We start from the raw sequence: 116,401 nt of genomic DNA, 5'->3' as shown, positions 1-116,401 counted from the left end.
GGTGTTGAGACAAGCTTCGCGCCTGCACCAATTTTCGGACTTGGAAGAAAGGTTTTGAGACCGATTCATCTGTGGACTACGGAGCAGAGAGCTGCAACAGAAACTTTTTGCAAAAGAGACTCTCCAGGAAGCCTTAAAAGAAGTCATGGCGGACGAAGCTGCTGCTGGAGCCATGAAGGCCATGCGGCCTGCCAAAAGCACTCAGCACAAGGAAGCCGTCCACCATGAGGATGCCGAACTTCCAGAAGACGTCAACTTCGACCATGAAGTTGATAAGATCCAATGGCACCATGACAAGGAACTGAAGACTCCTTACAAGGCAGTTCCTTTCCCTCGGTGTTCGAGCTGTGGCCACCAACGAGCAGACTGCCAGTTCCGGACAGCCACGTGTCGGGCCTGCGGGAAAACTGGCCACATCGCATCAGTCTGCAGAGGTCGCCAGAAGGACCGCCAGTCGGACGTTCCAATCAGGAGAGGTACCGGGGCCCTGGGGCAGCTTAGTGTAGGGTTTTGCTCCAGCCATCGGAGCGTTTGCCACACGGGAGCTCGCCGTCCCCTTAAGCCCAAACTTCAACTTCAAGTTGAGCTGCAAGGCGTTCCTTGCAGGATGAAACCGGACACTGGTTCAGCTGTATCCATCATTTCTCTGGAGACCTTCCATTTCGTCTGCAACCACAGCAAGAGGTGGGTCAAGCTTAGGCCATCTGACATCATCCTGACTGACTTCCAGAATTCCCGAGTTGCCGTCAAAGGCGAGGCCACTTTGGCCGTCAGGTTTAAAGGGTTTTCGGGGGCCCTAGATGTGATTGTGGTGGAGGGCCAGACAATGAGCTTAATAGGGCTTGATTGGTTTAATGCTCTGGGCATTCAAGTTACCGGAATCCACCGGACACAAGCGGCGACTTGGCATCAGTATGCGAGGAGTTTGCGGATGTTTTTGACACAAGCCTGGGAGAATACAAGGGCCCTCCGATAGCCTTTAAACTTGATCCTGCCGTAATGCCTATTAGGATCAAACTCTGTAGAGTGCCATTTGCGCTTAAACATAAAATTGATGCAGAGCTGGACAAGCTAGTCAGCCAGGGGGTACTACAGCCCGTAGATGGGGGTGAACGGGAAACCACCAATTGTCATGCCACTTAAGGACAACGTGGAGGTCAGAATTTGCGCTGATTACAAGTGCACCATAAATAGGGTACTTAAGCAGCATGCGTACCCAGTGCCAGTCGTTAGCCACATTTTGGCATCGCTGCAAGGGGGTATCGTGTTCGCTAAATTAGATTTGGTACGGACCTATCAGCAGTTACCTGTGGACGAGGCCACAGCGGCTGCACAAACTATTGTGACATGCAGGGGGGCTTTTAAAGTCAAACGCCTTCAATTTGGGGTTAGCGTGGCCCCAGGAATTTTCCAAGGTGTCATGGAACGTACGCTCAAGGGCATTCCAGGGGTTTGTCCCTATTTTGACAATGTGCTCATCACCGGTGAGTTCACTGAGGTGCTTGCAAGGAGGCTCAAAGCCGTCCTTCAACGGTTCCGCGCAGCGGGACTTAAATTGAAAATGAATAAATGTAACATTGGGGTCCCTTCTACTGAGTTCCTGGGATTCCGTATTGATGCCGAAGGCATCCACCCTTCTGAGTCCAAGCTGAAGGCCATTTAGCTGGCACCTAACCCCAGGTTAAAAGGAGAGCTTCAGGCATTCCTGGGTCTCCTTAATTTTACCATGTGTTTCTTCTAACAAGGCCGCAGTGGCAGAGCCGTTACACTGGCTCTTAGACAAAAACACCCCATGGAAGTGAACCAAGGTCCACGAAAACAGTTTTAAGGCAGTAAAATCACTACTGTCCTCCAATTCAGTCCTTACGCACTTTAAAGAATCATTGCCTGTATTCATTGCATGTGACGCATCCCCTTATGGGGTGGGGGCTGTTCTAAGCCATTTGTCAAGTGATGGGACTCAAGTCCCCATCGTCTATTATTCAAGGACATTGACCTCAGCTGAGCGCAATTATGCTCAGATTGACAAAGAGGCCTTGGCCATTGTGGTCAAGTGAAGAAATTCCATGATTACTTGTATGGCAGGGAATTCACGGTCTTCACTGACCACAAGCCACTGTTGGGGCTATTCACTACAGATAGGCAGATGCCTCAAATTCTGTCCCCTAGAATGTTAAGATGGTCCATTTTTATATCAGCCTACAGCTACAGGCTGATTCACAAACCCGGCAAGGACATGGGCCACGCAGATGGCCTTAGCAGGTTGCCATTGCCACAGGTAGAGCCAGATCCGGCTCTAGCAGCTCGCATTTTGTCAATTCAGGATTTGCCTGAATTTCCCCTCCATGCTGGGGACGTGGCTGCAGAAACTGCTGCAGATAAGGTTTTAAGCAGAGTCTTGTTATGGATTCACACAGGGTGGCTGGAAAATAGCCCTGGACCCGAGTTCCAGAGCTACTTCATGTAGACACGAGCTTTCAGCTCACAAAGGCTGCATCTTATGGGGGAGCAGGGTTATTGTCCCCAGTTCATTAAGGAACCGTGTACTTCAGTCTCTGCATGAGGGATATCCGGGCATAGTCTGGATGAAGGCATTGGCACGAAGCTACCTATGGTGGCCAGGGTTAGATAAGGCTGTTGAGGCCCAAGTACATGGGTGTTACACGTGTCAACAGTCCAGACCAGAAATGCCACATGCTCCTGTCCACAGATGTGAGGAAACTCATACACCGTGGTCAAGAATTCACATTGACTTCGCTGGGCCCTTTCAGGGACAGCTATTTTTGATAGTTGTCGACAGCCACTCTAAATGACTAGAAGTACTCCCTATTTCAACTATGACTACTGCTAGGACCATCCAGGTGCTTAGAAAGCTTTTTGCCACACACGGGCTACTGGACGTTGTAGTCTCAGACAACGGGGCCCAGTTCACAGCGGCAGAGTTCCAAGCCTTCTTGAGGACTAACTTCATAAGGCATGCAACATCGGCTCCCTTTCACCCCTCGACTAACGGGCAGGCCGAACATATGGTGCACACTACAAAGAAGTCACTCAAATGCATAGTGACTGGAGATTGGCATCATAGGCTGGTTGATTTCTTGCTTTGCCATCACACTACGCCTTGTACAGCCACAGGCAAGAGCCCAGCAGAGCTTCGCTGGGGAAGAAGGCTCATCACAAAACTGGACAGGTTGCATCCAGGCCGGGTGGCAGCAGACACCTCGCGCCCAAAGGCTCCAAGGGGGTTGCAAGTGGGTGATGGGGTGTGGGCCCGGAACTATGGGCATGGGAAGCTTTGGGTGCTGGGTAAAATTGCCAAAATCTCAGGCCCTCTTTCGTATGAGGTGCCTCTGGATGGGGGGGGAGTCGTTCGGCGCCATATTGATCAGCTGTGGAAGCGGTTCACAGAACAGCCACAAAGCGAGGACCTTACGACGGGTCCACTCCTAGAGCCAGAAACCGGCCACGTAACAGAGCAGTTCACATGCTTTGAGGACTCATGCAGTCAGTACAACGGGGAGGTGGTCGTAGACGGACAGAGTCCGGGAGTGCAACATGGGTCCCCTGATGGGGAAAGTCAACCTGAACAAGGCAGCCACTGTGCTAACTCTGCTTCTTCTTTGGACTTTGGTCTGAGCCGACCTGGAATGGCCAGCCAAAGGGACTTGAGTCAATCCGACTCTCGTGAACTCATGAGTCCTGGTCTACCCAGCCCGGCAGGCAAGCTGGTGAACTGGGAGTTACCTGGATCCCCCAGGCGGTCTGCAAGGTCACGCAGACCACCACCATATTTGCAAGACTTTATTCTCAAATAATTTTAATAATGTGTGTACATTCTAGGGGGGGAGGGGTGTAATGTATTGGGATTTTACTTTAACTGCTTTCACATGTCTTTTGAATGCTGCTTAAGGTTGCTCAATTAAGGTGTCTGTGTAACGGCCGCTGACTTGCCAGACATGCAGTCTCCAAGAAGACCATTGGATGATTTGGGGCGGGAATGGGTTCCTTTAAACCTATTGGCCACCACCTAGTGGCCAACCATATAGGTAGCTGCGCAGAAGCCTCTGGCTCAGTTCTGTTCCTGTTTGCCTCAATAAAGCAATGTTTTCACCCTCTCGTCTCGCCTCATGCTTCCTAAGAACTCACGATACAACAAAGGTGAAATTGGTTGACTAAATCTTTGTAGGTATTTTTGTAAGTTTCCTCTATAAAATGCCCTCTTCCTGGCAGGCATTCATCTACCTTATTTTTTCAGGGGCACTTGGAGAAGGCCTCCAATCGCAAGATTTAGATATGGGCAAGATGGTCTTCAAGGTAAATGAACCCTGGATGTAGATAAAAAAGGTTTGGATTGTGTTTGCACCACGTACGGAACTATCTATAAACTAAACCAGGGGTTTGCAACCTTGGCTCTTTTATGACTTGTGGACTTCAACTCCCAGAATTCCTGAGCCGGCTGGCTCAGGAATTCTGGGAGTTGAAGTCCACAAGTCATAAAAGAGCCAAGGTTGCCTACCCCTGAACTAAACTATCTAAATTCCCTTTAGCCTAACGTATTATAGCCCATACAATTAGTTTATGGTTTAGGATATTATGCAAATCCATTCAGTAAGCCATGATTAAGTTAACAATGGATAAGCAGGTCATACAAATGCAACCTTTGAGTCAGAATCCCAGAATGCACTCTTCTAGAAAATCAGTGAAGCAGATCTTTTTAAGTTCAAGCAAAGCTACTTGGTAAAGGAATGGTAGGTGCACTGGACTAACGTTAAAGACTTGAGCTGTGTTTGTCCATGCGTTGACCCATAAACTGGCCAATTATATTTTAGCCCAGTGTGTATTGGGTGAATTCAGTCTGTGTGGTTAGTTCAATGTGTTTTGCAAACCTAAAAAAATGAATTAATTGATAAACTGTGCTATGGTGTGTGAGCACAGCTAAGCAGTCTGTTCAATTTTTGGTCGTGAAATAATTTTATATGCAAAAGCTCAACTATTCTGTCTTCAGCATACTCAGTTGTGCTGTCTTGCATTGGGATAAGGCTGTATCCTTTTTTCTAATGTCACAAAGGATCATGACTACTCTCTGCATCTCATCCTGTTGGTTGATTGGGATGTCCCCAGCTCTCCACAACTGTGACCTAACCAGCTGTGAGCTGCCTCCTCCCTTCCTCTGCTGCCCTTTAAAGTAGGCAATCTGCCTTAATCCTCAACCCAGTAAGGGAAAGGAGGGAGAATGACGGAGAGAGAGCAAATGAGCACAAAGCAGACACAAGGGGGAAATCTGGTTACTTTCTGACAAGCCCCTATAGTGAAAGCAAGAGGTGCATCTGGGGACTGGCACTCCCTTTTCATGACTCCATTAGCTTTTAACTTGGCCCTCCCTCCCCATCTGGGGAGAAATACTAAAATAATGGAGATCCCTCTTTGCACAGTGGAGAGATAATCGATCTGAACTGCTACCGTTCTTTTGGAAATTTACACATCTTCTCCTTCCTCTTTACTCAAACAACCTGCAAGATGTCTAAGTCGGAGTGCAACGGAGGACGTGAGTAACCCCATGTTGATATATTTGGTTATAGGAGTAAGAGTACGGACAGATGGAGATTTTATAGGGCAGCCTACGCATATTGAATTAGAAGCATGTATTTGACTGTGTCCTCTGAGGCTTGTTCCCAAAATTAGTGGGTGGGTGTTCAAATAAGCAGGTTTGTGGGACTCAATAAAGAATGGGCAACTTGCAGTCTTCCTGTTAGAAGATTGAACTGAACTTTCATGTTACAGTGGCTGTTTGAAATAAAGTCCTGTCACTCTAGAAAAGAAAGTAAGGTGTTTGTGACATAGTTTAAGATTGGAATAGTACTGGAATAACAGAAATGTATAGATTTGATAGTAAAATCAATATGGCATATACACTGGGACAGAAATGCAAGAGAAACTTATAAATAGATTGACCTCATGTAAGCCTCCAGCTTGGACTAGTTTTCCAGGCTGAAGCATGCTGTATTGTATTTTACATTAACCACTTCTCTTTTTTCAGATTTTTTTTTAAAGAGGAGATTAAGTTATTTTGCCCCTTCACTCACACACAAATTTTAAACAAGATGTTGGGGTTCTACTTAATTCCTTCTGTCTCTTGTTGCCATACTCTTCCTTTGCAGCATTGGGCTCTCCAGAGGCACCACCCCAATCAGCAGCCGAGGCTTTTGTGGAAGCATCAAGCCAGGCCATAGCATGGACGCTTATGAGTGGGGGTTCAGATACTTTGGGCTCCACTGGCAGCCTTGCTCAGAAGAAGCGTCAGCAGCAGAACAAGCATAAGACCCAGGGCTCCAACGTGGTGCACCGTTCACCACGAGCCCTCTTCTGTCTACGTTTGAACAATCCCATCCGCAGAGCTGCTATCAGCATAGTAGAGTGGAAGTATCCTACATTTGCATATTAGGAAAAGGAAGAAAGGAGGGTGGGAGAAGAAATTCCTGTTTGATGCCTTAACTTGAATGTCTTCCAGACCCTTTGACATCCTCATCCTTATGACAATCTTTGCCAATTGTGTGGCCTTAGGAGTCTATATTCCCTTTCCAGAGGATGATTCCAATGTCTCCAACCACAACTTGGTGAGTGCTTTTCCTCAGGTTATGAGTGGAGAGAAAGTAAGTGTGTGAGCAGTGAGAAGAGTGTGTGAACTTAATGAAAGAACGCAGCTTTTGCATGTCAGACTGAGAATCTGACAAGAGTTTAAAGTGTAGAATTGAGAAGTGCCTCTGGAAGGCCTAAGGAACCTGAAAAATTGCTGCTAGTCAAAGCAGACAGCACTGTGTTAGAGGGATCAATAGACACCATGAGACAGGTCCCTGCAAATTTAGGAAGCCTAACTTTGACTTCTGGTTCTAAAGCCACTGCGTTACTGTAGTTTCTTCCCAAAGATACCAAAAATCCTGCATAACTGCCTCTTCACTCCTTTCTTAATGGTTCCATCTTTACCTCTTGATTTCTGCCCAAGGCAATACCTTAATGCTAATTAAAACTATTATCTCCTAATGGGCATTAATCTACCCATGTGAGTCATGGCAGCTGAGGTAACAGTTTTCCTTCCCCACTGCCACATCAGATCAAATCAAATCAAAATCTTAATTATGGTCATAGACTAGAAGAAAAATACAATTTTTAAAACTAATATATAATTTTAGTCACGTAAGTATCTAAAAATACATTTTTTATATTTAATGTTTTTTATCCCTTTTACAGATTTTTTTAAGATTTATTTTTGATTTCATTTTTTTATAATATAATCATTTTTAAAATGTTTTTAATCTTGTGTATTTCATATTTTTACTTTTTAAAATTGTATTTTTTTATGCTGGTCTATGAGTGTAATAAAGTTTTTTATTTGATTTGGACCCACTGGACAAATCAACCTGGCTCTGGTCACTCTGACCAAAAGTTCTCAAATGCATCTGCTACTTGCAGCTGGGGTCAAGACTAGAGTTGGAGCTCAGATTCCTTGGAATAAATCCCAAATAATCCATGGACAGAAACTGGAGGCGGGCCAATTCCTGACTGTTTGTCTCTCTGGGGCAAAATTCAGAAACACCTATAAGGTCAGGCACCATCCAATTTCCCAGTCAGTTTTTTTTTTTTAATTACATTTATATCCCGCCCTTCTCCGAAGACTCAGGGCGGCTTACTCTTTTGTTGCTAGTAAGTGAAAAGTGAGCATTAGTACAGAAGGCTGTGCTGAGACTACATTCTTTTTCCAGCACTTGGAAAAAGAAGATAGAAAGAATGGGCAGTGTTCTTCGCTGTAGACCTATGCTTCTTTTTTGCTGTGTGTTACACTTCCCTAATTTTGGATGCTAGGATCTAATATTTGCAGGATGTGCTTGTTTGTGACAGATGTCCAGCATTCTGCGCTTCTGTCATTTGTGTCTTCGGTGTTTGCCTCTTCTTTCCTAGCAGGCTTGTAAAACTCTCGTGGTGGTGTTGAACTGAGGTTGTGTTAATCCAGAGAAATCCTTCTTATTTTTCCGTGATTGGAATTTCCAGTCCTTTTTAGTGTGGGTTTCCTGGAACCTACATTTTTGATCTTATGAATGGATTTATTAGGGACAGCTCTGATTTTGGACTATTTATCAACACACTTGGTTTCAAAATACAGAATGCAAGTGTAACTTGGTATTCCTGCTGCTATTCCTCCCAATTCTACAGGAACAAGTGGAATATGTTTTTCTCATCATCTTCACAGTGGAAACTTTCCTCAAGATCCTTGCCTATGGTCTGGTTATGCATCCTAGCGCTTATATTCGCAATGGCTGGAATCTTCTTGATTTTGTCATTGTTGTAGTGGGGTAAGTTTTTAACACAAGGATTTTATTTTAGCTCAGTATAGGAGTTTGACTCACAGTGGTCTGATTCTTAAATATAATTTCCAAATGAATCATCTGTTAAAAAAGAAAGAAAATACTATTGATACATTGAAAAAGCCTCGTTTTAGCTTAAGTGGAAAGAAATACAGTAGGCAAGGCAAGCAAGGATGTATTGTAGAAGAGAAAGTAAATTCCAGTCCTGAGTGACTTCTTGTGACTTAAAGAGTTGCAGAGAAAGGTCTGTTTGTTATTAGCTGCATTTCGCCAATTATAACATTCTATCATAATTTTTCCTCCTATTACATTCCATTATTTCCTAGGAGGCAATGGAGCTATTTGAATTTTTCTTTGGCTGAGGGCAGAAACAGAATGGCTTTAATTTAAATAGTATAATGGCTTTAATTTAAAAAGATGGCATCTCCATCACCTTGTATTACTTATAATGCTGAAATTAGGTTTATGCATGAGCATAAACCCTAACGCTACATATACACCGTATTCCGTGCCTCATGAAACTGAGGTGACACATGTACTGTATATATTTGTCATTCAGACATCTTGTTTAACAAATAGGTTCTGAAGCAGATTGTCTGTATTAAAATTGTTAATAGACCAGGAGAATCAAATAGCTGGGAACTATAAATACCAAACTAATATAAAAAGGGGCATTTAGGATTGCCATTTCGGCATTAGATTTATAGAACATTTTTAAAGGGTGGGAGAAAATAGAACTGGAAGATTTACAGTAGTTTCACTGTGAAATTCTTCACTGACTAGAGGCTTACTCCTATCACTAGCAAAACAGTAACTACGTGCTTCCACTTTTAACAATCAACTAGCATATGAAACCCCAAAGGTCTACTTAAACAACAATTGATTCCCCTATATCCCTCATCCAAAATATCTTGGACCAGACTCTCTCCTATAAGGTACATATAGAGAATATGGCGGCAAAAACCAATATTAGGAACAAAAAACTATGTGGAACTAAATGGGGAGCTTCAACTGTCACCCTCAGGCTATCACCACTAGGGCTAGTCTGCTCTTCAGCAGAATACTGTGCCCCTGTATAGCTTAACTGCTGCCATATTAGTAAGTTAGATGCAGGACTCAATGACACCATGAGGATTACAAGCGGATGTATTAAAACTATTTCGACTTGCTGGCTTCTTGTTCTGAGCCATATAGCACCACCAGCTGTATGAAGGCAAGATGCACTAGTGAGAGAATACAGAAAAAGTATGAACAACTCATTCCTACTGGTGCATGCCAACCTTCATCATTTATTAGCTGGAAGGCTCAAATCTAGAAGTCCCCACTGGCACTTGCATAACATCTGCTCAACAACTTTGATACTGATTCCCAGTGGAAAGCCAAATGGATTGCTGAACCTCCAGATATAGGAAGATATATAAATGATCCTATACAAAAGATGCCAGGCTTTGAACTACCACACTAGCAATGGACAATTCTGAATAGGATTTACACCTCACGCAGTGTCTGCCAGAACTCACTGTATAAATGGGACATATTATCCTCCCCTTAGTGTGACTGCAGGGACCCACAACAAAATGTAGATCACATTGTGACCTGCTGTAAGCTAAGGGCATTTACCAGTCCAATATCTGATTTTTTTCATGTAAACGATACTGCCCTTCAGTGGTTAGATGGCCTAAACATTGGCATCTGAATATAGATCTTTTTAACAGTTATACTTTATTGTGTTTTTTATAATCTAGGCAAAATGTTTATATTGCACGTCCATGTATGATATGCCATGTGCTAAATAAATTAATCCAATAGTTTGTCAAACACTTCTAATACTCAGTTGTTTAGATGATGGTAGAGTCATTTAAAAATCATTTGATCCTGACAGAGATACACCAACACCTACTGTAACCTAGTTTTCCCTTACTTGAAAGTCTCCAAAATGTGGCCTTAGCTCCAAAAATTCCTTAGTGAGCAAAGCCATTGGTAGGAATTCTGGCATTTAAAGTTAGCAGATCTTGAGTCACCTGGGTTGAAGATACCATTTGTATAAAGTATCCTAGCGATTTCAGAATGCTGGTGAAAGCAAACTTGGTCCATCATCCTGAAATCAATCTTCCCCTGCCTTGTCTTGTCCTTTGTTTTCCTTACAGTCTCTTCAGTGTCATTCTGGAACAAGTCTCCCACAAGCCTGGGGAGGCCCATCACATGAGTGGGAAGCCAGGTGGCTTTGATGTCAAAGCCCTGAGAGCTTTTCGTGTCCTGCGACCTCTGCGTCTGGTCTCTGGGGTTCCTAGTAAGCATCTCCTGTACTCATGCTTCTCAGATATATGCCTAGGAGGAAAAGGCTGAACAGAAAATAACATCTCTTAGTATGCACATACATACCGTACTGTGATACCAAACTTTGCTGACATGCTGACTGTCTCTTATATGACTGCACATTGTGAACTTAATTATATATGACTGTTTTGTCATTGTTTTAGAATACAATTGTTTTGTCATTGTTTTAGAATACAATTTGAGATCACATTCCAGCTTGTATTAATTCTTCTGTACTGCATCATAAGTACTAGACTCATATAGGACTATGTGTAGGTTTATATGCTGATGTATTGCACAGCCTGATGTATTGCACATGTTTGCCATTCTCTGCATCACTATATGATAATTTCCAATGAACTACCTTGATTATGATATATATAAAGTTTAGGTGATCTAGAAACAATTGAGTTCTATGTTTTCTACAAATCTGTATTGTCCTTAGGGCAGTGTTTTCCAACCTTGGCAACTTTAATACGGGTGGACTTCAACAGGGGAATTCTGGGAGTTGAGGCCCACCCATCTTAAAGTTGGCAAAGTTGGCAAACACTGCGCAAGAGGAAAGAGAATTTCCTCTACTCAGCACCTTATTCCTGAGATGAGCCAATTGAAATTGTACCCTTCACGCTGGAAGAGGTTCTTGTGTTCTGAAAAGCTGACGTGGTGCCCTAAACATTTCTGTCTCATAGGCCTGCATATTGTCTTGAATTCTATCATGAAAGCCATGGTGCCCCTTCTGCACATAGCGCTACTTGTTCTTTTTGTCATCATCATCTATGCCATCATTGGCTTGGAGCTCTTCATTGGCCGCATGCACAAGACCTGCTTCATGATTGATTCAGGTATAATTCACCGAGTATAGCACAAGTCTGTCAGATCTATATTTTAAAAACTCCAGATTATATAAAATGACAGCAAACAAGTGGTTTTTCTAGAATACCCTTGATGGCATCCAGTGGTAGTCTGTGTTTTTACTGCCCATTAGCCCATCGGCAAGGCAACTCTTGTTCCTCTGCTTCCAAGAAATAACACAGTTGAAAGTTAGTTCTATTCAAATACGAAATGCCTGGAGGACACAGTTCTGCTTCATTCTTGCAGATTAGGGTTCAGTATTTGGCTAAATTTTCAGAAATGCAAGCTTTGGTTGGAAGGTAACCATTGAAGATTATGAAATATTTCTGTAACACATCTCTTCTGACTTGTTTGAATGATTTTCCACTTTGAATGATCTTTTCGAGATAAGTCAGATGTCCTAATCATGTGTCTAGATTTAAAAAGTGGCCTGCTAATATGTTTTATGCTGGATTTAAAGAAATTACAGAAATTGTAAGCCAATTTTATTAATGTGACTACTCTCGGTGATCTAGGGCTAAAGGTATGGCAGGGAGATTTATAAGATGATTTATCAGCCTTGGTGGAGCAGTGGGCTAATGCCTCCTTAAGTAACACCAGCTGCCTGCAATTAGTGCAGGTTCGCGTCCCACCAGGCTCAAGGTTGACTCAGCCTTCCATCCTTCCGAGGTAGGTAAAATGAGGACCCAGATTGTTGGGGGCAATTAAGCTGACTTTGTAATAATGCCGCTTGGGGTGTGTGTGAAAGCCCTAATAAGCAGGCATATACATAAAATGAAGGCTACTGCTAAGCTTGTAAGCCGCCCTGAGTCTTCGGAGAAGGGCAGGATATAAATGGAATTAAAATAAATAAAATAAATAAAGAGATTTGAACATACTTGGGAAGTTGGTTCAGCTCAGCAATAAATCTATTAGATGATCCTGTTTCTGTCATCACTGTGACTCATCTTCTACTTGTTGCAGATCTGGAGGCTGAGGAAGACCCATCACCTTGTGCTTTTTCTGGGCACGGTCGGGAATGCACAGTAAACAATAGCGAATGTCGTGGCAGGTGGGATGGCCCCAATGGTGGAATCACCAATTTTGACAACTTCTTTTTTGCCATGCTTACTGTCTTCCAATGCATTACCATGGAAGGTTGGACTGATGTTCTCTACTGGGTAAGCTATTTCCTTCTGGGCAGAGGAACAGAAGTCTCCTCTGTTCATACTTCCTTGTAGTAATTCATACAATTCAGTCTGTCTTGATGTACGATTCCTTAAGTATTTTTTGTTTGTTTGTTTGATTATTCCAGATGCAAGATGCAGTGGGTCATGAACTACCTTGGGTTTATTTTGTCAGCCTTGTCATCTTTGGCTCTTTCTTTGTGCTTAATTTGGTTTTGGGTGTGTTAAGTGGGTAAGTCAGATTTGGAACATTGGACATGTGACCAGAATGTATTTGTCTTCCTTGATAAAGAAAAAAGTATGTAAACATCCTGCATAAATTATGCCAACAATTTTTTTCACATTTGCGCCTGGTTTACTTAATTTATCCTACTTGTCTCAAATATGAATCAAGGGCAAAGAACTGCAGTAAGCAATGTTTGGAACTCTGTCTTTTGAAATTTTTTTTTAGATTTCAGCAAGAATAACTTACACCAGGGGTCTTCAAACTTGGCCAATTTAATATTTGTGGACTTCAACTCCCAAAATTCTTCAGCAAGGCACACTGGCTGAGGAATTCTGGGAGTTGAAGTTCACAAGTCTTAAACTGGCCAAGTCTGAAAACCCCCAGTTTACAAATTTTCAAGTCTAGCCATGGGAGCTAGAATGTGGTCCTGGGTACTTTTGCGTTTTTACAGCAGCCTCCTTTCTCATTAAAAAAAACACATAAAGGATCTAGAATAAAAAGAAAAAACAGTAGAAAAAATAAGTACCAAGTAATGTCCGTGTTTTCATAATCTAATTAAACATAAGACACACGAATGAAGAGGTCAGAGAAAATAATTGGACTACAACTAGGATGCTTGCATTATAAAAGAGGTTCAGAAAAACAAGATCCAAAATTAATATTCTGCACATCAAAGGCAAGGAGGGCCTTCATACAAATTTTCAGATGATGTCCAAACAGTCAACTAATTTGACCTCTTCCATCCACAGGGAATTCTCTAAGGAACGAGAGAAGGCAAAAGCCCGGGGAGACTTCCAAAAGCTGCGAGAGAAACAGCAGATGGAGGAAGATCTGAAGGGCTATCTGGATTGGATCATGCAAGCAGGAGACATTGAGCCCGATGAAGAAAAAGATGAGACAAGTGAAAAGCATACCTGTAAGAGCTTTCAGGACCATTCCTTCCCAGCTCCCCTCCCCTGTTTGCCAGGGACTGTACTCTGCTGTTCTAGAGATGGTTTAGTTAGCAGCCTGGATGTTGCCATCTGTAGCAGCTCTGTACGTGGGGATTAGAGAGGAATCAATCCAAGCCACAGCAGTGCAAGATTAGCGGAAAAACCAACTGAACTGCCAGCTTGAAAAGGAGTTCTGATTGGGATGAAGAGGGCAGGGGACTCCAGTGTGAATGTTTTTAAGATACGTAGCTGGGGTTTTCATTTGCTTATTTATTTTGAGTGCTTTTCTGCCGCTTCAATTGTGTGAATAGGATGCAGCAAGTTCACTGTGAATGGAGCATGCCAGCTTAGTCACAGGAATAGAGTTAGTGGAGAATAGGGAAGAACAGGCTGATAGCTTTGTGGTTTCCATTTCTCCATATTGCATCTGTCGTTTCTTTGTCACCCTCCTGGCCCTTTGGTTGCAGTAAGAGACACCGGCTGTCAGAATCCATTTATATCACATTTCATAAATGTATAGGTAGAACAATGTGCTTATTCTGGGGATTCTACCATCTCTCCGAAGGGGGGGGGAGAGGATAGACTTTAGGCGATCTTCAAACAACAGGGAACATTTGAACTGGGGGAGGGAGGGGGAGAGACAGATCTGGATTGCATCTTCATTTACAACTAAAAAGGAAAGCAATAACCATAAAACCAAGGAGGGTTCCCTTTCCCATGGAAGGACCTGACACCTAAGCAAATGATGAGAGCCTGACCAAATGGATGAGGGGAGGGCTGAAATGGGAATGCTTTATATAGGATTGAAATGTAACTTTGTTAGATTCCGTCTTGTATTGCCACAATCGATTCCATCCTAGTAAACATTTTCCTTTTGGACTAAACTTGCATCCAAGAGTTCTTATTTCCTAAGATGTGGATTGAGGTGGGTCCTGACACCGACACTTCCCTTTGGCAGTGCCCAGAACTGGCCAATTAGTGGCAGCTTTAATTTCCTGTAGCTATAATTTGTAGCCTGAGAAAATGGCATTCAATTCCAAGAATCCACCTCCTGGTGCTAATTAATTCACTGGAGCTGTATCAGCTGCTTTGGGTTCACTGAACGAGTGTTGAGAGCGGTGAAGAGAAATGAAGGTTACAGTTCAGCCCGTCAGTTTGCATTTCTCCCCAACTGAAACAAGTTTCAGGGATCTTGGTCCTTCCTTTTGTTCAGATTACTTCCAAAAATGAATGCAGACATGTTGCATAGTGGTCCCACAATACAGAGAAATTGCTAAAGTTCCTCACTCACTTTTTATAGGGCATTTAGAAAACATTTTTAATAGTATGGGAATATTTCTCTTAACCACAAACAGACAATAGTTGTCTGTTGTCTCAAGCAATAGTTCTTTTCAATGCTACTTACTGTGTGTTTTTAAGGAGAGTGATTTTTTTAGTAAAAAATTTGAAAATGGCAAAAAGCACAAAAGTACATTTAAAAAAAATATATAACAAGTGCTTAAAAATAAATGAAAAATACAACAAAAAATAAGATACAGACCATACAGTAATGTATTGTTAGAACAATAGTTATAATTTTATATATCATTTTCTAATAATAAATATGCAACATACAAAAACAAATATATATTTCTAATACACATATATAATGATATTGCTTTTTTAACCTACTTTATAGCTATAGATAAGTTCCATATTTCCTTGCATGTATTCATGCAAAGTCTACATTTATAGACTATCTACTCATGAGTAACAAGTGAGCATTGAGTAGAAAGAGAGTGATTTCAACTTTTACAGCAGCATAGTTCTGTCCCTATGTACCCCAAAGCAAATTCATAATTATTTATATTTTATTTTATTTATATTTAAATTTATATACCGCCCTATTCCCGTAGGACTCAGGGCGGTTTACGGGGAAAATTAAAAGTTAAAATACATCATATACAATTAAAAACGATTAAAACTAAGATTAAAAATTATCTTTTTGGTTGGCACCATCTTTAGCTTTTTAAAATAGCGCTAAAATATTTTTACCTACATTATGTCTGTGTGTGTTTGGTGTGTGTACAGAAGAGTTTGCAATGAAATAAACTTTACAGCAAATTTCAAAATTAATCAAGAAGAACAGCACAGGGCCTTTATTTTTTTCTTTAAGTAATAAAATACGTTTTATCACTAATTCAAAATTTGATTAGATATGTCATAAAAATTAAAATGGCACATTTAAGCCACACGCACCTCCCATTTTATATTATACTAATCAATATGTATGGAATTTAGAGGAATGGACACAAAATAATGGAATCATAGAGCTGAAAGGGATCTTAAATGTTATCTAGTCAAAGCCCTCCTTAGTTCAGGATCTAAATTCATTCTCTGTTTGAAGACCTCTAGTTATCACTACCCAAATGGGAAGAGATTTTGGGTAGCTGCTTCTAGTCTTGGAATTCTAAGCTCTTTAGTTCTAATGGTTTGGAAAGAAATGGACAAGGCATAGTCCATAGTCTACCACATTTCCTTTTTTCTCTCATCTGGCTCTCATCATTTATTGTTCTCCATCTGTTTCCATCCATTTTGTTCCTAAGTAATTCCCTTTCCTATATATCCCTCCCTTCATGTTTTTTCAATCTTTCTCTCATCTGTGCCTTCTTTGTGGAAGACGCTACTGTGGCCGACCTGATGGAAAAGAAGAGGAAGAAGAAATGGTTCAAGCACCGCAGTCATTCCTCCGACAGCCACAGTAATTTTCAATGTTTTCATACTCCTTTGTGTCCACGCTTAGTTTTCTTTTAAGGGCTAAGCAGAGGAAGCTATGTAGATACTGTGTTTCCACCTCATTCTTTATCTATGCTTCATTCTATAGAATGAAGTCTGTTGATTTCACAAACCTATTTGGGAATCATGCTGGGGGGGAGGTGGTGGTTCTATTTTTATTTCTTTGTTTTTTGTTGATTATTGGATTTTTCTTACTGTATGCCCTTATGGCAATTCCTTGTCCAAGTGTTTCCCCCCCCTCCAAGTGAATTTTATTATCTAATTCCATTTGCCGCAATGTGTCTTTCCTCTCCCTACGGCATGTAAGTGTAGCAATAGGATACTCTTTGCCAGTTTTCAGGTCTGCTGGCCAAACAACAGCATCTATAATTAATAGGAGGACGATATCACACTCCCTGGTTTAATCTGTAGCATTTCGTTTAAGAAACTCTGGAAATTCTGATCCCCTATTGTGGTCATAAGTCGAGGACTACCTGTATTAAGCATATAGATATTATAGTTGCATTCATCCTAAATATTTGGAAATATAATGTAATTTGAAGGGAATTTTAGTTGACTGTTTGCTCGTGTTGCCTTCAGTAAACATGTTTTGCAATTTTATAAATAAAAAAAACCTGCAAAGCCTGTTCATAGGAGGTCCGTGTATTTACTATCTCCTTTTCTTCTGCATATCATAAACGTATCAAACTGATGGTCTGAGGAAGAGTCAATCCTATGGTTTCAATGGTGGCAGCTGTCTTTGTGAATAGAAATACTGCAGGAAGAACTTGCGGTTGTTCCCCCCAAAAAATCTCACCTGCTTTTCTCTCCCCAGCCAGTCTTCCTGCCAGCGAAAGTACCTCAGTCAACACGGAGAATGTTGAAGATGAAGAGCACCTTCAGAGCCACTGCTATGATGTGTGTTTGTGAGTTTGCCTGGCCAGAGAGGAGGGCTGGGAACTGCAGGACAATGCTAATTATTAGTGTTCTACAGACCAAATTAACTCTTCTAGGAAAGTATTGGGGAATCCAAAAGGTTGCCTCCTGTTGGCCCCCTCCTCCCCACATTTGAGTACATTCTCTGTGGGGATAAGGACTTTTGGGATTAGTTCCTGGCATTTTCTATTGAAAGGATCTCAGAGCGATTGACTGAGAAAGCAAAGTCCCTAATCTGTTTTCAGTCTTCCATTGTTGGACCAAGTCCACCTAAATCCTTCACAGATGCTCTAAATTTTAAGATCAAGTGTTTAGATTCTATTCTAGTCCAGAATAAGACCAGCAGCCAACATTTAGAACGGGGTTGTCCAATCTTGGCAACTTGAAGACTTGAAGACTTCAACTCCCAGAATTCACCATCTAGCTGGCTGGGGAATTCTGGGTGTTGGTCCTTAAAGTTGGCAAGGTTGGACACACCTGATTTAGAAAATGATTCTTTAAGTAACAGATTGTTTCACTATATACTGTATTTGATAACTGATCCATTTTAGTTTTTACTATTTTTAATATTCTTACCTCCCTTGAGGAAATCCTCCAGTGAATGCTGTTTTCTCCTAAGCTTGCATCTCATATCTCTGATTAAATTCTGTCTCAATAAGCACTTCTTACTGCAAACTGAACTCTTCCCTCTACTAACTAATAGTCTAGTTAAGCAAATTTGCTGAGCAAATGGACATGCTGAATATATGGCCTCCTTCTGAAGCCCCTGTCCAAAGTGGTTATCTTAGAGGTATCATATTGCTAAGCTTGTAAGCCGCCCTGAGTCTTCGGAGAAGGGCGGGATATAAATGGAATTAAAATAAAAAATAAATAAATTTTGTTTTGATCTTCCCTGGTTTTTTTTAAATAGGTAAAGGTAAAGGTTCCCCCGCACATGCGTGCTAGTCGTTTCCGACTCTAGGGGCCTGTGCTCATCTCCGTTTCACAGCCGAAGAGCCAGCGCTTGTCCGAGGACGTCTCCGTGGTCATGTGGCCGGCATGACTAGATGCCAAAGGCGCACGGAAAGCTGTTACCTTCCCACTGTAGTGGTCCCTATTTTTCTACTTGCATTTTTACGTGCTTTCGAACTGCTAGGTGGGCAGAAGCTGGGATGAGTAGCAGGCGCTCACTCTTTTTTAAATAGCACACTCTAAAAAAGTACCCTGCATATATGATAATGGGGAAAAAAGTAAGTCTCTATTCATGGCATTAGAATATCTGTGTCAAACTGCATTTTACTAGGGGCAGGCCAAAGGTCAGCAATCTCTTTAAATAGGAAGGGGAGGTAAGGCAGCAACTCATCCTGCTGGACAGGTGGCAACCTTTTATTTTAGAAGTAAAAGAGTAAGCCCAAATGTTCAGCCTTTTGTGGAAGGCGTTATGGGTTGGAGAGGGAAGGGGGAAGGAAACTGAAATGTTTGTACCATATAGAGATCTTAGGCTCCTATTGCCATCCATACTTTGCCATCCAAACTGTGTAGCTGAAAATCGCCATTCTGTTAGCAAATTTTAAGGGGTCTCAAAGGATGACTAGAAGGCTGCATGTGGCCATGGACTGCCAACCCTATGGGATGAGAGCCAATTTTAAAAAATGGTTTCTTGATTCTGTATTTAGAAAAGATGTTTTAGGGTATATTAATGATGATTTGTGGGATTTCATTTTGAACCATTTCCATAGCATCCCAAATAGATTTGTAACTTCTCTTTGGGTCTTTCAGTTTTAGCCGAAGAATTTATTTTGAGTTTTTACTAAATTTCTATTTTTCACAGAGGAAAGCTTTCCAAGACCAAATTCTGGTGAGTATAACAACAGCCTGGCTTTCCATTCTTGTCCTGGCTGCTAGGCTGTTCAATAATTTCTGTTCTTCCTTTTGTATCCCAGCCGCCATGTACAGCGCTTCAACAGACTTTTTCGGAGGAAATGCCGTTTGGCTGTCAAATCTGTCTCTTTCTACTGGATGGTCCTGCTCCTTGTGTTTCTGAATACCCTCACCATTGCTTCTGAACATTACAGGCAGCCTTATTGGCTGACTCAAATCCAAGGTGGGACTGCGAGACATAGTAAATAGAGACAACCTCAAACAAGTGAGGCTTGTCTAGGCATTAGGATAGCCATATGGGAAACAAATTTTTCAACACAGGAAAGCAGGAACTCACTGTTGAATTCAGTTTGAGACACAGTTGACTGAAAGGAGAGGAATCCCTGTAGCAGGTTACACATATTTTATGTCCAACTACAGATATAAACTGCAGGTTTCTCTATCCTCTTTCTTTTAAACAATTTTAGTGTTAGTTATAGAGTTTGTTTATTTATTTGTAACATTTATATAGCCACCTATCTTGTACTAAACCTTTGGGTGGCTTACAAGCAAAAAACTAAAGCAACATCTGTGTAAAATAAAAAAACACTAAAACAAAACAAAGCCTATAGCTAAACTTACCCAAGTGGCCCACAACAAATTCATCTTCTCAATCTCACCCTATCCCAGTGCTTGGGGGAAAAGCCAAGTCTTCAGCACTTTGTGGAAGGTTGAAAGAGTGGGGGCCTGATAGCTTCAGGGGGAAAGATGTTCCATAGGGCAGGGAAAGGAATGTTTCCTAGGTTCCATAAGATAGCAACATTTAAAGGCAGGGACTAGGAGTGTGCCAATCCAGTAGGACAGTTGGATGTCTTTAGGAGAGATGGTTCCACAGATAACCCAGCCCTGTACCATATAGGACTTTAAAGATAATAACCAGCACTTTGAACTGCATCCTAAAAGACACTGGGAGCCAGCGCAGCTCATGCAATAGGGGTGAAATGTGGGTAAATTTAGGGGCATTCATCACTGCTGCATTCTGGACCAGTTGCAACTTCTGGATGGTCTGTTCTGAACCAGCCCTCTTCTGGCCTTGTAAAGGCAAACCCCTATTTAAGAAGAAGAGACTGGAGAGCTTCCAAGGCTAAAAGGCATCTGCCAAGATTTAATTACGCAGTTAACAAAAACACAAGAGCTTGTCTTCTCAAGCGGAAAAGTTGCTTTCAGCAACCAGCCCCTCCCCAAACACTCCTTTTATAGAGAGCTCAGGGCGTGGTCTCCCTGTGCCTCCTCCCGAGGAGTCTCACAGCCTTTCTTTGTTTGTTCCTGCTCGACTGCCTCCTGCGTCGGGCGTCCTTGAACAGGGCCAGCTGTGGGTCATCTTCCTCCGCACTCTCGGGCTCACGCAGCTGAGAAGAGGTCCCCGGCTGAGGACTCTGCAAAGCCTCCAAATCATCATCAGCCGGTTCGTTTCCCTCCTCCCCCACATCTGAGTCATCCGATACATCGGAGCCGGCTGTCGGACCCACAGGCTGGCCCTGAGTCACAACATGGTCTATAAGGGCAGCCCTATGTACAATACATTACGGTAATCCCAATGGGAATTGACCAAGCCATAAGTGACTAGGAGCAAGACCTCCTGGTCCAGCAAAGAGCTCAATTGGCACACAAGTCAAATTGGTGAAAAGGCCTCCCTAGCCACAGCTGCTACCTGCTGCTCAAGCAGGGGCCATGAATCCAGGACAATCTCCAAACTGTGCACAAGTTCAGTCGGGAAGTGCCAGCCCATCTAGAATTAAAGAACGACTATCGCCCAAGCCTTGAAGACCAAAATCCCAGAGCCTCTCCATCTTGCCAGGGTTAATTTCAAGTTTGTTTCTCCACATCTAGACCCTGAGTTTACTGCAGGCTGCCAATTTGTCTTATAATTGAGCAGGTTTACCCCTAAAAATGGCAACCTTTCTTCCTCTTCTATTATGTTATATGGCATTATATTGTCCCATTATAAATTGTTCTATGTCTTGTAACAGAGGGCAAGGAGACTGAATAGTGCATAAGACAGAAGTCCTGCTATCCTGTCAGGGATATGTGAAATGCATTTTTTTTCAGGGGGTATTCATTAAATCTGACAAAAAAGCATGTTTGCTTTTATTTATGAGCCAAAGAACCTACCTGTATGTATATGTGTTGTGCAAAATTGCTTGCCACCTTAAGTGGGGTGAGGTGGGGAGTAAGGAACAAACGATTCCCAACATAAATCATTTTGAAATTTTATATTATATTATATACAGAATCTAAGCACTATTATCACTTCTGTTCTGTTGTTTAATGCTATGTATTAGTTTGCTCTTTCCTGCTGAAGCTGCCATGCCAACCTGCTTGACAAATTGCCAGTTGGCCATTTCTCTGTGCTGATCATTTTTCCCTTTAGGCTTGAAAAAAATGCATTAAGGGCAACAGATTTAATTCCAGTCTGCCCCAAATTAGACTGTAGACATATGCTGTTATTAGCTGTCACGATCATGAGGAAAGGAAGGAAAATGTCGTCTCTTGCTTTTTTTCTTTACCCTAGTCCAGGGGTAGGCAACTGCGGCTCTTTTATGACTCATGGACTTCAACTCCCAGAATTCCTGAGTCAGCTATGCTGACTCAGGAATTCTGGGAGTTGAAGTCCATGAGTCATAAAAGAGCCGAGGTTGCCTACCCCTGCCCTAGTCAAATATAGACAGTCCTGGTTAACAACAGTAACTGGGACTGGAATTTCCATCGCTAAGTGATGCAGTTGCAAACACAACATCATGTGACCACATCACTTAATGACAGCAATCCTGGCAGTCCCCATTGCCATCATTAAATGAGAGTCACAGGTCATTAAGCAAGGCCCTCCTTGCAACTTCTTGTTGGCTTCCAACAAGCAAAGTCAATGGGGAAGCCAGCAGGAAGTTGCAAGGAGGTATCTCAGGGTCAAGTCCAGAAATGAGACAATGAGATCCAATTGAGTCAAGTCCTTTATTTGTTTACACCTCAAAGAGATGACTTTCTAAGCTACTAGACATATCCTGAGAGATTCTAGGATGTAATTGGCCTGACTTCTTCCCCCACCCCTGCTCCAGCTCAGGATTGCACAGTCTCCTTCTAGGAGAGTCCCAGCAAAAATCTTCTCCCTCTGCTGCTGCAGGTGCAGATTCCCTCATAAGGTTCTAGGCTGGGGTGGCTGCTGCTGGGGATGGGAGGGTGCACAAGCAGGGTCCAAATCTGGTGTGTTTTCCCCCAACTGTCCCAAGCCTGCCCGTGTGGCACAAAGTCCCTGCTGCCCCAAGCTTAGCACCACAGTGCAAAGAACCAGCCATAACCACCCTGCATTCTTCCAGGATGGCTAAGGTTGGTTCTTTGCACTGTGGTCCATAGGCTGTGCTAACTCTTCTTTGCCATCTTCTCCTTCCCATTGGTAATGAGGCATATCCAGCCTGGCCCTTCACAAGGCAGCTGTTGACCACATGAGGCCCACTTCCTGTAGTGTTGTGAGGAAACTGCTGAACCTGACCTGGAGAAAAGTAGGCCTTCTACAGCCAGAAGCTGTTTCATGAATGGCCATGTCAGACCTGTTTTGTCAGTAACAGGAACATGACAGTGAAGGTCAACTAGGAGTAATGGACCAAAAAAGCAAAGATTGTGGAGATAGGCGGTGGGGAGGAGACTATTGACACATGGCTGTAACTTTGACAACTAAGTGCAAGTATATATGTTCAGTACTGTTGTAAGTTCAAATAGTTGTTATATGAGGACTACCTATAATTTTTGATTGTTTTGTTAATCTTCTTTAAATGTGCAGAGCTGAGAACAAGCAGTGTCGTACTTTGTCTAGTGTATTGTGAGACTTCAGATGGAATAGTATACAATAGGAGCAAGAATTTGATTAGTCCTGCCCCAGAGAATTTACTGTGTTGTGTTCCATACAGCGACTCTGTAATTTTATTATTTCTGCAGACTTTGTCAGAGGTGCCAACAGAAGCACATATATAACTTGTCCTTTAAAACTTCTATTTTTGATGGAAGAATTTTCATCAAAATCAGTGTTAGAATCAGTGTGGTCTTAGCCAGATGGCTGAGGAGGGCCCCCTTAAAAATGGTAAAAGTAATACTACTGTTGTATTATGATTATCGTAGCCATAGGGGAGTGTTAGCCTCTTTTGAAACTCAATCTTGAATAAAATACCTTCATCTCCTTTATTAGAAGCAGAAACTTTTTAATTGTTCTGAAAACTTTTCCACAGACTGAAATGATCCACAGCACAGTTTGAGAACTTCTGCCCTATACCTTTTGTTCTTGCAGCATACGCTAACAAAGTATTGTTGTCACTGTTCACCCTGGAGATGCTGCTGAAAATGTACAGTCTAGGCCTCCAAGCCTATTTTGTCAGCTTCTTCAATCGTTTTGACTGTTTTGTGGTATGTGGTGGGATATTGGAGACTGTCCTGGTAGAATTCGAGATCATGCAATCCCTTGGGATCTCTGTGCTCCGCTGTGTCCGCCTCCTGAGAATCTTCAAAATAACTAGGTAAGAAAGTTGCCATTAGCCAGGGATAAGCCATTCACGCAGATTGCTCAGCTTAATAACATTTACTTATGGTATATATTGAAATTCCCATAGGAGGAGATGATTTGAATTAGTATTTGCTATTGCTGCTGCTGTTGCTGCTACTATTATTCCTCCAGTTCCTTTATACTTAAATGCAGCTGAGAGATGATATACTACATAGGATTGACTGACTTTCTTGAGGATATGGAACTTGGAAACATGATGTTTTTAAAGGGACCTTGAACCATCTGTGCCAAGTATTTCCTGTGTTTACATGATAGGTTTTTTATGTCTGATGTCTATAGCGTCCAAGCTTAAGCACAAAGTATGTTGAATTAAACCCCACTAATTCTGAGACTTACTTTCAAGAAAACAAGTAGAGATTTTAGCCTCAGTCACTCTTTCTTGTAGAAAAAAATAACGAGATTTAAAAAAAGATGGCATAAATTATGTAGAAAAGAATTTGCCATTTTAATGTAAACTTAACAAATGTTCAGTAATGCCCTAAGAAAAAAAATCAAAACTATTGAAAGATCTAGGTCGCCAATATACAGTTTTTTGACAGCTGCTATACTGTAATTGTAGCTAGAAAAACTACTATGAAGAAGTAGTGAGAGATGTTGATAATTTAGTAATACATGGATAGCTAAACCTTTCCCAAGCTGCCTGACATCCATTGCTAGACCTGTTTTGTTTCTTTGAATTCCTCATCACAATGGTCCTCAAAAGCTATCCTATAATGCTGACTTAACTCTTGACTTCTAAACATGCTCCATGCTACTTAGCTTGTTTACTTTTCCATGACTTACCTTCTAGGCATTGGGCCTCGCTGAGCAACCTTGTGGCTTCTTTGCTGAATTCCATGAAGTCCATTGCCTCCTTACTTCTACTGCTGTTCCTCTTCATTATCATCTTCTCCTTGCTAGGCATGCAGCTTTTTGGTGGCAAATTTAACTTTGATGAGACTCAGACCAAACGCAGCACCTTTGACACTTTCCCCCAGGCCTTGCTCACCGTCTTCCAGGTAAAAGGCTGCACATTATGGCAGTGGACCAGAATCTTTAGAAAGGTGATTAAGGGCCAGCACCATCATATCTAGGTGGCATTCTCAGATGTTTTCAACTACAGCTCTCACAGTCTTTTGCTCCTGACCATACTACCTGGAGTTGTTGGGAGCTGACATTCCCTGTTCTAGCTTAGAGCCTGAATTATAAACTATTGCTCCTTAGACACATATAAAACACTTTCTTTGGTTCCTGATTCTTGATAAAAAAATATATAAGATGTTTTGTGAATGACTTCCAAAAAATAAATGCCAGGCACATGGCCGCTAGCAACCCTTGTCTCTAACTTTTAGGCTGACAAAATATTATTCTTAAAGCTATTCAAGAATGAATGCTATCTCAAGGCTTGGGAAATGGTAATGGCTGTCAGGAAAGCGGTTCCCTAGACTTATGAGTTATTTTAGAAACAGCTTCAAATTTCTGTAATGGTTGAAGCCAAGCTTTTGAAAAAGGCTTAAGAGAATGGTCAAGTAAACAACACTGTGAAGATTACTGAAATATTGTAATCAACTTCAGGTACACTCAGCATTGCTTATTAGAATTTTAATAGGTATACATTTTGGATGGAGGGATATACTTGCTTACACCTAAGTAAATTCATGAAGTTCTCTTTAAAGCCATTATAATCCAAATGGCTTTTCCTTGATGTACCCCAGAACTGAAATTAAATCCCATCTGGAGAGGGGGGAAAAACACACTTGGAACAAAAAACATTTAAGAGCAAAATGTGTGAGGGCAGCTCTATTAACTCTGCTTACATAAAGCTTTTAATTCTGTCTCTTGTATATACTCACCCAAGCTGGCCTTGCCTTTGCCATCTCTGCTTTGAACCTGAAATGCATAAAACTAAAGAAATTAGAGTTCTGGTTTCCTCTCACTCTTAGCTACATTAAATATAAAAAACACCATTTTGCTGCCAGAAGAATTATTTGTCCTGACTTCTTAATGGGTTTTAATATTATGAAAAAAGCAAAGCTGGTAATGGTTAAGAGAAGATTGTTTCACTGGGTTTGAGGATATAATAAAGGTTTGTGGTATATACCCACCATTCAAATGATAATGTGTGGAAGAGCTAACGGACAGTTGCTAATGATTCAATTGAGCCAGGAGAGTATATGACTGAAATATTGCTCGGAATTACCTCCTGCCATTCACAATCATCTTTAAATTGTGATTTTATACCAAAAAGAAACAGGATTCCAAATCCTTCCTCACTGCAGCGAGATTAGTACCATATTTGTTCACTACAAGACTGTGGGAAGTTCTTCTTGGGGAGCAGTTGTAGAATTATCTGATCTGCTGTTGATGTTTTCCTTGTCTAACTGTGAAATATAGATACTGACAGGGGAAGATTGGAATGCAGTGATGTATGATGGGATCATGGCCTATGGCGGCCCCTATTTTCCCGGCATGCTAGTCTGCATCTATTTCATCATTCTCTTTATTTGTGGCAACTGTATCCTTTGTCCCTGCTGTTGGCAGTGATATTATTTGCATGTTAAGGCCAGAAGAATTATGAGAGGTTGCTCTAGTGCTAATTAATTTATAAATTAGTTGCTATGTCATTCTCACCTACCCTTAATTCTCTTTGGGAAGCAGATCAAAGCCTTTTAAGAGCCTATATTTAATTCCACTATAGGCTCACCTTTTATGGGCCCTGTGGCTTAAATGCACAAGTCTTTTGTTAGCAATCAATTTAGTTCTTTGAAAGAGCAATCTATCTTTAATTTGGCAGCCCCTACTTGAGAAAGAAAGAAAGAGAAGAGGATATCAAAAGAAGACAACAAAAAGTTGGTGAAAGAGAGAATAGGTTCCCTGTGCACTACTGATTACAGTCTGTTTTACCATTGGTATGCAGCCTTCAACCGTTACCCCTAAAGAAATGTGACCTTGAGAAAAAAAAATGCCCACCTTAGCAGTCAGAGATTAGTTTCTAAATTAATCACTGTCATAGTCAAGTTCCCAGGCTTTATATTATACACATTACGTGGTTTGGTGATCATCACCAATAGTTTTGAAAGAGAACTGAATTTCATAGAGATTAGGCTACTAGTTGTGATGTTTACTATCTCTACAATAAATCAACATACCTTAAATACTAGTTATATCAGCCAAGATTAGAAGAGAACCACTGCCTTTCTGGTCATGATTGCGAGTTTTTCATATGCACCTATTTGTCTACAATGTGACACAGAACGCTAAACTACATAGGCTGTCTATTGAAAGAAATATAACAGACAAACATACCTTGGATCTCTTGTGATTATAGAAGGATAAAATTGCATTGGTAACACAGACGTGGGATTGTCAACACTTTCTTCCATTTTTTTCTTGGATTCCAGGAACTGGCTCTTAAATATAGATTTGAACTCTTTCCTTAGTACCCAAATTAATCTGGGTAGATTAATTTTGTAAACTACCCATAGAACTTCATCTGTGGGATAGATTAGGAATAAATGAATGAACAAATGAATGAATCAATATATAGCAATGCTGTCATTGCAAATCAGCTGATAGCCTTTAGATTGTCCAAAAAGGTGTTTAGATTAACCTAGCAGAATAGTGTTATACTAAATACATCTGCCTGCCATATGCAACATTCTCTGCCCTGAAGTCAGGTTAGCTCCCTCCCTTGTTATTGTTCCAGAAGTCCCTCAAGAGAACCAATGCATTCTACAATGGCACCAGTACTGTGGTTGATATATTCACTCTATCTATGCCTTGTGGTTTGTGTATTTTAATTTTTAATAATGTTTTAATTTTTAATAATGATTGTTTTTTTTTGTTTTTATGATTATATATTTGTTGCTTTACTTGATTGTTGTATGCTGCCCAGAGTCATCTCGTAAGATGGGCAGCCTTATAAATTTGATAAATAAATATAAAATAAAATAAATATATGTAGAAAATCTTTAAAAAGGCCTCTTCCTTTCTCCCATGTGCACAGGAAGAGATAACTCTTCTAATGAATGCCCTCTTTATTTAAAAATGAAGTAAGTGTGCGTTGTGTTTCAAGATTGTATTTCCACAAATACAAAATGCACATGCACATTATTAATCAAGTAAAACTCAGGTGACTAGCCATTAGAGTTTTACTTGGGTTAACTTACAAAACTGTTCTTCAAGTTACTTCAAATTGAATTAGGACTGTTTCCTCTTATATCAGATTATTTTCTCTAAACTTCTCACCTCAGATATCTTACTCAATGTCTTCCTGGCTATTGCAGTGGACAATCTTGCTGATGGAGACAATATTAATTCCTCCAAGGAAGAGAAGTGAGCATAGCCTAAATGATGGGAAAGAAATTCAATTAGAGAACAGCTGTTTGATTTGTAACTTTGTTACAATTTTTTTTAACTGCTACAGTATAAACCAGCAGTCCCCAATCTTTGTGACTTGGTGGCCTGACTGGGGAGGGGAGTGTGGAGAGGGGAACTGGGCGTGCACAAAGTTCGACTTGCACAAGCGGTGGGCCCGCACATGTGTGTATGTGCGTGCACACTAGCCCACTTTTTATGCAGGTTTAGTTGTGCGCATGCACATTGGCCCATCACTCACATGGCCGGGTTCCAAATAAACTGTGGCCACAGCCCAGGAGTTAGGGATCCCTGCAATAAACCATCATATAAGGGTATTTATACTGCCTAGTAGGATTCTTTTAAGTAAAAGTTTGCAATGTACAGTACTCCCATTTAAGAAGGCAATAATGCAAGAAGCGTTTCATTAAATGGGGATTGCATATAGAAGAATATAGAGAAGCTCAGATGGCAAATGCAAGATAAAGTCTAATGTCTTCCTTTCCTTTTTGTCCTCTTAACCTTCTTCCCACCACTGCCTTTCTTGTTGTAATGCAGACAGGCACCAGAAGAGGGAGAACAGAACAAAGAGAAAAAGAAGAATACTGTGAAGGTGAGGTCCAAACACACTGACTGTATAAGCTTAGGTTCTGATCCAAATTTCCCTGGGTAGCTAATAGATATCAGTAAGTGAAGTGTTTCACATTTTAGTTTCCTTCCCAATGTGATTCCCTCCAGAGGTTTTGGACTCCAGGCAGCCTAGAAATTACAAGACAAGAGTCTAACACATTTTATGTTAGGCAAGGGTGTTGAGTACATCTGGTTGGAAAAGGCAGCATCGTTAACAGACACCTTCTCAGATTTTGTTAGTTTCCAAGTGGGGGAGGGAATTCCATGATTTTATATATATATATATTCCTGCTTCCAACAAATGGCACATAATGATTTTTATACTGCAAACAGAAGGAGAATTCACCCCATCTTTTTCCTATCCAGCTCATTTTTAATCCAAACAAAACAGTATCTAGCTATCTATCATTGTCACGTAAGTAAAAGATACACTTGAAATTATACAGAGTGAAATTAATAGTAACATGAAATGAAAGATAAAAGAATTGGAAAAGCCAGACCAAGTACAGAAAAATATATATAAAGTAGCAACTTCCCTTTTTAAAAAATAATTTTATTGAAATGTACAGATAAGGCTAATATAAACCATATTATATAAGCATATCTTTAAAACCTCACCATCCCTTCTAATTAGCAAAAATCTATTAAGGGTTGCCAGAAATAACAACCTGTCTGTTAGAAACTTGATCTAATAAACCCACTTGAATTCCTTTCTTTTACATTTATATCTCATTTATATTATTAAACAAATCCCCCAAATGTCATCTTTCAAATCTAGTCAGGAAAAATTACCAGAGATAGTAACATACTGTAACTGTTATAACTTTAATCAGATACATTTAAAATACAGCAAATGAACTCTTTCACATAAAACTTGAATCTATAAACAAAGTCTTAGAACATCATCCTCTAAACCTGGTCAAAGAAAATCCATTAAAAGTTTTCTGAAGTAACAACCTATATATTTTTACCCTAGTCAAATAAACCAACTTTATATTTCTTCTCCTTGCTCCCAACAATCTTAATCTTTAGCCCCTTCAGATTTGGTCCAAACATTTGGTTTCTTTTCATTTTCTCTTTGTCTCTTCTAACAAAATCACTGATAACCTTAGCAAATCCCTTTCTTAAATCCAATATAAAAGAGGTTATCCAGGTCATTCTTCAGGTCTATTATTTGTACACCCTTCTTAGTTATGAGAACATCAGCTAGTTTCATTTGTAGATTCAATATTTCACTTTTTCCATATCCTTCTTATAGCTGTCATTTTAAAGTCCATATTTAAATTAATTTCAGTCTTGCCAGTAAAACTTGTTCCCCTTCCATAGTCTGATCTAGTCTATCAATAATAGCAGAGTTCTTTAAAACTAATTTTGGAGTCCATTGTTCACAAAAATGTCTCAATGTGCCTGTGCTTTATTTCCTTCTGGTGCCTTCTAGTGTCCAATCTTCAAAATCTCATCATATTTTTCTTCTGAATGCAAAGACAGGAATAGTTTATCATGAGAAGGATTCTTATAACCAATTTCCACATTTTATTAAATCTATTTAAATCCTTAGTCTGCTTGTAACTTTTTTAAATCAACACTCTCACTCTAATCACCCTTTTGCTGTTAATTCAGAAAAAGAAAAAAAGTAAATAATTAAATATGTACTTAAAACTTCTTTAGTAATGGACTGAAGGAAAGTCACCCAGTGAAGTCTATAAAAGCTTGCAGTTCCAGAGGCTCTCAAAATTAAAAAGCAATAAAAAGTTAATTCCAAAGTGATTAACAATGTGAATCAGCCAAACTTGAGTCCTTAATTACGATTATGAACTTAGATGTAATCCCTTGATTCCCAGCGGCTCAACTGTAGTTTACTCATAAGGAGCAGCTGTCCAAATTGGATGCAGGCTATCTCACAATCTCTCCTTTCTCCAAATACATTTCATTGGTCCGGATTCTGCATTCAGCTGTGGATTTCAGCTCTAATGTAGTCCCCATATTTTCAAGGAAGTCTTCCGTTCACCATATTCTGACCAGAAGTCGATAAAAAAGCAAATTCTAATCTTCTTTACAGCAGTTGCAGACAAGTTCTTTATCTGTCCTTCCTCTTTAAAGTTACAACATGGTTGTCTTCTTTCCATATCCAACTCTTTGATTGAATAGCAGATCTATTAATGAATCAAGTTCATTGTTTCTATTTTCAGCAAAAAGTCTATAAGAGGTTGCCAGTCTTTTATAAAAGCAGTTGTTATCTGTGACCAAACAGGTCAATTTTGCCATTTCTGCATTGTTAGTTTACCATGTTTCCCTGAAAGCAAGGCCTACCCTGAAAATAAGCCCTAGCTTGATTTTTGGGAGTGGGCTTATATTAAATAAGCCCTAGTTTGAGGGCAAGGCACACACCTAAAAATCAAGCTAAGGTGGGGGAGTCGAGCTGTCCCACGCGCCCCGCACCCACTTACCTGGCAGCTTGGACTCTCCTCGCTGGCCCACTTCTTCTGTGGCATCCCCAGGCCTGTATTTCTCAGTCACAGGCCTTTCGGGAAGGCCACTATGAATTCGATCCATAGCTCAGTTCTGCAAGACCTCTGTAGCCAAGGACCGAGCTATGGATTGAATCCATAGCCATAGGCCTTCCAGAAAAGCCTGACTGCAAAATGCAGGCCAGAATGCAGCTACAGAATGAAGCTGCTCCTTTGGTTAGAAGAAGTAGATTGGCTGGGTGGGCTGTCAGTGCTGGAAGTGAATATAAAAGACACCCCCCAAAATAAGACCTCTTTTGGAGGCAAAAAAAGGTGAGACCCAGTCTTATTTTTGGGGAAACACGGTATATACTACAGTGATTTCATCTTAAACTTTAGCAGTAGCTTGGACAAGTTTTTGTGTGCCTTCCACAATCTATGATCAGCCTTATTTTTGGCAAAATTTCCACCTTTAACCAAATTCAGCCCAACCATTTTATTGCACGATAGGGCATACTGTACTTCAGTCTTCTTTGATATTATGCTGTCCGGATAGAGTAAGTTAGAAAACAACTAATCTTCAAGTAAGAACTTGCAATAGGGAACTAAGGCCTTGCCGGTTGAGCTCCGGACGGCACCAGACCTTCGCTCCTTCCAGCGCGGTCTGAAGACCCATTTATTTGAACAAGCTGGCCTGGCCTGATGGGGGATGTTAGGGTTTTTAATGGGTTTTTATATTGTTACTGTTTTATCTGGGCGATTATTTAATTCTCTTTTAATTTTTGTATTTTCTATTTATATGTGCCCTGTTCACCGCCCTGAGTCCTTCGGGAGAAGGGCGGTATATACATTTAATAAATGAAATGAAATGAAATGAAATGAAATTGCATTCTACTGCCTCAGTCTCTTTTTTTCAGCCTCCCCTCACCCAAATGTCTCATTTCACCTACAATTTATATTCCCATCTCCTGGTTTAGATGCAAGCACAGCATATATATGAAAAAAGAAGCATGTAAAGAATATCTGGCAGCAAGGGAAAGACTTTGCAGGAGAAAAGCATGCTCATTTTCATTGTTTGTTGTGTCCTTCCATGTTTGCACACCCTTTTCTGCTCTGGTTGTCTCTTAGGCCCTTCCTTGAACACTATAGGAAATAGCTGGGAAACTTTGGGAGCGAGTCTCCCTTTCAGTAAAATACCTGTCCACATTGGACCTCCCTGATTTCTTTCTTTACAGCTAGAAGGTGGTGAGGAAGAGGAGGAAGAAGAGGAGGAGGAGGAGGAGGCGGCTGTAGAAGAAGGCAGTGAAGGAGCAGGTGAGAAAGAGATTCTAGTACTGTGCCCCCTGTACAAGGGTGGGGGTTTTGGGGGGTAAGCATTGCATTCTCTTATTGATAATCTATTAGGAGCCATGTGGTAGGCAGGTTGAAGAAAGAAGGGTCACGCCTGAAGGCCCTGCAGATATTCACTCTCATTCTGTCCTCTTTCTTTCTGAAATCTTATTTTTTCCCCTCCCAAGCAAAATAATTCACGGGAAGAACAGATAGCTCTTAACAGAGACCCAAACTGACCTTTTGCAATGGGCTTTTGCAATTAGATTTCAGCCCGTTTGCTTCAATGGTTGCCTATAATGCTGCTGCTGCCATTTTCTACTATACTGAAACAAAGAACTACTTATCTTTCCCACAGAGGGAACTTGAAAAGACCTTTAGCCAGGAGTGAAACTGGCCCGATTAATAATTCTGCTTTTTGTGTGTGTGTGCTTTTTCCACATAAAACAACTGTCAAAAAGACAGTGACATCCACCGTTTTTCAGTTTCTCTGGGCTATTTAATCCTCACAAGTGAAGCAGCGGCTATCTGCAAGGAAAAAGGAAAAGAAATGATATAAGTGGATTATGAATTGAAATTCACAGACCTCCCTTTTTGCTGCTACTTGGCAAAGTTTTATATATACCAATAGCATCCTAGGGATGCGGTGGCTCAGTGGGTTAGGACGCTGAACTTGTCGATCGGAAGGTCGGCAGTTTGGCGGGTCGAATCCTGAGTGCTGCGTAACAGAGTGAGCGCCTGTTACTCGTCCCAGCTTCTGCCAACCTAGCAGTTCGAAAGCACGTAAAAATGCAAGTAGAAAAATAGGGACCGCTCCGGTGGGAAGGTAACAGCGTTCCGTGCGCCTTTGGTGTCTAGTCATGCCGGCCACATGACTATGGAGACGTCCTCGGACAAGCGCTGGCTCTTCGGCTTTGAAACGGAGATGAGCACCGGCCCCTGGAGTTGGAAACGACTAGCACGGATGTGCGGGGGAACCTTTACCTTTACCTAGCATCCTAGAATAATAAGGATTTGGAGAAACATGGAAATTAGGAGGCATGGGCAGATACTCATAATTGCTCCTACCTTGAACAATGTAATTTTGTGTCAGATGACACAATTATAATACATTTGCATCCTTTACAAAACTTCACAGATGAAGAATGCTCCCTGTAGCACCTCTTTTCTTCCACTAAGGGTCACTGCCTGACAGGCTCATGCTTTTGTGCCCTTGTCTGTGTTTTATTTCTGCATTTACACTAAACAAGAATAAAGATGTACATTCCTTTTTCTCTAAATGTGCAAATTTGCTACTAGAAATCTAGCAAAGAGATCTCAAACTCCGAGGGTGCTTGTGCCCATTAACTATGTTTTGAAAACCTCTTTAGAGGCAAAGTTAAAGTACGGTAGTCTTTTATTTAGGATAAGTAGAAACTGGAGGAGAACAGCTGGTCCTAGTAAATGTGAACAGTTGATGTTTTTGTTGGTGATAACTTTCGTGTCTTTGGCCATTGACCATTTCAGGAGAAAATAATGCCTTTTAAGCAGTGACCACACTTTCATTTGGATACCAGACTTGGATCATGGAGAAGTTATATCAAAGTAGCTTTCCATCCATTCCTGATTGGGAACAAAACATTTCATACCTATGTAGTTTTGCTACAACTCTCCACCATCCTCTGTTGATATATCTCTCTCCAGCTTTCACTTGTTGAGGCTCCGTTAGTTTCACCTGTTCTGTTAATTCCAGGAAGGAAACGAGATGGCAGGAGAATTAAAAACAGGTCGCAGATAAGGTTGCAGAACCTTGGACAGCTCACACAGTTAACTACCGTATTCTCTGGCTTGTTTCTATCCCTCTGCTGTACTTTATGAAAAGCATAAAGAGAACTCTGTTTCGGACTCTCATCTTTATTGCCTCTTACATAGTTCATTTTAAGTCCAACGCCTGCCTCGGAAAATAGGCTTGGTGGAAGGGCCAGCAACTTTACAAACATGTACATAAATAAGCTAAGATTCCTGTCTAGAGACCGTCATCTGCTTAACTCAAGGCTGTAACTATTTTGGGAGATAGTCTCAAGCTGATTTTAACTTGAGCATTAGTTAGTCATGATATATCCAAAGATTTCTGTTCATTTCAAGGACTCTGTCCTTTCGTGGTCCCTGCTTTTCTAGAATTTTAACATGAGTCTCTCTCTGCTTTCCGATCTCACATTTTTGCATTAATTCTTTGCATAACTCCTTGGATCTCTTCCTTCTTCAGATGTTTAGCCTAACCAAACCAAAGAAATATTCCCACCCATCCCCACCTGACTACTTCCACCCTTTTAATTACTGCTTCCTCCAGTGTTGTACTTAAACTATAAGCTCTTTGGGGACAGAAATTTATCTTTGCTACTCTAATGCAGGGCTTTTCATCCAGTGGTACGGGTACCACCTGTGGTACATTGGCACTTGGCAGGTGGTACGTGACCATCCTAGAAAAGTGGTAGCGGGGGAGGGGAATGAGCTGAACTGGTGGCAGCACCGCACAAGCCTGAGCGAGAGATGGCTGGAGCTGCAGGGCTGTCAGGGCTGAGCGGAAGCGCCAGGATCAGTGCCACTTTCCAGTTGATCAGTGCTTCTTTGGGGCTGTCAGGGCTCAGTGGAAGCGCCAGGATCAGCACCAGGCTCCAGCTGGAGCTCGGCGCTGATCCTGGTGCTTCTGCTGAGCCCTGAAGAAGCACCAATCAGCTGGAAAGCAGCACTGATCCTGGCACTTCTGCTGAGCCTAGAAGAAGCGCCGATCAGCTGGAATGTTGCAGCATCTCCAGGGTCTTGTGATTTACATTCAGATGCTTGGCAACTGATTCATATTTATGACGGTCACAGTATCCCAGGGTCATGTGAAGCAACCACCCAGCAGATGGGGGGAATAAAAACCAAACACCCCCCCCCCACCGCCACTGCCAATCCTCAGCAGAAATGCTTCCAACAATGAAAACCTCGGACAGGAGGAAGAGCGCCACCGGGCGGGCAGGTAGGTGTCTTGCTCGGCTGTGGCTTGGGGGGGGCACCTTTTTCAGTGCCATTGTAACTTCAAACAGTCACTAAACGAACTGTTGTAAGTCGAGGACTACCTGTACTTCATCACTTTTTTCTTTTTCTTTTCTTTTTTTTGATCATCAAGTTTTTGACACCTTGCTAGGCGACTGGTGGTACTTGGATATTGCCATATCCTAAAAGTGGTACAATGAGTGAAAAGGTTGAAAAGCCCTGCTCTAATGCACTGTACACATGTCTATCATTATGCAATCAGTTATCCAAAACTGAAGTCTCCTTTGCCTTAGGAGAGGAAGAGGCAGAAGATCAGCAGAGCTTGGCAGAGTCCCACCTAGAAAAACTGGAAGACACTCCCAAGGAGAAAATTGTACCAATTCCTGATGGAAGTGCCTTTTTTTGCCTTAGCAAGACAAACCCGTGAGTATACAAAGGAGAAAATAGGGGGATTATCTTCTGGCTCTATGGGAATATGGCTTCAGCCTATAAGAATTGTAGAGTGAGGTTCAGATTTCCCCTCTTCTAGTGTCAGAATCCATGGGATTAGGGCTACAATTTGTCAGAAGATTCAGAGAAGGGAACATAATCTTTAGCTAGTCAAAATCCCACTACTGTATTTGGGGCAGACAGAAGTCAAGTCAACAGCAGGTAGATTGGAGGAAGGGCCTGGATGGCTTTTCTAGTGACCAGTTGCTCAGACTGAGGAACCAGTCTGAAGCACCATTGATACAAAGTCAGCCAGACACTTACTGGCTTCAGGTCTAGCTGGGCTGATGAATTGCAGTCCCCTTCTCTTGTGATTTCCCAGGTGATCTTGCTGCACAGCCCAGTTTACTTCAGTAACTTCCCTGATAGGGCAAGAAAAGGCACCGAGTCCTTTGCTTATGGTCTAGGTTCACATTTCCTGGCGTTTGATATTTCAGAAGATTGTGATATCACCAGTGTATTTTAATGTACCGTATTTTCCGGCGTATAAGACGACTGGGCGTATAAGATGACCCCCGACTTTTGAGAAGATTTTCAAGATTTTTCGTCTTATACGCCAGAAAATACTTACATGCCAGTTGCCAAGTGTCCGACACAAGCCCGATTCAGACCTGTGTGATGCAGATGGTGCAAAGCCCTGCTGGTTCCCGCCCGACGCCGGACGGCTCCACCGGTGCCGCCTTGAGAGGGAAGGGCGTGAGGCGCCTGCCACGGCTCCCTGAGGACTCCTTAGCAGCCGGGGAGCATGCGCGCGCGCAGGACTGCCCTGCTGGCTCCCGCCCGACGCCAGCCTGCCCTGATTCCTCCACAGTGAGAGGGGAGGGTGTGCCTTCCCAGGCTCATCGACTTGCAGCCACGCCGCAGCCGAAAGGGGCTTTTCCTTCCACCCAACGCAAGAGCTCCCGGGGTCTGGCATTTGCAAGGGGGAGGGGAAGGGGCTTAGAGGCTCTTGGGGGTGAGAAGGGAGAGTCACGTTGGAGGGGGGACTGGACTAAGGAGGCTTGAAGTTGCTTTGCAAGAACGGGGGCGCTCGATTGATTTATGTACTATTTTCCGGCATATAAGACGACTGGGCGTATAAGACGACCCCCCAACTTTTGAGAAGATTTTCATGGGTTAAAAAGTCGTCTTATACGCCGGAAAATATGGTATATCCCTTCAATGGCTTTGCTATTTATTAGGGCTGCTTCTGTGGTCACAGGGTTTTCTCCAGATTTACCATGCGTATGCTGCCCTTCTCTGAATAAATTGCACGAGGGTTCTGTCAGGATTTCTTTTAGTCCCAGGGCATCACCTCCTGATTTTTGGAATTTGGACCTCAGATCAGTTCTGCCTTAGGTTATTAGCTCACGGCCTTCCCTTCTTCCACTAGCCTTCGTATTGGGTGCCACAAGCTGATCCACCATCACATCTTCACCAACCTCATCCTTGTCTTCATCATTCTTAGCAGCATCTCTTTGGCAGCTGAAGACCCCATCCGGGCTCACTCCTTCCGCAACAATGTAAGCTGTGACGCATGTTGTCAAAGAATGGAAGAAAGGAGGTGGAGGCCAAAAAGGCCTTCTCTTCCTTCATCCACACACTTCTCTCTCTTCCCCACTCTGCTCTTTGGCTTTTATATTTCAGCTTTTTTTTCTTTCCTTTTTTTTTCTCCCACTACTCAGATTTTGGGCTACTTTGACTATGCCTTCACTTCTATCTTCACTGTTGAGATCTTGCTCAAGGTACTAAGACTAAGCAGAGTAAGGGCAAGGGGAGGAAAGAAAGGGGGAGTGCCTTGTGAGAGGACCAGCCTATCAACTCAGAAATGAAACGGGCATCCTAGAGGCCAATATATCACTCACGTAGCCTTGTGGATGCCAAAACTATAAGGTAGGAGGAAGCAGACGAGTGGGTTAAAGAAAATTTGCAGAATGAACTGCGGGAAACTGTAAAACTGCAAAACTGTAAATGCGATTGGGATAGAGATCCAGAACTTCCAAGAACAAATATCAAGGCACGAGAACTCTCTGTTTCTGTACTAAGTATCCAATTGCTAATTTTTATTGCTATTTAGCATGTATTTGTAAATAATTCTGGACTTAGAAGACCATCTCAACATCTTTGCCTTCTTAAGTCAGAGCTGCACCATTTGAGAACTTGAGAATGCCCTCTTGTTTATAATTGCAATGGATACCTCAGTATTGAAGTCAATTTTACCTCTAAGGTAGAATGTGTATGGTGTGTCATGAGCGGCGGGCAGAAATATCACAAGAGATCAAATCTTTATTTAGTCTATTCCTAGACTAAAACATTGTCTTAAGCCTCTGTATTTATCTACATGTATTTTTTAAATCTTGCTCTATGTTTGTTGTCCAGGGAAAGAGCTAGGGTTTGTACAAGGCCTGGAAGTCTTATCTGATTCAGGAAATCCTATTAAGGCATTCCTCTAGTTCTGAGGGTTCATTGCTCATGGTTTCGTAAAACATATTTTTATAAGCCTATTCAGAAGTAATTTGTCTTCTTTAAAACATATTTGCAAAAATATAGCGCTTTTCTTAAAAAATATAACTGCAAAATCCATGAGATTGCACCTATTTTTGTTTTCTCTATATATGGGTGTGATGTAGGTCTGCTCCAGTACAGTGTTGGCATGTACCATCTGTTCAGGGACATAAAAAAGATACCAACCAGTATAGTCTGTGGAACTAATGGAAATACCTTTATGGATCTTGAGGGAGGGGAGAGACCTGTACTGCCAGTAGCCTCTTACATATAGCTGACTTGATTTATGAAGCAGAGTCACTTACAGCAAAATTACCAGGCATTAATTTCCAAGTTGCTTCATTCTCACAACACCTATGAGAGGAAGGGAGAGACACACAGCTGCTTTGACATCTCTATCTACAGATGACTGCATATGGTGCCTTCCTGCACAAGGGCTCATTCTGCCGGAACTGGTTTAATCTCCTGGATCTGCTTGTTGTCAGTGTCTCACTCATCTCTTTTGGCATCCAGTAAGTTGGAAAGCAGAATATGCAAAGGATAAGTATGCTCCCCGACAAAGAACCAAACGGATTTAGAAAGAGCGGCATTAAGCTCTGGACATCCCTTCTGAAAAGTGGGCCCAAATGATTGGGTATGGGCCTGTTGGCTCTTACACCTGCCTCCCTCTTTCTGCCTCAGCTCCAGTGCCATCTCTGTGGTGAAGATCTTGCGGGTACTGAGGGTACTACGTCCTCTCCGAGCCATCAACAGAGCCAAGGGGTTGAAGGTGAGGGCTTATCTGAAGAATAGATGCTGGTTCTTGAGCGATGTTCCCAATCTGGGTGCTTTCTAGATATGGCCATGCAAAGTTGGAAATGCAGCCCAATGCAGCTAGGAGGCACTGGGCTGGGGAAAGCTGCCCTAAAATGCAGAACTGGGTCCATCCTTTTCTTCACATATGGGTGCACGTAAGCTGTGGAGTGGTGGGCCCTCTCTCTTTCCCCCTCCCTGTCTTGGTTTTTCGTATGATGTCATAAGGGCTGAAAAGTGTATTTTCTCTTCCTCTCCCCATGTGCCTCCTTTCCCAAACAGCACGTGGTACAATGTGTGTTTGTTGCAATCCGCACCATTGGAAATATCATGATTGTCACCACCTTGCTGCAGTTCATGTTTGCTTGCATTGGCGTTCAATTGTTCAAGGTAAGACATGCAGTATTTAATATTTCAGTGGGTGGCTAAGGTGAAGTGAGCATGGAAGATAGATATGTGTTCTTGGAATGATCAAGAATATATTGAGTGATGACCGAACTCATGGAGCATGCGTGGGTGGGCTTCTTCAGGTTTTGCCTAAACACTTTTCCAGACACATCACCTTAGCAACAAATCCTGTGCCTGATGGTAAAAAACACCTTCTCGATTTATCTACAGTTGCAGATGTCACAAAGAAAAACCTAACACTCAAGTGAAATTAAAGGAAATACAATAATGAACATCATGGCTAGGGGAAACTTAAAACAGTTTTTGTAACACATTTCTCAGAACTCTTAAATGGTCTCTGCCTCTGAAGGCTGAACAGCCATGTCAATGATATTTAATTTGGATTTCTGCACTAAGCAGGGAGATAGATTGAATGACCTCAAGGGTCCTTCCACTCCCACATTCTGTAATCCTATATGGAAGTGTGGGATCTGGCCTGAGCAGAGATTAGCAAAATGCTAGGCCCAGTTGAGGTGAGGAGGGCAGAGGAGAAAGAATGGAAAATAAGAAAGAGGAAGGAATCAACTAGATAGAGAAGTATAGAGATAAATTAAAAAATAAAATGTAAAAAGAGTTATTAATCTTATTGCTTGACATGTGACTTCTCCTCTTCTTAACTCGGCATTCTTATGCTTAAGCTCACGCATGTTATTTTTTTGCCCCTACCAGCAACAGCTCAGTGACAATGAGTGAGATATGGACACAACAGGATAGCTTTCGGAGCACAACTTTGTGTGTGTAAATTTAATGGAGAGAAAGAAACCCTTCTCACACAGACCTGCCAATTTCCAGCAACAGTCCTGTGACAGCAGCAAGAATCTTAGGATAAAACTTTTTCTTCCTCTTTGCAGTTGCACATACCTTTCCAGCGGCCTTTGATAAATCTTTATAAGGCCACGGAGAGTGTATATCCATTGGTTCAATATGAGGTCTCATTAAGCTGGTGATATCCAGTTACATCCCAAATTAAATAGCTCCTGACTCAATGCTAGAGATTTCGATGAAATGAAGCCAGCAGAGCTTCAATCAAAACAAAGCGAGACCATCTGGCTATGTCTTCTGCAATAGTTGCTGTAGATGAAATAAAAAGGAACAAATTCATGAGCTGAGTATTTTCCTAGACTCATAGCTGCTGCCTGGTGGCCAGGTAAGAGCTGTGGCCAGGTGTGCCTTAGCCCAGCTTTACCTGATGAATCATTCATGGCCCTGGAACAGGAGGATCGGGCAACAGTAATTCATGCCTCCTCTTCATCCATGGACACTGTTATAAAGTGCATTACAAGGGGCTATCTCGAAGCTGCAGCTAGTTCAAAATGCAGTAGCACCCATGCTGAAGGTTGAGAGCTACAAGGGCAATTTAGAAATAAACCTCCGTTTGAGCATGTGCAAGAAATAGGCGGGGATAGCAAAGCCTGTCTTATGGCGCCGTGCGCAGTATTTCAGTAGGCAGTGAGGAGGGGAAGGAGAAGGTTGTGTTGCAGTTGACTCATTCACTAATCAATTGAAAATAAACTCTACCATAGAAAATCCTACCAAATGTGAAGGTTTTTTTGTTTTGTTTTTTAATCCCATTTATATCCCGCCCTTCTCCGAAGACTCAGGGCGGCTTACAATCTAAAGCACAAATCAATGTGCTTAGCAATAGCCTTCATTCTATGTATATGCCTGCTTATTAGGGCTTTTGCCCCGCCCCCCCAAGCGGCATTATTACAAAGTCAGCTTATTGCCCCCAACAATCTGGGTCCTCATTTTACCTACCTCGGAAGGATGGAAGGCTGAGTCAACCTTGAGCCTGGTGGGACTCGAACCTGCACTAATTGCAGGCAACTGGTGTTACTTAAGGAGGCATTAGCCCACTGCTCCACCAAGTGCATGCAGTAATACAACTCTTGTGTGCAAAAAAACTTGGCAGCTGCGATTCATTGTGAACTGTGTAATGTTTACAGACCAAACGTGATGCGTGAAGGTGTCGTACGTCAGTGGTGTAGCATGTTTAAAGATGGACAAACTGACATGCACGATGAGACGAACTCAGATGAGGCATTCATAACAAGCATCAGGGCATGCTGACTTTCGGTGTGGTGTTGGTTCACAATAATGCTCGCCCGCACACTGCTAGACGCACCCTAGAACTTTTGAAGCAGTTCCCTTGGGATGTTTTTGATCACCCCCCCCATAGCCTAGATTTGGCACTGACTACCACCTCTTCAGGCACATGAAACAGTGGCTTGCGTCGCACTGCTTTCACAATGATAATGCACTTCATGATGCTGTTACAGGGTGGCTTCATTCCCAGGCAGATTTTTTTGGTAGAAGGAACATCAAACCTTGTAAGACGTTATAACAAGTGCTTCAATCTGAATGGGATTATGTCACAAAATAATGTAATGTTGTAGTTTTCTAACGTGTATAATAAAAGTTCTGTATCTGCGAGTGTCTGTCATTGATAACTAAACGGAGGTTTATTTCCGAATTACCCTCATATTATGGCTGAATTGCACCTGTATGTTGAATGCTGCATGGCCTATCTGCCAGTAGGCTTTTGGGTACAATGCAAAGCATAACTTCTTTCTCCAGGCAGAAACAACCAGTTTAGTATATTTGACCTGGATTGGGAATGTTGCAGGTTCCCACATGAAGTGATATTGGTGTGACCCAGGGATAATGTTTCCTGGTTATGGTAACCAACCTAGGGAAAAAGTCTTTCAGTGAAGATTACAGTAGTGAAACTCTTAGTATATTTTTAAAAGCTGCCAAGTTAGAGGTACTGTGCAGGTCTTTGCAAGTGGAAGTTGCCTTTTACTGATGATTTTCCCTGATGGTTGAAATTATATCCATAACTGATTTGATCCTTATTAAACATGTTTTTATCTCTATTGTTTCATGGTGGCTTTTTACTGTTGAAAATTGCTAGGATCTTGGGATTCTAGTGGTAGGTAGGCAGGCAGGCAGACTGATTGTATAAATCGGGATATTAAAACAGAATATTTATATTTCATCCTTCTTAACCGCCCATCTCCCTAAGTTTCACAGTATTATTGGGAATATTTACAAAAGACAATATGATAATAGAGTTTAAAGAGTTGGTGTTATATATAATGATAATGGCACAAATGAAAATACATAAGGGATTCTATGGACTGGATGGGGAGGCACTGGCCTCGATACCTAGAGGTTGAAAGGACCTCACAACTGCTAAAAATGAAGAACTTGAGTCAGAACTGTTTAAAGGCTATTCCTATGTGAATTGATACAAAGCATTTCCTCAGAATTTCAGTAAACTCCAAAGAGACTAAAAATACAGTTTTCCAAGAAAAATACTTTCATCTCCTGTGATTGTCTACCTTTTTTATCCTTGTATCTTCAGGGCAAATTCTATAGCTGCACAGATGAGGCCAAGCATACCCCAGTTGAGTGCAAGTAAGTATAAAATCTGCTCTAATAAGAGTACAAGAGACTGATAAAGAATCCCCTGTAGCATCAGTGCTGTAGCTTTGCACTGAAATAACTGGATAGAAAAAAATGCACTTGGTCCTTGTCCTGGTCCCTGCCCAGTTCCCTTGATTCATTTTAGGGCCTTTGTGAACGCTGCTGATTCCAGCTTTCCAACGGTGCTACTGCTTACTACTAGAAGCAGAATGGCAAAACTCTATTCATGCTCATATTAATGATTGGTCCCCAGGTGTAGTTGTAGTGAGTTCAGAGTTGGAAGCTAGAATTTGGGATTAGCGTGACTTAATTGCCAAATAATTACAGATTCCTTTTAGCTGTATTCGTTTGACCTGTACTTATGCAGATTCAATAGATAAGAACAATCTATATCCAATTAATTGAAAACAATCACATTCCTTCTTCTGTCCATTTTCCATTCCTTCCCTTCCTCCCAAATCCAGAGGCACATTCATTGTGTACAAAGATGGAGATGTGACTCACCCAATGGTGCGTGAGCGCATGTGGCTCAACGGTGACTTCAACTTCGACAATGTGCTATCAGGCATGATGGCTCTCTTCACTGTCTCCACTTTTGAGGGATGGCCAGCGTGAGTTACTCTGTAGAGGTTGTGTTCAGAGTGTATGCATGTCTTTGATGTTTGCCATTTCCAGATGTTTTAACGTTTTTTGCTTTAAACAGCTGTTTAGATATATCTTGCTTAGCTCAGATGTTTATTTATTTATTTTATTTATTTTAATCCCATTTATATCCCGCCCTTCTCCGAAGACTCAGGGCGGCTTACAATTTAAGCACAAACCAATGTGCTTAGCAATAGCCTTCATTCTATGTATATGCCTGCTTATTAGGGCTTTCGCCCCCCCCCCAAGCGGCATTATTATAAAGTCAGCTTATTGCCCCCAACAATCTGGGTCCTCATTTTACCTACCTCGGAAGGATGGAAGGCTGAGTCAACCTTGAGCTTGGTGGGATGCGAACCTGCACTAATTGCAGGCAGCTGGTGTTACTTAAGGAGGCATTAGCCCACTGCTCCACCAAGGCTCTTTAGAAAGAGAATATGTTCTCCTAGCCCCAAAATGAAGGGTACTTGATGTTTCTTCATCCTGTTTTCAGGAACAGAGATAGATATATGATTACCAAAACCCCCCAAAGGATCTTCTCTCTATCCTCCTCTCTTTGCCTTTTGAATACTCTCCCACATTTCTAGTGTTATAAAAAATACTGTGTTTGATTAAACTAAGGGAGTGGAAGAGCCCCATCAGATCTCATAATGGTATTCCAGGCTTTCAAAAGCAGATAGAGATGGTTAATGTGCTAGAGGATTCAAGAACATAATTGAATCCTGACTGATTTTTTTTATAAATCCAGCCTTTATTATTTTATAAATAACTCTTTTCGGTGCTTTTTATAATGTTGCTTATCCCAGAGTGGGCATGTATGTAAGTACCGTATTTATTTATTTTCCTGAGAACCTGAATCCAAAGGAAGTGGGTCATCAGCAAGAAAACAGCAGTAAGAGTGACGTGATATTGTTCAGACTGAAAATTAGGTTGCAGGATGACACTTCAACAGAACTTGATGAAATTGCACTGGTTCCCTATGTTTCTTGAGCAGATGCTGAGTCAGATGGGGGACATGTAATATAGAATTTCTGAGCAATATCTTACATCCTGAACTTATTTGAACCTTGAATTCAATTAATCAATCTTTATTAGTCATAGACCAGCAGATAACCCTGAATTCTGTAATTATTGGTTTGAATCTTTTCTGAAGAGAGAAAATGCTCAAGTCTGAGTATATTCTCATTGATTGCAGGACTCAGCCATCATGCTTTGCCCAGACCATTCTTCAGATGACAACCAGAGATTATGGTTTCTTCTGGGTTCTAGCAATTTTGACAAGCGATGACCCCAATTTGGAGTGTTGTATCCACATTAGTTGCTAAATGCTTCCACAAAGAATTACAAGGAGGGTAGAATGGCCATAGTTTTCCCTGAATCCCCAGTATCCAGTCCTCTGGAGTTTTCCTATTGTGGCATTGACTGAAGGTCTTCAAAAAAAACATTTCTTTTTCTCCATCCCTGCTATGCACCCTCTTATCCTTTCTTTGCCACCATCTTACTATGCCAGGCTCTTGTACAAAGCTATTGATGCCAATGCAGAAAACCAAGGACCAATATACAATTACCGGGTTGAGATCTCCATCTTCTTCATTGTCTACATCATTATCATTGCCTTCTTCATGATGAATATCTTTGTGGGCTTTGTCATCATCACTTTCCGGGCCCAAGGAGAGCAGGAATACAAAAACTGTGAGCTGGACAAGAACCAGGTAGCATTTCAATACCCCACCTTGTATTTGCTTGTGAAATAACATTTCACTTTACTTTTTTTCTTCTTCTCCAAATGACATTGGCTTAGTCCAGCTTTCCCCAACTTGATAATCTTCATGTTGTGTTGGGATTGCAACAGTAAGAAAGCCACGCTGGTTGAGAATTCTGAATTATCACACAGATTCGTCATATTTAGAAAGCCTCAGATTGGGAAGATTAGTTTACTCCCATAATTACTCATTTGTATCAGCAATCAAGGACTTTGCCACTATACGTTCCATTTGTCTACCTTTAATGGGAATCAAATTATTATTTTCACCCCTCAGTTTTGCCCTCCGCACTGAGAAGAATGAAATCATTCTCTCCCAGTTTTTCACACTGCATAAAGGAATACTTCATTTCTGAAGTATTGTTTTACCTCTGTTTATTAATCGTTTTTGTTCTAAGAACACTCCTTAATAAATACAATCCATTATTCATCAAGTTTAGAATGCATTCTAATAATATACATCAGTGCAAAGGAGATGGAGTTTGAAAAGTCCTGTATGCTTTATTATTTGTATTTTATTTATTGAGGGAGAATACATTGTAACCACAGCAAACTGAAAAAAGTGACAATCATGTGAGCTATTTTGGGTTCCTTTTGTTAAAAAAAGAAGGCAGAACAAGGGGAAAACACTAAAGTTTAGAGTCTTCAGATTTTTGAAAGTAATAGGTAATTATTTTTGCAAGAACGTTTTGATATGAGGTTCTGATCAGAGTCTTTTATCTGTGTTTCCCATGAAGTGCTTATAACTGGATCACCTAGTAATAATTGAAATCTAAACAACACCTATCCAGCTTTAACACACCTCATGACAGAATATAGAACAGAAAAGGTGTAGTAGGCTATTAGGATTTGGAGTTTTGTCAATGGATATGCAGAGGAATAGCATCAGGAATTCCAGCACTCATGAAATATGACATATACTGGTCTTCTTCATGTGTATCGGGGCTTTGGTTTACAAAGTTAGGAAATGTTGCTCTATGTTGTGAATACTGTTTCAGCTAGCAGCTCAGGTGTTGCTAAAGAAATGTGCAGAAGATGGGGGTGGGGGTGTTGGAGGTTCTCTCTTAACCGCTCAGCTGAACAGCTTTCTTTTTCTTTTCCCATAGCGGCAATGTGTGGAATATGCTTTGAAGGCTCAACCCTTACAGCGCTATATCCCAAAGAACAAATATCAGTACAAATTCTGGTATATGGTCAATTCCACTTGTTTTGAATACATCATGTTTGTACTGATCCTGCTGAACACGATTGCTTTGGCTGTACAGGTGAGAAGCGTAATTTGTAGTGCCACAAATCAAAAGGCACTGCCCAGCTATTTCCTCTTTAAGAGAAAAAAATTAGAAATGGTGGAAACAAATAGGTGGGTTACAAATCCACCCTTATAAAATCTATGAACAAGGCAGGCCAACCCATTTGCTTACTGGAATGAATTCATATGTGATTTTATTTTTTTTAGAATAAAATTGGGATCCAAGCGCATGCAGGAAAATGCAGTCATGAATGCCATAAGTGCTATCACTACTTGTTCTGTCCCAGCCTATGTGAGTTTTTGTTATGCTCACAAGGAGAAACCCCTCTTCCAAGAAACAGGCAGGAACCACAAGAAAAAACCAACCCCTTTTATTCTCACAGACCTGAGTCAATGTCCAAGGCAAACAAACACAATCCACAGAAACTCGATCCTCAACACCAACGGTTCCCTTCAGCAACCAGCACCTCCCACACCTTCCCTTTTATAATTCAGCCAAGGCATGGCTTCCTAATGCCTTCTCCTTTGCCTTTGGAGCCATCCCATTGCATTCCTCTGTCCTACTCGCTTCTCCTGTCTGTGCATTCATGCATCTGGGATTTGTCCCAGCTGTTCTTCATCACTGTCCAATTCAGGCTCCCAGCACAGCTGTCTCAGCCTGAGTGCGAGTAGAACGGCCAGGCTCCTCGTCCGGCTGTAAGTCGTGGAGCTCCTCAAAGCCTTCCTCTGACTCTAATGGCATTCCAGGCCCCTCCTCCTCATTTGATTCCTTAGACTCAGCTGCCGGATCCACTGGCTGGCAAGGAATTACAACACTACTGTAATAAGATATGACTAGAAAAACTTATTTTCAATAAGGTGAATAGAGAAACATAGTTTTAAAATAAATGCGTAAAACCCCATATTTAATATTTGGGGTCTCAGTGGTGAATGTAATGAATTGGTAAACTCTGGGAAAATTCACTCCAGGTCATATGAAGAAAGTGGAGATGCTGGAGGTGCTACAGAAGTTGGGAATTCAGCTGCATAGCAGCAAAAGAGCTGACAAAGATAAGGCCCTGGGATTATGTGCATTAACCTATATGTGCATGATTTCAGAACAAGAAGGAAAGAACCTAGGAAAGTTGATATTTTGAGTCCAGCATTCATTCTTATTATAAGATTTTCAACAAATCCCACTTGAATCATCAAGATTTGCAAAATTCTCCTGTATTATTCATGCCTTGTCTCTTTTTTCAGCACTATGAACAATCAGAGCCTTTTAATTACGTGATGGATCTGCTCAATATGGTGTTCACAGGCCTCTTCACTGTTGAAATGCTTCTGAAGATTATTGCCTTCAAGCCCAAGGTTTGGGAGTTTTGCGAAAGTAAACAAATAGAGGACTGTTATCTCTGTTCCCCATAACTCCAGAACACTTTGAGCAACACCAAGTTATCACTATTATATGTTGAAGGGGTTTTCATTGAGGGACTTAAAACAGCCTTTACTTCAATCTTCTGCATCATACATAGCAATTTGTTTGCTGGGAGGAACTCCTGTTTCAAGTTTTTCAACAGAGGTACTTTTGGAGGACCTTCTTGTTCTTGATGGTGCAATGTTCAGTCCAAGAAAATTCTCACATCCCTTCTGGTATCCACAGTTACTGCTGTAACGTGAGAAGGGAGGTGAGGTCATTTGCAAAACTTTCAGGTTCTGGTAAATGTATGGCTTTGCCAATCTCTAGAGCCCTCCATTTTTTAAACCTTGCATGTAAAAATACCTTTCGTTGGTGCATATCCTCCAGGGGAATTCAGGATATCCTTCTAGATAGATATACATCTTTGCATTGAATTCTGAAGCATTTAATATTGCAGCACAGGAGCCTTCTCACAACTCACACTTTCTATACTTTAAGATCACACTTTCAAGCAGAATAGATGGTGAAAAATGTGTGATTAATACATTTTGATTTTTAGGCCAACCCACACCAACAACTCAGGTTGGTTAATAGTACTGAATAAGATATTGTGCCTGTGCCTTTCTTCACCTCTCAATCTTGAGCCCCAAAGGGAAAAATTCAACTGTCCAGGCTTGAATTTTGTTAAGATGGTAAAGAGCTTCTGGAAAGGGAGGGTTGTGTTTCCTCATTGTGTGCCCTTTCTGGTTACTCAGCGACATGAATAATAATCTGAAGTAGGATTACCACACAACTGAAAAATCTTATGATTGGCCTTCAATTATTGAGATGTTATATAACCCAGACTCCACCTTGAATTTTGCCCAAAGCAGGGGGCCAACCGTTCTTATTAGGACAGACCCATGCTGTTTTGGCTCAGTTACATAAAGTAGATGCGAGTGGGTCACTGGACGTAAATTAGTTCTGACTGGCTCTTTCTGGAGCTTTCTCTGTTGTTCTCTTGCAGCACTACTTTGTTGATGCGTGGAATACCTTTGATGCTCTGATTGTGGTCGGGAGTATAGTAGACATTGCTGTTACCGAAATCAACGTGAGTGATGCCCCAATGTGATCTGTCCCATAGAAATTACCTGAGCAATGTTGAAGCTCATTTGCAGAAAAGCTGTTGAAGGAGGCAAAACATGTCACACTGTATGCTTATTTTATTGATTGAATGAATTTTGATTCTGGATAACGTGCACAGTTAAACTCAACAATCAACATAGTTTATCCATTAAAAACAATTTAAACACTATAACAAAAAACAGGGAAGAACGTAGTCTAAACTTATAATGCCCTTTTAACAGGCTCCACACGTCCATGGGATCCCCAGTCCTGATGGCAAAACTAAGTTTTGAGGGCCATTCAGGAAGTGAACAGTGTCAGAGTCAATCTCACTTCAGGAGGAATGATGTTCTGAAGGGCGGCTGCCATGGCAGAAAAGTCTCCCTCTCTCTCTCTCTCTCTCTCTCTCTCTCCCACCCAAACAAAGCTCCTTGGCTGGTGTAACTTGCCCCCACCTCTGCCAGACCTGATGCTTGCGTAGATAACTTTGGGGAGAGGTGGTCCCTCAAGTAATCTAGTCCCATCATCAGCACTTTAAACTGGATCCAGAAGCAAGCCGGTAACCAATGCAGCTCAAGGAACAGAGATGTAACATGCACTGCTTTGAGGGGCATAGCTAAAATGCCACTGAATTTTCCACCAGCTGAAGCTTCCAGATACTCTTCAAGAGCAGCCCCATGTAGAATGCTTATTTACTGACAGGACTATTACACTTGATTTTTTTCTCCTGACAGTGTAATTCAGATATACGGTAGCTCCCTGTTATCACAAAGGCTACGAATTTGCTTTTGTTATTTATTTGCTCTCTTATTTGTTAGATGGATAGCTTGCCTTCTCCCTAGGAGCTTAACAAAGCTTACATAGGTCCCCTTTCCTTTTATTCTCCAAAGAATCAACAATTCTCTCTCAGTACCTAATCCTGTGATCAGCAAGAGAGAATGACTGGCCAACATTAGCTATTACGTTTTCTTGACTGAGGATAGATTTGAACCTAGAAATCATAAAACAAACAAAAATCAACTTGCAGAACGTCTATTCCATGTTTTGTTGTAGTTATTCTTTATGCAAGAAATGAAACAATTTGCGGGATGTATAATATGCTCCAAAGTTCTTTTATTTTCTGAATTTCTTTGTCTTTTATTTATTCATCTCTGGATTCTAGCCTCCTATTTCTCTTTTTCCTCCATATATTGTCTGCATTGCTGCTTTCATGCACTACATATTATGAGACACAAAATTGGCTTGATCTTATGTACCTCCACCATATCTTCAATCATGGTTGTGATTCCTTCCCTCCAACAGAAAGGAAGCTATGGTGTGAGAGTATTATCCCATGAATCAGAAAAGTTGAACCATGTAGTACAGAAGCAATGACTATGATAAAATCCACAGTGGGGTCAAGGTGATGTTGTGGTTAGAGTGCCAGATTACAAGAAGGAAGGCATAGATTCAAATCCCCCCTCAGTTCACAGGGTCATTCTTCCCTTATTTCAAGGGTTGTTGTGAGGATATAAAGAAAGTTCTTGCTTTAAGCCCCTTGGAGGAAAGATAATAAAACATAACTGTATGCCAGAGACGTAGGCTAGAACAGTAGCCTCCAACCTTGATAGCCTGGGTGGGGGGGAAAGGGGAACTGGGCTGTTCAAGGGGCGGGCTGGTGTGTGTATGCGCAGCTTGACTTGCGCAAGCAGTGGGCTGATGTGCATTTGTGCACCCATGCACATGCTAGCCCGCCACATGTGCACATTGACTTGCGTGTGTGCCCAGGCCAGCCCATCACTCATGCAGCCTGGTTCCGAATAGGTCATGGCCCAGTAATGGGCTGTGGCCCGGGAGTTGGGAACCCCTGGGCTAGATGGAATGAAAGAGGCTTGTGATAAAGCATAAAGGTATAAATGTTGATGTGACAAGCCTCACTATCATAGGGATTGTAAATTACTGTATAAAGTAAATGTCTTTAAATTCAGGCAGAGTTAGGTAGATGCTATGTATCAATGTGTGATGTAAATAGGCATTTTGGGGCAATACATATAAAATAACAAATGAGCATATACATAGTAGAGCAGTCATTCCTAGCCACTGTATTTATAACTTTGTGCCTCCCAGATGTGAAGCTCCCATTGGGATCACTCTAGCTGAAGATTCTTAACGGACCAAACTGAAGAAAAGTGGTGGAGGGCTTGGGAATGAATACAAGCGTTGTTGGGCCAAGATAACCAAAATAATAGTATGGGAGTATCATCCTGGTGTAGTCAATAATATATGCAATGGTATTATTTTATCATTTGGTCTTGAATAATGGCAATTTGGCTCCACTGGCACCATCACCTCCACTTATAGCTAAGGATTTCCTTTCATCTTCCTTGTTTCTGGGACCAGCAGGCTTTGCTAAAGATGGAGGAAGGAAAAAGGGAAGTGGCACAGTTGCCTAGCAACTACACAGCTCTGTTTTGTTAATCCTGGACCAGAGAAATGTCTGGGCTAGGAGCAGAACAGGCAGCTGCGCAGGCAGGGGAAGTCATAGCTGTACCCAATATATTGTGGGCTGCTCAGACTTCCCTGGAGGTAGATGCTGGAAGCTGAGGGGATGGAGCTTACTTCTCACATATTTGCAGATATACAAATATGTTTGTCAGATGAGGTGCACATGTTAACTCTGATGGAGCATCATGTACAATGGCAACGTCATACCTCTAAACTCCACTGCTTGGAGCAGAATACAGCAGAAGGCCATCCCCCCCCCAGTTCTAACTTGTAAACTGTCATGACTGCTGCTCCCAGTTGGAAGCTGATTGCAGGGCTAGATGAAGCTGTACAGATTCAGTCAGGTGGTAGGGTGGATTTAGTACCTTGCCCAGTGTCATACGTATACATATGTTTCTATTATGGGGCTGCTTGTTCTAACCTCTTGCTGACCCCATTCCACTCGACTCCACAGAGCTCAGAGGACAGTTCCCGTATCTCTATCACCTTCTTCCGCCTTTTCCGTGTCATGCGCCTGGTCAAGCTCCTCAGCAAAGGTGAGGGTATCCGTACCCTCCTCTGGACTTTCATCAAATCTTTCCAGGTCAGAAGGGGAATGATGAGAAAGTAACTGTTGCCTTAAATCTAGGACTTAAAATTGCTACGTACTTTGTTCTAGCAGGGTAGGAAGGAAAGAACATGCACTGGGAAATGTGCTAACAGGAGCGGAAAACACTGGTCTTGCGTCAAACCAGGAGGATCTGTCCCTGGCTGTACATTTATTTCTCCAAATTCACTAATATTTTTTTCCCCATCCAGGCTTTGCCATATGTGGCCCTCCTCATTGCCATGATTTTCTTTATCTATGCTGTCATCGGCATGCAGGTGAGCAGAGAATCTTCCTCAGTGCATTTATTTTTCTTGCAAATGAATCTTTACACAAACCTGAGTGACTTGTAGGCTTTTCATGGGGGAAGGAGCTAGAACTCTGCACCTTTGTACGAGGCTATTATCAAAAGTGAAAGATTTGATTCTTTCATTTGTGCAAGGCAACAATGTACATGCAACAGGTATTTGTATGTTCATAGGTGTTCCAACCAGCCTAAGTACTACCCACCTTTCTACAGGTGAAACTCAAAGAATTAGAATATCGTGCAAAAGTTCATTTATTTCAGTAATGCAACTTAAAAGGGGAAACTAATATATGAGATAGACTCATTACATGCAAAGCAAGATAGTTCAAGCCGTGATTTGTCATAATTGTGATGATTATGGCTTACAGCTCATGAAAACCCCAAATCCACAATCTCAGAAAATTAGAATATTGTGAAAAGGTGCAATATTCTAGGCTCAAAGTGTTCCACTCTAATCAGCTAATTAAGCCATAACACCTGCAAAGGGTACCTGAGCCTTTAAATGGTCTCTCAGTCTGGTTCAGTAGGAATCACAATCATGGGGAAGACTGCTGACCTGACAGTTGTGCAGAAAACCATCATTGACACCCTCCATAAGGAGGGAAAGCCTCAAAAGGTAATTGCAAAAGAAGTTGGATGTTCCCAAAGTACTGTATCAAAGCACATTAATAGAAAGCTATGTGGAAGGGAAAAGTGTGGAAGAAAAAGGTGCACAAGCAGCAGGGATGACCGCAGCCTGGAGAGGATTGTCAGGAAAAGGCCATTCAAAAGTGTTGGGGACTTTCACAAGGAGTGGACTGAGGCTGGAGTCAGTGCATCAAGAGCCACCACACACAGACGGATCCTGGACATGGGCTTCAAATGTCGTATTCCTCTTGTCAAGCCGCTCCTGAACAACTTCAGAAGCATCTTACCTGGGCTAAAGAAAAACAGACCTGGTCTGTTGCTCAGTGGTCCAAAGTCCTATTTTCTGATGAGAGCAACTTTTGCCTCTCATTTGGAAACCAAGGACCCAGAGTCTGGAGGAAGAATGGAGAGGCACACACTGCAAGATGCTTGAAGTCCAGTGTGAAGTTTCCACAGTCTGTGTTGATTTGGGGAGCCATGTCATCTGCTGGTGTTGGTCCACTGTGCTTATTTAAGTCCAGGGTCAATGCAGCCGTCTACCAGGAGATTTTGGAGCACTTCATGCTTTCTTCCGCAGACGAGCTTTATGGGGATGCTGACTTCATTTTCCAGCGGGACCTGGCACCTACCCACACTGCCAAAAGCACCAAAACCTGGTTCAATGACCTTGGGATTACAGTGCTTGATTGGCCAGCAAACTCGCCTGACCTGAACCCCATAGAGAATCAATGGGGCATTGCCAAGAGAAAGATGAGAGACATGAGACCGAACGATGCAGAATAGCTGAAGGCCGCTATTGAAGCATCCTGGTCTTCCATAACACCTCAGCAGTGCCACAGGCTGATAGCTTCCATGCCACGCCGCATTGAGGCAGTAATTACTGCAAAAGGGGCCCAAACCAAGTACTGAGTACATATGCATGCTTATACTTTTCAGAGGTCTGATATTGTTCTATGTACGCTCCTTGTTTTATTGATTGCATGTAATATTCTAATTTTCTGAGATTGTGGATTTGGGGTTTTCATGAGCTGTACGCCATAATCATCACAATTATGACAAATCACAGCTTGAACTATCTTGCTTTGCATGTAATGAGTCTATCTCATATATTAGTTTCCCCTTTTAAGCTGCATTACTGAAATAAATGAAGTTTTGTACGCTATTCTAATTTTTCGAGTTTCACCTGTATAGCGTGCAGATTAAATGCATAATGTCCCCGAGAAACATTTACTGCCATCTATGGTTAATAGGTTGACGCCAGAAAATTAGCTTTTGCTATATTCTAGAAGCATCATCCAGTTGCACTTCTAGCAACGTGGAAGAAACATTGTTTTTATTCTCTGGTTTTATCAAGGAGACAGAATGCAAGGAAGACTGAATTATTTGCACCTGGAAACATTTTGCATTAGAGTAAATAGTTGTTGTATCTTTTCATAACCCTGAAATTGGCTTCCTTGTCTTTTAGACCTTTGGCAAAGTAGCTATGCAAGATAATACAGCCATCAATCGCAACAATAATTTTCAGACTTTTCCACAAGCTGTGTTGCTGCTTTTCAGGTATTTCTTTTCCTCTCCTTCTCATGCCCCTTCTTAATTTGGGAGAAGATAAGCAAATGGCTTCTTTCTTTTCTTCCCGTGTTTCCAAAGGGCTGCCAGAATGTGGGCTGTTCCACAAAGTAAATTCTAATTCACAACTTATACAGAATAAGATAAGAACTCCCATCTGAGTGTTTGACCCAATTCAGGTTTATAAAGGTAAAGGTAAAGGTTCCCCCGCACATGCGTGCTAGTCGTTTCCGACTCTAGGGGCCGGTGCTCATCTCCGTTTCAAAGCCGAAGAGCCAGCGCTTGTCTGAGGACGTCTCCGTGGTCATGTGGCCGGCATGACTAGACGCCAAAGACGCACGGAACGCTGTTACCTTCCCACCGGAGTGGTCCCTATTTTTCTACTTGCATTTTTACGTGCTTTCGAACTGCTAGGTTGGCAGAAGCTGGGACGAGTAACAGGCGCTCACTCTGCTACGCGGCACTCGGGATTCGACCCACCAAACTGCCGACCTTCTGATCGACAAGCTCAGCGTCCTAACCCACTGAGCCACCGCGTCCCTTAGGTTTATAATAAATCAAAATTAAAGGCAAGATTTTGGTATTTGGAAGCAGGGATAGAGAACATTTATCAAAACATAGGATGCTAAGCTTACTTTGTCCCAACAGGCTGGTTTTTTCCCCTTTAATACCAAAGGAACTTTTAAAATATACCTATAAATAGGAATGTAGCTGTGCTTTTTTTAATAACGGTGATTCAGTGGGTGCAGTCAGTGAGTTTACCAAAAAAAGTACAGTCTTTCTAAGCACCACTGATGATGTCTAACAAGGCTCTTATTACATCTTTGCATCTGTTTTCCTGTCTTTCCTCCTAAGATGTAATGAAAGGTAGATGCCATCAACATTAGCTTGACTGCTCCAGATGGGCACATTAATTCTCATGGGATGGGAGAGCTTGCTGTGCTCTACCAGGCTAACTTCCAGCCCTTGGCTTTCCTAATTGTCTCCTATCTTAGATCTAGTGAGATTTGACTTTGTTTGGCCTTTTCTCTCTCTCTCTCCAGCATTGCACTTCCACCAGCTGTGCCTCCTAAATGGTCCCCCAGACAAATTTAACAAGAGCTGTTTTCGTCTGTTCTCTCCATGCTTTCTTACATTTTCTCTATTCTGGCAGGATACATCCAGCCTGTTTTTTCCCCATCTTGTACCTCCAGGTGTGCCACAGGGGAAGCCTGGCAGGAGATCATGCTGGCCAGTTTGCCTGGCAAGCGCTGTGACCCTGAGTCTGATTATGAACCTGGGGAGGAATTCACTTGTGGTAGCAACTTTGCTATTGTCTATTTCATCAGCTTCTTTATGCTGTGTGCTTTCCTGGTGAGTTCACGACAACCCTAACCCTAACCCTCTGCTCTTCCCAGTTAGCAGCTGGGTGTTATCAAGCCAGCCCTCTTCTGCAGAGCCAAGATCCGTATCATTATAACTACCAAACTAAAACATTGGTTCCTACCATGCATGTCGGTTTTGATGCACTGGTTGTGCTTCCTGAAAAGATACCTAACTCAAAGATCGTGTGTGTCATCTTTGAAGTAGTTTCTGCAATTGGAAACAAATGAATAGCTGGAGCTAGAATGGGTGCCGCTTAACTATCTCCATTCCTGCCTTCTTCCCCTTCTGGCTGCTGTTTCATCTCTGTTGCACATAGAGGATCCTGTAATGTGCTTCTCCTGTTTCTCTGCTTAGTCAATAAGGGCAGAGCAACAGCACTGTTTTAGCTTCAGGTGATGCTCTTGCATTGTTACTGAAGCTCAGACCAATGATCTGTGCGTGGCTTATCCCATTTCCTTTCCCCATTGGGCCAGGCTTAATTGCTAAAATGAGGAGGATTGATGATGATTAACTTTCCCTGACAAAAAGACCTCCTATCCTAAATATGGGGCAAACTATCATTGTTGAAAAGAAAGGGCATTGGGCAAGTAGTGTTCTCTAACTAAAGAACTTTCAATCAAATGTAATACAGTGGAATATAGCTTGCCAAAGGACAGGCAAATTAGAGTCCAGAATACTGAAAGACATCCTATTAATGACAGCTATTCCAAGACACACTTTGTTGTATTGTTGAATATGTTCCAAGCCCAAATCAAAGCAATGACCCTTAGAAAGAGCTGCTGACTCTAAGGCCCTCTGGCATCATTTCCTTTTCTTCAACTTGACTGAGGTTTTATGAACACTTACTTATTTATTTCTAAATAACCTTCACAGGATCAACCTGCTTGCTTCTGACTTTTTGCTCTCACTGTCTTCCTATGTTGTCTGTTAGATCATTAATCTCTTTGTTGCTGTCATCATGGACAATTTTGACTATCTCACTCGGGACTGGTCCATTCTGGGTCCCCATCATCTTGATGAGTTCAAGAGGATCTGGTCAGAATATGATCCAGCTGCCAAGTAAGAAACCTAACCCCATTTATTGAAATAGTTTCAGCAAGTGCTCTTGGAAATAGTAGCAATAACTTCCAGAATTTTTAATCATAGACAATAAGGAGAAATCTTTAACTGCTCTTAAGCTGCACAATTTCTAGTCTTCTATCATTACCAGAGACAATAGAAGAATATTACTTTAACTTTCAATAGCTTTCATGCATATCACAAAAAGGCATTGTAGATTATATATTGAGTTAAAATCTAGAAAGTGAAATACAAGCACTAGTCCTGCTTGAGGACTAGTGCTTACTATACTATATCATTTCTGGACTAGTGCTTGCTTACTATATCATTTCTGGATTATGATTTTACTATTTGAGGGTCTTTCCTCAGTGCTGAGTTAGTTAGATGACTCTCCATCCATATGGAATTGGCACAGGCCTGTAATTGTGACATTGAGTATCCCAACTGCTGACCCTCTCCTGCCTCTATTTGTTTCAAGTCAGTTGATTTCTCTCCAAGATGCTGAGTGACAAAGCCTAACAGATTTTACACACCTTGAATATTGCCTTTGGATGATTTCTAACTAAGGAGAGAAATGTCACTTAACATCTGAGGATGATTAAGTCTGTTTCCCTCATAGATTTCAAACAAAATAATAGCACCATCATTGGGACAAGGCAAAGTGCGTTTTCCTAGTAGAAATGCTGTCCATTTCCTACATCTTTCTTCATCTTTCCTACATCTTTCATTTAAAATGTTCGTTGAAATGTGTTCCACATGATTATTATTTCTATGCTGCTGTTTTGATAAACATTTGAATTAATAGGGCTCTGGTTTAAATCTATAAATTTTAAATTCTGTTCCTTTTTAATACTTGGCTATTCGTATGCTTAATACATGTGAAAATGTAATATATGTTCATGCAGATACCTGCAGCATATAATTATAGATGACAGGTGTGTTGAACTTGGTTTCACATTTTCCCATTCACCATGGGAACTGGAGGTGATGAGAATAGTCCATCATAACTAAAAGAGATCAGGTAAAGGAAGGCTTAATTAAAGAAAGGTTGCTCTTCCAGAGGTTACATCAAGCATCTGGATGTGGTGACTCTATTGCGCCGGATACAGCCACCTCTGGGTTTTGGGAAGCTCTGTCCCCACCGAGTAGCCTGCAAAGTAAGTCAACAAAATCAGATTCATCTGGACTCTAGTGAACATTAAGAAGGACGGGATGATAAGGATTCTTGATTTACTTTGCCTGTCTTTTAGAGGCTGGTGGCCATGAACATGCCATTGAACTCAGATGGAACTGTCACTTTCAATGCCACCCTCTTTGCTCTGGTGCGTACATCACTAAAGATCAAGACAGAAGGTAAAGCACAAGGAAGTTGTCATGGTGTTTGTCCTAATTTAATGCAGAGAAGTATTTTGTACATGAACAGAGTTCCTGTTTTCAGGCTTCTAATTAAGCTTCTGCAAACCTTTTCCCTGTTCTCAATAGCTCCCCCTATGTCCTACCCTAATCCCAAATGATTAGCAGAAAGACTCCTCCCTTCTGTCCGCTTTTCTCTCCTGCTTTTGCTTTGCTGGAGTTAGTGGAAAAGAAATTAGATGAATTTATGATACTGTAAAATAATGCAGCTGTTTTAGAATCATGTTCTAAGGCTGTCCTAATAGGCTATTCTCAAGAACCAGCCTTTCTGTTTTACTAAAACAGACAATAATGACAGTGATGCTTTCCAGGCTTCATGCCTGCCATTTAAGTTGGTTTTCTCCAGATGAGTGTGTTGGACTACAACAGGAATACAGTTATATAGTTGGGAAGACTGCTATAGAAAACCTCAGAAAACATATATATATATATATATATATATATATATATATATATATATATATATATATATATATATATATATATATGTGTGTGTGTGTGTGTGTGTGTGTGTGTGTGTGTGTTTTCGTAGATTCTCGCGGGTGTCTGTATGTGTAGATCTAGAGTCTCGGGTTTCTTCCCGCGTTCCTTTCATCTTCAGAAAGTTGTGGCGACGTTTCGACGAAATCCCATCCGTCATCATCAGGCCGGAGTGTTCCTCCTGCTGCTTCCAGGAGCAATGCGTGGAGGAACAGCCAGACCACGCATTGCTCCTGGAAGCAGCAGGAGGAACACTCCGGCCTGATGATGACGGATGGGATTTCGTCGAAACGTCGCCACAACTTTCTGAAGATGAAAGGAACGCGGGAAGAAACCCGAGACTCTAGATCTACACACACACACACACACACACACACACACACACACACACACACATATATATATATATATATATATATATATATATATATATATATATATATAAAACAGAAATATTTGCCATTTTGTTTTTCCTAATTCACTTCACCTCCATCTGACTGTATTCTCATTATTTGTTTTTCTTAGTTCCAAAGGCTACTTGGAGTGGTTTTGGATAGCTTAGTAGAGGAATCAGGGATAAAATCTCATTCTCCTCCTCTCTTGTAGGAGACCTGGATATGGCCAATAAGGAACTCCGTTCTGTCATCAAAAAGATCTGGAAACGAACTAAGCCCAAAATACTGGATGAGGTGTTACCTATTGCAGAAGGTTAGTGTTCCTTTGTCCTTTCTTTTAAATCACTTTGTCATCAAGTCTCCAGAAAGTCAAGAGAGGAGGGAAGATTAAACATTGTGTTAGCTTAATGGGCCACTTAAATATTCACAGAAGTTGATCAGCTGTTAAGCCTCATTTGGTGCTGCATCAGTTAAGATTCTGCAGGTTTAACAAAAATAAATTGAAGTGATGCTTGCTGATAACTGTTCTTGATCAAAAGTCATCCTTGAAAACAACAAAATGTACTCAGCACTACAAGAACAGTAATAATAATAATAATAATAATAATAATAATAATAATAATAATAATAATAATAATAATAATAATAATAATAATAATAATAATTTTATTTGTATACCGCCCTTCTCCCGAAGGACTCAGGGCGGTGAACAGGGCAAACAGTAGTGCTATTCTCTTGTAGTTAAAAAAAAAGCCAAACATTTCTGTAACATCACTCAAGGTTTTAGGGGGTGGGAACATGAATGCTTTGAACTAAGCCACAGGTTCCTAAATGCTTGCATCTTCCACTGGCAGGGGAGGAGATAACTGTAGGAAAATTCTATGCCACATTCCTGATCCAAGATTATTTCCGTAAATTTCGTAAGCGTAAAGAAAGGGGACTGCTTGGAGCAGATGGGTCCCCCAGCAACTCCTCCGCCTTGCAGGTAACTCTACCACTTTTGAGATGACTCCCTTAAATGATCAGAATGAACAGGGCCCTACAACACAGATAGCTGATCCTTTTGTTTTGGGACCTCTCCCCCATTAAGGCTGGACTGAGTTGCTTACAAGATCTAGGGCCTGAGATCCGCAGAGCAATGTCCTGTGATCTGGAAGGAAAAGAGGAAGAAGAAGTTGAGGAAAAAATCATTGAGGAAGAAACAGTTATTTACAAGGTAAGCGTTTGTTCCTGTCGGATTTAAGGAAGCTGATTTGTAGTTGTGAACAGGTTCCCTGGTTGAAAGCACTATATTGATTTTTCTTCAAAGAAAAGAAAAAAAAATAGATCCGGAAGAATGCTGGGTTGGAACACTTTCTGACACATGAGGGGTTTTTAAACATTTCTTTATAGGAGAACCCAGTCATGTGATCTCTGTTCTCTGAAGTGAGAAAACATTTTTTACCAGTTTAATAAGAATGAGGTCTCCATAGCATGGATGGCTATATTATCTGTTAACGTAGAACACAGGTGTCAAACTAGCCGTGTCATGTGACATGTCATGAGGTATTGTGACTTTTTTCACATTGCCGGAGCTGGGGCGGGCGTGGCCTCCGCATGATGCAACCGGCCCGTGGGCCGGCAGTTTGACATCCCTGACTTAGAACAAGGCTACTGTTTACTGGAACCTTCTTTGGAATGGAGTATAGTTATCTTCGTATCAAACCTAGGTTTTACTATGTTTGATATAGTGGCTGAAGGTGCCGGGAAATCATGAGTTCTAGTTCTCCCTTAGACATGAAAGCTGGCTGGGTCATCTTAAGGACGGCAGTCTCTCCTCAGCTCAACCCACTTCACAAGAATTATTATTGGGGGGGAAACTGTATTTGTACGAAAGGAAGGCAGGATATAAATCTAGTAAATAATAAAATGTTCCATTTGGGAAAGAATTTTATTGGAACTGGGTTTAAAAAAAATGTTTAATTTTCTTCTCTGGTTGGGTAGTCCAGCTTTTTTTTTAATCATGCAGCTTCTTTTAGCACAGCTTTCTACAGTGCACCTCTTAATATTTGGACTACAAGTTCTTGTTAAGCTGAGAATTATAGCCAAGTGTATCTCAGAACCCACTCAAAAGCATGGAATCGGTGAACCCTGGAGAGTTAACAGAGAGCTTAACTCCAAGCACCAGCTTCTCATTGTTTTGCCTTTGGTTGTGATTTGGTTCAGTATTATTATCTAAGTTAAGACAGGGTTTCAACATGGAATTAACATGAATAGATTTTAAAAGAGTGAATTATTTGGAAAGTCAAATCCTAGATGCCCCTCAAGCTAATTGCAAATGACATAATTCAGCTAGCCAGTTCTGTCTTTCCACACCTACTCTTCTGTGCTGAAATTGGAAAAGGTTGCTGCTACTAAGTTTCTAGGAGAGCAGATGCATGTACAATATGGTGTTGTGAACTGCAGAAGAGAATTTGAGATATTTGGAGAAAGGAAATAAGAATTCTGTCTGCAGATTTATAATGTGTTTCTAGCTTGACAAGGCTAGAAAGTCAGAGATTACTGTTCTTATTTTGCGTGAAGCCCCTGAAAGAATTTGGAGAGCATTTTTTTGAAGAAGTTCCTGTGAAGGTTTCTTGCCTAGTTCCCCTCCCACACAAACGAGGAACCAGTTTCTATCATGTATTGTAGCATATTAATGGCTAATTTCTAAAAAAGAAATATGGCTCAAATTGTTCCCTTAAGTCTAAAAGCCCTCTTTTCCTAGCAAGTTTGGAGCTAAAGAATATACAGCAGTTAATTTTCTATGAGTGAGCAAAGTTTGCATTTACTTCAGATAATTCCAACGGTGTCCACAAGCAGGGCCAAGGTCAAAATGATAGCCATAACCATGCATGTAAAAAGTGTTTGATTGTATGATTGTGGCTGCCATCTATATTTTTGAGCCCCTTCCTGTGGACACCCATTATTCATTCTCTTTTTCATGATTGCATTGTTTCATATTCAGTTTATGAGTGCTGAGTTTGGCCATTACAATTTCTTCTCCAACTTCAAACCCTAGAATAGTGGAATATCGAACTGTGGAATTGGAAGCGACCATAAGGACTTTTAAACAATCCCTCTGCAATTTGCATTAGAACTGATTAAACTAGCCTCAAGAGGGTCCATGCTCTTAAAAATCTCCCAGGATAGAGAGCCCTCAACCCTATAAGTAGACAGTTCCACAGTTGTACAGATCTTACCATTTGGAAGTTTTTGTATCTAAAACAAATCTAGGTTGTTGAGACTTGTAGCCATTATTTTTGGTTCTACTTTCTGTGGACATTAACAAATTTCCTATGGTACCTTTTAACATCTTGAATCAGTATCAGGTCTCCCTTTAATCTTTTCTCCAAACTGAGTATCCCACATTTCTTTAATCTGTTATTGTAGGCATATCCTCAGATGCCTATATCAGCTTTGTTGCTCACAGTACTCCAATTTGGAGTAGGTACTTGATGTATTTTTTGCACAGTGCTTCTTGTGATGAAGCCCATAACTATGTTAGCTCTTTTAGCAGCTGTCTCACACTGCTGGTTCATGTGTTCAGCTTATTCTCAGTGGCTGAGCCCTTTTCCTTCTATGATGTTGCTGTGAAGCCACAAATCTTGTGTGTCCTATATTTTGCTCCCTAAATGTTATCCATTGCATTTCTCCCTTTTGAAGGACATTTTGTTCCTCTCAGTTTAGGCTTCTAACCTGTGCAGTCTCATTCTGTGTTTTTGAGTATAAACTAAACATTCCAATTTTGCATCATCCACAAATGTTAAACTTATTATTCAGGTCATTAATAAAAATATTGTGGGACCCCATAGGTTACTGAATTCCAATTTCCACCTCAGGTTTCCATGTCATTTCATGCTGATTGTTTGAGTATACTTAGCCAGCCATTTCCAGTGCCACCTTCCTACCGTGTGATCTAAACAACCCTTTATTAGTGAAAACAATGTGTGGAGCCTTGTCAAAAGCTTTGCTGAAAGATAGGTAGCTCAGATCCTCAGCATTGTCCTTATCTAAGTTATCTTGCGAAGAAATGCAAGATTTGTTTCTCACGACCTATTTTTGACATATACTTACTAACGTTTAGCAATCATAGCACTGTCTTGGTGTAGGCTTTCCTGCTTAGGCGGGGGGGGGGAGGTTGGACCTACAAGGTCCCTTCCAACTCTGTTATTCTGATTCTTCAAGACACTTCCAAGCAGCCTGATTCTTGCTCTTCTGTTGACTGTTCCTCTGAAGCAAGCTGTACCTATCAAGCCATCCCACTATGATTCCATAATCACTGTTTTATCATGCCTGCCTTTCTGTCTCATGACATCTGACTGACGTTGCTTGTTACTCATCCTTTACGTACTAATGTAAAGACATTTAAGATAATGAGTTAGACTCCCTGTTTCAACCTCTCTGTATTTCTCTTTTTTCTTCTTTAACTGGTAATTACCAAAAAAAGTCCTTTCTCTTAAAGAAAGTTTGCTTTCATTGGGAAGCATTGACTGAGAATACCAGCTGAGCTCCATAATCTTTTCCTCTCCTCCCCAAAGCCATGAAATAAATCTTCATATGCTGGAGGGGTCATGCCTCTCAATGTCATTTGCATCCAGTTGGGTGAATGTAAAGGCCTGTGATCAGCAGGTCTGAAAATTCTTGTCAGTTTTTTTTTGTCACATCTCAAATGTGTGCACCTGAAGGGCAACATATAAAAGGATTCTTATAAGTTTTCTCTTATAAGTTTTCTCTTGTTGGGTCACTGTCTTTCATCTAAGGATTGTAATGGTACAAGGAAAATACAGGAAAACTTGAAGTGCAGCTGCAAAATCCATGAAAAAAATGCATTGCTTTCCAGAATTATACTTTATGGCAAAAAAATCATCTAAATGCATGTAAGATTGTGGAAGATAGCACTTCCATCATTGACTCTGCTTGCTGCCAGAATAGTTTTTAAACAGAGCAGATGAAGCTGGGAGTGGTAATAAGGGTATTATTTATTATTTAAATTTATATACCGCCCTATTCCCGTAGGACTCAGGGCGGTTTGCAGGGAAAATTAAAATACATAGTATACAAATTAAAATCAATTAAAACTATTAATTAAATTACAGTCCCTGAAGTTAAACTAAAACCCAATTAAATTAAATTAAATTAAAACCCCTCAGTCTGGGCCAAACAGCTCAAAGAACCAGGTTTTCAAGTCCCAGCGAAATGAGCGAAAGTTGGGGGCAGTCCTGAGTTCTGTGGGAAGTTGGTTCCATAGGGCCGGCACGCCCACAGAGAACGCCTTTCCCCTGGGAATAACCCACCGGCATTCCTTAACCGGCGGTACTCTGAGAAGGCCCTCCCTGTGGGAGCACACAGGACGATGGGAAGTTGATGCCGGCAGCAGGTGTTCCCTTAGATAATCCGGACCCAAGCCATTTAGGGATTTATAGGTCATTACCAGCACCTTGAATCTCACCCGGAGGGCAATCGGAAGCCAATGCAGCTCACGGTGAAGAGGTGTTACACGGGAGTATCGGGAAACTCCCATAACAACTCGTGCGGCTGCTTTCTGCACCAGTTGAAGCCTCCGAGTGGTCCTCAAGGGCAGCCCCATGTAGAGAGCGTTGCAGTAGTCTAGCCAGGAGGTCACAAGCGCATGGGTGACTGTGCGTAGGGCATCTCGGTCCAGATAGGGCCGCAACTGGCGCACCAGGCGAAGCTGGGCAAAAGCCCCCCTGGTCACGGCTCCTATATGGTCTTCAAAATTGAGCCATGAATCCAAGAGGACGCCCAAGTTGCAAGCCCTATCAACGGGGGGGGGGGTAACACCTCACCCCCCATCATTAATGATGGAACGGCCTGGCTAACCCGAGATGCCGGTATGTATAGCCACTCAGTCTTGGCAGGATTGAGACGAAGTCTGTTTCTCCCTATCCAAACCCGGACCACCTCCAGGCAACGGGACATCACGTCAAGTGCATCACTGGGTTGGTTCGGGGTGGAAAGAAAAAGTTGGGTATCATCAGTGTACTGATGATACCCCACCCCGAAACCACAAATGAGCTTGCCCAGCGGTTTCATGTAGATGTTGAACAGGAGGGGAGAGAGGACTGACCCCTGAGGGACTCCACAAACGAGAGACCTCGGGGCGGACCTCTGCCCTCCCATCAACACCGACTGCAAGCAGCCCAGGAGGTAGGAGGAGAACCACCGTAAAACAGTGCTTCCCACTCCCAACCCCCTGAGACGCCACAGTAGGATACCATGGTCAATGGTATCGAAAGCCGCTGAGAGGTCTAAAAGGACTAGGACAGAGGAACATCCCCTGTCCCGAGCCTGCCAGAGATCATTCACCAGTGCGACCAATGCCGTCTCCGTGCTGTACCTGGGCCTGAAACTCGATTGGTACAGGTCAAGATAATCAGTTTCCTCCAGGAACAGAGGAAGCTGATGCGCCACCACACTCTCAACAACCTTCGCCAAGAAGCGAAGGTTGGAGACCGGACGGTAGTTATTTAAAACAGCCAGGTCCAGGGCAGGCTTCTTGAGGAGGGGTCTCACCACCGCCTCCTTCAAGGCGGCGGGAAAGATACCCTCCTTCAGGGAAGCAGTTATTACTGCCTGGAACCAACCTCGTGTCTCCTCCCGGGCCGCATAAACCAGCCAGGAGGGGCACGGGTCCAGTAAACAAGTGGTGGAGCTCAGTCTCCTCATGATCCTGTCCACGTCATCGGGGGAAACAGGGTCGAACTCAGTCCAGATAACATGCTCAATACTGCTCGATTCCTCCACGTCAGACTCTGCCCAGTCAGAGTCCAAACCGGTCCGGATCTGAGCGATTTTGTCCACCAGATGATGACTAAATTCCTCAGCCCGCCCCTGTAAGGGTTCCTCCCTCGTCTCCCGATCAAGGAGAGAGCGAGTCACCCTAAACAGGGCGGCTGGGCAATTATCTGCGGACGCGATGAGGGCAGCGAAGTAATTAGACTTCGCCGTCCTCATCGCAGCGAGGTAAGACCTTGTGAAGGCTCTTAGCCGCAATCGGTCAGATTCAGACCGGGTGGACCTCCAACCGCTCTCTAGACCCCGTCTCCGACGCTTCATCTCCCGGAGCTCCACAGAAAACCATGGGGCTCAACGGGATCTGTGCCGGGTCTGGGATCGCAATGGTACAACACGGTTGAGTGCCTCGGTGGCCGCCCTTTCCCAGGCATCCACCAAGGCATCGACCGGGCTGTGAGTGAGGGAGATAGGTAAAGACCCAAGCACCATCTGGAACCGTTCTGGGTCCATTAGGCGCCTGGGACAGAACCACCTGGTCGGTTCCACAGCCCGGCGGCAGGGGGGTGACATAGCGGAAGACCAGCCGCAGGAGATAATGATCGGACCATGACAGGGGGACAATAGTTGGCAAGCCCCCTCCCAAATCATCCAACCATTGCCCAGATAGAAAAATCAGGTCGAGAGTGTGACCCGCCCCATGAGTCGGGCCCTGAATTACTTGGGTCAGGTCCATGGCCGTCATGGAAGCCATGAACTCCCGAGCTAACTCTGACGACTCCCAGGGAAGGCAGGTTGAAGTCGCCCAGAACTATAAGTCTGGGAAACTCCACTGTCAACCCTGAGAGGGTGTCGAGCAGCTTGGGCAGGGCTGTTGCCACACAGCTGGGTGCCAGGTATGTTAGCAACAGGCCCAACTGAGCCCGAGGGCCACATCTCATGAGGAGGGACTCACTCCCGCCTATCTGGACAATGGTGGTCTCCCACGGACATAAGGTCTCCCGTATAACCACCGCCACCCCACCGCCCCAGCCCTGAGCCCGAGGCTGGTGTAGCACACAGAAACCCGGAGGGCACAATTCAAAAAGAGGGACACCGCCCTCTGGGCCCAACCAGGTCTCCGTAATGCATGCCAGATCCGCGTGTTTCTCCTCAATCAATTCCTAGACGAGGGGAGCCTTGTTCACAACGGATCTGGCATTAAAATACACAAGTCTGACCTCAGGGTCTTGATCCCCCTCACCCCCGGATAAAAGGGTACTAACCGGAGGGTCGGAACACGCCACCGCTCGAAGACAGCGGGGGCGCGGTCCCAGATATTGATGCGGCCCTCCATGTAACCGCCTGCTGCCATTCCCAATCGTCGTGGGGATTTGCAACCCCACCCCAATACCAACGGAACCAAAAGCCCATGCCCCCAACCCCATCTCACCGGGAACTATTGTAGGCCCAGACTGACAGCCGGTTGATGAAACAACCCAATTCCCTCCCCTCCCTCCCCTTCCCCCCCCCAACCCTTTAGGGAGTGAAACGTATGAATACATATAAACTGAAAGATGCCATTAATCACAATTCTTTATAAGTGTAAATAATGTTTTTTTTTCTGAAAGCCTGGGTCTCCCAGTGGTAAAACTGATAATGATTTTACCTTGGAAATCAGGGTGGGAATTCAATTTAGTCTGATTACAGAAAGGATAATTAGGACTGCTATTTTTGGAATGATGTATGTACAGTCTAAAGAAAATGGGGGGGAGGACACTAGAGCAAAGAGCATCAAAGACTAGAAAGCTGCTGGTATGCAAATTTTTCTTTTTTAAAATCCCATTTATATCCCGCCCTTCTCCGAAGACTCAGGGCGGCTTACAATCTAAAGCACAAATCAATGTGCTTAGCAATAGCCTTCATTCTATGTATACGCCTGCTTATTTGACAAAGGAAAAGAAACTCCGGACATAAGATGGAGGTTGACACATAGATTTGAAAGAACAGGCTCAGTTTAAAATGTCTAGCTAGATCACAGGTATAACATACTAAGCTAACCAGGAAAAGCAATGGACAAAGGGAAAATTATTGATTTCCACGACTTCCTTCCTTCTTACAGAGTTCTGAATTGAATAGTGAATCCCTTGACCACCATATCTCAGTTGCTGCGACTCCAACAGAACAAGAAGACAAGACTGTGGCCTCTCAGCAACTCTCTAAGACCAGCTCTTCCCATGTGTTAAATGGATTGAAGCCCTATGAAGAGAACATTAGTGGCAGTGATGAGCCTGCTGACTTGCCTGTTGTTTCCATTCAGCGCAGGATAAACAGGTGCTGAAGGGTTGAATGAGCTTTTGGATTGGGGAGGAAAGAAAGTAGTTGTAAATTCTTTGGGGCATGGTAAATTATAGGAGGGGAAAGGAGTTTGGAGACTGCAGTTCCTCACAACCGTGTATTTCTGTTCAGGCAACGCTTCAGTGGCAGCTGCTTTCCACCAACTCTAGAAGAAGTAGTTAACCATACTGAAGTTTGTATAGAGGACACCTCAGCTGAGCAGGGAAACTATAGCCAGGAGGAAGACTCTGAAAACCTGCCCCCCCATGACAAGTAAGTGTTAGGGGCTGAGGCATTTTGTTGTTGTTAGCTGCGAAGTCGTGTCCGACCCATCGCGACCCTATGGACAACATTCCTCCAGGCCTTCCTGTCTTCTACCATCTTCTGGAGTCCATTTAAGCTCAGGCTGAGGCATAGTAGTGCAGTATTGCACCACAGCATTGACTCTCTTTGCAAGTAATGACAAGGAAACTGGATATGCTTCTTGATACTCCACTTCCACATTTTTTTCAGTTAACAATCCAGTAGACGAATGATATCTCTTCCAAAGCCATGTCTCCACTCTATCATGGTCCCTCTGGACACTTTCACCAAAAGAGAACGCAAGGTCAGATGAGCAGAACATTCTGAGGATGTCCTCTCACCTGAAAGAGCAGATATTGAGCATAGAGTAGGGGCAAAAACTAAGCCTTCTCATTCTTCAGAACCTATGTCTGACTTGGAGGATACCTCATAATCCCCAAACTCCTAAGAACAACTTTGTGAAGAAGAGGGCAAGGCAAAAGTACAAGGCTGCGAGATCAGCAACCGTGTCTGTAAAGTTGTACTCAGGAGCCAGGAATATCTCCCTTAAGAGCTATAATAAATGTCATCTGAATATGGGAGAAGTACTCCATTGCTTCCGCATGAAAACCTTCAGTAGAACAAATACTGGGAACTATGTTTATCATCTGTATATCCCAAATCTTGCTATACTTGCTCATCTAGACTGAGCTACTCACCTTATCTGCTTTTCTGAATAGCATGTTTTGGCCCTCCTATTTTTGTACCTGGACCAGACTTGGATAAAGTCCAAGCTGCTTTCTCTTCACAGTCAGAACATCATAATCCCTGACCTTAGTTTACCAGACTGTGTTCTATATCTGTGGTGGTGAACCTATGGCACACGTGCCACAGGTGGCATGCAGAGCCCTCTCTGTGGACACGTGCATCGTCACCCCAGTCTTAGGCCTTTAGCTGGGTTTTATAAAACCTTTTCGCTTGAGGCCTCCGCCGCCATGTGCAAAAAAAAGGTTCAATCAATCAAGCAATTTCAACTTCTTGTGGGAAAAAAAGAGATCTCACAAAGTTGGAATTGATTGATTGAACATTTTAGTCCCACCCAGTCTGCCATTACCACCATAGCCATGCCCACCCAATGGGCCATGCCCACCCAAAGGGCCACGCCCACCCGGCACCTGACAATACATAAGTGCGTTTTGGGTTGCAGTTTGGGCACTCGGTTTCTAAAAGGTTCACCATCACTGTCCTATATCCAAGATAGTTTGTTTCTGGCCATTTTATGCAGATGGGGGGGTGTTTAATTTTGGGGGATCACATATTGCAGCTGGCTCTTGGCTGTCGCAGTTTATGCTTTGCAAGCTTACCTTGACTACCGTATTTTCCGGCGTATAAGACGACTTTTTAACCAATGAAAATCACCTCAAAAGTTGGGGGGGTCGTCTTATACGCCCAGTCGCCTTATACGCCGGAATATCAGTGGGTGGCGTCTGGCGGGAGCCGGCAGGGCAGTCCTGCGCACACGCGCACTCCCCGGCTGCTCCTTAGCAGCTGGGGAGTGCGCCCGTGTGCAGGACTGCCCTGCCGACTCCCGTCCGACGCTCTTCCCTCTTGAGGCAGCTGCTGCCTCAGGAGGGAAGAGCCGGCTCGCTCTTCCCTCTTGAGGCAGCAGCTGCCTCAAGAGGGAAGAGCGTGGAGCCGGCAGGGAAGTCCTGCTCCCGTCCGATGCTGCGCTTCCGCCGGGCGGTGCTGGCCGAGACGAGCCAGCAGGCAGCCGCCGTGAGCGCGGCGCTGAGGGGCAGCAGCCCCACGCGCAGCAGCAGCCGCCAGCTCAGCAACAGGTCCGAGCGCAGGAGCCACACCGCCAGGCTGCCCAGGAAAAGCAGCCACACCGAGAGGCTGCACGCCCAGTCCAGCTCCATGAGGGGCAGGGCGGGAAGCCGGCCGGGAACAGGGACCGGGAGCCCGGGCCGAGCGCGCCTCGGCCGACGGTGAGATGGAAGCGGCACATGAAAAAGAGGCTGCGGGCAGTTCAAGGCATGGGGGGGGAGGTAAGAGGGGCGCCGGCCATGGCAGGGTGGCGGCTGCCCTCCAGCGCTGCCTGCTGCCCGGGAAACGCTGCGTCTCGGGGGTCAGCAGAAGCGCGGGAGCAGTGGGAGGGCCAGCGACGGACAGGGAGGGCAGGGCATGTAAGTATTTTCCGGCGTATAAGACAAAAAACCTTGAAAAACGTCTTAAAAGTAGGGGGTCGTCTTATACGCCGGGTCGTCTTATACGCCGGAAAATACGGTACCTTGAAACTGAGTGGATGAGTTTGCCCAGATACAAATGCCCAGTGGTCTCATCTGGAAAACATTGATGGTGCTCTTTCCCACATTCAATTAAATTTGTTCCCAATTATTCGGAATAATCCACATAATGGGCTGAAGTATGTGCTTGCCTTTCTCACACAGGCAGTCTCATCTGCACAACCCTCAGCCCCAGCAGCATCGCTGGCAGAGTGGTTACGGGGGCTCTCTGCCTCTGCTCTCCCATCGGCTCAACAGCGGACTCGTCAGAGGAATGCCAGACGGCAGGCAAACCAAGCGTCGGCGCCTCTTGCCTGCCACTCCCACAGGTCAGGATGATGGGGATTTAGCGTTAGGTGGAGAGTAGCTGGAAGTGGGAGGGAGAATCTGTCCAAGCCTGTCTTAGTTGCAAGAATATTTGTCTATCATCCGCAGAAAGCTGTGTACAGTATCTACAAATGAAGCAACAAATATCTTTGCAGTCTCTTTAGAACCAGTGAATGGTGACAGGCCGACAGGGCAAGAACAAAAGATAGGGTTAAATTTGGAAACAGTACAATTTTAGGACTTATGGGGAAAGTTTGGAAACGCAGGCTTATAAGTCAACAACTAAGTGCAATTGAATAGTCCATTGGTTAGGATGGCTATAAACAAGTATAGAGTTGCTTTATCCACCATGCTTTTATTTGCATTCTTTTTTGTGGTCTTAGAAAAGTGTGTAGTAATACTATGTTTAGCTTTTTTTAAAAAAAATTATGATGAGGAACTACTATATGTTTAGTGAATGAATAAATACTATGATATTTGGCTAAGCTAAATAGGGACCTAGTAGATAGAAGGTGGTCCTGCACCAACGGCCACTTACTCTGACATTCCCTTCCATCACTTTCCTTGTCTGGGCAGGCCGCAAACCAGCCTTCAGCATCCAGTGCCTGCAGCGCCAAGACAGCTGCGATGACATCCCCATCCCAGGCACCTACCACCAAAAGGCACCCCTGGGCCGAACACACATGCAGGTAAAAGAGCACGAGCAGAGCCTTCTTCCTAGAAGAGAGGCTTTAGCAGCACCAAGGACCTTCTTGGAAGACAGTATTCCTTTGCTCGTTTGAGTTCCTTCCCGTAGCCACTCTCAGTATGTGAGGACTGCTTATGAGACAGGCATTCTAGTAAAATTGCTTCATGTGTTGTAGGGATAACTCTGAAGTCTCTCTCTCTCTCTCTCTCTCTCTCTCTCTCTCTCTCTCTCTCTCTCTCTCTCTCTCTCTCTCTCTCACACACACACACACACACACACACACACACACACACACACCAGTTTGGCCTCTCTTAGCTGAATGAAAATGCTGTGTCCATTTTAACGGTCATGTATGTAACTCAACTGAATACTTCAGGATGGTCTTCAGTAATGGATCCCCTTTCTTCATAGAGTGTATGTGACAGTAGTTGAACTTGTGATATGGTTGTTTTATGATCAATCCAGGTTAATATTGTTCCTATTATTTGCTGTTTCATTATTTGATTATACCATGTCTCAGACCATTTACACCAACCCTTTCCAATCTCATGTCCATAGGATACAGTTCCCAAATTCCTTGCCAGCATGCTGGCTGAAAATTATTGCAGGCTGGCTTCAAATAACTTGAAGGCTCCAACCTGGAGGAAAGTGAACACACATGATTTCTTTGGCACTGTTATCTACCTGGAGTATCCTGGGAGTTTTCATGGCTCTTCTCTCCTACTCTGCTCTAGTGTCAATGAGCGCATCAAGCAGCCTCTGCTTTTCCTTGGAGCCTTTCTTTATCTAGCTCCACATTGTTCACTCATTGGGAAAAGCTCTCCAGATACAGTTCCAGACACCGAATCATTGGCCAGGAAAAGACCATGTCTACCTGAGATGGCCTTGTCGTGCCCACAATGATTCTGGATTTCAAGCTGGGAAAAGACTGAACTGGCCTTTTACTTTGTGCCTTACTTTACTGTTAAAAAGCACGGCAGTGTTACTGTCATTAGTATCTCCCTTTCTCTTTCAGTCCCACCAGGGCTATGGCAAGTACAGCTCATGGCACAGTGGCAGCCACACTTCAACATCTTCCTCACAATCATGGGCCACGCCTCCAAAACGGGGCCGGCTGCTCTACGCTCCACTGATCCTAGTGGAGGAGGAGAGGGAGCAAGGATACAGCTGGGGAAAGAATAGCAGCAGCCTTCCGCCCATGTCACAGGCCCACTGGTACAGGAATGAACCCGAGCTGACCTGCCATAGCTACGGCAGCCTCAAGGTTCCAGGCCCGCTCCGGCACGGCTCCAGTGGCAGATCTGGCAGCGCAGACAGTCTGGTGGAGGCGGTGAGTCTGGGACAGATCTCTGCTTCCTTCAAATACTGTAATTTAGGCTAACACAGTTAAAGATACCAGTTGTACAAGCAATAACACAAGCAGTAACAAAAATAAAAAAAAGATAAATAAAAAGATTGCATCTCTTTCTATTTAAGCTCTCCTTACGTAAATTATATGTTCCCCAAAAAAATTAAACAGGAAGAAATTAATGTATCAAAAGACCGAAGAGAAAAAAAATCAAAAGAAAATGAAAAAGCGAAAAAGCCCCCACAATCCTAACGAGTAGTAGTGTTATATTAAGTTTATTCAAATTGTTACAAATAAATTTTCAATACTAAGGTAAACCAAGAGAGCTACACTGCGTAGCCTTTTCTACCACATAAAGCCTTTCAAAGGCTGAGAAGTGACAGATTTCATTGAGCCATAATTTGGTACTCCCGTCCTTCCAACGTACAGAACTGAATATAGCACAGAATGCTTGTCCAAGCTATTTTAGAGAACAGTCAAACAATCGCCAGCCTTCCATTTTAGATGTCCACTTGTTGGAAGACTTGGAATAAATTATCTGCAAGTAAATTATCCTTTTTGGTCAGGTTTCAGGTATAATAAGATAACTTTTTGGTCATTTTTTACTGTGGGCACACTGGCACACATTAAAAATGAAATTCTGTTGCTTGCTCTCAAAAGTGTACACATACATAACGCACATATAAACATCCTATATACAACATATATAGCAGAGATGTCAAACTCGCGATGTCATGTGATGTCGCACAACGTATCGGGATGGTTTTGCCATCGCTGGCAATGGGGTGGACGCGGCTTCGTGATGACACATCCGGCCCATGGGCTGGCAGTTTGACACCCCTGATATATAGTGTCGGGTCCACATTGATCTCTCTTATGGATGACCAGTGACAGGACCAGATGGAGCAGTGCAAACTTTCTCATCCTATTTGACCTCTGAGTGGACCGTAATGCAAAGCTTACCTTTCTTCTTTTTCTCCTAGGTGCTCATCTCTGAAGGCCTAGGCCTGTATGCACAGGACCCAAATTTTGTGGCCTTTACCAAGCGGGAGATTGCTGATGCCTTCCACATGACTCTGGATGAAATGGAAAGCGCTGCCACAGACTTGTTGAGTCGCAAGTCCCCTGGTGGCGATAGCAGCGGCCGAGGTGGTGGAAGCCACCTTCTGTACAGCAGCGATGGGGAACACAGTGGAGCTGAGAGTCTAGGCCTGGTTTATAGTGATGAAGAAAGCTTCCGTTCCCGTGAGGAAGAGGACTTGGCTGATGAGATGATATGCATCACCACCTATTGACTAAGAAATGCCCTCCCAGCAGGGCATAAAGATTCAGTAGCTGCAGAACAGTTGAAAACATTGCTATGATGGTTGTGATTATTTACAAAACAACGGAGTTCGGGATTAAGAAATCAAACGCTGTCCTCACATTGCCTATAGCAGAAACAGATATTAGAAAGACTGGATAACAAGCTTTCCTGATTTAGGGAGTCTACTCTTTGTCTTCCAGATTTTGGCTCTCCCAAAAATGGTACAGAAAACAGCAGCCTTGTACCTTTTCTTCTAAGGAAGGGTTCCGGAGTCGAATAGGCAATTGTTCCCACACAATTAGTTGTATTTTTTTCATCAGAAACAATAGATATTGTTTAAAAGATCTGGGGTGAGGGGCTATTTTGCCAGATCATATTAAAAAGAGAAGAGAAAAGTAATTATTCTCCAGTTTTCCCTGACGTTCATGAATTACAACCAGTTCTTTTATAGTTGCTTTTCCAACCTGGTCCCTTCCAGATACTTTGGAATTCAGCTTTTATACTGTATTCTCCCAGCTTCCCATAATCATAAATGAGGTCAACATCCCACAAATGATATTGGTATTCTGAGCTTTATATAATAAAGAATCCAGAACAACCTCTGGAGTTTCTCCTAGTATACTCACCTGAATTAAAAGAATGTGCATGACTTAGGAGAAGTTATCTGTGGGTGGGAATCCAAAGTATTAAAGGGAAGGCTATCATGATAACATTGTATGAATTTGGAAGAAACGTTTTACAAATGTTACTTAATCCATTCTATTGTGCTCATAGAAGATTTCCGACTGTCTGTTGCCATACATACAGTAGTGGGATTCAGCCAGTTCGCACCACTTCAGCAGAACCAGTAGCTAATTCTTTGTTGCTCAGACCCAGAATGGACTTCCGGAAGCGGCATCCACACAGAGAATCGGTTGTTCACATATTTGAATCCCACCACTGCATACATAGCAGACTAACCTCCCAATCCAGGAAATTCTATGATTTCCCTAAATTAAAAATGGGTAACTTTCATCTAATTTCCTGAAGTTGCCCAGTTGCCCAAGTTATCAACATTCAACACCCAGCTACTGAATAAAGGTAATGTAATTTTCTGCATTTGCAGAGAGGGGTGCAAAAGAAGAAGTAAAAGAGATTGTTGGTCTCTGTTGATAAAAAAATAATTTTAACAGATTATATTTCCTCCTTGCAAGGCAAAACAAAATTGAATTACCTTCTTAAGACCAAAGGTCTCCTGAAAAGACACATTTGCATTTTTTAAACACGTACATACTTGAGCGGTGGCTCAGTGGGTTAGGACGCTGAGCTTGTCGATCAGATGGTCGGCAGTTTGGCGGGTCGAATCCCGAGTGCCGCGTAACAGAGTGAGCGCCTGTTACTCGTCCCAGCTTCTGCCAACCTAGCAGTTCGAAAGCACGTAAAAATGCAAGTAGAAAAATAGGGACCACTAAGGTGGGAAGGTAACAGCGTTCCGTGCGCCTTCGGCGTCTAGTCATGCCGGCCACATGACCACGGAGACGTCCTTGGACAAGCGCTGGCTCTTCGGCTTTGAAACGGAGATGAGCACCGGCCCCTAGAGTCAGAAACGACTAGCACACATGTGCGGGGGAACCTTTACCTTTTACATACTTAAAACACTATTTTATCTCCCTGTTCAGCTCGAAGCTTCCTGAATATCTTTGTAGTGCACGTAGCTTCAGGTCTTAAAACTGAAAGACAGGCCATAATATGCTGTATTTCACCTGAATATGATTTTCTTTTCTCCTTGTCCTTATTTTACTTGTAAGGATAAGGAGGAGAAGGAAAGTTCTGCAAAACACAGAATGTTTTTAACAATCAAGCAGGATGAAAAAAACAGTCCAGGGAGAGAATGAAGGAAAAGGAAGAAACATGCCACTAAAGCTGAGGAAGGGGTGGCTTTGCTTCCTTTTTTTCCCCCTCCTGCTGTAGCTGGATGGAATTTCTTCCTTCGCCTACAGTGGGGAAACCTGTTCCTCCACAGATTATAATTCATTCAACCATTATAACTCCCAGCATCAATCACTATTGCCCATGTTAGCTGAGGCTATTGGAGGTTAGTTTGACAGCACTGGAGAGGGCAGGTATGCTCAAATTTCTTCCCAGATTGCATCTTAAATCATGCTAAAAGAAAACCTAGAGGAGACTAGGATTATCAGATATCTGGAGGACATGAACAATCGGAAATAAGAACAAATGGAGAGAAAAAAGAGCTTTTCAATTTTCTGGGTATCTGCAATACAAATTACAGCCAAAAAGTTATTTAGGCCTACATGCAGGGCTTTTTTTCTCATAGAACGCTCAGAACGGAGTTCCGGCACCTTTTTTGGATGGAACCTTGTAGGATAGGCAAGGTGGGTTGTATGACATGTGTGAGTTCTGGCACCTTTTTCTTTTACAAAAAAAGCACTGCCTACATGTATATAAAATTACGCTTTTCCAGCATCAGAAAGACCAGTTTTTCAACCGTAACATTTTTCTAGCCAATCTTAATTTTTCAAGAACATTATTGTCTAGTGATAATTTAGAACCGACAACACATTTTCAAATTTCACCACAGAAATGTATGGATTGGTCATGAGATCTGCTGACTACAAGTGATCAGAGATTTGAAGATGCTGGATTGAAGCCAATTGAAGAAATCAGTGAATAAATAATGTAAATGTAGGCTGCCAAGTCTGTTAATAGACGAGGCAAACCAAGAAGCAAACAAGATACGTGGTCAAAATACGTCAAATTTTGAATGACTACTATTGTGAAAACAAATGTTTAAAAAACCCGAGATACTCAGAAAGCTAGACAATATTTGATTTTAAGGCTATGCCTGATGGATTGAGGACAAAAAGGAGGCTATCCTTCTGGCAGATTTCTGGAAACCCTAGGTTTTTTTGCTGGGCTAGCTTTTTGCAATGATTAATTGATGAGGTAATGTCTCTATTACCAACAGATCCCAGAGGGCCTTTGAGCTAGACAGCTTTTATATTACTGTCAAAAGGTACGTGGATAACATGGGTGCTGTATGAAGGCTTTGATCCAGGTTTTAAAAGCCCTCAGTTCAAATGCTTGAGAGGTCTCTTCCAAGGCAGCAAGATATGCAGTGAGACAGAAGTGAAAGGTAGAGGTGGTATGACCCCATTTTGAATTCAGTTCGAACTATATTAGCTTTGGACTTACTCACACTGGGCCTTTTCTAACAGATGACCTACGAGGGAAGGAGAGTACTGACAGATTAAAAGTTCTTTATTCTGGCATGAGTTTGCTACCGAGGAACAAAGCCCCAATTTTTGTGCATGTTTAGTTCAGATGAACTCATCAAAGAAGGTCCAAAATAAGTTCATGATATTGCTAACACTCCCTTGAAATTTACAAAACCATGTGGATAATATTTTAAATAACTTTCTATAGCAAAATCTACTAGATTTTGAGCTAAAATTTTTATAGGTACTGTATATAATTATCTCAAATTAAGTATTAGTTCTTAATACTTAATTAGTTCTTAGATGAATGGATAGAAGGGAAACTCATCAAATTTGCAGATGACACCAAGCTGGCAGGAATAGCCAACACTGTAGAAGAAAGGCTCAAGATCCAAAAGGATCTCGACAGACTAGAACACTGGGCCCTATCTAATAAAATGAAATTCAGTGGTGAGAAAAGTAAGGTTTTATACTTAGGCAAGAAAAACCAAATGCACAGGTACAGAATAAGTGGAACCTGACTCTAGCAGTAACTACAAGAGGACTCTAGGAGTCCTAGTGGACAAGCACTTAAATATGAGCCAACAATGTGCTGCAGCCCCCCCCCCCCCAAAAAAGTCAATGCAGTTCTTGGCTGCATTAATGGATATAAAATCAAAATCATGTGAAATGTTGGTACACTGTGTAATGTCTTGGTAAGACCAGACTTGGAATATTGCATCCAGTTTTGGTCACCACAATATAAAAAAATGTTGAGACTCTAAAAGAATGATTGCAGGAATTGGGTATGTCTAGTCAGTACTAGGAGTGACATGATAGCAGTGTACCAATATTTGAGGGTGTTATGTAGGTCACCTGTCCACTGGGGGGCAGCAGCCAGGGGACCTGATTGGTCAACCTGTCCGGCGGGAACTTGTGGACACCGGGTTGGGTGATACCTGTCTGGCGGGAGAATTGAGAGATCGGGTTGGCTGACTTCAGGGGATGGGAAACGTTATATAAGAGGGTACCTGCGAGGAAGGGGCAGTTCTGCCATGTTGTACTCAATAAAGAAGGATTAACATATGTCGTCTCTGAGTCTGTCCTATGGCCGTCCAGACATAACAGTGGCGACGAGGATGGGATCGCTGTAAGCGTGGAGAAGCGAACAACCACCCAGCCGCTGGAACCGCGAGAAGCAGGAGATTCGAATAGCCATCAGCGCGCCGCACGCAGCCGAGGAAAGTATCAGAGGAAAGAACCATGGAAACAGTCGCGGCAACCGAATGGCCCAGTTCGGAACAGTGAGGGAGTTCGACACGAGGCATCCCGAAGACTGGGAAGATTACGTAGGACAAGTCGAAGGCTACTTACTGATCAACGGCATGACAGATGATCAGAAGAAAGCCGCAGCCTTACTGTCCATTAGCGGAACAGCGGTATACCGAGTAGCCGCAGGGCTATGCCAGCCAGCAGCAGTTGCCTGCGTGCCGTATGCAGAGCTCAAAAGGAAGCTAAAGGAGCATTTCACACCAAAACGCTCCGAGCTTTTCTGGAGAAGAATTTTTGAGCGCAGAAACCAAAAACAAGGGGAGTCCATAACAGACTTCATGGCTGCTGTGAGAGAAGCCACGCTCCAGTGCAAATACGATAATTTGGAGGTGAGAATTCAGGACAGAGTAGTCCTAGGGCTCAGAGACGAGCAATTACAAAACCAGATAATTGCCAAACCCACGGGGACACTGCAGGAGGTACTGGACGAGCTGCTAACTTACGAAGCGACCGGCCAACGGGAACGGGATCAATCCTGTTGTGGGGGGGTTGATAATTCACCACGGAAGCCTTGTGGATGGTGGAGAGGAGGATTACGAATATGAAACTGACATCGACGCAGTCACCCAAAGGACCGAACATCGCGACAACCCCGACCGGTACAGGAGACCACCCATGACTCCATCAACCAGAATGCAGAAGGATGGAGTAAACAGGCACAAAGACACGGAACTAAAGTGCGGCAGCTGCAGGGGAAATCATCCCAGACCTGGGTGCCGGTTCCGGAATGCCAAATGTAGGAATTGTGGCAAGACAGGCCACATCCAGGTGATCTGCAGGAGCAAACCGCAGAACAACCTCCACGACATCGAGGCCTGGGGCCCAGGTAAGGTAACCCCCCTTAACAGTGGCACTGAGACCCGGAAGCCACAGACACGCACCTCTAACCAGGGAAGGGTAGGTTCCGTTAACCAGTTGCTAAGCCCAAAACTCAGAATCGATGTCCGTCTGCAGGGCATCCCCTGCAAGATGGAGATCGATTCAGGGGCATCAGTCTCCATAATCTCGGGAGAAACACTGGCACGAATAGAAGAAAGAAGCGGTCGCCACATCCACATTAAAAGCACTCCCATCCGGCTAGCAGATTTTCAAAGGGCACCCATAAAAATAATAGGGTCGGCCACCATCGAAGTTTGTTTCAAACAATTTAAGGGGCCATTAGAACTATTAGTGACGGAAGGGCAGAGGGCCAGCTTAATAGGACTAAACTGGTTCGAAAGGCTGGGAATATGGGTTGGGGGAATCAACTCAGTACAACATAAAACCCTCGATGCCATCTGCAAAAGTTTTGCAGACGTTTTCGATGGAACTTTAGGGAAATACAAGGGCCCCCCAATTAACTTTAATTTAGATCCCGCAGTACTCCCCATAAGAATTAAAGCTAGAAGAGTCCCATTCGCCCTCAAACAAAAAATTGAGAGTGAATTGGATAAATTAGTGGGCCAGGGAGTACTGGAACCAGTAGAGGGGGGGCCCTGGGAAACCCCTATTGTCACCCCCCTCAAACCCAACAGCAACATAAGGATATGCGCTGATTATAAGGCCACCCTGAACCGGGCCTTAAATCAGCATGCTTACCCCGTCCCAACGGTGAAGCAGGTCCTCGCCGCCATCCAGAAACGCGCCATCTTTGCGAAACTGGATTTAGCACAGGCGTATTTGCAGCTAACAGTTACAAAGGAAGCAGCAGATTCACAAACTATAGTCACCCACAAGGGGGTGTTCCGAGTTAACAGACTACAGTTTGGTATAGCAGCAGTCCCTGGCATCTTCCAAGAGGTGATGGAAAAAACACTCAAAGGTATACCTGGGTTGTGCCCATACTTTGATGATGTGCTAATTGCGGGAGAAAGTGAAGAAGTTCTAGCTGGAAGATTAGAAAGGGTATTAGAAAAGTTCAGAGCAGCTGGATTTAAATTTAAAAAAGAGAAATGTTCCATAGGTGTGACTTCCACTGAGTTCTTGGGGTACAGGATTGATGCTCAAGGCATCCACCCAACAGAGGAAAAAATTAAAGCGATAAAATCTGCCCCAGCACCTAAAAATAAGGCGGAGCTACAAGCATTTTTGGGGCTAATTAATTTCTATCATACGTTTCTGCCACACAAAACCGCAATAGCAGAACCATTGCACAGGTTGCTGGATAAGAAAGCCCTGTGAACGTGGCAGGAACAGCACAAGAGAAGCTTTGAAAATCTAAAAGAAATACTCTCTAGCAATGCGACAGTTACACATTTTATTGAAGATAAGCCTATATGCTTAGCATGTGACGCATCTCCTTATGGAGTGGGGGCAGTAATCAGCCACCTGGAAAACAATGGGGAACAAAAACCCATTGCATACTATTCCAGAACCCTGTCCAAGGCTGAAAGGAATTATGCCCAAATTGACAAAGAGGCATTAGCAATCGTGGCAGGAGTTAAAAAATTCCACGATTACCTATATGGGAGAAAGTTTACCATATTCACAGACCACAAACCCCTACTGGGGCTATTCACCACAGATAGACAAACCCCACAAATAATGTCCCCAAGGATGCTAAGATGGTCAATATTCCTCTCAGCTTACACATTTACCATTGTATACAGACCAGGTAAGGAGATGGGTCACGCACATGCTTTAAGCAGGCTACCATTACCAGAAATGGAACAAGACCCAGCACCAGCGGGGCAAATCCTGGCATTACAAGAACTCCCTGAATGTCCCCTAACAGCAAAAGACATTGCAAATGCCACTGGCAGGGACCCAATACTAAGTAGAGTGGCAATATGGGTCCAATGTGGGTGGCAAGAAAAGAATCCAGGGCCACAATTCCAGGCATACTTTGTGAGAAGGAATGAGATGTCCTCTCACAAGGGATGCCTCCTATGGGGAAACAGAGTGATAGTGCCAGAAAAATTAAGAGAAAAAGTCATTAGGGAATTGCATGAAGGGCACCAGGGAATAGTGCGCATGAAAGCCTTGGCACGGAGTTACCTGTGGTGGCCAGGACTAGACAAAGCCATTGAGGAACAAGTAGCAGGATGCTATCAATGTCAAAGGTCCAGACCTGAACAAGCACACGCACCGGTACATAGGTGGGAGGCAACACACAACCCATGGTCCAGAGTGCACATAGATTATGCTGGACCATTCCAAGGACAAACATTCTTAGCTGTGGTAGACAGCTATTCAAGATGGTTAGAGGTGGTGCCTGTAAAGAGCATGACGTCTTCCACGACCATACAGGTGCTGAGGGGACTCTTTACCACACACGGGTTACCTGACGTGATTGTTTCTGATAACGGGCCTCAATTCACCTCTACTGAATTTCAGGACTTCCTCAAGGCCAACTTGATTAGGCACACAACGGCGGCACCTTTCCACCCGTCCAGTAACGGTCTTGCTGAGAGGAACGTGAGATCTACCAAGGAGGCACTGCGCAGAATCATTGCTGGAGATTGGCACCAGAGACTGGCTCAATTTTTACTAGCACAACACACTACACCGTGCACAGCAACGGGGAAAAGCCCAGCTGAAATGAGATGGGGAAGGAGACTGATAACCAAACTAGACAGACTCCACCCAGATAGAGCAGCAGCTGAGACTGAACAGGACACTACTGCCAAGTCATTGGCTGTAGGTGACTTAGTGTGGGCCAGGAACTATGGCACAGGAGAGAAGTGGACACAAGGGATTGTTGTGGACAAAATCAGGCCCTTATCTTACATCATTGAGGGGGAAGGAGAGCGTCATGTCAGGAGACACATCGACCAGCTGAGGAAAAGAGCGCCAGAGAATACCCCTCAGTTATATAACGAGGCCCAGCAACAACACTGCAACATACACATCAAACCATTCCAGGTGCAAACACCACCAGTGCAGACATACCAGCCAACAACATCAAGGTCAGCTGAACAACCGGGAACAAGGCCACCAAAGTCACCAACAATAGGCCTGACGGCAACAGATATAGACAACAGGACAGTAACGAGGGAGCTTACCTCAGTCCCAGAGTTAGGAGGACAGCCGCGGGGTGGGAGCCAGTCAGCACCAACTGTAGAGGCCCAAGGTGGGGCAGCAAGGTCGGTCACACCACCTGGAAGATACCCAACCAGGGCTCACAGAACTCCGGCATACCTGAAAGATTATGTGAGATAGGAGCGGAGATTAGAAGGGCCAAGGAATAACCAGAGATCAAAATTAGTTAGTTGTGCTCACGTTGGGGGGGAAGGGGTGTTATGTAGGTCACCTGTCCACCGGGGGGCAGCAGCCAGGGGACCTGATTGGTCAACCTGTCCGGCGGGAATTTGTGGACACTGGGTTGGGTGATACCTGTCTGGCGGGAGAATTGAGAGATCGGGTTGGCTGACTTCAGGGGATGGGAAATGTTATATAAGAGGGTACCTGCGAGGAAGGGGCAGTTCTGCCATGTTGTACTCAATAAAGAAGGATTAACATACATCGTCCTATGGCCGTCCAGACACAACAAAAGGGCTGCCACAAAGAAGAGTGTGTCAACCTATCCAAAGGCAGGACAAGAAGCAATCAATGGAAACTAATCAAGGAGAGAAGCAACCTAGAACTAAGGAGAAACTTCCTGATGGTCAGAACAATTAAGGAGTGGAACAACCTGCCTCCAGACATTGTGGGTGCTCCATCACTGGAGCCTTTTAAGAAGAGATTGGACAGCCATTTATCTGAAATGGTATAGAATCACCTGCTTGAGAGAGAGGCTGGACTGGAGGACCTTCGGCATCCCTTCCAATTCTGTTATTCTGTTATTTTTTCTATGAACATGTGTGTCAATCCCATCAATTCCAAACAAAGACTGGAATGGTATAGATCTCCTGCCATGGCAAGGGGTTGAACTGGATCTCCAAGGTCCCTTCCAATCCTATTTGTTCTTTGTTCTCTCCTTCCTAGGGACCAGAATTGACGTTACTCTACAATTAATAGAAGCTATATTTTAAAATTGCTTTCCATCAAAATTATAGCTTCCACTCATGTAGTCACATTTTTAGGAAAGAAATAATCTACGCCCAGTGCTTTTTTTGTAAAAGAAAAAGGTGCCGGAACTCACACGTCATACAACCCGCCTTGTCTACCCTACAAGGTTCCATCCAAAAAAGGTGCCGGAACTCAGAATGGAGCGTTCTATGAGAAAAAAGCCCTGTCTATGCCTAATACTGCCTTTTATTTTTTCTATAATCCTCTTTGAAAAAGTGGTACAAAACTAAAACAGTATTTCTGTGGGCTTTTTAAAATCATACGTACCTCATACACAAAAGCATTGAGGCTATAATAATAACTGAGACATAAAGGAATAAGAGAATAAGACTTTGTTCTAAGAATATCAGAACACAGAAGATGGCCATCTACTTGAAGGGCTTCCAGTCCAAGTCTGATTTTAAATCTAAAGCCATCCCAGAAAAGTGGCTTAAAATGGGCCATTCAGCACCCAGAGAAGATAATGCCATCACCATCTTGTGTTGTGGTGAAATATATTGCATTCATATTATTTCTGAAGTTGTCCCTGTACATGTTAATTTCCCTGCTGCCCTGCCTGTCAGCTGGTATTCCTGGGTGGTATTCCTGTCTTTTGGGGCTAGAGGCTTAGCATACTTTTACGATTAGAGCAGCCACTCTCAACATTAGTAACTTTCAGTTGTGTGGACCAACTCCATGAATTCCCTAGCCAGCATGCTGAATGTATGGATTCTGGGAATTGAAGTCCACACATCTGAAAATTGCGAGAAACCCTGATGTTTACGTATGACACATAAACACATATACACCTACTGATGGCAATCCACATATACCAAATGGGTGTTCTGTTTATTATGAATCACAAGAACAAAACATGGGCAAACATTAGAGCAGAAGAAGCATTTTTAACTTTGGCATCAACTTAACCTCCATTTCCCACTCTAAAAGGGTTCTCTATTTGCCCAGGAAGAACATGGCTCTCATCCTAGCTTCGCCTGCCAGTACCGTTGACGTCATCCCTCCCGGCTCCCAATCTCTCCCTACCGCTATTCCTCTCCCCCATCACGCTCTCCGCCCCTCCCTCTAAGGCTGCTCCAGATAAAGTCCCCCCCCCACCGGCCCCAACCTCCCCTGCGCTCTACTGCGTCGCCCTCGCTTTCCCCAAGCAAAGATGGAAGTCGTCAATCAGGTAAGCGCTGAGGATTTCAACACTGGGAACAGCTCCCCATAGCCTTCTTAGCCTGCACCCCCACATTGAGAGGTTGATCACCTAAGCTGGCTCCCACCGATCCCATGGCCGCTTCCCCGCTTTAATCCCATCCTGCTTGGATTGAGATTGATTCTAAAGACAGCAAGAAGATGCGCCGGGTGCAGCACCATCTGCGCGGTGCAGCGAGACGAGAGCCTCCGTGTTAGAGGAATGGGGTCGGAGTGGGAGCACGTTTAGTTAGGTGAGCAATCGCCCAAAGTGGGGATGCAGACTAAGAGAGCCGCGGGGAGTTCACGTTACCCAGTGCAGCAATTTGCAGGAGCTGCATTGAGCCCATCCTGGGTGGAAGGGAGGAGAGAGGAGAGGAGGCTGTGAAATTGCTGCAGTGAGGCAGCTGGAAATGAGAAATGAGGTTTCTGGAGAAGGCAGGTGCCAAAGCAGATGCAAGATGATATAGGTAGATTAGAGAAGATAGATAGATAGATAGATAGATAGATAGATAGATAGATAGATAGATAGATAGATAGATAGATAGATAGTGGATGGATGGATGGATGGATGGATGGATGGATGGATGGATGGATGGATGGATGGATAAATGACAGAGATTTCTGTTGGGAGAGAGATGGGGGTCATGCATATCCCCCCCTCTCCCTGCAACCTTTTCCACTTATAACTTGATACAGAAGCTCTAGATTGGAGCTGAGAAACCTAGGTAATGTAGAGGCACTGCAGCGGTCTGCCTGCTGTCACTGCAGCAGACGGGAGGAAGTGTGGGTGAGAAGGAACTGCCGCCAAAATGGCTGGAGTGATGCAATAAAGCTGCGCAATATAAAATAGGCTCTTAGGCTGTATTTAGGGAGCCAAAGGGCAGGGGTGAAGTGAGGGATTTTTGGGGGGAGGAAAGAGAAAGCACCACAACAGTAAACAGACGGGGGGGGGATGGGGGGGGGTTGTGATGGCAATCAATATCACTGCACTGAGGTTGGTTGGCAATCTGGTGCATGCAGAAAGTGTCTGCAAGTGCTAATTAGCGAAAAAGGATTGGCAGAGTTGGAGCTAGGCATGTAGAAATTGGGCAAGGTGATTGCAGGGAAGAGAAAAACAGTTTAACTGGATAATACGGAACTCAGATGCATATTTCTCTTCTCCTTGGAGTTCTACCGAATGAATGAATAAGTAAATAAAGGTGCTTCCTATCAAAAGGAGGGTGGCCAGGCAGGCAATGTAAGTGAACATGGAGGGCAAAAGGGGCAGCCCTTGCCTTTGTGGGGTGCAGCAGATGATGGATGGAAGGGGTGTCTGTATGCCTGCGGAATAACCCCAAGCCAGAGAAATGAGGAGGGAGAAAGAGAGCGAGGAAGGGGGGGGCATGAGATGAGATTTCATTTGATCATATTTTGAGTGGAGAGAGATGTCAGTAGGTAAAATGGGTTGGTTGGAGAGAGAGGTAGTTATAGATGCTAGACCAGAGGAAATGGAGAGCAGGCAAAATAAGATTTGTCGCTTAGGGGCAGTTTCTGATTCCTGTTCCCTAGAGCAATTGCAGCAAGATGCACCAGGCGGAGGGGGACGATTTGCAAGAGGAAGTGATTTCCCCCTTGGGAATGAAGGTGGCTTCTAATTTTGTGTCCTGGTGGAGGAGTTTCAGTGAAGCAACATTGTTGCACAGACTGTGGGATTCATATTTCAATGCAGTGGGAGTATTTTTTGAGGACTGACATGAATTTTGTATTTTTTCTTTTCTTTTTGGATGAAGTATCGCTGGATACCTGAAGTATCTTGAGGGCAGAGTTCTTTAAACAGATCAGAAAAGATGGAAGGGAGAAATACAGATTTTCTTACATGGAATTTTGAGCTGTTCTTTGCATAAGAAGAAGCATTAAGAGAACAGCCGGATGTCCACGTTAAAGTGTAGTCTACCAGCCAGTGGAAAAACATCCCATAGCTTGCTATCCCAATGGCCAAACCCTGTTCAGTCTCACTCAAAAGGCTCGTGGATGTCCTTACAGTTTTCATGCAGGACAAGATAAGGAAAGTGATTGATGGATTCTCCGGCTTACATTTCCGTTCTCACTGGGACCACCTGCTAGCAGGAAACCCAGCCACCTACTAATTGTTCTCAGCATAACTGAATTAGTGTAGATGGGGTCCTTTGAATGGCAGGCTTAGTCACCTGCTTATATTAGGTCAGGTACTCTTGTGTCTGTACCTGTCAGGCTATTTCTGAACACATATCTAGTGCTCTTTCAAAAGAGCATTAGACCTGTACATATAAAGAACCTGCCTGAGACTGATAAGAACCTCAGAAAGTGCTGGTCAAGAATTAGGCAAGCAAATGCCTCTGCAGCAGCGACATCTCTGGTGTCTCCTACAGTCCAAACTGAAATAGCAACACTGAACAGCATTCAGTGATGGGGCTGGTGGCAGTGGTGCTCGCAGCAGTTCAAAGTGGGTAGGAACTGGGCACATCCCAATTCCTGACTACATCACCAGCTTCCTATTGATCAAATGCGCTAGGTTGTGTCCATGGCAAAAATTATGGTGGGACAAGAAGGAAAACACAATGTTAACTTTCAAACTGGGGGATATGAGGAAGAGCCCTAAGGCTCTTGAAGAGGGAAGGGTAGACTTGGGGATATTCCAGAGAAGATTGTCGCATTACATTTCTTCCTGCTCAGTTGTAAGGTGAGATTATTCAAAAGTAAGTCCCCTTGGGTTATAAGGAAGCTTAGGACGGCAGACTCACTCAGCCCTTGTTTCTTCCCTTGGATCTCAGAGGAAGAAGGGGAAGAAACCATGATTAAAAATATGAGATGGGTTCTGGTGATGATGTTTCCGTCCAACCCCAACGGGTGTTTGATCAACAGATGGTCACTTATTTAGCTTTTGTGAGCGTCAGGACAAAATATATTTAATTCTGTTGGTTTTTTAACACTTTCTTTTTCAGTTGAATGTCATGTTTGTATATTTTATGCATTTTATATTTTTTTAGGTGTGGAGCTGTCCTTTTCTTCTAGAGCAGATCAAATTATAAATGCAAATCAGTCAACTTCCTCAGAGAGGGGAGTGTTGTTGCTGCTACCAACGCTTTTGAACATCCTGGCTTTTTCAGTGCTGATAAGTGAATTATCTTGAGGCATGTTTTCATGCAAGGCAGGAGATGCTGGGAAGCAGAATTAGTGCAAGCTGCTTGTGAACAAGATGAGACCTTTTGCTGTATTGCCTGCAGAACAGTTCAGCTATTGGATGGTGTGCATAGGCGGTGGTATCACATTGCCTCTGTGGGGCTAAACAAGCCAGAGATGTGTGTGTCATAAGAGAGCAGGGCTTTCAGTTGTTCATCAGGGCAAGGTGGTCCAATGTGGGACAAAAAGGATGTGGGATCATCTAGAATGGTGGAAAACTCTGGAGTGGTTTGCGGTACAAGCAGATGTACCTACTCATAGATGTGTACAAAAGAAGGATCTGTGTCGCTGATGCGCCTTGGGCAGTCCTGTGTCGGAGTGCACCAATGAATATAATGGCTATCATACCAGTCTGTGATCATGAGACATATTTTTGGCATATATGAAACCAAGGACACCATGGGGATAACAACATCTAGTGTACTAGGTAACTTTACTGAGCTAATCTATATGATCAGCTGTACGAAGCAGCTTTGATTCTTAAGAATGCTGCATAATATTTATATATAGATGGGAGATTTCAGCCTTCAGAAAACGGCAGCATTCATGTGCACAATACATGAGAGATGTATGAGCCTTTTAAGGTGTCTGATATATTTCTCCTTTGTCGAGTTTGCTGCCTGTAGTATAGGAACACATGTATCTAAAGCCATGCTAGATGACCGATTATGCATTATCTTTGACCTCTTTCTAGGACACTCTCTTTTGCCTTCCAGAACATTGGTGGAAGTCTCAAACAGCCTTCCCTGACCTGATGCAATCCCAAACCTATCTGATGCTGAGAATAAGTTAGCCCTCACTTCCCTGAGAAGGTGCTTTGTGAGGAGAGGGCCATCACAATCAACTGCAATGTCTCCCCTGGTTTGGCATTTGGGGACCATGACAGACCTTCATTACAGAATGTGCTTCTTTCAGTTATCTCCATTAAGATACTGTAGGAAAAAAAATTTTGTGGGGGGGAGGGAATTTCTAAGCTAATTATATTTGCTGTAAACAGTGTTGAAATATTTTTCCTTCTCTTCACTGCCCCTCCTGCTATGGTTTTATCAGCTCTCATTATGTTTTAGAATTCCTTTTTTGTTGAAAAGAGCCAACACATTTTTTAAGCAGCCCAGAAAATTAAACAAAAATGCCATTTAACTTACCCTACGTAAATCACATTATATAGGATTGATTGAGTATTGGTTACAAGGGGAGCTAAAGTAAATCCAATTAGAACTTTCTTCCACTTGGCATCCTCTGGATGTATTGGGACCGGAACTGCCAGAATTCCCAGGATTCTTGGAGTTTCCTTCTAACATATCCAGAAAATGTCAGGTTGGGGAAGCCTGACCTAGCTGGACACTTTCGAAAGACACTCTGTGTCATTTCCCTGTGTGATTCCAAGGTTATTCTCCTTTGTTGCAACAGTTAGAAAAAAACAAACTGAATAAATGATTCTGAGAAGTCTGGCAGAGAGCTTCCAACTACAGCTTCTGTTCTTCAGCATGTTTGCTTTGCTTGAACATGTCTGGTGGATCCCAACTTATCTAAGCAGTGGGGCGGGGGCACTTCACTTCTCTGAATGAGACGAATAGAGACAGGACAAAGACTGGAGCTTCATGGCCATACCTATCCTTGGTACTCATGAGATTCCAGATTCACCTTCGGCTTATTCAGCTGAAAGTTGTCAAAGGCCTGTGACCTTGGACCACCACAGGTTTCTGCTTAACGCATCATCTTAGATGCATACATTCCACAGGTTTCTAAACCAAATTTCCTTTCTCTTTTCACAGCTTGTGGCGGTTGGACAGTTCCGGATCTTCAAGGAGCCCCTGGGTTTTGTAAAGTTGCTAGAATGGGTGAGTACGCCATACCAGCACCCTTACAAGTCAAGAGGAGTCTGTTTAACTCCTGCCTTCATCCTGCTTAGAATTAAGACAGACGCTCCAAAGGACAGTGTTTGCTCGTTCCTTCTCCCAAAGTTGCATCTACCTTTTAAAGGTGGAGAAGGTTTGTCTTCTTTGGCATCTGGCCAGTTATATTCTGTTCCTGAGCCCCGGCTGAGCTCCAGCTGCATATGAAGTCAGGAGCAGGGCCGAGATAGAAGCTCCTGAGTGCTATTCCAAGCAGGATTTCACTGTTTACCATTGGACAGTCTCACATGTAGATGAAGTGCCTCACTCCCCCCTGTGCTATCTCCAGAATTACTGAGGCGGCCAATCATTCCTAGCCTAGATCTTACAATGGGTTGGGACACAACCTGTTTGCTGAAGCATTGAACCAGGTCAGGCAGGCTACTTCCAATCATCTGGAAATTCTCCCCATCACAACCACTGTGACCATAGCAACCTAGCAGGATGGAGGACAGGGAGACAGGGAGAAAGTGTTATGATACTGTAGTGCAAGGATTTGCTAATGATGACGCCAACATCAGAAGGAATGGTGCAAAAGAGAGACTCCCTGCTACCTCCGATAGTAAACTGGCCAAGAAGGATATTCTGTCAGGAACAGAGAAGTCCAAGCTACATTCCACCTGAGAGGCCGTATGCACTTTCTGAGGCAGTAACCCATCTATCTATCCATCCATCTATCCATCTATCATCTAATTTAAATGTATTCCAACAACTAGATAATTGGGAAAGATAATAAGATAAAATAGATGGGCCAATCTGCATGGAGAGTTTCTCACACAACACTCATGGAAAGAAATATCACACAGCAGTTAAGAACTTACTGACCTTGAACTCTTGCTGAATTAAGTGTTTTTGTAGATGATGATACAGTATTAAATGTGCTGTGCAGGGGCCATCATGTCACCTGTTACAGAAATTAGAGAAAATGCTTGAAACTATGGCTGCTGACTAAAAAGCTGAATCTGCAACTTTCCTATCCTGTCTGCCTATTTGACCATTGCTTCCCAAATAAATACTCATACACAATTAAGCCAGATTGAAACTAGCTACTACTTGGAAAAGAGGCCATTAAGAAATGTAAGAAAGGGCAATGCAAACCACTTCCATTTTGCTGCCAAGAAAACTGTACAGAGTGGATATGGCTATGCAGACATCAGGAACTGAACACCACTTGAGGAAGCTTTTCCAATTGTTTCCCAGTCACAGTCTGATACTCTATTATATCACTTTAGACCTCATTACAAATCCACAGTTGCCTGAATGAATGCATATTGAGCAGTAATCATAAGAGCCAGGGTTGTATAGCAGTTAAAATGTTGGGATTGGAGAGACCCAGGTCTAGTCTAACTTCAGGCAAAGAACCTCTTTGATTGACTTCAGGTCACTTTCTCTCACACAGTTGTTGTTAGGAGGAGAAGATCATATATATACCACCTTGCAGAAAAGTAGATGTAACTATAACAAATGAATAAATGTAAGCACGGCATAAACCTGAGAGTCAACTGGAGTTGGAAAAAGTAATGCTGTACATTAGAAGTTGAAGTGACAATTCTGGACCATAATAATTAAAACAGAATACAGAGAATAACACCCAAACATCTAGTTTCAAACATCTTTTTGGCCGTAATGATGGGAAGGCCAATTTTTCCTTTCCCTCAATTTCTGTTGTAAGAAGCAGCAAGTAATTTAGACCACACACAATGAAATCTAAAATAAAAACAGCCTTTAGAAAAATCAGGAGCAATCAGGGAGCTTTGGAGCTTGAGATGGAAAATTCTGATGCTTCCCTTAATTAACTGAGAGCACACTCTATAGGGCAGACATGTCAAACACAAGGCCCGGGGTGGCCAGATCCGGCCCGCAAAGTGGTTTCATGCGGCCCGCGAAGCCATCCTGGAAACAGTGAGGGAACGGCCCCCACTGCCTTGGCCCTGGCCCAGAGACCCTCCTCCTGCCAGAGACCCTCAGATCTGTCCCACTCCTGCCCAGGCCCCCATAGGCACCCTTGAGGCGAACGATGTAGAGCTGGCCACACCCACCCAGTAGGCCACAAGCACTTTAGCCATGCCCACCCCATAGGCCACGCCCACCCCATAGGCCACACCCACCCAGCCCCCTGAGGGCAACCACAATGCTGATGCGGCCCTCAATGAAATTGAGTTTGACACCCCTGCTTATAGGGAATCCTCCTGTTTTATTGCTACGTTGATAGCTATATTAGAACACAATAAGAACTGGAATGAGTACAGGAACATCGGTTGGTGCCCATAATAAGTATCTTCTCTATATCGCTCTGTGCCTCCGAAACCTGGTAAATGGGGTTTAGGCCTCATTTGTATTCAAATTAGAAAGTTCGAGGAATGCCCAGGGCAGCAGGCTAGAGTGAAAAATTAAAACACTCTGTAAGCAGCACCAATTCACTTCTGTATTGCTGCCTCCAGTCACAATGAACCAATTTGATTTGGACAAGAAGTTATCTTTTTATTTTATGCTACTGTATGGTATCATCACAAGTTATTATATCAAGATACCAGTGAAAACTAACACTGAGACAATAGGAATTAGATTTACAGTGCAGCTGTGGATCTACTCAGAAGTAAGTCCAGTTGAAATTCAGAATTACAGCCTTTACCTGAAATATTAAGACAGTCCAATTATTTTTTTTATAAAGTATAGGTTGACCACCAAGAATGTAGTGTAACACTTAAAGCCACTCGATACTCAAACAAAACACACACACACAAAAATAAAAAGCAATATCCAGTTTTTAAAAAATCTGAGTTTGGATGATTGAAGAGAAAGGAAGTACAAAAAAGAGTGTTCTAGATAGATAAAGGGACAAGGGGAGAGTCAAAATAAGTCAAAATAATGCTAAGCACATTGTGCTTTAGATTGTAAGCCGCCCTGAGTCTTCGGAGAAGGGCGGGATATAAATGGGATTTTTTTAAAAAAATGAGGTGCTTTAGAATCTCCCCATCATACATGGGCTGTACTATCTCAGATAACCATTGGATGGCAGCCAAGAGTTAAACCTCTTATGCTCTCATTGCTGTCATCTAATGAGAGAGTAGATCTTTGCAGCTCAGGTATCCGTGGTTTACTTTTCACCTTCCTCTCCCCTGAAACCCCAGTACCTAAGTACATTAAACTAGCTTTCTCCCTACTGCCTTCTCAATAAATTAGGCTACAGTTCTCATAGTGCCTGGCACTTATGGGCATTGTGTTCCAATATATCTGGAGAGCGCCAGGCTGATGAAAATTGCTTTGTACAATTATTTTGGCATTAAACTTAACCTAATGATTTCAGTTCCTGTGCAAGAACATACCCATTATGAACATATTTTTAGGTACCATCAATAACTCACACACAAAAATTGAAAAAGAGCCTTGGTGGAGCAGTGGGCTAATGCCTCCTTAAGTAACACCAGCTGCCTGCAATTAGTGCAGGTTCGCATCCCACCAGGCTCAAGGTTGACTCAGCCTTCCATCCTTCCGAGGTAGGTAAAATGAGGACCCAGATTGTTGGGGGCAATTAAGCTGACTTTGTAATAATGCCGCTTGGGGTGTGTGTGAAAGCCCTAATAAGCAGGCATATACATAGAATGAAGGCTACTGCTAAGTTTGTAAGCCGCCCTGAGTCTTCGGAGAAGGGCGGGATATAAATGGAATTTTAAAAAAAATTATGAACAAAATTTTGAACAGGGAAGCCATTGAGTGATTCTTCACCTACCAAAACTGAAAGCAACCACTTTATGCCTTGGAGTGTTTCCTCCTAATGAAAATAAATTAAAAAAAACCCTACAGTCAGTGGCACTCTATCCCTGCTGTTGTTATCATTTCTGCTCACACGTGCTGATTAAAACAAAGAAGAGAAAGAGAAGACTGGAAGGAAAATCTGAATGCTGTTTGTTTAATAGGACATAAGTGAATAATAGGATGGGACATAATCGCCCTTGTGATTGAATCCATCCTGGATTTTGAAAACTGAAAGATATGACCCCCAAATGACCTTGGGATATCATTTCCTGGGAAATTATGGAAGTCAAATATTCCCTACTGGGTAGAGCAGAGGTCAGGAATGATGAGTCCTTTATGACTTGTGGACTGGCTCAGGAATTCTGGGAATTGATGTCGACAAGTCATAAAAGGGCCACTGTTCCCCACCCCTGGGGTAGAGCAAGGATTCCAGCCTCTGGGGCCCACGGGTATGTTTGGACATGCAGGTACTTTTGGAACAGTGGTTACCATGGGAGATATGACCAGATCCAAACACTTGTATCTACTAAAAAACAAATGAAGAACTTGCCTGCAGCCCTACTCACCATCCCATTTTCTAAGAATGCCTCTGACATTGAAAATACAGCTTAGACTTAAGGCATGCTTTGCTCTGCAAAATACAGGCTTCCTATTTTGAAAAAAAAAAGGTAATGGATTTTTTAAAAATAAAAAATAAGGTTAAATGTAATAGCTTGTTGGCCTCAAAGAAACATGTTGTGCAGACTGTGGCCTCCTGGACATCTTACGGAACGTGTGGTAAATAGACATGGGGGATGGATCAGGACTAAACCCTTCTTCCAGCATAGCCTGCAGCATACCAAGGCCTCAAAGCCGGTTTCCTCTTGTTGTTCTTTCTTAGATGCATATCCTGGCCTCAGAGGCTTTAAATAAATCCTAAATCCCTTTATCTGTCAGGTTCACCAGCACTTCTTAATCCACTTTTTATTATGTGTTTTGCAAAGACTACTCTGGAAGTACATTTGCACTGTGATTGGTGAAGTGCCTTTGGAGACCCCAGCAGATTTCCCTCTGTATCTCCAGAGCTTTCCACAGAGAAGGGAGTCAGCCTTTGGAACAGATTTGTTCTCCGATCAAAAAGGCTCTATGTTGTTTCCTTGCTTCTCTATTTTGCACGGGTGCACCCCACTTTTTGCTAGGTAAAGCTTCCCACAGCATTTACAAACTCAGGAGTTGTGGGTCCTGACTGTGACTACCAAGCTGTTTTTCCCCCAGCCAGCCTCACAGTTGTTTGCAGTGGGCCGTATTGGAGAAAAAGGTTGACATTGCTACTTTCAAATGGCACAGCCTTCCACTTGTGCCCCACATCTGAATTGTCAGCTTAGTTGAAACCACCCCCAAGTTAGTGAACTGGAAGCACCTCGATACATGAGCTTCACACCAAGCCTTGCAAATAGCTTAGAAACCCAGGGGTGCACACCTGCAGACAAAAAAAAGACGAGCATTATCTGCATTAGGGTGAACCAGTTTGTCCTCATTTGTATTTATTTGTCTATGGGACCTCCAGTAAGCTCATGGTGTTGCAAGGGCCCTTCTGCCCTATCGGTATTTTGAGGGCAGCATGTTATCCCCAGCACAAAACCATCTGAGGGAAGGGAATTCTGGTAGGGGGGGGGCATTTCAAGTCAGATTAATGAGGATTGGGCCCATTCAATAGACACCAAATGCCATACAATGGAATGCAGAATCCAGGAGAAACAACTGCAGTCAGCTGGCTGGAACTCTGAATAGCGTGCTGTTCGTTTTTATTGCAGTTCGCCCTTGCCCTCTGCCTTTGGACACCATTTCATTAAAGGGATTTAAGCTCCTCACAATCTAATTCACAGCGGCATAATTTAAAAGCCTTCCAGTAGCAATCAATGTATAGCAGGTCTTTAAAGCAGGGCTCTCTGCTGGCTCTTTCGCTCTGTGGGCTGAGCCCAGCCAGGGAATGGTGACTCCCTGGCTGGTAGACAGCAAAGTGGGTCAGGGCTGGGTTAATATCTGGTCCTTCCCTGATTAAGTGCTGGGAGGAAGAGATTAAGAGAGGGATGAGGCACGCTCTCTCCTACCTCATTCTCCAGCTCTTCCTATGGCAAATTTTGCTCTAAAAATAATTTCTCAGCTGATCCATGATGACAGTAAAGCAAATGCCTCCTGCCACCAACACTCCCCCCATCCCATCCTGAGCAAAGGCTAAGATGATCCCGTCATTTGCTGCTTTTCTTCCTAGAGTGCCCCCTGCTGGCTGAAGTGAACCCAATAGCATTTACATTTTTCTCCCCCCCCCCCGCCCCCGCCTGCTCTATTGCTAGGGAAGACTGAAATAGCCCTGTGACTCATATAGGTGCAGGCACTGCTCATTATCGCGAAGTTGCCTTGCTAGAAATGGAGATGCGTTGGCATCAACAGAGAGAAAGGGTCACATATGAGAAAAGATGTGTTTTGTAGAGAGGTAGAATCTTTTGAAGCCACATTGGGGTCATAAAGCTTTTCAAAAATATATTTCCACACAAAGTGGCACAAGGTTCAGGAGAATACGGTCTCGCACCCCTCAGTTCAAACGTACTTCAAATTGGCTTGGAGAAATGGGTGCTTAATGCCTACTAATTTTCTTTTCAAGTCCCTAGTTCTCATTGAGGTAGGAAATCTGCAACTGGCTTGTACCTTTTACAACTGGGTGGTGCCACATTAGGCAACTCCTGTACACCAAAAATTCTCATATGTTTAGCAGCTGAAGCTATATAACAAAGGATGAAAAAATGGGGTGACATTAAACTCTTCTGAATTCTACAAACTCCACCCACTATATAACCTTCACCAAATTAAAATTCCTATACTCCATTGGAATCTATAGGTTTTTTTAATTGTATAAATTTGATGAATGTTTGCAATATGCCGGTAGTAGAGCAACTGCTTGTAGCTTTCCAGTACTGTTTTTTTTAACTAAACTGCAATAATTGTGCAAAATGCGGTCCTTTTAAAATGAAAATTCAAATTAGATGCTAATCTTTATTGCGGGGATAAAGTAGTTTGAGCGGACTCTTGATAACTGAAAAAAAGAATTATAGAAAAAAAAAGATTAAATACCCTCCACTCTTGTTTGGAGACTGCTAAATCTGTTTCTTTTCTTTCTATTTTTTAAAGGATTTTTGGGAGAAAATACTACATATATTTTTTTTATTATAATGGTTTGTCCTTCAGATATTTGAGTTAGTCAACCCAACTGATTGGGTTTTTTTTAAAAAAAAACATACTAAATAACTAAAATATTTCAATATACAATAGTAAAAAAATGATTGTATCTAAGAGCAATGTTACCATTTTCACCACCCAAATTCTTGCGAACAAAACATCTCAGGACATTTTTATCCCCCCAGTGCCTTTCTATGCCGTGAGCTATGGTATTTATGGACTGTTCAGTTGACCAATCATGGAGGACAAACACCAGCAGCCAATTCATGTCCCTGCCATGTCTGTCTGTCTGTCTGTCTAGCTATGAGCTATCTATCATCTAGCTATCATTATCTGACTAACAAAGCTCACAGAACATGAACTCATCTCAACCTGTCACTCTTAAGGAGCCAGGATAAGGTACCAATGAAAAGCCATCAACCTCTAGACCAGGGGTAGGCAACCTCGGCTCTTTTATGACTCATGGACTATGCTGACTCAGGAATTCTGAAGTCCATGAGTCATAAAGGAGCCGAGGTTGCCTACCCCTGCTCTAGACTCCAGGATTTTAATTAGATCACTGGGAAATATTTCCTCTATGCTGCTGGGACAGAAATTAATTGGCACGTTTCTGGGAAATGTCTTTAAAATATTTGGGTGGCAGGGAACTCAACCCCACAAATATTTAATCTTGGAGATATAATTAGCACTACAGTAATGACATCTTATAAAACTAACGTATTCAATATAAAAAGAGGTATTTAAAAATCCAAATTTAATATTTCAAAGAGCAAATATTTCATAAAAAGTCAACTATATTTTTGAAAACCTTCCATTAAGTTATTTTCAGGAAACTTCAGTTCTCTAATGTAGCAAATGACTTCCACTGTCATTTTTCCCCCAGGAATGTATAGTATTTTACACATGGTCAGTAAATAACCTTGAAATTTGTACCATTTTGTGCTATCTCCAGCCTTTTTGCTTGCCCACTGCCACACTTCTGATATGTAGCACAATACATGGGATTGTTGCTGAATAGATTTTCAGATTTCCTGTGAATATCATTCACGTTCTCTCTCCTTTTCTTTTTCTCTCAAGATCTTTTCCATTTTTGCATTTGCGACGTGTGGCAGCTACACTGGACAATTCCGCCTCAGCGTCGATTGTCCCAAGAAGAATGAGAGCAAACTCAATATAGAGGTGGAATTTTCCTACCCCTTCCGGTGAGTTAAGACTTAGTTGGGGCTGTTCAGTGAAGAAACTGTAGAGAAACTGCTGGTGGGCAAAGGTATACAGCCAAGATGCACTTTATGGACAAGAACACAGCACATTCCAGAAATAAGAAAGCTACCAACCAGTGGCCGGCACCTCTTGTTTTGATGGTTTATGTCCAACATCTGGTAGAACTTTGAGATTCGCAAAATGCCAATCAGGGTCAAATTCGGTTACTATGTGGAAGACCATCAAGGAATGTTTGTAGGCAATGTTGGAAAGCCAACAAATATCCAAGAGGAAAGGAATGACAAACCACTACTTATTGCTGCCAAGAAAACAATAGGACATTGGAAGTAGGGTCAATACAAAGAGAATGTTATCTTTTCTGGATAACAGACAGAAGACAAATTTGAACTCCTGACATATATATGTGGATAGGTGGTGGGTAGAGGCATGTCTATGTGTGTGTGCTTTTCTAATAGTCATGCAGAGAATTCCAAGGAGTCCATTAGCAGAGCATATGGTAATGGACCTCCACAATTATTAATCCTTAACTTGTTGCATTGAGGACTATACTTACCCTGAACTTTGAAGATCCTTTGTCATGGCTAATAGTGACTGCGGCCATGAAGTAAATTCCATTACGAATGTGGCTAATCACTTTTTCAGAATCAGGGTCTAATCCTGTGCCAGTAATCCTCATGCTTTTGTTTCTCCTGAAACTAGTTCTTAAGAAGAATATGATTCTGATTCAGTGTAACCAACGTTCACCCATACTGGCTGCCTTTCTTCTGTGAATTCCTGTCACAGATTCTTTTCTCTCTTCTCCAGGCTCCACCAGGTGTATTTTGATGCTCCTACCTGTAAAGGTGAACAAGAAAAGGTTTTCTTGATTGGAGACTACTCTTCCTCTGCTGAATTCTTCGTCACCATTGCAGTCTTCGCCTTCCTTTATTCTTTAGCTGCGATTATTGTCTACATCTTCATGCAGGATAAATATAGGGAGAACAACAAAGGTCCCATGGTTGTGAGTACAGTTATAGGATGATAGGATTGCCCAAGCCATTTAAACACACATGTCATACCTTTGAATTAACCTTAGCAGGAATAGTTGCTTCTGAAGAGGACATGTAGAATGACAAACAGGCATTTGGAAAACCTTCCAAATCCTTTGGGAAGGGTCAAATGTTGGCCACCATTAAATAATAACTTTACATTCAGGTTCTTCATGCCCCACCTGACTGAATAAAGAGTGCCTTCTGAGCGCCCTGTTTTGTGCACCAAAATATTAGATGTTCATTAGGAACAGAAAGTTAATTGATGATAGCAGAAGTATGTTGAACAAAATAAATATTAAATGATGGGTTCTTTATTTTGAATACTGCCATAATACTATGGTCTAGTGCAGGGGTCCTTGACAACTTTAAGACTTCTGGACTTCAACTCTCAGAATTCCTCAGCCATACTACACGTAGTCCTCGACTTACAACCAAAATTGAGCCCAAAATTTCTATTGCTAAGCAAGACATTTGTTGTGAATTTGCCCCATTTTGCGACCTTTCTTGCTACAGTTGTTAAATGAATTCCTGCAGTTATTAAGTTAGTAACATGGTTGTTAAGTGAATCTGCCTTCCCCATCAGTAGGTTGCAAAAGATGATCACATGGCCCCAGGATACTGCCACTGTCATAAATATGAATCGATTGCCAAACATTTTAAATTTTAATGACATGACCCATGGGGATGCTGCAATAGTTGTAAGTGTGGAAAATGGTCATAAGTCACTTTTTTCCATGCCATTGTAACTTCCCGTGGTCATTACACAAACTGCTGTAAGCCGAGTACTACCTGTATATTTTTATCCCACTGCTGACCCATTGCAAGCACTAGTGTCAGACGGGGGCTCCTCCAAGGTTTGAGAAAGTAATTTTTATTTACCACCAGGGTCTATTATTTCAAAACAGTGGCTTATCTAAGGCTGTTTAATGATCTTCCAGGTGAGGTGAGATTTAAATAATCAGTTAGCCAATTTAAAATTTTGGCCTTGAGTGACAGACCTGAAGTGGCCATTGGGTTACTGAACCTTCACTCCCATCCTACACCTGAGCTACAGATATTCACCACTCTCGCAAAATCTTCTGCCTATGCTGAATTAAGATTAGGGTGTAGTGGGAGGGCATGGCAGGACCTTGGTTCTGGATTTCAAGAGAGGCTTATGATATTCACTGATGAGATCTCCAGAAGTTTATTCTTCTTTACACATTGGGTAATCGTTCCTGTAATCTCACTGGGCTTGTTTCTTCTTGCTGCAGGATTTCATTGTCACAGCTGTTTTTGTGTTCATGTGGTTGGTGAGCTCTTGCGCTTGGGCCAAGGGGCTTTCTGATGTCAAGGAGGCCACTGACCCTGATAATGTGATAGAAGGCATGTCCGTGTGTAAGGAACCAGAGGTCAAATGCAAGGAGGAATATGAGCCCATCACTTCTGGCCTCAACACCTCGGTGGTAGGTCCTCCAGCTTACTTTCATAAGAATATGATTGCAGTGTAGATAGGGTTTTCATATAGGGTCTATTCCTGGAGGCTGAACATGTATTTTATAGTTGTGTTTCTTAGCTTTGTTTGACTATAGCTTTGCAGTATTATGTTTTTTGTTTGTATCTGTTTCCATGTGGGTCTGTTTTCTATATTTTCGAACACTTCATTTGTGCCTTTCAGTTCATGAACTCTGTACCAGGATGAGTTTCTTGTTTGCGTGGATATGTTGGTGTTTTGTGCATCTTTAGCTGTTGGCTTGTAAAGGTGCCTGTGTGTCTGAACCTGAGATGATGTCTGCAGCAAGACATATGTGTATCTACTGGTAGGAGTCTTACAATGAGCCATTTTCAAGGAAATAACCTTAATTGTTGTGTTACACAAGTGTCACATTACCATTTGCTGGCCTAAGTCAGATCTTCTTGTTATCAAATAAATCCCACAATTCTGTTGTCTGACTCATAGCCAGACATAATCCTTTTGTTTCGGAATGCTACTAGATAAATTTTAATTGTGCAATCCATCCTGCCTCTCCCTTTGAATTTTGTGAGAGGCTCCAGGTGAGGTTATCTCCTGTTTATACTCCTCTCGTATTTTCTCATCACTTCTTCTATCCTTCTTCATACGTACACATACAGACGGCCATTAAGAAGGAAACACTCGTTCCACAGGACAGAACGAGCGGCTCCTCTCTTGAACTACTCCTGAAGCTGATTTTTAGAATACCAGTTTGTTTTTGCCTATGCATAGCTATCCATGACTAAGCACTAATGACTAAGCAGAACTGCACAGCTCAAACAAGTGAGCTTTTTAAAATTGCTGTTGCAACCAGAGAACTTTTGAGGTCCTAGGGAGCGTCTCAGAGGTTTTCTGATGAGATTAATGAAGATTAGTTTCAAACATAATTTTATAAACATTAAAATAGACATTTTGTACAAAAGCGCTAATTGTTATGTAATATTACATAGAAACTACAGGGCAATGTAAGCATTGCATAAAAGACTATAAACTTTCAAAAAGAAACCTAAGCCATATGATCAGGGAAAAAATGAAAAAGACCTGATACTAATTTATGTGGGGTGGAGTAAGGGAAGAAAAGTCAAAGGAGAAAAGAGCAGAGAAAACAAACAAAAACACAACTAAACAAAATTAAAAGCTCAGTCCCCTACAAACCAAAATGCAATTTACTTCTAAATATATAGAGAATATACCATTTAAAGGAGAAGGAAAGGAAAACATATCAAACTATTCAATGTTGCTTCGATTTCATCATTATGATTTGGTTTTTGAACAATTTATTAAATCCAGGCCATTCAGAATCATATTGTCCAATTTGGCCACTTCTTTAATACAAAGCTAATCTGACAGTTGAGATTTGATAAATTTTATCAAACCAGCCTTTAGAGTTTAGAACACAAGCTGCCTTCTATGGGTTGCTGCAAACCTAATAACATTTAACCCCGTTAATCAATTACTATATGTTTTCAGTACAAAATTTTTAGATAGGCCAGTTTGGCGGGTCGAATCCCGAGTGCCGCATAGCAGAGTGAGCGCCTGTTACTCGTCCCAGCTTCTGCCAACCTAGCAGTTCGAAAGCACGTCAAAATGCAAGTAGAAAAATAGGGACCACTACGGTGGGAAGGTAACAGCATCCCGTGTGCCTTTGGTGTCTACTGTAGTCATGCCGGCCACATGACCACGGAGACATCCTCGGACAAGCGCTGGCTCTTCAGCTTTGAAACGGAGATGAGCACCGGCCCCTAGAGTCGGAAACGACTAGCACGCGTGTGCGGGGGAACTTTTACCTTTTTACTTTAATCTGAAGGAAATAGGAAGACATAGACAAATTCAACTATATTTATCTTACTCCAGTGGTTCTTGAACTGGGGATAATTTTTCCTAAGGGGATAATTTGGGCCTATTCTAGGGTAATGGAACAATTTGTAATTTACTGTTTGTGAGTCGAGTTGTAAGTTTGGAACTATCCCTGTCCAGATGCTTGTATTAAACAACACTGTTTATTTCTTTGTTTTATAGGGGAAATGACATTATTTGAGACCAGGGGAAAGGATACAGTAATTGTGCCAGTTTAAGTACTGTCTTATCCACTAAAAATCATGACCCTCCCCTGCACTTAAAGATAAGAAGAGGGGGTGATGTTGTTTAACTGGGTGATCCCAGCATTTTTTAAAAAAAAAATTAGTGATTCATGATTGCAGAAACTTTGAAAAAGATGTAGATACAAGCTAATTCAGAATGAGGACTTTCCTTTGCAGTTCTTTTTTTTATTGAAAAGTTTTACAGTACATTTTAACTTTAAAAATCCCCCCCTCCCCCCACCCCTACCTAACCCTCCCTATCCCTCCCACCCATTCCCCCCCCCCCCCCGACTTCCCAGAGCTAAATACAGGGTATAAAAACAAAGAACAAACATAAGCATTCATATGCTAACAACAATAAACTATTAATTCTATCACCCTCTAGCTCATATAAAATGATTACAAACAATATTAATATTACATATAAAAAGAAAAGAAAACAGAAAAGGAAACTTACTCAAATGCTAAATGAAATTTCTTAATCCCATATTTATTCTGAATATAATCAATCCACTTTTTCCACTCCATAATATAACGTTCTTGCGAATGATCTTTCAGGTAAGCCGAAATCTTTGCCATTTCCGCCAGGTCAGAAACTTTTAGAGTCCATTCTTCTATAGTCGGCAATTCCTCCTTTTTCCAATACTGACCTATTAAAAGTCTTGCTGCTGTAATTAAGTTCAGCATCAACTTAACGTCCACTACAGTAGCTTCTGTAATTATGCCCAACAAAAACAGTTGCGGACAAAACTTTATCCTTTGCCTAAAAATCTTCTGCATATTCCACCAGATTTTTATCCAGAAAGCCTTAACCTTTTTGCAGGTCCACCATATATGAAAATACGTTGCATCTTCGCTTCCACACCTCCAACATTTAGGCTGATAATTCGGATACATACTTGCAAGCTTTTTAGGGTCTAGATGCCATCTATAAAACATTTTGTAAAAGTTCTCTCTTAAGTTTTGGGCTTGCGTGAATTTTACGTTCCTCACCCAGATCTTTTCCCACGTGTCCATTGTAATAACTTCTTGAATATTCTGAGCCCATTTTATCATGCAGTCTTTAACGAGTTCTGTTTCTGAGTCAATTTCTATCAATGCAAGATATATCCGTTTGATATGTGCTGGACCCTGGTTTCTAATTTGCTTTATCAAATTTTCATCAGTCATTGTAAAACCAATTTTCTGGTCTTCTTTCCACCTGGCCCGTAACTGAGTATATTGAAACCAAGTTTGAACGATCTTCTCATTTCCTTTGCAGTTCTTCAGTCTTGCATCTTTCCCCAAAATACTATAAGAAATAAAAATCGGCTAGTTGCACAATGCCTTTTTAGTGCTTTATTGCAGTCTCTATTCTCAGTGTGCAAGTGGGCACAACACCTGCATAGAATAAGAGAGTTGGATGGGGCCATTTAGGCCATTAAGTGTTTTTTTCCCCACTTCTTAAATTAAAATAAAATTAAAAGAGATTGAGACTTAGCTTTAAGGCAGTGTTTCTCCTGGTCCTATCAGCCAAGGACTATCAGATGGCAGGGACCAAGAAACAGGCCTTCTCTACCATATAGCCCCTGCCCTCCAGAACAGCCTCCCTGAAATTAGGATGGGCCTGACCCTGTTGGCCTTTCAGAAGGTCCTGAAGACCCAGCTATGTGCCTGAGCCTGGGGTTCCAAGTCTATGAAGGCCCCCTGTTTCCTGGTTATATTGACACTGGTTATAATATTTCTTGGCTGCTATTCGTGTTTAACTTCTTTTGTACTGCATTTTAACTATTTTTATGATTGTTTGCTGCTCAGGGTCACTGGTTTGTGATGGGCTTCTATACATAATAAATAAACAAGCAAACAAATAAATAAATAGCCTTCCTGTAACGGAAAGTCATTATTTTCCATCTCTGGTATAATAAAGGACATGACAATTTTCAGTATGATGCATGGCTCCCCACAGTTATTTTTCCTCAAGAAAAAACATATGGTACCCACTTCCTTCCATCTATTCCAGTACTGTTTTCTATTCCCTGGATAGTTTAGACTAGAATAGAGATGGAAGGGAGCTTGGAGGTCTTCTAGTCTAGCCCCCTGCTCATTTCAGACAAGTGACTGTCTAGCCTGTTCTTTAAAACCTCCAGGGATGGTGCTCCCACGGTTAGTCCTCACTGTTAGGAACTTTCTCCTTAATTCCAAATTGCTTCTCTCTTTGATCAGTTTCCAACCATTGTTTCTTGTCCTGACCTCTGGCGCTTTGGAGAATACTTTGACGCTCTCTTCTCTGAGGCAGCCCATCAAATACTGGAATACTGCTATCATGTCACCCGTTTCTTCTCTAGACTAGCCGAACCCAGGTCCTGCAGCCATTCTTCATATGTTTTAGTCCCCATGCATTTGATCATTTTAGTTGCTCTTCTCTGAACTTTTTCCAAAATCTCAACATTTTTTGTAGTATGGTGACCAAAATTGGCTGCAGTATTCCAGGTGTAGTCTTACTAGGGTTTTATAAAGTGGTACTAATATTTTGTGTGATCTTCATTCTATGTTTCTGCTTATACAACCCAGGATTGTATTAGCTTTTTTGGCTGCTGCTGCACACTGCTGGCTCATATTCAAGTGATCATCTACTAGGACTCCAAGGTCCCTCTCACAGTTGTTTCTGAGCTAGGTCTCACCTAATCTGTACTTATACCTTTGATTTTTCCTGCCTAAATGTAAAACTTTGCTTTTCTCCACATTGCTTTTCTCCACATTGTTGGATAGGGCCCATTGTTCAAGTTTGTCAAGATCTTTTTGGATCCTGAGCTTGTCTGCTGGGGTGTTGGCTATTCCTGCCAGTTTAGTGTTATCCACAAAGTTGATGAGTTCCCCTTCTATTCCCTCATCTAGTTCATGTTGTTCATCCTGATACTCATCCTACTTTGTGGGAATCTTTCTTAAAAAGTAGGATCCAAAACTGTACTTAGCCCTTGAGATAGGTCTGACCATTGAAGAATGGAGCCATTATTCCTCAGGGGTATTCTATGCTTGCTAGATTAGTGTGGTTCTTCTTGAATGCTCCATGCAGTGCTTTCAACAGGTAGGGCTGTAGATCCCCAGTTCTTTCATCAACTTGTCTTTATGTTGTCCATAGGTTTTTGGCTTCCTGAACTTGGTGCTTTGGTTTGGAAACCTATGGTTCGTCTTTAAAGAGACTGGATGGAGTGCCCCCTTCATGAAGTACCCACCTGCCCAGGAGAAGCAGCCAGCACCTGATACCTATGGAGATACCTACAACCAAGCTCCAGGATATGGACAGCAGGACACATATGGGCAGCAGAGTGGCTACCAGCCTGACTACAGCCAGCAAGGCTATGGTCAGCAGGGAGAATACGGCCAGCAAGGTGGCTATGTCCAAGGCGGGCCCACTTCCTTTGCAAACCAGATGTAGGCGGGTGAGTCATGGAAACATATGAAGAAATGGAATCCTGTAGTCCTTGCAGATCAATCCCATGTTATATGTGACAAGATTTTGCATGATAGGTTATGGTTCTGCTAGCCCTGTGGAGAAGCAAGCTCTGATCTAAGGCTCTGCAGCCTGATCCCTTTGAACAAAGGAAATCTTATTTGGCTTTCTTCCCTCATGTTCAAATTTATAAGATTTCCACAGATATCGACAATGCCTGAGGACAGGCTTTTATCCAAAGTTCTCAGAAGATTGGATTCCACATATGCTACCACAATCTACATTTTTTTGTCCTCTGGCAGGACGATGACATACATATAGATGTGTGCAAATACATGAATGTTTTTTTTTAATTGAGCAGTGTCAGAATTATACTGGCAGGTAAATTCTTCCATAGTTAATGCTGCCCATAAACATTCCAGTTTCAGTAAATATAATGATAACAGTAGTTGAGTCCCAATTATGATACCTAATTAGAATATATATTTTCTTTATTCTAGATTTGCTCCAGCCCTAATTACCCCAGTTTTATGACATGCCTGCCCAACGGGGCCAAGTCCTCACATGTCCAGTACCCTTGACAGAGGACTATCAAAATAAAATCCCCAGAACTTCCTAAACTCAAATAATCCTCAGAGGAGAAGAAAAACCACAAAAACTGATTTAAAACCAATTATGTTGGAAATATAGAGTCTATTTATATGTGGCGTTATTTGGTACAGTTTTGTTATAGGGATGTTATAAGCTATATATGTGCTCTGTAGCAGCAAAGAACATTCACTGTTTATCTGAGCTTGTCTGCATGCCATGCCATGTATCCTACAAATAAATGTAAGTTCTGTAGACATATGTATCTGCTAAGTGGATGTGGTGGCTCGCATAGTGGCTCGCATATAGCTTCAGTTAATGTGAAGCAAGTAGTAACATCTGTACAGGTATGTGATAATTGGAAAATAATTGGAAAATAATTATTGGAAAATTGGAAAATCTCTCCATTACTCATTGTGATATGTTAAGTCTTCATAACTGCCTTGGAATTAGCAGTGGTATAGAGACTGATGGCGAGGGTCAACCTGTCTTATACATTGTAAGCCTCATGCAAATAAGAGACCAGCTTTAGGTAAGCTAGGTAACACAGGTGGAGGAGTCCAATCCCAATCAAAGATGACAAGGAACATCTCTGTAGGAATTATTTATTGGCTTGGATTTTTGTTAATGTATTTGCGAACAAGCAGATTTTTTTTAAAAAAAGAGAGAAATAAAGGAAAGCAGGGGATTTTCTTTACACCTGCAGAGAAAGGAGCCAATCGCTGGAGGTGACAGAATGCCAGATAATGATTCTGAGAGGATGCTAACAAGATTCGTATCTCTTGGATGAAGTACAAAAGGCGGCTCCATTGAGAGACAGGAAACCAGTCCTAAGATTCAATATTATGCAGCATAGTTCTGCATAGTGGTTAGTAGGGTCTGTGGGAAGGGTCAAAATCTGCAAAATGGCAGGCGTGGTATTGTCATCAAAGCTGTTCCCTTTGTACTTGCATTAATACAGTATAGCACCTCTGTACAAAAGGTCCAGGGGTTTGATCGTAACTCATTACCTAGCATCATTCTGACACATACATATACACACCGGCTGAGCCTGTAACCTCAGGAGAGTTATGTCTGTGCAGAACAGTTTTAACACTTCATACAGTATGTTCAGCCACATTTATCGTGGGCGGAGGCTTATCCTCTACATTTTTCATGCACTTCTTCTTCCCTATTGTTTTGTCCCATGTTTTAGCTTTCACAGCCCTGCATTTAGAGTTTGGCCTTGTTACCACAGATCCATGCCCAGAGATTAAGCTCCCCCACCTCAAATAGTGATGAAATAATTCAGTCTATGAGAGCATCTCACCACAGTTGCCCTTAGGTGCTACCTACACTAAAAGGAAATTAGTGTGGGTGTGTTCCCATAACATAATAAACCGTGGGTTATACTCTAAAATTAAACAAGGTGTTGCATGAATCAGAATAACTGTTAAGATGCTGTTTATTTGGTTAACATGTCATATGAACACAGCCTTTGTAATATGTTAATTATGCTTAGTCATCACAGTCCAACTGGTTAATTAGTTTTCAGCAGCGGTCCTGTCCCATTTCATATTTAATGGTACCCAGGGATAACTGAAAAGGTGTTAGCTAACCTGGTCACTAACCCAAGGGTGTTTAGCTTTAGCCTTAAATTCAGTCTTACAAAGATTAAACTATCTCCACTCCATAGTTGGCCAGATTCAATTTGCAGTCTCTGCACGGCCACATAAGAAGTGAAAAATGAGGAGAAAAGGTGAGAAATCAGTCAAAGAAACAAAACAAGAAAATCAATTATTTTACCGTTCTTTATCTTTTTTTTCCTCCCTCTTTGTTGTGTGAAATAAGGTGGGGATGACAGCTTCTCAGACACAATAATGAGCCTACTGTTTGGGAGAAGAGAGATTGTGTTGCTAGTGCTGTGAGGACAGCAATTAGGAATAAAATGCCATCAAAAAGTTGTGGAAAAGAAGGGAATAAGATCGATATCTGGGGTGTGAGAACTGCATACAGGGAATTTGCTAGTTTGCTTACTAGATACATTAACCCAAATGTTTCAAGTTCCTCTTGAACCGCAAACTTCATTTTGCAGTACCCGCTCTTACAAAATGTAGCTAAACTTTTTTCTTACCAAGGGAAAAACATTTATGCTCTTCTCAGCTCATAGAATGAAGAAAGCACTTCTGTGTATCTATCATCTAAGCAGTGATAGGCAACTTACGGCACTCTGGATGTTACTCAAACATAACTCCCAATATCCCTAGAAAGTATAGCCAGAGTATGGCACTAATGGTTGGGACCATGTGGATGGCAACTGATTGCTTACCTCTGATAACATCACATATTTTTATAATATAGGTGTAAGTATATAAGCAATATATAGGTGTAAGTATATAAGCAAGTAAAAGTTCACTCTATATAATTGTACAAAACTATATCACAATTCTGTAAAAACCTTTAAATTATATTGTGTGCAATTCATATCAACTGAATAGCAACATTCCCAGCCCAAGCTGTATCAGGACCAGGATGCTAGAGTTTCCCCAATTAAAAGTGGGCACTCCATCACTGGAGATTTTTAAGAAGAGGCTGGACAGTCACTTGTCTGAGATGGCATAGGTTCTCCTGCTTGAGCAGGGGGCTGGACTAGAAGACCTCCAAGGTCCCTTCCATCTCTATTCTATTCTAACAAAATTGCCCAACTGATTAGTTATTCATGCTGCATCTGGTTTGTTTTGCCCTGCTAGCAAATTCCCAGAAGAATTGCAGTTTAACAAAACATCTAATTTCTTCTTACTTCATACCTAACTGCAAGGCAAGCAACAGTTTATGGAAAGGAAAGGAAACTGTTATCAATGATAAAACTGCATGTGGGAATTTGTACATTCCCTTTCCAGTGATATTCCACTGTTTCTTCCAGCTTGGCACTTCCTCACTTTGTGTGTGTGTGTTTGTGTGTGTGTGTGTGTGTGTGTGTGTGTGTGTGTGTGTGTTTTAAAGAGAAACTCTTTCTGCATCATATCTAATTTGGTCCTGAGAGTCAAAAGAGTAACCACCCATAATTTACAATAACAAAAGAAAAATTGGCAGCGTATCAAGCTTCTTTAACAATAAAACCCAAATTGCATTAAGCTTCCTGCTCTCCCACTGGTAATTTTAAGACTATTGGGAAGAAAACCAAGTTTGTCTTCTTGGTTCTCAAGCCAGAGAAAACCTGCCCTTTCAGCCGACTGAGGCATCCACCTCAGGCAGCAGATTTCACCAGCCACATATGGACTGAAAATTCTACCTATAATGCGAAATTATTGTGTTTTAGTCCAAAGATAAAAAGGGGGTTTCAAAGTGACTCAGGATAACCAAATGTGAAACCTGAGGTATGTATTTGTCCTTGGACAAGCAATTTGGCACAGGCAATATCACAGCCATGTTATCATGACTTCTCACAACCCAATCCGGCCGACCAACCTAGCACTGTAACTTTCTTAACCACACGTTTCAGAGTTGATAATCCTGAGCCACTCTGAAACCTTTTCCAAAGCATTTATAAGAAAGAGGAGGAAGAACAGCATGATTGAGACTTGCAAGGTTTTGTTATTACAGCCAATCTCAATAAAAGTACTTCTAGTCTTTTGGTGGAATTGATTTTCTCTTCTTGGTGTGCTTTATGGGGCTGACAGGCAGTGTCAGGCAGGCCCCATGGCAGACCTATACTACCAGTGCTCATGGTCTCCTTGAGCCAAGAGAATTGCCAGAGGTGGCGATGGAGGATAACATCTGGCAAACTGCCATTGTTGTACTAGAGAGAGATGCCTCTTTCTGCTGATTTCTGCTAGGATCTGGCTAGGACGTCTGCCTGTCCTTCTCTGCTATATCAGGATGTCCATCGATTGCAGGATGATGTCACTCTTTCGGTGTTCATTTGGCTCTTTTTTTCTTCCTTTTCTCTCCACAGGTTCCTACCCCCAAATAGAAGGCGTTGTGAGACGGAAGCAGCCATCCCATCCTGGCTCCCCATGTCCCTTGTGCGGGGGAAGGGAGGGCTGGTGGGTGCTCATACTGGGAGGTGGCTGGTGGAGCCCTCCCAACCCCCCAGGATGAATGTAGTTGTTTGTGCTGTTTATATATACATATATATTATATATATATGAGAAACTATAACTAGAGGTAGACCGCTCCCTCTCCCACTGCCCCAATGCCTCATGCATAACACACTTTTCCACATCATTGCCCTCCCCAGGACAGTTTCTTGACCCTTGGCCTCCCCAGGCCTATCTCCTACACTCTCCAGCCAAAATGGGTTGTCGGATCTCCTCCTGAAGTACCCTTTCTCTCGCCGTTCACTTTGAATCCCAGCCCATGCTTTCTGTATTGTGGAAGGCATTTCAGGACTTCTGTTTTCCTTTGACCCTCATCTGATGCCAAGCTTTCCTCCCTCTCTCCTCTGCATGCCTCTAAGGTGGGCTGGAAGAGCTGGGCTGGAAAGGGATGAGATGGAGGGCAATTGGGTTATTCTTTGGAGTGTGCAAATGCCAGGCAGGTTTGGGGTTTAAGAGGTTTGGTGGGTTCAATCCTTTAGCAGCACTTTAAAGTTGTTTTTTTTTTAACATACCCTCCATTCCTGACTTCACCCCATTGATCTATGGGGTCGGATAGAGGGCAACTATATTTGGGGGAAATTATCCCCTGCTTTCCTTACAGGTGGGTCCATGCAATTATAATGGGCGATGAGAATAACCTTGAGGAAGAGCCGCAACCAAGGCAGCAGTCAGATAAGAGAAATCTGAGTCCAAAGCAGGAACAGAATTTGAGGAAGCATCTCAGACTTGATCCTCCCTCAAGGATAAAAGGCACAGCGGAAAGGCGGAGTGAAGGCACATTCAGAGTTGCAAGACTGATCTTAGCTCGTTGAGGTAAACCAGAGTTAAATACCGAAGTCATGAACACTAAAGCCACTTTTATTGTAGGGTTACAGTAATAGAACCTTGTAACTCTGAATGTGCCTTCATTCCCCCTACCCTGCCTTTATTGTTGATTAACTAGGGAGAGTAGAGTCCGAGGTGCTTTCCCAAATTCCAGTTTGGGCCTATGTTTCTCGTATCCGACCATCACCTGAGCTGCAGCTCTTCTTCTTCTTCCTCAGGGATATTCTCACAGCCCATTACATCAGGGGAGGAGGGATGCTAAAATGGGGAAGCCTCAAAAAGATCCATAGCATTGGGGTGCCCATTATTCTTTTGAAGGGATGTGTATTGACCATCTCTTTAAAAGGCTTTAGCCCAGTTGGGAGGGAAGAGCAAAACAGGGGTGGGGGACTTGTTCCTAGTGAGCTGTTGCACCAGGGGTCTACAGTTAAGGGACGGGGAGATTGTGGGGGAGGCTTCCACTATCTTATCTATCCATCCATCCTTTCCCCATGCTTTTCCTAATTTGCATTCTTCTTTCTCTCTTGTGATTTTTCTCTTTTTCTCTTTGTGTTTCTCTTTCTCTCTCTCTCTCCTAAAACTTGTATTTGAGATATGGTAATTTAATCCATCCAGATACAATTCCTATAATCAGGATGGTTAACTGCTGAACCTTTTCAATCACCAGGGCTATCCCCAGTCTGGTTCACCTAGAAGCTTCCATACATGATAGATGTATCGAGCAGCCCTCAGGCTTCACAAGCCAATGAGACTTGCATGGTGTGTGTCCCAAGAGCCCTCTCTAGGCAGGACATCCATCAGCTGCCATGCTCTCCACAATCATCACGGTGGTCCAAAATTACACAAGCCCAAGGGTGAGATAGCAATCTATTCAAATGCCGTCTCTGAGCTCTGCGGTTTTCAGAGAACTGCGCCCTTGCTGGACGTACCACGTTCTCACACAAATTCCTGAAGGCAGGAATCTGTAGGTCAAATGGGGGATCTAATCAACTGCAAACATGTTGTGTGTGAAATCATTCTGATCGATACAGCCTTGTACAATATGATCTGGAGTGCTTGGTATCAGGTAGTAGCTCTTAGCATAATAAACAAAGTTGATTCCCTTTCAGCTTGTTTCCAAATAAACATGCATAATACCATTCAGACTCTTTTCTCTTCCACTTGCTCTTAAATTCTCTAATTCATTGTTAATATGAGCCCATTATCACTGACTTCTCCCTTTTCCTTAACCCTGTTACTTTTTCTCAAATTTATTCACCATGTTTACATTGATCTCACTCATTTTCCCACTCTTGGCCATCCCCTAATTCTTTTCTCTCCTCTTTCCTCCTTTTAAAACCTCTGGCCTCCAACTGCTCCACTTTCCATACCAGCCAAAGCTTCCCCCTTCAGCCCAGACCCCTTCATTCTCCCCCTCCCCAACCCCAGTGGCACTCTGACTATATATTACTCAGTGTCTGTGTATCTGATTGTGCCGTAATTGTGCGTTTCGGTTTGTCCAGCTCTTTGCCCCGGTCGATATTGTGTGATTTTTTCTTCCATCTTTAAATGACAAAAAAAAACAACAACACACCAACCAACAAGAACAGCAACAAAACTTCAGAAAAATATGCATTATTCCCCCAAAATGCCCCCTTATTCCCCCAAAATTATAGAAAAGGATAAAAACCAAATAAAAACAGAAAGAAAATGTATTGAAAAATGTTTGACATGTCTTTATTTGATGCTTTAATCATGCTGCCTATCTACATATTTTAGTCGTGTATCTTTTTGAGAAAAATGCATAATCCATAAATGCAGTGTTTTCCAACCACTTCACATCAGTTCAGAAAAAAAGGAGCCATCTACCATTGATTAGAGCCACAGAATTTTTCGTAGCCCCTTATAAACACGGCCTTCCCTTTGCTTAGTAGTTTGCTTCTTAGCATATTAACTAATTTGGGAAGGAAGATTATGGGATGAACAGGAACCTAATATGATTGCAAAAGGCCAGAGATGGGGCAACCAGTCAGACCTGATGTTTTGCTAAGAGAAAGTTAATGAAGGACACGGGTGTCAAACTCACCATGTTATGTGACGTGCCGCAACATATCGCAACTTTTTTTGCATTGCTGGAGCTGGGATGGGCGTAGCCTTCGTATGACACAACCGGCCCGTGGGCCGGAGGTTTGACACCCCTGATGTAGGAGATGACTAGGCTGAACCCAAGGGAAGGGTCAAATGCATCATCAGTCCGCGCCCACAAGAGATTAAGTCCAGCCTACATTCAATTCCTTATCTACCGCCCAATTGCTTTGACACAGTTAGTAGTATAGATTCTTGTAGAGATCTTCAGTTTACAATAAAGCTTTATACCCATTTGAACTGCCTGGATCTCCCGATTTCCCTGACGCTTGACAAGTTAATCTGTAGAAATTAATAAAGGGAATGAGCATAGAACCATCACATCACTGAAAAATAAACGGGATATTATATGGGAAATATATTCAGGTGCCGTATGGCAGATTACACAAAAGTTTTAAATGAATCCCTGCTTGTGATATATAAAATGGCTAACTACAGGTAGTCCTCAACTTACATCCACAATTGAGCCCAAAGTTTCTGTTGTTATGCAAGACAGTGAGTGAGTTTTGCCCCGTTTTACGACCTTTCATGTCACAATTGCTAAGTGAATCACTGCAGATGTTAAGTTAGTAACACGATTGTTAAGTGAATCTGGCTTTCTCCTTGACTTCGTTTGTCAGGTGGTCACAAAAGGTGATCACATGACTCCCAAGACATTTTGCAACCCTGATAAACATGAGTCAGTTGCCAAGTGTCTGAATTTTGATCATGTAACCATAGGAATGCTGCAATGGTTGCAAGTGTGAAAAACAGTCATAAGTCACTTTTTTCAGTGCCATTGCAACTTTGAATGGACATTAAACAAACTGTTGTAAGTTGAGGACTACCTGTATCTCCTTAAAGGCTGCCAGTAATTAACTGGCTGACTACCTATCATTAAGGTAGCAATCAAATAAGAAAAATAGACCAGCCCAAGGAAATACAGGAAGTCCTTGACTTACAACCAGATTTGAGACCATAATTTCTATTGTTAAGCGAAGTATTTGTTAATCTAGCCACACTTAATTTTATGACCTTTTTCACTAGTTGTTAAATGAATCATGTGATCAATAGGTGAATCCAGCTTCCCCCACTGACTTTGCTTGTCAGAAGCCAGCTGAGAAGGTGGCAAATGGTGATTGCATGTCCCGCCCCCGGGACCCTGCAGCCCTTGTAAATACATGCCGGTTGCCAAGCACCCAAATTATGATTAAGTGACCAAGTTAAGTACAGTTAAGTGCAAGGACTGATTATAAGCCACTTTTTTCAGTGCTGATATAACTTCAGAAGGTCACTAAACAAATGATTGTAAGTCAAGGACTACCCGTAAGGCATTTTTGCATTTTCTGACCAAAGGACTTTCAACACTTTGTATGTTCTTCTTTTTGTCACACAGCTTTGTCAGACACTTAGAGCAACCCTAGAGATTGTAAGGTAAGGACTGATGTATAAGGAAAAGCAGTGAAAGATCACCAGAGTAAACAAGAAGATCTTTAAAGCTTTGGCATCTCAGAGACAAAAGTTTTGCACAACCCACAACTAAATTTCTGTACAACACCCTTCCTGTTCACTGCTCTGGTTCTGGGAAATACCTTTCCTGACTAGTATGTCCGTATCATGAGTGGCAAGCCCTACCCTACTCTGCCC

At 42.6% G+C, this 116,401-nt stretch overlaps 2 protein-coding genes across 2 annotated transcripts; both read left to right on the top strand.

Annotated features, from left to right (window-relative positions):
• Nucleotides 1-6,226: 6,226 nt before the first annotated feature.
• On the top strand, nucleotides 6,227-75,761 carry CACNA1F (calcium voltage-gated channel subunit alpha1 F). Its single transcript, XM_083353461.1, has 46 exons — nucleotides 6,227-6,420; nucleotides 6,509-6,614; nucleotides 8,206-8,345; nucleotides 10,505-10,647; nucleotides 11,363-11,515; nucleotides 12,489-12,685; nucleotides 12,820-12,923; nucleotides 13,667-13,833; nucleotides 16,509-16,589; nucleotides 17,439-17,529; nucleotides 19,350-19,376; nucleotides 19,462-19,622; nucleotides 23,712-23,937; nucleotides 24,775-24,982; nucleotides 26,358-26,478; nucleotides 28,217-28,298; nucleotides 28,878-28,932; nucleotides 32,632-32,710; nucleotides 36,037-36,166; nucleotides 37,605-37,734; nucleotides 37,897-37,956; nucleotides 39,122-39,228; nucleotides 39,398-39,485; nucleotides 39,791-39,898; nucleotides 43,323-43,375; nucleotides 43,849-43,995; nucleotides 45,537-45,738; nucleotides 46,895-47,053; nucleotides 48,277-48,387; nucleotides 49,443-49,526; nucleotides 52,479-52,607; nucleotides 52,823-52,888; nucleotides 55,010-55,101; nucleotides 56,304-56,463; nucleotides 57,407-57,534; nucleotides 58,595-58,691; nucleotides 58,785-58,887; nucleotides 60,034-60,135; nucleotides 60,677-60,807; nucleotides 60,913-61,038; nucleotides 68,698-68,909; nucleotides 69,045-69,185; nucleotides 71,645-71,808; nucleotides 72,383-72,495; nucleotides 73,510-73,824; nucleotides 74,826-75,761. The coding sequence occupies exons 1-46, from the start codon at nucleotides 6,242-6,244 to the stop codon at nucleotides 75,135-75,137; spliced, it is 6,090 nt and encodes a 2,029-aa protein (XP_083209587.1). The 5' UTR covers nucleotides 6,227-6,241; the 3' UTR covers nucleotides 75,138-75,761.
• Nucleotides 75,762-80,307: 4,546 nt separating this feature from the next.
• Nucleotides 80,308-111,800, top strand: SYP (synaptophysin; the record flags this gene model as incomplete). Its single annotated transcript, XM_083353460.1, has 9 exons — nucleotides 80,308-80,500; nucleotides 85,809-85,831; nucleotides 87,391-87,465; nucleotides 90,816-90,881; nucleotides 98,982-99,106; nucleotides 99,930-100,125; nucleotides 101,410-101,601; nucleotides 106,848-107,148; nucleotides 111,682-111,800. The coding sequence occupies 8 exons, from the start codon at nucleotides 80,308-80,310 to the stop codon at nucleotides 107,142-107,144; spliced, it is 1,167 nt and encodes a 388-aa protein (XP_083209586.1). The 3' UTR covers nucleotides 107,145-107,148; nucleotides 111,682-111,800.
• Between the last annotated feature and the right edge of the window lie 4,601 nt (nucleotides 111,801-116,401).

The sequence above is a fragment of the Vipera ursinii genome (assembly GCF_947247035.1).
Source record: "Vipera ursinii genome assembly, chromosome: 2".
NCBI lineage: Eukaryota > Metazoa > Chordata > Lepidosauria > Squamata > Viperidae > Vipera > Vipera ursinii.
This window is presented reverse-complemented; position numbering and strand designations above follow the sequence as displayed.

What these genes read in the sequence shown, in the direction of transcription:
- CACNA1F (XM_083353461.1), top strand. Translation starts at nt 6,242, where the DNA reads ATGAGTGGGGGTTCAGATACTTTGGGCTCCACTGGCAGCCTTGCTCAG. An exon ending in AAAAGAAGAATACTGTGAAG is followed by an intron (nt 28,933 to 32,631) that starts GTGAGGTCCAAA and finishes CTTTCTTTACAG; the next exon opens with CTAGAAGGTGGTGAGGAAGA. An exon ending in TTGCTGTTACCGAAATCAAC is followed by an intron (nt 49,527 to 52,478) that starts GTGAGTGATGCC and finishes TCGACTCCACAG; the next exon opens with AGCTCAGAGGACAGTTCCCG.